Raw genomic sequence first — 144,179 nt, forward strand, 5'->3', positions numbered from 1 at the left:
GCCATTTCACAGAGATCTGGTGTGCAGGACGGAGCCCTGCCCACCATCCCCACCGGAGTGCTGCCCACCATCCCCTTAGTTAAAAAAAAGTGCCCCTTGCCCCCTTTCTGTGGCCCCTTGGCACAGAAATCCCAGGGATAGCTTTAGATTAGGTAGGGACAGGTTAGGGTTAAAAAAAAAAAAAAAATAGTTTTTAAATTTTTTTTTCCGGCGTACCTCAGTGGGTGTCCGTGGGTCCGTAGCACCTTTAGCTGCGTGACCCCGGCCCTGCTGGGTCGCTGCGGTCTGCCGCCAGCCTTTTTTTTTTGGCGCAGATCTTTTTTTTTAGTTTTTTCACTAAGCGTGTGTGCGGACCCTCTTAGTCATAAAAGAGCGGTCCGCCACCGTTTGTTAAAGCCCACCCGCCGCTGATCAGTCCCGTAGTACTGATCAGCGTTTTTTTTTTGTGGTGCCGGCGCTTTTTTTTGGGTTTTCTAGCGTGTTTTTGCACCCATAGGCGGTCCGTGCCACCAGTAGCAGGTGTGTGCGGCGTGCCTCACCACTGTCTGTGATTTATCACTGATCAGCTTTTTTTTTGTGGTAAAGGCACCTTTTTCGGTTAACGCAGATTTTTTTTTGCACCCATAGGCGGTCCGTGCCACCAGTAGCAGGCGTGTACTGTGTGGACGGACCGTACCTGTGTGTGCAGCCTGTCCCACCGCTGTCGGTGATTTATCACTGATCAGCGTTTTTTTTTTGGTTCAGGCGGGTGCATTTTTTTCGGGGTAAAGCGTTTTTTAATTTAATTTTTCGGGTTTTTTGTGTGGGGGTCTGTGAACAAGCCACCAGCCACTGTCCTGGGCTGAGTGGCCGGACCCCCCACTGACTTCTGCGCCCCCTGCCGCCACAAGCGCTAATCAGTGCACACACCACTGATTAGATAAACGCTTATTTTTTTGGCGCAGGGTTTTTTTTTGCGCTAGAAGTCCCCCTTTTTTTTTTTAAAAGTCCCCTTTTTATTTTATATTTTTTTCTGTTAGGCGGGTTAGTTTAGTTAGGTTAGGCTAGGGCGGGTTAGGGCGGGTAAGGGAGGTAGTATCGCACCACACCACACGCAGCACACACACCAATAAAGTTTTCCCCCCCACACACACACATACCCGTATCCCCATTAGAGTAGGGAAATGGCCCGCAGAGTGTTTTCGGCGGAGGAGGCATATGACCTAATTGCCTTCGACTCTGAAAGCATCTCAGAGGACGATGAAGACCCCACCTTCCTTATTTCATCGTCCTCCTCATCATCTAGTTCAGATGATGAGCCACCAAGGCGGCGAACTCGCCGCCATGCGGTGCCGCAAACCTCCTCTGTCCTTGAGCCTGTGCCCCATGCTAGTATGAGTCCCCCTGGCGCTCATACTAGTGAAGCCCCCCTGCCAAGGTCACTGGTACCTCATACCGGAGAACTTGACTGGGCTGAGCCAGCGGACCACGAGCCTGTGATTCCTGAGTTTGTTGGCGACTCAGGAATCAAAATTAACATCGCCGGGTTCACTGAAAAGGACTTTTTCGGTCATTTTTTCAGTGACGACTTTGTTAATTTGATGGTTACACAGACGAATCTGTACGCCCAACAGTTCGTCGCCGCTAACCCGGGCTCACTTCTAGCTAGACCCGGCGGCTGGACTCCAGTAGATGCAGCCGAAATGAGGACCTTTTGGGGCCTTGCGCTGCATATGGGTATAGTTAAAAAACCCAGTGTCAGGCAATATTGGAGTGGGGACGTCTTTTACCAGACACCCCTCTACAGTATGGCCATGACACGTTCCCGGTTCGAGGCCATTCGGAGATGTTTGCATTATGCTGATAATGCGGCATGTCCCCCCCCCCCCCCCCCCCCCGAACTGATCCCACGTATGACCGCCTGTATAAAATCAGGCCGGTCATCAATCACTTCGGGGCCAGATTTTGGGAGGCCTATGTCCCGGGGCGGGAGGTCTCTATTGATGAGTCGCTCATCAGCTTCAAGGGGAGACTCAGCTTCCGGCAATACATCCCGACCAAGCGAGCGCGGTATGGCGTGAAGATGTATAAACTTTGCGAGAGTACCTCCGGGTACACTTGCAAGTTTATGGTGTATGAGGGACGAGATTCCCGCATTGAACCCCCAGATTGTTCCCCCACTCTGGGTGTTAGCGGGAAAATCGTTTGGGGCCTTTTGCACCCATTGCTAGATGAAGGTTACCACCTTTACGTGTATAACTTTTATACTAGTATCCCTCTCTTTTCATCCCTCGCCGCCAGATCCACGGTCGCTTGTGGGACAGTCCGGAAGAATCAAAGAGGCCTTCCGCCCCATCATTCCCTACATGCTCCTATCCCCCGGGGTGAGTCCCGTGCCTTTTCCCATGAGAACCTGTTGTTGGTCCGGTATAAGGACAAGAGGGATGTCCTTATGCTCACCACAATTCATGGGAATGGCAGCACCCCTGTCCCTGTGCGAGGTACCGCGGGACCGGTCCTCAAGCCCGATTGTATTCTGGACTACAATCGGTATATGGGGGGAGTTGATCTTTCTGATCAAGTCCTCAAGCCATATAATGCCATGCGGAAAACACGCGTATGGTATAAAAAGGTTGCGGTCTACATGGTACAGGTTGCCATGTACAACTCTTTTATACTGTACCAGAACGCTGGCAACACAGGGACATACCTGGAGTTCCAAGAGGTAGTTCTAAAGGCCCTCATCTATGGTGATCGCCAAAGAGCGGGTCAGAGCACCTCTGGAACTTTAGGTCCCCGGATCGTCCCCGGCCAACACTTTCCAGGTGTGATCCCCAACACTGGAAGGTCGGGACGAACCCAGAAAAGATGCAGAGTGTGTCACAGGAAGGGGAGACGGAGGGACACCACCACTCAGTGTGACACTTGCCCCGATCATCCGGGCCTCTGCATAGGCTGCTTCAGGGAGTATCACACTTCCATGGAGTACTAAATTTTCCATCCTTTGCCCTAAATTTCATTCCCCAGAATTCGGCTCCAATGTACCAGTCCAGGGTACATTATCTTCCAAATTTTATACCAAAATACCCTACCCCCAAAAAATCAAACCCAAAACCTCTTTCCCAATGCCCCTCAAAATATCTTTGTCCCCCAAAAATGGGTCATGGGACACAGAGTCAACAGCATTGGAGGTTTGCAGTTTCCTCAAATGCGCAACGCTCTCTCTCTCCACCTGAGCGGGTTGCGCATTTGAGGTAACAGAATAGGGACGGCCCCACACATCCCCTTCCCAGAATGATGATTCAGAGTATAGGGTTTGGGGCGGGCATCATTTTTACTTTTGACTGTACTCTGGGTCATCATTCTGGGAAAATAACTGGCATATCAGTTCTAAAATTGCAATTTTCTTCCCCCCCCATTGTACTCTTCATCCATTCCTGGAAAATAAATGAAGGGAACACCCGTCTGTTCCAAATCTCCACTTCACCCTATACACCTTCCCTAGGGGGTGTAATTTGTAATAGGTTCATATGTGGGTGTTCCTTTCTTGTATTTTCCTCTGAATGTATGTAACGGTTAGGTCCGTAACAAACATCCGCCTCAAATGCGAAGAGTTCTCGCTGAGCTCTGTCGTATTTCCAGGCGACAATTCGGAGTCACATGTTAGTTGTTCCCAGAAAAATGAAGCAGAGTATAGGTTGAAAATTGCAATTTTCAAAAGCTACCCTTCATCCATTCCTGGAAAATAAATTTAGGAAACACCTGTGCATTCAAAATGTCCTCTTTACCCCTATACCCAATCCTCAGGGTGGGTACTTTCTGTAATGGTGCCACATGTGGGTGTTTCATTTTTGTATTTTCCTTGGAATGTATGTAACCGTCAGCTACTGATATGCCATAGGCCACAAATACAAAGCGACCTCTATGACTTCTGAGCCTTGTTGTGCGCCCGTCCAGCACGTTACCCCATATGTGGATGTATTTTTATAGTCAGGGGGAAAAGCCCTCCAAAATGCGTAACCCAATTCCTCATATTACCCCTTGTGAAAATGTTAATAATTGGGTAACCCCAGCATTTTACTGTAAAAAAAATCTAATTTTTCAATTTATGGCCCACTTTTCAAAAAACCTGTGAGGTGTAAGTACTCACTGTAACACTGTTACGTTCCCCAAGGGGTCTAGTTTCCAAAATGTATACCATGTGTTTTTTTTTTTTTTTTACTGTCCTGGCACCATAGGGGCTTCCGAAATGCGGCATGCCCCCAGAGCAAAATTTGTAACTCCTCTTCTGAGACCTGTAGTGCGCCAGCAGAGCACTTTTCACCCCCATATGGGGCGTTTTCTGAATCGGGAGAAATTGGGCTTCAAATTTTGGGGGGTATTTTCTGATTTAACCCTTTGTAAAAATGTAACATTTTTGGGAAACCAAGCATTTTTGGTAAAATGTATATATTTTTTTTTGCATATGCCAAAGTCGTGAAACCCCTGTGGGGTATTAAGGTTCACTTTACCCCTTGTTACGTTCCCCGAGGGGTCTAGTTTCCAAAATGGTATGCCATGTTTTTTTTTTTGCTGTCCTGGCACCATAGGAGCTTCCTAAATGCGGCATGCCCCCAGAGCAAAATTTGCTTCAAAAAAAGCCAAATGTGACTCCTCTTCTGGGACCTGTAGTGCGCCAGCAGAGCACTTTTCACCCCCATATGGGGTGTTTTCTGAATCGGGAGAAATTGGGCTTCAAATTTTGGTGGGTATTTTCTGCTTTAACCCTTTGTAAACATGTAAAATTTTTGGGAAACCAAGCATTTTTGGTAAAATGTATTCTTTTTTTTTTTTGCATATGCCAAAGTCGTGAAACCCCTGTGGCGTATTAAGGTTCACTTTACCCCTTGTTACGTTCCCCAAGGGGTCTAGTTTCCAAAATGGTATGCCATGTGTTTTTTTTTTTGCTGTCCTGGCACCATAGGGGCTTCCTAAATGAGGCATGCCCCCAGAGCAAAATTTGCTTCAAAAAAGCCAAATGTGACTCCTCCTCTTCTGGGACCTGTAATGCACCAGCAGAGCACTTTTCACCCCCATATGGGGTGTTTTCTGAATCGGGAGAAATTGGGCTTTAAATTTTGGGGGGTATTTTCTGATTTAACCCTTTGTAAAAATGTCAAATTTTTGGGAAACCAAGCATTTTAGATTTTTTTTTTTTTTTACATTTGCAAAAGTTGTGAAACCCCTGTGGGGTATTAAGGCTCACTTAATTCCTTGTTACGTTCCTCAAGGGGTCTAGTTTCCAAAATGGTATGGCATGTGGGCGGTTTTAGCTGTTCTGGCACCATAGGGGCTTCGTAAATGCAACATGCCCCCCAAAAACCATTTCAGAAAAACACTCTCCAAAATCCCCTTGTCGCTCCTTCGCTTCTGAGCCCTCTACTGCGCCCGCCGAACAATTAACAGACATATGAGGTATGTGCTTACTCGAGAGAAATTGGGCTACAAACACAAGTAAAAATTTTCTCCTTTTACCCCCTTGCAAACATAAAAAAATTGGGTCTACAAGAACATGCGAGTGTAAAAAATGAAGATTTTGAATTTTCTCCTTCACTTTGCTGCTATTCCTGTGAAACACCTAAAGGGTTAACACACTTACTGAATGTCATTTTGAATACTTTGGGGGGGTGTGGTTTTCAAATCCACTTCAAACCTGAACTGGTCCCTGAAAAATATTGAGTTTGAAAATTTTGTGAAAATTTGGAAAATTGCTGCTGAACTTTGAAGCCCTCTGATGTCTTCCAAAAGTAAAAACTTGTCAATTTTATGATGCAATCATAAAGTAGACATATTGTATATGTGAATAAAAAAAAAATGTATTTTGAATATCCATTTTCCTTACAAGCAGATAGCTTCAAAGTTCGAAAAATGCAAAATTTTAAATTTTTTTGTCAAATTTTGGGATTTTTCACCAAGAAAGGATGCAAGTTACCATAAAATTTTACCACTATGTTAAAGTACAATATGTCACGAAAAAACAATCTCGGAATCAGAATGATCAGTAAAAGCATTCCAGAGTTATTAATGTTTAAAGTGACAGTGGTCAGATTTGCAAAAAACGCTCTGGTCCTTAAGGCCAAAATGGGCTTGGTCCTTAAGGGGTTAAAACTTTTTTTAAAAATCAGGAAGCAGTAATACAAAGTATTAGAAAGTTGCAGAATTGTCCATTTTACATTGGTATCTTACTTGTATAGTATGCTGCTCCTAAAGAGGTCAACTCCCAAATTGTTTTACCAAATGTGAAATTCTGCTATAAACAAATTTAAGATAATTCTCAGTGTTTCTACAGAAACTTCACTTTTTTTTGCTGCGTCTTACTCCCTTTACGCCCAAGTGTATGCTGCAAGGGTGGGCCTTGGACAGAAACTGTCTCTCCTTCTGCCTCTGACAGATGACAAAATAATGTCTTTTCCTTGTCTTCACTTCTATACTGCCACGTACTGCGGTTCTGCTCCTTCTGAAACAAGTAGAAACCTATATCATGTGGCCGCTTTGCAATGAAAGAGTGACTTGACTTTGAGAAGTGTAAGTGAGCATGTTGGGTGGATGTAAAAGCAAGTATATCGCAAACATTGCTTATGTTTTAATATCTATACAACAGAATCTCTCTCTATATATATATCTAAGTGCCTCACTATCTCATAGTTTCACATTTGCATCTATTACACCATAGCTGTATAGCTCTCCATGTTTTATCTGCATGTTCATGTTTCACCTATATCTTTGTGCTGGCAGTGTGCTGCTGCATTCTTCTGTTGCTGTATATTTAGCCTAGTAGCGTGCACCTGTAGGCCAGGTCCATATAATAGTTTGGTATCAACTAAAGTGCTGGCTGACTTATTCTTTGTCTGTATTGCACATACGGGGGAGTGGCTACCTCCATGTTGGCCTTGCACCCCCCCCCACCTCTATCAGGTGTGTATATAAGGTGTCTTGGATGTTCCAGACACTGCCATGCTTTCTGAACTGTTCACACAGAGGCATATTCACAGTGTAGGGTCCGTCCCAATGAGGCCACCTTATCGCGGTGGGACGGTCCAAGCTATTTGACCGCCGGCGGAGACAAATTTGCGAGCTAAGTGCCTCACTATTTCATAGTTTCACATTTGCATCTATTACACCATAGCTGTATAGCTCTCCATGTTTTATCTGCATGTTCATGTTTCATCTATATCCTTGGGCTGGCAGTGTGCTGCTGCATTCTTCTGTTGAGATAGATATATATATAGCGCAATCTCTATATCCAAATGTATCAAGAGCACAAAAATCTTCTCTATGATGCCAGAAGAAGCGCATACGGCGCGAAATTGCCGGTAATCGCCTCACCTCTGAGCGCTATGCACCTGATGCTGCCCGGGTCTGCCGGCATCTCTGAATAGGAGCTTCGAGTCTTCTACAGTGCGGCGAGTGCTGAAAGCTTTTTGTACTCTATTGCTACATTTGGTTACATATGTCTTTTCACTATCCACTTCCAGCACCACCGCTGACTCCATATATATGTGAATCCATTACTGCACCATCCTCCTAAGATTTGATCACTTAACCCGATACTAGCAGTGCCATTCTGCAGCTTTATTCACATTCGTGTGTGTGTGTGTATGAATCTTTCAGCAACAATTCACTGTCTAAAACAGCGGACTTTGTTAGATAACTGTTACGCAAGGACGCACATAACATAGAAATTTTTTTTTTATTCTATGGTTCAGTCAAAGAGGCCTTTTCAAGCCCCAGAAGTGCTGAGTAGAGATGAGCGGACTTACAGTAAATTCGATTCGTCACGAACTTCTTGGCTCAGCAGTTGCTGAATTTAGCTAGCATAAATTAGTTCAGCTTTCAGGTGCTCCGGTGGGCTGGAAAAGGTGGATACAGTCCTAGAAAAGAGTCTCCAGCCACCGGAGCACCTGAAAGCTGAACTAATTTATGCAGGATAAAGTCAGAAACTGCCGAGCCAAGAAGTTCGCTCATCTCTAGTGCTGAGGGCTGAAACATCTCACTCCCTCTACTATTCCTGCTTGATTGACAGTCAGATGAAGCTAGGCCCTGTTTACAAAGTTTAATTTAAATTGTGCACAGGTGTGAGCTTTGTAAACAGGGCTAAGCCTCCAGCTGTCAATAAGGCAGGGAAAGTGATTGAAGGGAGAGTGAGGTGTTTGTGCAGCCCTCAGCACTTCAAGGGCTTGGGACCGTAGAGCAGACAAAACAAGAGAATACTGTTCCAAACAGGAACTGAAGCTGACAAATTCCCTTAAATGGTGGACCAACCACTTCAACTAAATAGGACAGATCCCCTAACACATGCAGCATATCCGTGACTAGATGGAATATAGTGTGGACTTGCACATATAGCGATGATCCTTGCAGGGCTCTGGCCGAGGCTGTCGCACTTACTATTAATCACATACTCCCATGAGTCTCCATGTCACATTTTATTAAAATCCAACAACCTGCCACAAGCAGCTGGAACTCACAAAAACTGACATCACAATTTCTGAATTTCCTCGATTCCGTTTTCCATATGAAAAATAAACAGATGATCACAAGTTGCTCAGAGAGAATGACCAATTTATTCCAAATTACTTTAAAAATTATCTTAATTTTATGACATAGAAATTATTTATTTAAAAAAAAAATATATGAAATAACCTAGAAGCGTATTTAGGCCATATTGTCTAAAAGCTGCAAATTTATAATGCAAATTGTCAAAAAGATTCTTTATTTTCTTATGGTATTTCCCTTCCACTGGTTTATCACAAACAGCGATCCAGGTATCATGGACCCCTGGACTTAAATTGCTGCACAAAACGCCAGAAAAGGATCAGCGCAAAGATTTATAGATCAAAGCAATATAACTGGTGCAGCAGATTACTACTACGCTATAGTCGCATATACTGGTGTGAAACCAGTAAGAACCAGTTTGTTTTTACCATGTTCCTCTGGGCTTCTATGCATATTTAGGTTTAGACATTAAAGAGGACATGTTAACACTCCTGCCATGTCTATATAGTCATTCCTCTTTTATTCTTCCTGGAACTGTATGAATAATGTTAGAAGGGGTTATCCAGAAATAGAAGAACAGTGCAAATGAACTTCCAAAGCAGCGCCACACCTGTCCACAGGTTGTGTGTGGTATTACAACTTTGTTTCTATTCACATTACTGGAACCAAGTGGAAACACACACAACCTGTAGACAGGTATGGTGCTGTTTTTGGAAGAAATCGGCTCGGTTTTCCTAATCCTGAACAATGTCTTTAAGTGTACGTTCACATGGGCGGGTTACCTGCGGAATTTCTGCAGCGTGTTTGCTGCGGAAAATCCGCAGCGGATTTTGCTACCATTGGGTCAACAGAAAATCTGCCATAGAGGCAGTTTTGCAGATTTTCCTTCGGACCCATTGAATTCAATGGTAGCAGATTATCTGCAGTAGATTTTCCGCAGCAAATACACTACGGAAATTCTGCAGGTAATCCGCCCGTGTGAATGTACCCTAAAGGGGTTATCCAGGAATAGAAAAAACAGAGATAATTTATTTTTAAAACGCTCCCTGTCCGTCTCCAGGTTGGGTGTGGTGCTGCAGCTCCATACCATTGAAGTAAATGGAGCCAAGTTGTAATACCATACCCAAAGTGGAGACAGACCGGGATCGGTCTTTGAAAGAAAATAGGTCTGTTTTTCGATTCCTGGATAACCCCTTTAATCTTCATCTGTATGGCGGAGATACCTTCACCTATAAGCAATACTTCAAAAGGGAGAATAAATCCATAGGTGGCACCAAAATCTAATAAGGCTATTGGTGCCATACTATAAGCATACTGTTTCCCATCCAGGGTGCCTCCAGCTGTTGCAAAACTACAACTCCCAGCATGCCCGGACAGCCAAAGGCTGTCCGGGCATGCTGGGAGTTGTAGTTTTGCAACAGCTGGAGGAAACCTGGATGGGAAACACGGCTATAAGACACTAAAGGGGAAAAAACTTTTTTTTTATATATGTAATATCAACTGGCTCCAGAAAGTTAAACAGATTTCTAAATTACTTCTATTAAAAAATCTTAATCCTTTCAGTCCTTATGAGCTGCTGAAGTTGAGTTGTTCTTTTCTGTCTAAGTGCTCTCTGATGACACGTGTCTCGGGAACCGCCCAGTTTGGAAGTAAATCCCCATAGCAAACCTCTTCTACTCTGTGCAGTTCCCGAGACAGTCTGTCAGCAGAGAGCACTGTTGCCAAACCGAAAACAACAACTCAACTTCAGCAGCTGATAATTATTGAAAGGATTAAGATTTTTTAATAGAAGTAATTTACAAATCTGTTTAACTTTCTGGAGCCAGTTGATATTACATATACACATATATATAAAAAAGTTTTTTCCTGGAATAACCCTTTAACTATTCCCCTTGTCAAGAAGGACACATCCTACTGACAAAACAAACTAACACCCAATTGTAAATTTACCAATACACTTCCAGGAGGAACAACAGAGTAAAGGCACAATGCAGAGTTCTAAGAAAAGTTGACACAGATATGTTATTCCATGGGGAATACAAGTCCATACTAAAACTGACATTAGAGATGAGCGAACTTACAGTAAATTCGATTAGTCACGAACTTGTCGGCTCGGCAGTTGATGTCTTATCCTGCACAAATTAGTTCAGCTTTCAGGTGCTCCGGTGGGCTGGAAAAGGTGGATACAGTCCTAGGAAAGAGTCTCCTAGGACTGTATCCACCTTTTCCAGCCTATGGGAGCACCTGAAAGCTGAACTAATTTATGCAGGATAAGTCATCAACTGCCCAGCCGAGAAGTTCGTGACGAATTGAATTTACTGTAAGTTTGCTCATCTGACATGTCAGGAGTGCTGCTCAATGGCCTTCACCAATATCAAACTCAATATCCGAATGTGCAGAATTATACAGTACAGCAGGCAAAAAGCATAGATGACGGAAACTGAACTATTGGAATGCTACTTAAAAAGGAGTAACACTAGTTACGATATAGCAACACTTTTTGTACACTACCACCTTACTAGGTAAAAGACGATGATGCATGTATCATGTATGACGTGCGTATCTGCAGAAAGTGCCTAACACTGAGCGCTCCCATTCTTACACCGAACTAGAATCCTATATTTTGTCATCACAAATGCAATTGGCACTATATATTTGTTTTGTTTGTTCGTGTGCATGGGCGCCATGAAGAAGAAACCCCAAATTAGACAAAACCAAAAGGGGAGTAAAAATAAAAAAAAAGTAAAATTACAAATAATAACACAAGATAATTTTTTTTTCTCTTTTATAGATACAGTTCTCTATATTTAGAAATGATCACATACACATTTGTAACTGTTTCTGTTCCTGGGAATGATTATTAAGAATCTCGTCGTCCTCTGACCTCATCGCCTGGACAAGTGCTTTTCTGGTTAGGCCACAGAGTAAAAGGGGTTCGGGGAGGCTGCGTCCAGTAATACAGTATATAATATGTGGAAATGTACCATAAATATTTCCAAACTTAAAAATTAGAAAATAAAAACGAAAGAACCGAGGGCAGCGCGGGTGATCACGGGAAACCCAGAAGAGCGGGTCCCTGCAGTAACAAAAAAAAATAAAAAAAGAGGGTCGTATTGCTGAGACCAGGGCAGTGTGGGGTGCAGAGCGAGATAGGAAGCAGTGATAAGAGATGCCGGTATGTAATAGAAGCCAAATCACCCAGAGATCAGAAGAGGAAGAGCAGCTTTAAAAGCAAAATACTATGTGGAGAGGAGAAAAAAAAAAGCCTACCATGTGGTCCAGTGCCCTCGGGGACAGACAATGGAGCAGGTAGGCCTTGTGGCTAGAGCTTTGCGTTGTAGAGAAATAGGCAAATCAGATCAGTCATACTTGGCCACATTAATAAACATGGAACAAAGTTCCTCCCCCCACCCCCCAGGACAAAAAAAAAAAGTGAACACCCCCCCCCCCCCTGACCTCTAACGTCAATAGGCTTTTCCAAGTCATGTAGCTGAATGAGTTCAAAGATTGGCAATAAAAGGAAATAAGGAAAGCTTTAGAGAAGCAACAGAACAGGCGGGGGGAGTTTATCGGACAGTCACGCCGAGCTTCTCCAGCACACGCACGCCCTTCTCCTGGTACTCCTCCCTGGTCATCCAGAAGTTGTCTTTGTCTTTCATGATATCCGCTAACACTGCGCCCCCCAGGAATACCATATGCTTACGACGAGGAGGGTCTTCAATGCGAATCTTGAATTTCTGCAGGAAATAAATAAATAAATAAAAATGGCAATACAAGATAGTGTCCTAATGTTAAAGCACAAGGTAGAATACAAATGAAGGAGTGCAAACAAGTGAATTATAAAAAAAATTATAATTATATATATACACACACACACACACACACACACACACTATTCGTCTTTACATAATTTTTGTGTGATTTTGTTGTCAGCACATTCAACTTTCAATGGAAATCAAATTTATCAACCCATGGAGGTCTGGATATGGAGTCACACTCAAAATCAAAGTGGAAAACCCCACTACAGGCTGATCCAACGTTATGTAATGTCCTTAAAACAAGTCAAAATGAGGCTCAGTAGTGTGTGTGGCCTCCACGTGCCCGTATGACCTCCCTACAATGCCTGGGCATGCTCCTGATGAGGTGGCATGCTCCTGGACAGTCTGTGGTGGAACGCGGCGTTGGCGGATGGAGTAAGACATGATGTCCCAGATGTGCGCAATTGGATTCAGGTCTGGGGAACGGGCGGGCCAGTCCATAGCATCAATACCTTCCTCTTGTAGGAACTGCTGACACACTCCAGCCACATGAGGTCTAGCATTGTCTTGCATTAGGAGGAACCCAGGACCAATCGCACCAGCATATGGTTTCACAAGGGGTCTGAGGATCTCATCTTGGTACCTAATGGCAGTCAGGCTACCTCTGGCAAGCACATGGAAGAAATGCCACCACACACCATTAATGACCCACCGCCAAACCGGTCATGCTGGAGGATGTTGAAGGCAGTAGAACGTTCTTCACGCCGTCTCCAGACTGTCACGTCCGTCACATTTGCTCAGTGTGAACCTGCTTTCATCTGGGAAGAGCACAGGGCGCCAGTGGTGAATTTTCCAATCTTGGTGTTCTCTGGCAAATGCCAAACGTCCTGCACGGTGTTGGGCTGTAAGCACAACCCCCACCTGTGGACGTCGGGCCCTCATATCACCCTCATGGAGTCTGTTTCTGACCGTTTGAGTGAACACATGCACATTTGTGGCCTGCTGGAGGTCATTTTGCAGGGCTCTGGCAGTGCTCCTCCTGCTCCTCCTTGCACAAAGGCGGAGGTAGCGGTCCTGCTGTTGGGTTGTTGCCCTCCTACATCCTCCATGTCTCCTAATGTACTGGCCAGTCTCCTGGTAACGCCTCCATGATCTGGACACTACGCTGACAGACACGACAAATCTTCTTGCCACAGCTCACATTGATGTGCCATTCTGGATGAGCTGCACTACCTGAGCTGCACTACCTGGTTGTAGACTCCATCTCATGCTACCACTAGAGTGAAAGCACCGCCAGCATTCAAAAGTGACCACATCATCAGCCAGGAAGCATAGAAACTGAGAAGTGGCGTGTGGTCACCACCTGCAGAACAACTCCTTTATTGGTGGTGTCTTGCTAATTGCCTATAATTTCCACCTGTTGTCTGTTCCATTGGCACAACAGCATGTGAAATTGAGTGCCAATCAGTGTTGCTTCCTGAGTGGACAGTGGGATTTCACACAAGTGTGACTGACTTGGAGTTAAATTGTGTTGGTTAAGTGTTACCTTAATTATTATTTTTTTGAGCAGTGTATATATGCACAAAATATATATGCACGCATAATATAAAAAAAAAAAAAAAAAAAAAAAAAAAAAAAAAAAAATATATATATATATATATATATATATATATATATATAAAATTATGGCTGCAACTAACGATTATATTCATAATTGATTAAAATAACCATAGTGGAGAAGAATCTGAGAGTTAGATGAGGGAGTTCGATTAGGGAGAGGATCGGACTGAAAGTCTTTTGAGTGTTTTAGGTAAGGGATGCATTGTGTGTTTAAGTTTGTTGGGTCGGCTAGATGCTGAGTTTTGCGGAGGCTAAGAGGAGTACCTTTTTGTTACATTTAAATACGTATAATTTTTTTCATTATAATTTTCTGTTTTCCTTGTAAGGGCTATACAATGTAGACTAGATAGCTATCTCTAAACTAAATGTATTCCTCTTAATCTTTAGTCTTAGGCTGAAGTATAACATGAAGTTTCTAAAAAGTCAGGAAACTGAAATCCAGAAAAGGTACACATACGCCATCTTGTGGCAAAATAATGAAGTGCTCCTCATAATTCCCATAGAGCAGTTTTTCCCAACCAGCCATCGGCAGTCCGGGCTTGCTGGGAGTTGTGGTTTTGCAACAGCTGGAGGCACCCTGGTTGGGAGGCACATTCCTAGATAAAGAGCCTGCGTTCTGCCTGCCACTTGTGGAGCATCAGGACATATCTCCTACCATTGCCAACCATTCCAAACCCCTCCTGCATTTGAGTAGTTAGAAGGTAAGGACCGCTCGGACCCCAGCTCTAGTGATCGGTGGGGGTTACAGAGATCAAACATTTAATACACGCACTGCAGATAAGCGATCAATGCATTTTGTGAAATAACCCTTTTGTAAAAACACAGCAATTTTTTATGAGATAGATAGATATTTATTTTTTAATCTTTGCACTTTGAAAGCCTTAAAGAGGCACTTTTACTAAAAAATTTGAAATTGAAAATAGCAACCACTAGGGGTCATCTGTCTTCATGCAGACAGACTACTATGTATTTTGCAGCATACTGGATACCGGCCGTAAAGTGTGTTGGTATCCAGTATAGGATACCACTACAGCCCTCAGCCGTTCCTAAACTACAATGCCCATGATGGGAGATGTAGTTTTACAGCAGCTTGTGGTAAAACCTTTATAAAACTCTGTTTTAGAGCTGTGTATTCTCCAGCTGTGTGCATCCAGCTCTTGCAAAACTACAGACAAAGGATGTGTGTGCATGCTGGGATTTATAGTTCTGCAACAGCTAAAAGGCAATACTGCCCTAACACAGTGCTTTACAAACACTGCAGCTCCAGCTGTTGCCAGACCACAACTCCCAGCCAACGTTTTCTCTGACTCCTGAATGACAAAGGAGCTGATCAGACATTCAGGAGTCTGTGAAAGCTGAATGACACACACAAAGTGAGAGCTATGTGGATTAGTATCCAGCTTTACTAGGAACAGATAGAAAATGTATGCATAAAAACTACTGTGCAATGATTTGCATCTGCTCTACTACTGGGACACTGGGACTACTTCTCGACACATAAAAATGATATGTACATAATCAGGATTGGGTACTGAGTAAAATCACTTTTTTTTCCCACTATGACATGTACGCTTTAACTTTTGTCACCCATGCAGTATAAATGATTAACTATTACAGGTCAGTTTGATTATACCAAAGGGAGTTATACTTTAGATTTTCTTATTGGTCAAAAAGTAGTAAAATTATAAATATCTATATATTTTTTTCTATCTATACACATATCTATCTCTATGTGATGAGCTGTTAATTGCCTCTTTTTGAATCTCCATACACCAAAGTGGTGCCTTTCCCAAAGAGGAATACTTATCCCTTTTATATACATGTACACAAACAAAATTGTGGCCAGCTGAATTATATTACTGGCACTGTTCTGCAATACATACAGCTTGTTAATTTTATTTTTTAGGAGGTGGTTTAAACAATAAAGTGAATAGTGATAGTCAAATGGGTGGTCCTAATCAGCGATTGACACCCATCTCTGTATAAGTGTGCAACTGTTATAGAACTGTTAATTCGTTACCAGAACTGCACCATCAACTACTGAAAAAGTCAGAAAAAAAAATGAACAGAGATTCACATGAATGACAATTTACAATAAAACATTTCCAACCAAACTTTCTATAACTTCTATGACAGGTTCCTTTTAAAAGGGGATGTTGGCTCTTTATGACGTTCAGAGCTGAAGACATGTATGTTTGATGGATGTTAGCAAAGTTATAAAATTATGTTTTTCTTTTAAGTTCAGGTGTCACAGAGACGGTGCTGAGCTGCAGCATGCATGCCCCCTTCACTGCCTGGATTTCAGCACTGAGCCTCGTATGTCAATCATGCAGGGCAGGAATGGCATGGGGTGGGGGAGGGAAGAGGCGTGCATGCTGCAGTTGTCTCTTTTAAAATGATTTTTATAAGCTCATCAGCTGAGAGATCAGTATCAGCAACCTGTACTATGTTGGCAGCTGTACTTACACTATTAATAACAAAAAGGGTCCTAGAATATCATATCATATGGATTATCACTTGACATTACAAGATAAAAATACCCCACTAAGATGCCAAATAACCTTCAAATCTGGAAAATGGAAAAATTCAAGCTGTAGTGTAGAAGGTTACTGGGGGCCACATCACTAGTTTATCAGATATAAATCCTGAAATATCTGTTCAAACAGAACGGTTACAATCATGGTGAAACTCAGAATCTGACACCTTGTTCACACACACTAAACCCAATATACTGGGCTATAGTGCGGGTGAACAGCTTTACAAAGAGGGGGTCACTTACTCAACTGTCTTGAGTCCTGGTACTAATCTTCAGCTGCATTGCGCACCGTTGCGCATTGGAGGCGGGAAGCAGGCTCCCGTCTCCTTCATGTTCTCCGTCCCCTTCATTATTATGCTAATGAATGTTGTGAGTGGGTGCTCTGCTCTGTGTGCTCCCCTCCGGCATTTATTAGCATATTAATAAAGGTGCTGGTCCAATGGAGGAATATGGAGGAGACAGAGGAGCTGGGTGAGGCGGCTACCCGCCTCCAATGCGCGGTGGAGTGCAATGCAGCAAGAAGAGAACAGTGCCAGTGCATATACTGAACCGATTTGAGTAGGTGACCCCCTCTTTGTAAAGCTGTTCACCCGCACTATAACCCAGTATACTGGGTTCAGTGCATATGAACAAGGGGTCAAATTCTTAATCCATGTGAAACTGAAAGCTGAAAAACACAAAATACTCATTTTGCTAAAAGAAAGAACAATTCTAATTCTTACCGATAATTTCTCAACATCTCCCTTTAGGACTCTTTCTAAGTAGAGCTGTTTGAGTTCTCTCTCCAGGCGAGATGGCAGGCCTGGGTACATGGTGGAGCCTCCAGACAGCACAATGTGCTTATAGAACTCTGGCCTGCAAAGACAAGATATTTGTTAGAAAAACAAAAGGATGGTAACAGAAAGGAGGCAGAAATATGGTGCCTCCAGATGTTGCAGAGCTACAACTCCCAGCCAAAGGCTTTCTAGGCATGATGGGAGCTATAGTTGTGCAACAGCTGTAGGCACCCTGATTGGGAAACACAGGTGTATCCTATGTAGCAATATAGTTATTGGTCAGTTTACAACTGCATTACATTATAGATGACAAATATACAGCGCGCACATCTATGTATGTTCTACATGTAAAATGTCATTGCACTTTGTGCCAGTGATGTTAAGACTTTTTGTGGTACAAAGTACAGAAAATCTCACCGAGTGTCAATATCAGCTGCCTGGATGGTGTTGAACAGTAACTCTGCAACTCCAACACCTTCAACGTTGATAAGATGAGGCTGGAACAGGGCTTCTGGAGCTTCAAAGCGTTCTCCACCTACTTTAATAACCCTGCCATCTGGAAGCTGTGCAATAAAAAACAAACATGGCTGCATTAATGGTGTCGTCCCTGACAACGGAGCTAATGAGAAGGTTTACAGCGCCCCCTGCAGTCACACACACACCATACACTTAGCGGCTTTACGAATGAATAAACCAAGCACAATTATTTTGGGAATCGCCTCTAGATGTTGGAAGAGGATAAATCCCTTGCAAAGCTCTGGGGCAATGTTTCCCAACCGACGGCACCTCCAGCTGTTGAAAAGCACAAGTCCCATCAGGTGGCTGTTGGGGAATGCTGGGAGTTGTAGTTTTGCAACAGCTGGAGGCACTCTTGCTGGGAAACACTGCTTTGAGGGGAGGTACCTTATCTCCTAGAGATCCAACTGAGATTACTTCTTCATTGGGAAATATGCTAATTAGCTATTTAAAAAAAAAAAAAAAAAAATTCACACTTCCAGCGTAAATCCTTCTGGAGTAAAGCTGTCTCCAGAGAGCACTGCCAGTAAGACTCTATTGCTATACTGGATCTTCTCAAAAATACCCTGTATCACCCCAAGCGCTAAGGCTCCTTTCACACTATACTGTTCTCCATTACAAAGACCCATTACAACGTCCCGTTAAGAAAACCCTTAGAAACATTCATGTCCATGGGATTTTTTGATTATCTGTTATATCTCACCTGTTATAGCTTGTTATGAATAACAAACGTTATTTGGGACGGGAGAAAAAAAAGTTACATACACTTAATTTTTCTCCCGTCACAAATAACGTCTGTTATTCATAACAAGCTATAACAGGTGAGAACAGATAATCAAAAAATCCCATAGACATGAATGGGATTTTTTAACGGCTGTTTTTAAGGGTTTTCTTAAAGGGACATTGTAACGGAGCAACATTTAGGGTATGTTCACACTATGGATTGTAAACGGAATCTCTGCTTGCAGAATTACGCGAGCGGAGATTCCATTCTGGCGGCGGCGGCCGAAATACTTCGGCAGAAGGACCGCGCGGCACGGCGCCGTCACCATTGACTGCTATGCAGTGTTCGCCGACTTCCGCGCAAAGAATGAACATGCTCTTTCCTTGCACGGAACAGTTTCAGCGGCAGAATTGAAATTCCGCAGTGTGAACGGGTCTCGCGGAAACCCATTCACACTGATGTTTATGTTCTCAGCGCGTAATTCCGTTCACATAATTCCGCTCACGTAATACCACAGGAATTATGTAGTGTGAACATACCCCTAGTGTGAAAGGAGCCTAAGTCAAAGGAATCTCATCCAGCCAGCACCCTGCTCAGTATTGACAAGAGGCATATACCCTGGAAAAACCTCTAAACGCATTTACGGGGTGGCTACCTATAAAACGCAACATTATACTGTAAGGCTACCTTCATAGTAAGTTCTGCAGGGCTCTTTGGAGACTATCCTAACAAACTGTAACATAAATACATACGTTGGTCCCCCATCATCCACTTGGAACAAAAAATAAAAATAGGCCCAACAGAAGCCTGAACACACTTTTGTCCACAAGCAGATGAATAGTGGCCTATTAGTATGCCTGACGTACATACATGAAAATTTCAAGGTGCATATGGATAACAAACACTAAACAGTGTAATAGTAAACTTTAAGGGGATTCTGCACTGCCCTGCCTTCCGGAGCTCCGCTCGCAGGGTCCAGAAGTTTATTACTCCAAACGCTGTGTGCGGGCTTCCGTGTTCGAGGCCGCCCCCTCATGACGTCACGCCCTCCCCCTCAACAAAAGTCTATGGGAAGGGGGTGTGACAGCGGTCGCGTTTGGAGTAATAAACTTCCGGACGCTGCGAGCGGAGCTCTGGAAGGCAGGGCAGTGGAGAACCCCTTTAAAGAGGTAATATCTTAAGGGGGGGAAAAAAGACGCAACCCACCAGTCCTCCGGTTGTGTGTTGTGTTACCACTTTGCCCTATTCAATGGAACTGAACAGCAATGGCACACAGAGGATTGTTCTAATCCTGCATAACCCCTTTATTAAACATTCTGTCTAGCAGCACACAACCTTGGCCCAGATTTATCAAAGAATGTCTACGGTAGAGATACTTTCCCAAGTTTATTTGGGTGGTGGGATTGACTAGCGTGCATCTTATTTATCAAGAAGGTGCAGCAGGATGATGAACTTTGCGCAGCTCTGCTGTGGTGGGAAAAGCTCTACCACATACCCTTTTTCTAGACACTTGTGAGGGAGGGAAGTAGACACTTTCCCGGGTCCTGAATTTGGCAGGTTAGGTGTTTTTACTTAATTTCACAGAGCTGCCGGGACATTTTTACTTGCATTTTAGATGCTACAATCCCATTTGATTGCAGTGTCTAAGGGGTTAAAGCCAGACATCATTGTGATCGGTGATGTCTGGCATTAGAGATGGCCGGGATCACCCAGCTATGACCCGCACTCAGCCCCTGAGCGCTTTTCATAGAAGGGGAGTGGGACGCTGTCGTCCACAAGAGGTTAAAGGTTGAATTGTGGAAGGTGGAAATTAATCTCAGGCCTACTGGTAGTTGGTGTAGCTTTGCGCCTAAAAAAAAAAAGTAACTGTGCACACAAAATAGTGACTTGACAAAAGTCGCAAAAGATAAATATGTGACCACTGCATGGGCAAAAAGAAAAAGTTCTACGGGTAGGCAAAAAGAGTGAAACTGTCTATATCAAAAGACGCTAAATATGCTGCTTGCGCCTCAAATGCGCCAAAACATAGACAAAAAAATGCTCTAAAAGCAATGATAAATCTCCCCCAAGGTGTCTGACATGTCTCCCATCCACATTTAGAAGACTTTCAGGAGCTAAAGGGTACAGGTTATTACCAGTGGGAATCAAATATAATAAACAACATTTATCGCCATCCTTAAGCATCGCTGTCATTTAGTTAGACCAATGGTTTCCAACCAGGGTGCCTCCAGCTTTTACAAAACTACAACTCCCAGCATGCCCGGACAGCCGTTGGCTGTCCGGGCATGCTGGGAGTTGTAGTTTTGCAACAGCTGGAGGCACCCTGGTTGGAAAACACTGAGTTAGACACTTGACATTGTATCCAGACACGTCAAAAGTATAGATTGCATTGGATTTTTACTTTTTGAGACCCCCATTATAGTCGGTTGGGAGGGAAGCACATGGCAGTAACCGGACTATAATTACCAATCACAGTGGGTCTCCGGAGTTACATTCCGTACTTAGAAAAATGTCGCTGCCAGTATCTATTATGTATAACACATCTCACACTGTTACTTGGACTAGTTGGAGGAGAATCTATAAAGGTCATCCTTTGATTCCACTTCATGCTTCCTATCAATGCTTTACACTGTGAGGTGGGGAAAGGTTAGAAACTTCAGTATTAACTCTCGGAACGTAATGGAGGTGAAAGGTTGACACCCCCCATTTATAGATACTTCCAACTGGAACACCTTCATGGCGATATACCCAACCCCACCCCCAGTATATATGGTATCACCACATTACTCTATACTCACTGTGTAGGACTCCACCAGCACTGTAGTCTCTAATGCCAGTTTTTGCTCTTGTTCTATATTGTATCCAACATAACAGAGCTTCTCCTTGATCATGCGAACAGTCTCAAAATCTGCGGAGTGATTGAAAGCGTATCCACGGAGAAGTAGCAGCTAAAAGGAGAGACAAATCCATCACGTTAACGTACGTCAAACTTATACCCAGCTCTGAGGGTCAAGTAGTTTGGAATCCTGAATGCCTACAAATGGTAGCTTTCTAGAGGTCAGAAATACATTTTTTATTAAATGTTTTGTTTATTTAAAAAAAAAAAAAAAAAAAAACACCATTGTGCATTGTATTATATCTCACAAAACATAACCCCCCCCCCCCCCATTCTCTATCCTCCTAGTCATTCTAATGCATGTTTTGACTACAGTCACAAGATGGTGCTAGAGTTTCAGACATCTTGATGCATTCAACATGTTAATATAAAAGTAGTGAGAAATGCGGAAGATGCAACTATAGAGGACTGTCACGTGCATATGTAACGTTAGGGCACCACTGTGATGCTGGTACAATCACACTGTTCACATTTTGCTTCTTCGGTACATTAAAGTGATATATATCAATCACACATAAAAATGTGATGCTGGAAATAGGTATCCTTTGTGTTCTGTACCAGGCCAGGAAAAGTATTGCTCAGTATTGGACTAGAGCTAGTCCTCCTACTGTCTACTTGGATTTCTCTTATACCATAATATAAGCGAATATAAGCAGAGTTTTACAGCTGAAAACGCCCCCCTTGGCTTATACTCGAGTGAACTCTCCGCCTGTCAATCCCTTTTCAGTGGTCTTCAATCTGCGGACCTCCAGATGTTGCAAAACTACAAGTCCCAGCATGCCCGGACAGCCATCAGCCACTGCGGCCTTCGTCATCATCCAGACCCCCCCCCCCTTTAGTTCTCTACTCACCTCCCCTAGGTGGGAAGGAAGGGTGAGCTGGTCCGGGCCATCTATGCTGCAGTGACCGTCCGGTGGGGAGAGTTAGTCGTTCCGGGCTGTCCATCTTCCCGCTCCGGCGCCCGGACTAGTGACGACGTTGCCTTGACGACGACGCACAGGGACATTCATGCGTAGGGACGAACGTCCCTGTGCGTCGTCGTCAAGGCAACATCACTAGTCCGGGGCCGGATGAAGAGGGCCCCCCCCCCCCAGTTAAGATGGACAGCCTGGAACAACTAACCCTCCCCACCTACGGTCACTGCAGCATAGATGGCCCGGACCAGCTCACCCTTCCTTCCCACCGATCGAGGGGAGGTGAGTAGAAAACAAAGGGGGGGGGGGGGGGGGTCTGGATGATGACGAAGGCCGCAGTGGTCTTCAACCTGCGGACCTCCAGATATTTCAAAACTACAACTCCCAGCATGCCTGGACAGCCTATGGCTGTCCGGGCATGCTGGGAGTTGTAGTTTTGCAGCATCTGGAAGTCCGCAGGTTGAAGACCACTGGATTGGAAGGCGGTGATGATGAAGGGGGGGGGGGGGGGGGGGGAGATGATGACAGGTGGTGATTATGAAGGAGGGTTAATGACATGCGGTGATTATGACGGGGGGATGATGACATGCTGTGATTATGGGGGTGTTAATGACTGGGGTCTGGATGATGACATGGTGGGATGATGTATTTCCCACCCTAGGCTTATAGTCAAGTCAATAACTTTTCCGGGGTTTTTGGGGTGAAATTAGGGGCCTCAACTTATATTCGGGTATATATAATTCATTGGAGTGGGTCATTTTTGAAAAACAAAAAGCCATGGGTAATTTTCATATGGTGTGGGGTGCTTAGGTATATGCTTAGCAATTGGGTTCTGATAGGCCCTAAGGGTTTTTTTTTGCTCTCAGTGGGGCTCAGTGAGGTGAGGGCATTGTCGCAGTTCACAAACATTTCTAAAATGACTGCCTATGAACTTTTCAGCGCTCTGTAAAGGTACTTTCTTCTGCCTTTTAATATGACTGGAATCATTTATTTCTGGTAGGTGATACTCTCTAGATACCTGCTGTGGCTACTGATGCCTCAATTCCTCTTTATGTACCTCTTGAAGTGCCTATGACTAATAATGGTAATATTTGGCTTATTTCGCAGAAGGGTACCTATGGACTGACTCTTGAACTTGGGATTGTTTTATTTGTGGGCAAATGCTGACATATACCCCTCCCTAGAGAATGACCTCTGGAAAGGTCACAGAATGCCCACAAGTGACTTGAATTCATGTTAATGAATAGCTCCTGTTTATAGCTATCTATAGCCCACAGGTCCTGCTGTAAAGCAAATCACTAAATGCTGTTAGCAGCTCAGACCATATGGCTGACCCCATTATGTTAAAGGGAAAAAAAAAATTTACAATTAGATATCAATATTGCCCTCTTATTGAAAAAACAATATAGGCGATATGATATTAAGAGTCCTGGTTTCAACATGCAAGGTTTGTAATGGAACAAATTAATATTGTAACTTGAGGGACCACTGTTTTACAATAGGGTGTCTAGAAAAATGCCCAAGACGTTTAACATTTTGGGTCTTAAAGTTTTTAATGCTGGATGTCTACAAATGCCTTTTGGCTTCTAAAACAGTATTTTTTCCATCCCTGAACATAGACGCACATAATGGTGGAAGAATGTGTCAACTGGTGGGCACCTGCAAAGTTATCAAAGCCTGTGCAAAGGAAAGTTGCTGAGTTGCCCATAGCAACCGATCAGATCGCTTCTTTCATTCTGCAGAGGCCTTGTTAACTATGAAAGAAACGATCAGATTGGTTGCTATGGGCAACTGGACAACTTTTCCTCTGGACAGGTTTCGATAAACCTCCCCCAATGTGGTTTATTTTGCGCATTCACTACAATCAAAATAACGTATTTTTCGCTCCATAAGGCGCACTTTTTCTCCCCCAAAAGTGGGACGGAAATGTCTGCGCGTCTTATGGAGCAAATGTTTGCACGAATGAAGTGCAGGGAAGGCTGCAGAGAGGGAGGCTGCTAAGCTTACCTGCTCTTGTGTCTGTACGGCGAAGTGCTCCACTGCCTCTGATTCACGCCGCTGCTGCTGTCCCGTTCTCCTGTCCGCATAATGGAGTCTTATGGAGGAGCCTGTGACACATGTCACTCCCCTGCGCCCAGCGTAACGTTACGCTGGGCGCAAGGGAGTGAGTGGTAGGGGAGTGAGTGGGGGGGGGGGTCCTGCTGGCCACAAAGGGGGGGGGGTCCGGTTCAGAATTTTTTTTTTTTTGTTCTCCTCCTCTAAAACCCAGGTGCGTCTTGTGGATACTGGTAATCGTCTAATTTTGCACGGATTTGGACATTTTTCTTCTAATGTGATTTGCAGGGGGCACTTAAATAATTATGTATCCCCAGAGACTAGTTGGCGTAAGAGCACATTTGCACAGTATGTTTCACTTTACATATAAAAAAAAAAAAAGGTGTAAATGATGAATTCCTCCAAACGTGTTGAGAGCGACACCATATCATTTCGGCTTTACCTTGATCAGATAGCGGGTAATATCCCTGCCGGCAATATCTAGTCTCCTGGTGAGGTGAGGCAAGGAGAACCCTTCATATACTGGGCAAATATGAGTGACTCCATCACCGGAATCCACCACGACACCAGTCAATAAACCTGAAAGAGAGGAAAACATTCAGCATGAGATGACTGCGGATTACAGCTCAACCTCAGAAGGGAATACAATAGCGGGTTATACATTAGCCAGGTGACTAATGTTTTATAATGCTTGAGTCATGTGTGTAAAACAGTAAGATATAATGCAGTACTGTCCAGATCAGTGTTTTCCAACCATTGTGCCTTCAGCTGTTGCTAAACTACAACTCCCAGCATGCCCGGACAGCCTTTCGCTGTACGGGCATGCTGGGAGTTGTAGTTTTGAAACAGCTGGAGGAACACTGGTTGGAAAACACTGGTCCGGATCTTCATCTTGTGCTGCCCACTGAAAACTTTAATGGAAAGCTGATAAATCTATTCTTGTAGGGTGTTCTATTGTTTGTAAGGAGCAGGTCCTCACATTACAGATAAGGGGGTGAATTCAAGGGGAAAATTTGTTGCCGAAGTTTCTGAAACTGTCCCATTCATCTGAACAGAGATTGTTGAAAGTCATAGGCTTCTGTGCTTTCATTGAAAAAAAATATATATTTTAAAAAATTCAAATGAATGGAACAGATTTTCAATTGCAGAAATTTTTGCAACCAGTCTTGCATGTGAATTGAATATCCCCTGAAGCCCGCCTGGCGACCAGCTAACTAAGGGTATGTTCACACTGCGGCATTCCGCGAGTAAAAGTCAGCACAGTGAACATTACCATCATTGTGAATTGGTCTTCCGCGAGACCCGTTCACAATGCGGAATTTCAGCGGCGGACAATTCTGCCGCCGAAATTGTTATGCGCAAAGAAAGACCATGTTCATTCTTTGCGCGGAAGTCCGCGAGCACTGCATAGCCGTCAATGGTGAATTCAGTGAGCGGAGATTCCGTTCACACTCTGTAGTGTGAACAAACCCTACAAGATCGGGCTTTAGAAACCCACACTGAACAGCTGCTGTGGCTGGCCATAGATTTCCACTACATGACCAATAAAGGGGGACCCGAATCAAGGGACCTGGCCTCCTGTGCATCTACATCAGTGTAAGGGTACATTCACACCACGTTTTTGCAATACAGTTCCCGTATACGTTTTCAATTTGAAAACCGTATTGAACCGTATGCATTGACTCTCCATTGAAAACCATATGCCAAACGATGCATCCGGTTGTGTCAGTTTTGCATCTTGTACAGTTTTGTCTTTTTTTCCCCATACCCAAAACCATAGCCTACCACGGTTTTTGGTCTGGGTGAAAAACCGTATTGAAAACGTATACGCTTTTTTCTTTTTAACCATGGGAGTCAATGAGAACCATAGAGAACTGTATGTGCATACGGTTCCACCCGGTTTGCACCATGTGGTTTTTGACTTTGCACAGTTTTTTTCTTGGAATTTCAATCAAAACAAGTGAAACTTTATTCATAATGGAGTGAAAAGTTAAAAACATCCTTTTTTTCTTAAAAAATTGATGCAAAAAGGACATCTTTTTTAAACCGTATACGGGTTGAAATTTGTACACACGCTTTGATATAGTTTAGTACGGTTTTGAGGAATCAGTTTTTCATCAAAAAAATTGATACAGGAACTGTATTGCAAAAATGTGGTGTGAATGCAGCCTAAGCGTGGATCACCACAGGGGTGCTGGACCATATGAGCTTGTTACAGATATTGGATGATTCAGCCCCCCTGGACAACACATCACTAATTGTGTCCTGTACATTGTGAGAGTGAATCCAATAAAAGAAATATGAGACATAACCGGAAGTAACTACTGAAGCAACGATCATACGACCCACACCCGAAACTACAGACAGACTATGGAAGTTGTCATGGTGAACGCACAAGTGGCCGCAATGCGTTTCTTGAATGTTATATTATTACAAGTTATCATAGATTTAACCTAATGTCAGATTTGGAATCAAGAAGCAACTGTTCCAACAAGGCAAAACTGCTTTTGCCTCATAGGGGTTTCTGTATTTCTCTGGACAAGAGTTTCCCCAAGTAGGGTTCCTCCTGCTGTTCCAAAACTACAACTCCCAGCATGCCCGGCCAGCCATTGGCTCTCTGGGGGTTGTAGTTTTGCAATATCTGGAGGCACAGCTTCTCTTCATGCGTTAATCGCCATATACACTTCCACGAAGACACTGATGTGGATGTAAAGCGCCGGGGAGCAAGGAATAGTAGTACCTTTCTTGCTCCCAGGTCTCTGCATTTCATTTCTAGCTCTTGCACCCTTGTTTGCAGCAGGCGCATACAATGTAATGACTGACGTGAACACCAGCTAAAGAGCTCTGTCACCATGAAGGCCCATCAGCAGGACGGCTCTACAGCGTCATGTGTGCTGTTCACTTTATGACTAAAATCCCTGCTCACTGGGGTAATGGAGTAAATTGCAGTTGCTATAGTAACTGGACAGGTTTCTTGTGTGCTCGGCTCTTGAAAAGGACTAGTTAACTGCGTAGGATGAGGCGTAATTATACATTGTCACGCTCCCGTGTACGCTGGTGACAAGTAGAGAAAAAAGCCAACAATTCAACCATTTCTTCATTCATTTTCTGTACAGATTCTAGCCCACTGATCTTTATCATTTCTGCTAAAAGTTACCTGTGGGTGCACTAGAATAGTCAAAATAATGGTCTATTCTGTGTGTTTCCCAAGCTGTGGCTCTCCAGCTGTTCCAAAATGACTATTCCCATGATGCCCTCTAGTACTTAGACCATTAGAGCACTGTTTCCCAAGCAGGATGCCTCCAGCTGTTGAAAAACTAAACTCCGAGCATGCCCAGACAGGGGAAGGCTGTCCGGGCATGCTGGGAGTTGTAGTTTTCAACAGCTGGAGCACCCAGGTTGGGAAACACTGCATTAGAGGCTGACTGTACAGTTAGTAGGGGAGATTTATCAAAACCTGTCCAGAGGAAAAGTTGCTGAGTTGCCCATAGCAACCAATCAGATCGCTTCTTTCATTTTTTACAAGATCTCTGAAAAAGGAAAGAAGCATTCTGATTGGTTGTTATTAGAGATGAGCGAACTTACAGTAAATTCGATTCGTCACGAACTTCTCGGCTCAGCAGTTGACTTTTCCTGCGTAAATTAGTTCAGCCTTCAGGTGCTCCGGTGGGCTGGAAAAGATGGATACATTCCTAGGAAAGAGTCTCCTAGGACTGTATCCACCTTTTCCAGCCCACCGGAGCGACGGAAAGCTGAACTAATTTATGCAGGAAAAGTCATCAACTGCCGAGCCGAGAAGTTCGTGACGAATCGAATTTACTGTAAGTTTGCTCATCTCTAGTTGCTATGGGCAACTCAGCAACTTTTCCTCTGGACAGGTTTTGATAAATTTCCTCAGTGGGTAAGAGTCAGAACGCAAGGGGGGTCCGTCTCCACACAGCAGCCCGGCTCTCCTAAATGGAGCCTATTGACCACCACTAAGCGGTGGCTGACAAGCCCCCTCCATGCTGCTCTATGGGGGAGCCGGAGATACCCAAGTGCAGCGCTCCGGCTCTCCCATAGAAATGCATGGAGGGGGTGTGTCGGCCCCATTCAGGAGGAAAGCCGGGGAAGCTGGACGCGATCTGACACTTATCCCCTATCCTTAGGATAAGTGATAGTTTTTCCATCACGGGGTACTCCTGTAAAGATAAATTTACTTACCGAAAGCCCAAGATAGTGTCTAACTGCTTTCAATTCTCATCACCGGAAAAATGTATAAATGCTTGTAAGTGATATCAGGTGCATATTCCAAGTGCCAGGATCATAATGGAATTGTAATTTCATTCATGGGTCCAAGTTTTAGGACCACAGACTTGTATCAAGAACAGTGGCTTGCTCAGACGTATGTAGTCTGGATGACAGACTACACATTACCTGTTTGATAGTCCAGTACACTGAGGCATTCTTTGTTATTCTAATGCAGTATTTCCCAACCACTGTGCCTCCAGATGTTGCAAAACTACAATTCCCAGCATGCCCGGACAGCCTTTGGCTGTCCGGGCATGCTGGGAGTTGTAGTTTTGCAATAGCTGGAGATACCCTGGTTGGGAAACACTGACCTAGGTGGACTTTGCAACAGCTGGAGGCACACTGGTTGAGAAACATTGTCATAATGAATATAGGAAAGCTCTATTTTTACCACCTATGGGCATTAAAATGTGTTCTGTGCCAACAAGTCACCTCCGTGGTTTTATCTAGATGAGGTCAGCAGACAGAGTAATCTTAGTCGGCATATACCCACCTTGTGCATACAGCGTAAGAACAGCCTGGATAGCAACGTAAACACCTGAGAACTGGTACGTCTCAAACATCACCTGGAAGAAACAGATGTTTTAATATAAAAATGACAATCAAGATGCAAACAATACAACAACGAAAGCTCAGAAAGGTCACACAATAATGTATTTTAAAAAATTAGAGGGATCCTGAAGTTTGCACAGTTCTTTTACATAGACAATTTAGCTTATCGCCATGGGTGCTCGAGGTACCACCAGAAAACAGATGATTTTGCCATCGTTAGACAGGAAGACATTTCCCCCCTACAGCAGCTGCAGATGAAACATAGTAATATATGGCAGACATTTAGATGAATGGGTATCCATGTAATGAAAGGATGGGTTGAGTCTGACAGAACAGAAGCCGCCGGTATAGGACAGCTCTCTTTTCTGGGTCCTAGTGGGGAAATCATAACAATAAGGGGCCCCCTCATTTATGATGTCCATAGACATCATAGATGAGGGGGCACCGAAGAGTATACGAACAGGATTTGTCTTTAAGAGACAAGCCATTTAAAGTGTATGTCCACAGCAGCTCTCCATCCCATTCTGCACTCATGAAAGCAGGCTGATGCTGGGTGGTACAATTGCCAAGGCAACCGTACGATGCCAGTTCCGCGCACAAGTCCCGTTCATCAGAACAGGCTGAAGAGACGCTCTGGAGATACACTTTAATCTGTGCGGGAAACAAGTGCAAGTGATCATTTATCGTGTAGTGCCCCCCACTGGGAGACTACTGGAATCTATGTGCAATCCCTGATTCATATGGAAGAGAGAGGGAGAGAGTAAGAAATAGATCATGTGTTCTGAATGGGTAAGGCTCTTATACTATGTCCCAATTTACTACATTAGGTATTTAAAAAAATATTTTTGAAAACCTGGAGATTCCTTTCGGGCATAAAAAGTGCTTAATAAAATCTGTATTTTATATGATGTGTTCAATTATTTCTCTTCATGTTCCATTTATTTGAGCAGTGTATAACACATCCTAGATCTGAATTAATGAACTAATCGTATGAAATACTTTCGTCTTTATATAGCTGGATGTGCTGACAACAGAATCAGACAAAAATTATCAATGGAAATCAAATCTATCAACCCATGGAGGTCTGAATATGGAGTCACACTCAAAATCACAGTGGAAAACCACACTACAGGCTGATCCAACTTTATGTAATGTCCTCAAAACAAGTCACAACGAGGCTTGGTGGTGTGTGTGTGGCCTCCACGTGCCCGTATGACCTCCCTACAATGCCTGGGCATGCTCCCGATGAGGTGGCATGCTCCTGGACAGTCTGTGGTGGAACGTGGCATTGGCGGATGGAGTGAGACAGGATGTCCCAGATGTGCTCAATTGGATTCAGTTCGGGGGAACTGGCGGGCCAGTCCATAGCACCAATACCTTCCTCTTGCAGGAACTGCTGACACACTCCAGCCACATGAGGTCTAGCATTGTCTTGCATTAGGAAGAACCCAGGGCCAACCGCACCAGCACATGGTCTCACAAGGGGTCTGAGGATCTCATCTCGGTACCTCTGGCAAGCACATGGAGGGCTGTGCGGCCCCCCCAAAGAAATGCCACCCCACACCATTACTGACCCACCGCCAAACCAATCATGCTGGAGGATGTTGCAGGCAGCAGAAAGTTCTCCAGTGTGTCTCCAGACTCACGTGCTCAGTGTGAACCTGCTTTCATCTGTGAAGAGCACAGGGCGCCAGCGGTGAATTTGCCAATCTTGGTGTTCTCTGGCAAATGTGCTGCACAGAGTTGGGCTGTAAACACAACACCCCCCACCTGTGAATGTCGGGCCCTCATACCACCCTCAAGGAGTCTGTTTCTGACCATTTGAGTGGACACATGCACATTTTTGCTGGAGGTAATTTTGGAGGTAATTTTGGAGGGCTCGGACAGTGCTCCTCCTGCTCCTCCTTGCACAAAGTCGGAGGTAGCAGTCTTGCTGCTGGGTTGTTGCCCTCCTACGGCCTCCTTCATGTCTCCTGATATACTGGCCTGTCTCCTGAAAGCGCCTCCATGCTCTGGATACTACGCTGACAGACATAGCAAACCTTCTTGCCACAGCTCGCATTGATGTGCCATCTTGAATGAGCTGCACAACCTGAGCCACTTGTGTGGGTTGTAGACTCTGTCTCATGCTACCACTAGAGTGAAAGCACCGCCAGCATTCAAAAGTGACCAAAACATCAGCCAGGTAGCATAGGAACTGAGAAGTGGTCTGTGGTCACCACCTGCAAAATCACTCCTTTATTGGAGGTGTCTTGCTAATTGCCTAAAATTTCCACCTGTTGTCTGTTCCATTTTCACAACAGCATGTGAAATTGATTGTCCATCAGTGTTCTTCCTGAGTGGACAGTGTGATTTCACAGAAGTGTCATTGACTTGGAGTTACATTGTGTTGGTTAAGTGTTCCCATTTGAACAGTATTTATACAGAAGAAAATATTCAGCATATACAGAATAGGTGAATATTAAAATAATACATACATATCCCAAGAATTAAGGGCGACATAAAAAGATGCTAAATCGGCCAAACTTATAGTGCATCTGTTATCCCTGTACAAGGTAGGCAGGTGCAGACACTAGCAGTTAGGGCAGTGTTTCACAACCAGGGTGCCTGCAGCTGTTGCAAAACTATAACTCCCAGCATGACACATGATTAGGCTGAGCTCCAGCTGTTACAGGACACCCAGCTATAATGCTTCACCAATGACACAGGTCTACTGATATAGGAAAGAGAGAGACCGCCTCCTGTGCCCAGCTGCACCCTCTACACCCACTATAGCAGTGTTTTCCAACAAGGATGCCTCCAGCTACAACATCCAACAAGCCCAGACAGCCAATGACTGGGAGTTTTAGTTTGGCAACAGCTGGAGGCACCCTGGTTGGAAAAGAAAGTTACGGCATTAAGAGATGAAAAAACGATCGGGGGGAGATCAAAACCTGTCTATAGGAAAAGTTGCTGAGTTGCCCATAGCAACTAATCAGATCGCTTCTTTCATGGCCTCTGAATAATGAAAGAAGCCATCTGAATCGTTGCTATGGGCAACTCAGCAACTTTTCCTCTGGACAGGTTTTGATAAATCTCCCCGTATAGTGCGGCTGTTTTCTAATCCAAGTGTACAGTCGGAGAGGCCGGCGGCACTGAGGCAGCGTGACCCCGCCAAGACCTAACTCACCGTAGTGACATACAGGGCTCTATTTTAAGAGCAGATAAGAGAGGGGAGGAGGTGTGCCGTTGCGATGCAGTCGGCGTCACCAACTGTCTGGATTAGAAAACAGCCATGATATAACTTTACAAACTGCAGCCAGAGTAAACAAAGGTACCCATCACATCCCTATCCCTATGGGCGTGACCGATGTTTATTGGCACAGGGAAAGCAAAATATGCCCCATCCCGGCGCTGCTGCCACAATATAACACCATAATATATTACAATGATAGAAAAAACTTAAGTGAACAGAAGACAATAAGAACTCACCTCGACAATCTTCTCTCTGTTTTTGGTCGGGTTCATTGGAGGTTCAGTTAAAAGGATTTTACAGTCTCTGGTGTCAATGTTTAGTTTCTCCGGTCCGAAGGTGTAGTCCCACAAGTGCTTCATGTCATCCCAGTTCCGCACTATGCCATTTTCCATGGGATAGTTCACTTCCAGCATTGAACGTAACTCGCTGGCTTCATCACCAACCATGAGGTCCTAAAGAAACATAAATAGGACTTGTTTAAAAAAAATAGAGCAACAAATCCATCTAGGTCAGTTTTTCCCAACCAGGGCACCTCCAGCTGTTGGAAAACTACAACTCCCAGCATGCCTGCAAAGCCGTTGGCTGTCCGGGCATGCTAGGAGCTGTAGTTTTGCACTATGGTTGGGAAACACTGATCTAGATCAAGTAGTTTCAAGGGGTGGGGTGTATGCTGTAGGTTTTCCTAAAATATACAACCATTTACATTCCACAACTAGTCTAACCTGGCGTTACAGGGCGCTGCGTTGTGAGGATTTTCTCATGGAATGCAGAAAGAATTGTATTCTTCAGGTATGGTGACATGACAGAATCTCCAGACATAAAGACTACACAAACAGTAGCCAGGCGACATCAACATGGCTACTATCCCGTAGCCAGGCGACATCAATATGGCTACTATCCCGTAGCCAGGCGACATCAATATGGCTACTATCCTGTAGCCAGGCGACATCAACATGGCTACTATCCTGTAGCCGGGGGACCTCAATATAGCCACTATCCCGTAGCCAGGGGACATCAATATGGCCACTATCCCGTAGCCAGGGGACATCAATATGGCCACTATCCCGTAGCCAGGGGACATCAATATGGCCACTATCCCGTAGCCAGGGGACATCAATATGGCTACTATCCCGTAGCCAGGGGACATCAATATGGCCACTATCCCGTAGCCAGGGGACATCAATATGGCCACTATTCCGTAGCCAGGGGACATCAATATGGCTACTATCTAAATGCTGAACTCTGTTCATATCCCTCCTGTCGCGGCTGCTATCAGCAGCCAGGACCCGGGGCTAATGCCAGACACCGGTGTTCGGGCCGATGCCTGGCATTAACCCAGCTTAATGAGATAAAAATTTGCTTTTTAAAAACTAAAATTTTTGCAACAAATGGAACAAGCTCCATAGTGAGGTGTAAAGTGTCCCTGTCCGTTTAACTTTTAACATGTTCTAAGAACATGTCAAATGTTTTGAATGGCTGGGTTCTGATTGTTCAGACCTCCATTGATCAGGAGAACAAGACGGCATTGCTGCATGCTCCTTTCTTTGCTGTGTCCCTTGATTGAGACACGCTTCATACACTTACCTTGAGAGCGTCTAGATCATGTGAAACAGAGATGGAAGAGAAAACGTACAGACTTTTCCCGCTTTGTTCTACTGATCGGTGGAGGTCTGAACATTCATACCCCTGCCAATAAAAACAGCAGCAGCCAGTGCAGCTCTGTGTAATTGCTGCCAGCCATTTGCTTTCACTGTGTGCATGCTGGATTGTTGTAAACACAGTGTACAAGTCTTTTCTTTCAAACTATCCTCTCTCCACCCCCTCCTCCCACAAGCAATAAATCATGATATTCTCTGAATGGCAGTGATGTCAATGTCAGTGATAAGATCTACAGCAGGAAAAGAGCAGCATTATGTGCTGAGGAGACTGGGCTGTTTTTCTTCTGGCAAAATCCTTACACAGAGGGGAGGGGAGTTATGGCTGTGAAGCCAGAGCCCTAGACAAAAATCACATGGTGTTTGTCTTCCAGGATGGTAGGGGCTAGTCTCAGTGAGGGGTTTGCACAAAGACAAGGAGGATCTGACAATGATGTCTTTCTCTCACGTCCCTGCATATAAGTGACAGCTGAAAGAGGGAAACTGCTCTATATAACTAATGAATGCTATTAAGACAAATACATAGGTTGGTGAGAGGGAAAGGATGGGCTATAGGTTTAGCTCCCCAGAGTACCCATTTAAGTAACACTAGGATTGATTTAAAAAAAAAAAAAAAAAAAAAAAGGCATTCCACTGTTCTTGGATACTGAAAAGAAAAGTATTAGTTGATAAACCTTCATTAATTCAGCATGCTAAACTACAAATACATCCATAATACAAGGTGCATATACAGGTAAAACAGGTTAGTGTTAAAGTGTACCTATCATTATAAAAACTAATGACATGTCAAAAGCTTTTAAAATCGGTCATGGTCTGAGTGTTTGGACCCTGACTGATCAGTAAAATGAAAGAGGAGAAAAAAAAAAAAAAAAAAAAAAAAAAAAAAAAAAAAAAAGGACCGCGCCTCGTGTATTACCCAAGACACCAGGTGGACTCTGGGATGGGAGAGGGGTACCGGCCTTTCGGTTGGCCGCTCACCTTACAGCAGATAGTCAGCGCTTATCACCCCTTAAAGGGGTATCAAAAAAGCCTTGGAGGGAACAAAACTGCAAAGTCCAGTGGGTCACAGGGGGTGGAAGATCCAATCCTGTTCCGAATAGTAGAAATGAAGTGCAAAAATGACCCAAAGATCAGGCGCTGTTCCAGGTTCCAATATTAAGAAGCCAATGCAGATCTAATGGTTAAAGTACCAGCAGGTACTATGCTTATTAATTCAGAAACCAGTACTGGTTTCTGAATTAATAAACATAGTACCTGCTGGTACTTTAACTGTTACATCTGCATTGGCTTCTTAAGATTGGAACATGGAACAGCGCCTGATCTTTGGGTCATTTTTGCACTTCATTTCTACTGATCAGTAAAATGAGCTGGAAGAGAACCGAACGACAGCATGCTTCTCTCCTCACTCTGCCTGTGTGAGCACGATGGTCCCATAGACTTACATTAGGAGTCCATCCTGATCTCCTAACACAAAGCCAGGACAGAACACGCTCACACCAAGTTCACACAGTAGATTTTCCAAACCTAATATAGCGGGAAAATTCTGCTTCTACCGTGCACACGGCAGAACTTCTGTGGAAATTCTGATTTTAGCCTCCGCAGAAAGAATTGGAGTGTCAATTCTTTCTACAGAATCTGCTCGGAAATACACTGCGGTCCATGGAGACCGCGTATTTCCGAGCGGTCGTAACGCCAGCATATTCTGCCGACACCAGCTGCCTGCGGAATGTCCGCCCAGACATTTTGCCATGTGAATATAGCCTCAGCGTGCATTTCTCCCTGTTTGTTCTACTGATTGGTTGGGATCTATACAACGACTATGACAGATTAATTAAAAGTTTTTATAAGGACAGGTACATTTTAAAGAAATCTTCCCATTCCACGTGTGAATTCGGTATCTCTCGTCATTCATGGATGATGGGACAGTATTGCAGAGCACTGCACAGCTTTATTATTATCACCAGACATGCTGTGAGAACATGCGCAAGAACACGTAGGATCTGCCAGATCGCCTACAGAATTTAGTTCAGCTACATAGCAGAATATGCACAAACGTCAACCTGCAACCTCACGGGCCTCACTTACCATCTTTTTCTTATTCTACTTGAGGTTTTCAGTTAAGTAAGAAGGATAAAGAAGTGAAGGAGAAGAAGTCAGAAGTGAATGTGAAGAATACATCTCATTATACTGGACTTGAAGGAGCCGCCCATGCCGAGTTTTATTCTGTCTAAGCTACAGGCCTGTGGAAGTGTTTCCCAACCAATGTACCTCCAGCTGTTGCAAAACTACAACCCTTAGCATGCCCGGACAGCCGAAGGCTGTCCGGGCATGCTAAGGGTTGTAGCTTTGCAACCGCATGCTGTAAGTTTTAGTTTTGCAACAGCTGGAGGCACACTGATTGGGAAACACTGGTTTATGGTTTGCTCATTTTGCGGCAGTAACTGTGGTTTCAGCATGCTTTTGCTTGAATTACCCCCTAGTCCTTAAATTTTCAGTGTGGTGTTGTCTCAGCAGCTCCCCGGCAACTCCTCCTTTCTCCCTCCATGAAACCTGATCCTCTGTTGTCTCAGAAGGTTTGGCTGGATCTGGTCTCTAGCCCCACCCCCTGAGTGATGTCACTACCTGTGACCACCTCCCTATCATATACACATATACATATCTATCTTTATTGGGACATTTAGGAAAGAAGGTGTGTTTACAGCATGCTGCCTTGGGCTGAACAATGTCACAGGCAAAGGAGCAGACAGGGAATGAGTGCAGCAGCTTTTTATTTTATTTTTTGAAATACTTATTCTGTAGAGCATTATTGCGCAGCAGCTCTGGCAGGAGTGCAGTGGGAGGGCTGTGATAAAGCAATGTATTCCGGGAAATGTAGCATCGGGAAGAGTTTCTGATCTGATAGACACACACAAAAAACCCTTTAAAAGGGGTACTCCGGTGCCCCAGCGTTCAGAACATTTTTTTCCAAACGCTTGGAGCGGCCGGCGGGGGTAGTGACAACATGGCCAGGCCCCTTGTAATGTCACGCCACTCAATGCAAGTCTATGGGAGGAGGTGTGGCATGACATCACAAGGGGTGTAGCCGTGACGTTAAGACCCCCACCCCTGGCACCTAGCATTCTAAACAAACGCTGGGTGCTGCAAAGAGGTTGCGGGTGTCCCAGCTGCAGGACCCCCACAATCAGACATCTTATCCCCTATCCTTTGGATAGGGGATAAGATGTCTAGGGGCGGAGTACCCCTTTAAATCCACAGCATGTCTATTTCTGTTACAAATTGTTTTGTTTTTATTCTCCCTTTTTAAAGTATAGGACTGTATGTATCATGGATTTTGCTGTAATTCCAACTGCAGATTTGTGGCATAAAAATCTTCCATATGTGGACCTACCCAAATCCTGTTGTGTGCATTCCTCTCAGAGTTTTTTTTCCTACTGTCCACTGCTAGTGTTTCATTTGCACATTACTTGCCTAAAGGTATCATCCAGGGACAGAACCCAAAGCTAATTCCTTTCTGAAAGAGCACCACCTCTGTCCTCAGGTTGTGTCTGGTATTGCAGTTCCATTGAATACCATTATGTAATACCCTAAACAACCTGAGGACAGGGGTGGTGCTGTTTTGAAAGAAATTCGCTCTGTGTTTCTATCCCTGCATAAGGTCTTTAACACAGAAACAGATCCTGATGGAAAATACTGATTGTGTTAACGCTGCTTTGTTTTAAAGTCAAAATGTGCAAAAGAAGAAAATGCAAACACTAATGTCAGATTTTGTCTACCGGTATGCAAGTGACCACACCATGTTTATTTTTAGCCTGCACTATTACACATGACCACAATGTTTCATATTGAACACAATGTGAGGAACTCTGGGCAGCTGCTAAATCTGTAGTTATAGGAAAGTCCCGCTACATCACTTCTATAAAAGTATTCAGACCATTCATGTATTCGCCCCCATTCAGTATAACAGAGCATAATTTGTATTTGCAACACAAACGCTGTTAGGGCCCCTATGTATTTCTGGACCTGTACACTCCTATATACTTTAAAGGGGTACTCCAGCCCTAAGACATCTTATCCCCTTATCCAAAGGATAGGGGATAAGATGTCTGATCGTTGCGGTCTCGCCGCAATCTCTCATGCAGCCCCCACCTGTGTGAGCTCCACGCAGCTCTGGAGGCTCTTAGTCTGAAGCGTTACGACCACGGGGCCGGAGTATCGTGATGTCATGACTTGCCCGCTAAATGCAAGTCTATGGGAGAGGGCGTGACGCCCGTGGACGTCTGCGTGGAGCTCACATGGGTGGGTGCTACATGAGAGATAGCGGGGGGTCCCCAGCAGTCCCAAAGGATAGGGGATAAGATGACTTAGGGCCAGAGTACCCCTTTAAATAGTACCTGTCACCAAACTAAACTTAATATATTGTGCCTCATGTAATTATAAGATAATTTGCTAATTACTTGCTGTTAAAATTTTCAACCTTTATTTGTTTTTAATGTGATTGAAAAAACAACCACTAGGTGGCTCTGTTCCCTAATCAGGTCAAACAGTTGGTTTGGTCTCCTCCCAACCTGATAGGAGACCAAACTCAGGAAGTGCGTGCATGGCATGGTGAGGCACAGGTCCCGCAGGCTTCAGTGATGTCACACCTGCTTGGGAACGCCCACTTTCTCCTGCCGAGAGCTCATGCAATGTGAGCAAAGGGAAAAGGTATGATACAGAGCTTTTTAAAGCTCTGGAAAAAAAAATGTAAGGGCAGGAGGGGTGTTCGGAGTAGTTAGGGAACATAATCTGAGTTCGTTTAGAAAATATGGTTTGAGGACAGGTACTCTCTAGAGAACAATTGTTGTTAATGCAGCAGATGCATCTTGGTAGCTTACAGATCGGGTCAGTAAGTGGATTTTGCACAAAATTAAGAAGACTTTCTATGAATAAATATAAGTCCATCTAATAACCAAATATAGTAAAGAGGGTCAAATGACAGATCCAGTTCTTCATCAGTCTATTTATCCATAATGTAGTCCATGGGTGTAGTTACCTTGATCTCGATGTTTCCCACTTTGGCAGTAGAACGGATGACAGGTCGCCCAACCAGAGCCGGGAAAATGTGCTCTGGGAAGTTGGAGCCGGCATAGCCGCATTTCACAAACTGAAAGATAAGAAGACAAGAGGTAAAGATAAAAATCATCTTCTTTAACACATGGTAAAGAAAGATGTCATGAATCTAAGCAGAAGTGGAATATAGTGGCTGCTGTGTGATGAAAACCTCACAAACATGGTCTACTAACACAGTGGTCTCCAACTGTGGCCCTCCAGATGTTGCAAAACTTCAACTCCCAGCATGCCCGGACAGCCAACGGCAAATATCACTAGCTAGTATATAAAAGGTGATAAACACAACTTGTACCAATACTGACTGCAAACATAGAATAGGGACAAAGATCCACTCACAATACATATGAGCCTGCGGCCTCCACAGATTCCATTCATTGAAGACTAGTCTGTTGCACAATGGACACCAACAGATCCCAATGACTTTAATGGGGTCTGTCAGGTTCACATCTGGTTTCTGTTTATTTGGCAGGATTTAAAATTTCAAATAAAATAAATACCACTTGCAGCACTTCTCTTTCGGGTCCGGGCAAAACCTACTAAGTAGATACCCCTAAACACCGCCCCAAACTGAGCCTCATGGCAGATGCGAACCTAGCCTATGCAGACATGTTTGGAGTTAAAAGGAGTACTGCAGTTTTAGACACTTATCCCCTATCAGCAGGGGATGCGGGGACCCCCCCCCCCCCTCCACGATCTCCCGTATGGGGACCCAGCATTGACGTGGCTCTGCACGGCTAGTGCCCGTGTCATCAACCTCACTGAGGGAGACAACACGCCCCCTCCATACAGCTCTATGGGAGAGGAAGGGACGCACGAACGCTGCATCTCCGCCTCTCACATAGAGACACATTGAAGGGGCGTGACGGAAATGGAGTCATGCTGCGGCCGACACGCCTCCTCCACGGGAGAGCCGCGGCACCCTACAGGAGATCACGAGGACTTCAGCGTTCGGACCCCCCCCCCCCCCCCCACGATCCTACGGATAGGGAATAATTGTCTATGGCTGTAGATCTCCTTTAAGCTAAATACCCATCTGCATTGGAGCTCCATTAACCCCTAAACGACTGGTCCAAATTTCATTTTTTTCTTTTTTTTTTTCTTTAAAACTCCTCAACTTATAGACCTCATTTTTTTTTTCCATCTACAGGGCCAGGTAAGGGTTTGTCTTATTTAGGACCAATAACAGTTTGCAAGGACATCACTCGTCTTATCAAAAGATCTACAGCGAAACAGATTAAATAAATAAAATAAAAATATATTTTTGGGGTGAAATAAAAAAAGAATCCAATTTTACTAATTTGGAGGTGTAAGGTTTCTACGCAGTAAGGTTTCTGACGGAATGTATGAGGGTTCATTTTTGCACTGTGATCTGTAGTTTTTATTGGTATCTATTTGATGGGACTTTATGGCTTTATTATTCTTTTGTTCCGATGTATTAAGTACCCAAAAAAAAATAAGCAATAAGCAATTCAGGAGTTTTTTTTGTTTTTTTTTAACGTTTAAGCCATTCACTGTGTAGGATCAGAAATATTATATTTTAATAGTTTGGACCACTCTGCATGCAGCAATGCCAAATATGTATTTTTTTGTTTACGTATTTAAAAATCGTGAAAAGGGGATGATTCAAACTTTGCAACCCCAGCGACACATGAGTGCAGACCCCCCTGCGACTACAGCTTTTACAGTGAGTGTCTTGCATAACGTTCTCGGTGGGCATTGAGAGCAGTATTTTCCGTTTACACAGAACAGGGAGCGTGAACTGCAGGTTGCAGTATATAGACCATATATAGAAATGTGTGGTTACACTTCCTATTGAGTCAGGCACGTGTTACTGCACATTTCAGCTAATAACCACACAGGCTGCCCATTATACACCCGTGCTGCCTGAGCATCCTGCCATTGTGGACTTTCAGGCTGCATAATAACCAAGCTTCACGGGGGATAGAGCCATTTTTGAGCACAATAAAGAAAAAAGCCATAAGAACCCTGAACATTTGTAGCATTTGTTACCGCCTATTTGTTCATTACGGGGGGATATTTCTTCTATTCTTGTAATCAGCTGCCAAACAATCAAATAGTTATTGCCTATGCCAGTGTTTCCCCAACCAGGGTGCCTCCAGCTGTTGAAAAACTTCGACTCTTAGCATGCCCTAACAGCCAATGCCGCAACAGCTGGAGGCACCCTGGTTGGGAGCCTATTCTATAGATAATGGATAACTCGTTTGTGGAATAACCCCCACTATAAATTTAAAATATTATGCAAATTACCAAATATCTTTTACCTAAGCTGTAGCCACAGATCTCTGCTTGCTGTCAGTTGCTGGGAACATTCTGAGGCCACATTTACATCTTATTTTGTCTTAGTTTAGCTGTGTTTAAAATTACTACAACATCTTTTTATTGTACATGTCATATATATATATATATATATATATATATATATATATATATATATGTATATATATATATATATATATATATATATATATATATATATATATATATATATCCATACTATAGATTAATAGTACGAGCGAATAAAAAGCTCATCTTATTAGACAAAAATTCATTTTTCTCCTGTTATCAAACTTTTTGAGAGAACTGGAAATTACAGAAGCCTGCAGAGCAGAAATCTGCCTAAAAATTCCATAAACAATATAACAGCCAGAAATAAATCAGCTTATCCTAAGCCAAAGGCTGTCTGGGAATGCTGGGAGTTGTAGATTTGCAACAGCTGGAGGTACCCTTGTCGGGAAACACTGGCCTAGAAAGCGAGCTTGGAGCTCAAATATGGGACTACTGGCAGGATTGTTGACCGTTTCCTTTAACAACCAGCAAGACTGAGGGGAGGAATGTCTACTAATACCCTTAATAACTATATATACATACATGTAAGTATAGTACCACCAGAATCCAAGTACCAGGTTTTTGCTCCCAGTCTACAGAAAAAAACACTATGGAGATTTTTTTAAATCAGTGTAGAGGAAGAGTTGAGCAGTTGGCCGTAGCAACCAATGAGATTGCTTCTTTCCTTTTTCAAAATGTTTCACTTTATTTTTCTTTTTAAAAATGAAAGAAGCAATCTGATTGGTTGCTATGGGCAATGGTGCCACTCTCTCTCTCTCCTATACTGAGTTTGATTAACTTCCCCCTATGTGAGTATGACCCCAATAAGGTATGGGCAGGGAACATCTTAGGCTGGGTTCACACCACGTTTTTGCAATACAGTTCCTGTATACATACATTCTTTTCAATTTGAAAACCGTACGGAACCGCATTGAAAACCGTATGCCAAACGATGCATCCAGTTGTGTCCGTTTTGCACCTTGTACGCTTTGGTCAGTTTTTTCCCCATAACCAAAACAGTAGCCTACCAGGTTTTTTATTTATTTTTATTTTATTTTTTTAAGCATGAGAGTCAATGGGAACCATACAGAACCGTATGTGCCTACAGTTCCATACAGTTTTTAACTTTGCACCTTTTTTTTAGTTTTTTTTTATTTCAAAGTGAAACTTTATTCATAATGGAGTGAAAAGTAAAAAATATATACGTTATTTTTTATTTAAAAAACCGGATGCAACCAGACATCATTTTTCAAACCGTATACGGTTTAACCATATACGGATTAAAAATTTGTACACACGTTATGATCTTTCTCATCAAAAACCTGATACGGGAACTGTATTGCAAAAACGTGGTGTGAACCCAGCCTTAGAACACTTAAATCACCAGATCGAACAAGCATCCTGTCCTCCAAATGCAACATATACCAGCAATGTCCAAACTGTGGACCTCCAGATGTTGCAAAACTACATCTCCCAGCATGCCCGGACAGCCAACAGCTGCGAGTTGTAGCTTTGCAACATCTGGAGGTCCACAGTTTTGAGACCAGTTTCTAGACTTATTCAAATCAAGAAACAACGCGTTTCGGGACTTGGCATACTTGCCCTTCAGATCAGCATAGACAGAACATGATAACCCAAAAGCGAGCCAAGCCCAGAATAGTCCTATTGTTGATCAGCTTTCCTTAAAAAAATAAAAATAAAAAAGTGGCGCACCGCAGGGCACTCTGGCCCCTTGAGTTTAACAAGGGGTTTTTAGCGCCCGGACCTCACTGACGTGTGTCTGACAGGTGTAAAGACTGGAAAAATGATTTAAAACTGAAGAACAGTCTCTTATAACCCCAGCACTAACTACTCAATGTATGGTAATGGGATGTAACAACACAGCAACAGGACACGAAAACATGTAGAATCAGCAATGGCAGGTCAGGCAGGGAACACATTCCTAAGGAACATGAACATGTCTCAACTAGGTAGGAACATGGCCCTGCCAGACACTGCTAAAGGCCTGAGCCAGTGTTTCCCAACCAGCGTGCCTCCAGCTGTTGCAAAACTACAACTCCCAGCATGCCCGGACAGCCAACTTCCTGTAGAGCATGCAGCAGCTCATAAGTACTGGTAGGGATAAGATTTTTATAAATAAGTTATTTACAAATATGTAAAACTTTCTGGGACCAGTTGATATGAAAAAAAATAAAATAAAAAAAATTTATATCGAGTGCCCCTTTAACAAAACAACATAACAGAGAGAGAACTGCGAGATATCATTTACAGGGTAATAATTCTAGGACATCTAGAACCGCCTCATCGCTCCCCCCCCCCCATTCCCGGTTTTATAATTCCACGATCCTTCTGGCTCCGTCAGCGTCCTTCGCTGTCACTGCGCACTGACGGTGATGTCGCGTTGGGGACGTCAATAGTCATTACGCAGCGCACAGCAATAGCGCAGGAGCCAGAAGGATCGCGGAACCCCGAGAACAGGTAATTGGGGGGGGGGGGGGGGGGGGGAGTCGATGGGGCTGCGGCAGCGGTATGTCGGGGGAGGCAATGGGGCAGCGGCGACGGTATGTGGGCAGAGGATGGGGGGAGGAAATGGGGCAGCGGCGACGATGGTCATCTCTGGCCTGGAGGCATGGCGGGGCGTTATCGGCATATTGGCAAGGTAATTACCGATAGCGATAATGTCCAAAATCGCGATTATCGGCCGATAAAACTTATCTGTGCTGCAGACACTCAGTTCGTGATGTGAGCCCGCCTAAGGCAAAAAAAAAAAAAAAAAAGTGCCTGATGGACGTTCTCTGACAGGGCACAACATCTGTGTGAATCGGGGCCTAATGTAACTAGGGGAATGAAGAGTAAACAATCTTCTGGATCAGTGTCTTATCAAAATTCACAAGAGCTCAAAGTCCTTCCCAGCGTTTGATCAGCAGGGCTGGGGCGCCATGGTGATACTAGTGAGGAGATAAGGAACTCCTATACATTCTAGGTAGACTCCTGCATGGTTTCTGCAACAAAGAGGGGTCTGGCTTCTCATGTGTTTTATGTCATTTTCCTCAGGGTCTACATCAGCTATTGCAGCTCAGGCCTTGTTCACTTGAATGGGACTAAGCTGCATTACCAGCCCCAACCTATGGGTCAGAGTGGTGCTGCATCGGGGTGGGATGCCACTTATTCTTATCTTAAACCACATGCAATTTTAAACTGTAGCATAAATGACTCTCCCTATCCTACATATAAAAGAGAGATTTTGTTGCACATATACAGGGTGTCACTCCTTAAATGGGCACAGTCAGATTCAAAAACATTTTATATGTTGTACATCTTGGCTAAACATGAACCTTTCTAATATACTTCATAAGGAAATTTTATTTTATTTTTATAGAAATCATGGCTTATAAAAACACCCCAAACCATCCAGAATACAATCCTGTCTGGCTGCAGCCTCATCTTTGACCACAGACATGGACTAAGTCCAGTAGGTGAGGGTGGGACTAGCACTCAACTGTGCTCACTCCAGTCCTATCAGACCGCAGCAGGCAAAAAGGGAGGAAGGGGTTACAGAGGAGCCTGCAGTGATTGGATGAAGAGGAGGTGGAGGAGTCCTGCAGCGTGAGGACAAGCCCCCTCCAAAGCACAGAGTGACCAAGCAAGAGAGCATCAGATAGAAGGTATTTGAGAAATTTAGGTCCCATATAGGGCTGGGCGGTAAGACCAAATCTGCGTATCACGGTATTTTTGTAACTTTCGGCGGTTCCACGTTATAAAACGGTATTTCCTCCCCCCCCCCAAAATTAATTATCAGCCCAGCGCTGCGTTATTCTGCCCCCCCCCCCCCAACAAAAAATTAATTATCAGCCCAGAGCTGCCCCCATCGGGGTAAATACTCACGTCACCCGCTTCCCTCCTCGTGCTGTTTGTTACCGCCGCCGGCACAGACACAAGGTAAACTCACGCACGGTAAGACGTCGGCCTTACGCTAGGGACGGGAACGTCGGACAGCCATCAGCCTATCACCAGCCGCAGTGATGTTTCGCCTCGGCCGCTGATAGGCTGAGCCCACTGTCATGTAAGGAGCTCTGGGCGGCTTCTTACATGACAGTGGGCTCAGCCTATAAGTGGCCGAGGCGGAACATCACTGCGGCCGGTGATAGGCTGGCGGCTGTCTGACGTTCCATTCACTAGGAAGCAGGTGAGGCCGGTACCGGACCAACGGGAGGAGAGTTAAAGTTTATTTTGTTTATTTTTTGCAGCCCGGGTATAGGGATACCGCACAGTATAGAGCAGTGGACTTCAACCTGCCAACCTCCAGATGTTGCAAAACTACAACTCCCAGCATGCCCGGACAGCCAACGGCTGTCCGGGCATGCTGAGAGTTGTAGTTTTGCAACATCCGGAGGTCGGCAGGTTGAAGACCACTGGTATAGAGTGCCGGCGGCCGCAACAAACATGAGGATGAGGAGGGCAGCGCATGCGGGTGACATTAGTATTTACCCCGATGGGGACAGCGCTGGGCTGATAATTGGGGGGGAACTAATTAATTTGTTCCCCGATGTGGGGACAATGCAGCTCTGGGCTGATTCATTCGAGGGGGGAGGGGCCCAACCGGTATAGCGGTATGGGTAAAAATTCATATTGTGCAGCACAAAAACGTCGGCATTCAGTATGAACCACTATACCGCCCAGCCCTAGTCCCATATACATGAAAATTATATGTACACGATCAGGATTAGGTACTGAGTAGAGATGAGCGAACTTACAGTAAATTCGATTCGTCCCGAACTTCTCGGCTCGGCAGTTGATGACTTATCCTGCATAAATTAGTTCAGCTTTCAGGTGCTCCGGTGGGCTGGAAAAGGTGGATACAGTCCTAGGAGACTCTTTCCTAGGAATGTATCCACCTTTTCCAGTCCACCGAAGCACCTGAAGGCTGAACTAATTCACGCAGGATAAGTCATCAACTGCCGAGCCGAGAAGTTCGTGACGAATCGAATTTACTGTAAGTTCGCTCATCTCTAGTACTGAGTAACATAAAACCTTTTTTGTGGTATATGACAGGTACACTTTTGAGTTGTCTTATTTTGACAACACAATTCCCTCTATTTAGCATCCCATCTCTTGGCCAGAGCGATATGTTTTTAGGAAAAGCATCTCTAGCACTGGAGGACCTGTCCCGAAATACACCGACCTGGTTGAATAGAGGCCGTAAAATAAGGCTGTACATTTGCAAAAATAAAAAAATACACTCAAGAAATATTTGCACAAGCAATAAAAACTTTGCAGACTAACCAGTGCCTCCGCTAACCACGCTTCTGGGAGCGCACAAGAAAAATGGGGAAGCCAGCGAAGGCAACATAAATAGTGTAAAAGTAGATCATTTCCGTACATATAAATGCTTAAAATAAAAAACCCACTGCAAAGGCGGACCTTTTTGCCTGTGGAGCCTTCATAGAATTAAAAAATGTGTGAACTAGAATACTCCCTCCAAGAGTCTATAATGAATATAAGATCCATTTAAAGTTTTAGACTGGATGAAAATAAAGAAAGAATGCTAAGTTGGATTCGACCAGAAGGGCAACAGAGCACGGATTGAGAAACAAGGGAATTAACCAGTTGTGGGTTAGGGTTCGTTCCGGGCATTTTATCATGGTGAATGAGGTGTGTGTAAAGTTCTCTGTAAAGAAGGGTAACCTGTTCCTGGGATATCCAGGTGGCAATCTTGATAAAACACAAAGAGCATATGGGCTCATTCCATGCATACCTGGCAGTGTGCTGCCTCAGGGGGTGGGGGTGCAGCATAGGTGTATGGCCGACTATAGAACCTGCATCAATAGATCTTCATTCAGAAGAACATGACATGCAGGAGGCCATCTCTGTTTTTATTAAAGTGTAGCTGTCATGATCTTAAATTTTATAATCCCCCAGTTCACTGCCCCCATCATGATAAACCATCCTGTGCCTTTATTTTTATTACTTAGTTTTCTACCTTGATATTGATTTACCGGTATATTTTCTGCTCAGTCAGATTCACAGACTGGGAAGGGGCGTTACCCAGCAGGCGTGACATCATTTGAAGCCATACAACTTCCTCCCTCATAGATGAGCTATGATTGGCTAAGGCTGCACCCCCCCTTCAGCATTCCAGAATGCAGTTCCTAATTTTGGACTTCTGCCAGGCCAGCAGGAGTCCAAAGTCTGTGCAAGAGATGGGGGGTAATGTGCTCTGGACAAGTAGAGAGACACCTAGTGGCAGCTTTTTTAAAACACAAAAAAAACATTTCATTTTTTTTTTTAAACAAGGTATATTAGGATTATTTTTTATTTACCATAAGGAGTGCAATAGCAAAAATTAGTTCAAATCAGAGTGCCCATTTAAGTTCCATGGAATTCCATTTCTAATTAAAAAGGGAAAAAATAGTAAGGACATTTACATATGTGCCATTTTGATGTCATTTCTGAAGAAAATCTACAAAGGAACCTATACACATACACTAGGTGCGGGATCAATGTTCATATATATGGGGGCCTCCCGATGGCAGGGGAGAGAAGGATCAGTAGTTGGATCCCTGCCCGAATTGGCATCAGCTTGTGCCACCCTCCTCCCCATTCAATGTGCATGTGGCATGGAGAGAGTTGGCTGACCGCTATCTAATGTGTATGGCCAGACTGATCACCAAACTCTTCAGCTTAGATAAGTGATCTCCAAACTATGGACTTCCAGAGGGGATACATATTTTTTCCCGCCACAGTACTCCTTTAAATTGTCAGTCATTTAGCTTTATTAAATATTTTAGCTTTATAAAATATCTGTCAGATTCTGTCATTTCACAGGAAAAATATTTGCTGCATGTTTTTTTCTGTAAAAATCTGCCTCATTTAGATAATATTTAAATGCTATTTATGCAGCCCTGTTGCAAATGCAGATTCATCAGTTCTTGATTTGCACATTGTCTCTGGCACTAGCGGCATAGAGACTGGCCTCAAACCCTGCACGATCACTAACCATCTGAAAGGACATTGTGGTTCTGTACGTAGCCATTAGTGGGAATGATTCCTATAAACATAGACATAAGCTATTAGGACTGGAGCGACACTGCTGATATGCGGTTGGAGTTAAAGCTGTTGTGCACTTACAAGCTTCAAAATTACATGTAAGTGACTACCACAGGAGCTGGCCTGCTACTTATCTACAGTGCCGACTACTTGGCTGTGTTCTTGCCCTGTTCTAAATTGTAATCTAACTGCAACTACTTAGGAAGAGTGACTGAGCATGTGCATCGTCCAACACTCACCTTGACCACTAGGTAGCAACATACCATTTTTTAAAATCTCAACAACCGAAGACAATAGTTAATGGTGGAACAACCATTTCTACTAGATTGTCCAATAAGTATCAGAGGAAGCCCAAAATACAAGTCCTGTCATCACAGTTCTGCTTCGTCTCCCCACCATGTTCTACCCCTACAGCCCTGATCATCCAGATTTAGCAAAAAGTACACCTCTGCATCAGGTTTACTGTGATGTTGGCAAATGGGGAGATGACATTATTTCAAGAACAGAAGAGGTAGAATAAAGGATAGACAGAAGGTTAAAAATAAATGTACCAGGGGGGTGGCTTGAATGGCAGACTGAGTGGTCGCACCTCGCTGTGCTCCCGCTAGCCCGACTCTTATTTATCCTGATACCTTCTCCTGCGGGCCCTTACTCACGTGCCAACGCTGGATGGGAGAGGCAGCTGGGTGCTAAGACCGGAGGACGGGCCGGATCGGGATCCTCGGTGGAGCGGGAAGAGGCACATCTCAGGTGCCGGCAGTGAGGTGCTGAGGTTTCTTGGAGGACCCGGGGGGGGGGGAGCCAGAAAGCAGGCAGATGGTGGCCAGGGCGGCATAGGGATCTCCCTGTAAAGACTGTCCATTAGCTGGGCTTCGTGGGCAAAGCCACTGGGATTCCAGGCAACTCCCGTGCCTGGACTGAGTGGGGGGAAGTGAGGAAGAGGCTGCTGAGGCTCTGCTGCTCGGGCTGCCTGCTGTGATGGTGCAGGGGGCTCTCCTGTGAAAGATGCCACCTGTGGATCATCCTCCTGGGCTCCTCATATACAGGGACACGGATATAGGGGTGCCCTGTTGCCTTGCTCTGCCTCTCTAGCTGCCGGACTGCTCAGGAACTGCTATACTTGATATCCTGCCATTGCTCTGTTTGGTGCCCCGGGGCCAGGGCCCCACAGTTAGTAAACCCGGATGCTTGAATCCTCTGTGTGGGGGACTGTGTCTGCCATACAGTTTATGCATCCTCTCACTGCCTCTATACTCCCTGTGCTGCTGGACTTTGTGGTGCTGAGTTTGTCTATACTATATCTGCAGTGGCTGCTGTACTTTACTGATTCCCCGCTAATACCCTGTGTGCACTGAAGGGAGCTGCAGTGTCCTGCTGTGCCTGACGTCTGACTTCTAAGTGTTCACCACTGTGGTGCTGGCTAGTTGGCAATACATAGTACCTGCTCCTGGACTCTACTTTCTAGTTCTGGCACCCTGGTGACCTATAGGGGGCTGTGGCGCACTGTTGGACTTGTTATTGTTGCCAGGACTCTGTTGCTCTGCTGGGAATTGTGGTGACTAACCTGCTATTGTACTGCAAGAGTATGGGAGGACGGCGGAACAAGTCTAAAAAATTCAAACCTGCGGCTGAGACCGCTAGACAATCTTCAGAAGATTATGCTTCTTCATATGAGGACCACTCTCAGGCCAGTGGGCCCTCTATGCAGGATTCCTGTGTTCCCACACCGGTCTCTAATGTTTCGGCTCAAGCATTAAAGGCTCTTAGTTGGGAAAGGTTCAAGAAAAGCTCTATCCGAATCCTCGGCTCACCTGGAGAATTGACTGTTATCTGGCTCGCCTGGCCCTGGGGGATAATGCTCCCCACATCATCCCTCCTGTCCTGCTGAGTCCATTGACCAGAAGTTTAATCAGTTGCTGGTGGCCTTCACCTCTTGTCAAACCAGGATGGTGTCCAAAATGGATGAATTGAGACAAGAATTTGTGGTCCTCCATCACGACACACAAACTGCTGGAGCGTAGAGTCTTGGCTGCATCCTCTCACCGAACAGATGTCCTCTATGCAACGTCAAATTAAACAAGTTCTTGACAGGGCTGATGATCTTGAGAACAGACTGCGGCACTATATACGTCTAGTGGGACTGCCTGAAAAAGCGGAAGGCTCTGATCCTTTGGCCTTTCTGGAAACATGGCTGAAAGAAATTCTGCCCTCTGACACCTTTTCTCCTTATTTTACTGTTGGAAGGGCACACAGGGTTCCAGCCAGGCCTCCTCAGCCAGGAGGGCCACCTAGGCAGTTTCTGGCAAAACTACTTCACTACCGTGACCGGGATGCTATCCTATGGGCGGTCCACGCTTTAATGAGAGCAGACTCGCTTTCTACCCTCATTTGTCCGTGGAGCTCCGTAAACAGAGGATCAAGTTTACTGAAATCAGTCTTCGCTATCAAAGGCTATCGATATGCAATGATGCTTCCAACGAGACTCAAGAGTGGTGGATGGAGAGACTGCTCCGTTCTGTACATTGGCTGAAGCACTACAGTGGGTGGACGCTGCGCCTGCAGCAAGCCCTCTGGACTGATCTTCCCCCGAGACTCTTCCTGCTGATTTTCTTAGTTATTTAGTAGGTGCAAGGTGATAGGTCCATCTCGGGTTTTTTTTTTCAGGACTTATGGACACTGATCTCCGGTTCCTTTATCGGTTTTGGGGTTAGTGGGCGAGTTGGCCATTTAGCTATCTTAGTTGGGGTTGGGTTGGCGGGTGGGAGTGGGACTGTTTGAGTTACTAGAGTTTTTGCTACGACCCATCGTTAGTGTTTAGGGTCTAGGTATGCACATGTTCCCAGTGTTGCACAGGGGGTTTATAGGTCTGTTATTGCTTAATGTTGAATTTGTTTTTGTGCCGTCTTTGTTTGTTGTTTGTGTGTCTGGTTGGATGGTATGCATGCGGTGTGGGTGGTGTGTGTGTTCCCGGTGGACTTCCCAGTTTGGGCTATAGATCCCAATTTGCTTCTCATGAGAGGTATGTCTTTCTGCAAGGACAATGGGGTCACTTAAAGTGGTGAGTTGGAACATTAGGGGCCTTAATTCTAAGTTTAAATGGGCTTTAGGTCTTGATTTCCTTAAACGTCAGGCCCCACAATTGATCTGTTTGCAGGAAAGCCATATAACTGGCCAAAAGATGGTCTTAAGAGGGCATGGATTTCATTCCACATTCTCTAACTCTGCTTAAGGGGGGGGGGGGTGTATCTATTCTGGTATCAAAATCTATTCCTCTAGTGATAGAGCAGGCGGCCTGTGACCATTTTGGTAGGTTTGTCGTCATCCATTGCTCCCTACATGCTTTTCATTTCATTTTTGGTGTCTGTATGTTCCCCCTCCGTTTCAGGTGGATGTTTTGGATTCTATTTCGAATAAACTACTAACTTTTCCCTTACTGCCTCAATGCAGTTCCAGATTATAATGTCGATCGCACTTGTGCAGTTCACTCCGGCTCTCCTGAACTTAATACCTGGAGTGCTGCATTGTCCCTTACTGAGGTATGGCGTTTGAAGCATCCGCCTGACCCGGTGTTCTCTTATTATTCAGCAGTCCATAAATCATTCTCCAGAATTCACTTTGTGTACGCGTTATCAGATCTTCTACCTATGGTAAGAGACACAGTATACACCACTAGGGGATCTCTGACAACTCAGCTCTTCTACTTACTCTGTCTGGGTCCTCGCCCCTCCTCTAAGATCTGGCGTATGCACCCCGGTTGGTTGCAGGAGGAGGTGGTATCTGCCTCATTGCTGGAGGCAAAAATTTTTTGGGAACAAAGGGTCTCACCCCGATAAATCGGTGCAGTGGGTTGCTTACAAGGACCATGTTAGGGTTGCATTTATGACTGGGGTAGCAGGACAGAGGGCTTCCTAGTCTGCTAGGGAAAAGGCGCTGCAGGTGGAGATTGGGGCTCAGGAGGCAGAGATGGTAAGGAACCCTTCCCCTGAGGTAGCAAGGCATTGGGTTAAAGCACAGAGGTCCCCCTTTTGATCCTTCAGGAGGAGAGAACTCAGAAGAGGATGGTGGATAGGGAGGCCGCCCTGTTTGAATTCGGGGATAAAAATTGTAAAATTGTTGGCTTATCTGGCAAGGAAGAGTAGACCGGTGGTATCCATTCCTTGTATTCAAGGTGCTGGAGACAGACCCGTTAGCTATTAATGCTATTTTTCGGCCATTCTACAGTTCCTCTTCACTTTTCTCAGTTGTCGTGCTGGATGGCCTTATGTCGTTCCTCAAGGGATTGCCACTCACCTCCTCGACAGCAGCTCAAGCAGCTGATTTAGAAGCTATATCTACTCATCCGGTAGGTAAGACTACGGGATTAGACAGTATGATTAGGCACTGGTACAGGGGGAATGAGGAGCGTTGGCCCCCATTCTGCTAAATCTCTTTCGAGTAGCAGCTGAATCTGGTACGCTTCCAAACTCCATGAGAGAGGCTCTTATAGTGGTTCTCTCCAAGCCCGGAAAGGATTTAACCATGCCAGATTCATATGGACCAATATCGCTCCTCAACATGGATATTAAAATTCTGACTAATCTTGGCTAATCGTCTAGAGGGGGTCATAGCTGCAGTCGTTCATCCTGACCAGACAGGATTTATGCCCAGGAAAGCAACAGACATTAAATGTCAAACACCTACAGCTAAATATTGCTGCGGCGAAAAGGGATGCATCTGTGGATTATGTAGTTAGTCTTTATGTATATAAAAGGTGTTTACTTCAGTGAAATGGTCATATCTCTGGAGTGTGTTGAGGGTCCTCTGCTTTGGTCTGAGATTTAGGGCATGGTAGGGCTGTTGTATGATAACCCAAGAGCTAGAATACACCCGAATCTGGATGTTTGCTGGGTAGGGGTACGCGACAAGGGTGCCTCTCTGCTCCCTTTTTGTGGGTTGCGTAGAGGGTCCTTAGAAGAAAAGGTCTCCATGTATGCTAATGATACTCTAGTTTACTTGGCTGATGTACGGGGTTCACTGGGGGCGCTATTTGATCTTTTCGATAACTTTGGTTGTTTCTCGGGCCTGAGAGTTAATTGGGCTAAATCTTCCCTAATGACTTTGTTGGTGGCTGCTAGTCCCCTACCTCCCCTTCCTCAACGGTTGCAGGTGGTTTATCAGTTCAGGTTTTAGGGTGTAGAAGTATCTGAATATCTGGGGGATTATTTGGCATTGAATCTAGATCATTTTATCCTCTATGGCAGCCCGGTTGCAAACATTGACTTTGTTGCCCCTTTCGTTGGCTTGTCGGATTAACATCTTTAAAATGATCTATCTTCCTAAGTTTCTGTATGTCTCATCTGTCCCCTGTGATTCCACCTGTGTCCCCTGAGATTCTTTCTGAAGCAGAGATCCTTTTATTGGCAGGATAAACCTCAGAGACTGGGTCAGGCACTGCTCCAGGCATCAAAGCCTTGCTGCCCTGAACATGTATAACTATTTCTTAGCTTTGCAATTAGTGTATGCCGCCTGGTGGATCGACCTGGATCTGGCAAACGCATTTAAAACCCGGGCAGGTGCTATCGTGGGTTCGTATGAGACTAATAAATACTCTGTATAAGTACACTTCCACTTCTCGACTGTTGTCCTCCTATTAAAACCGTGGCAGAGGAGTGTTGGTGATCTCAGGGTGCTTTCCAATGCCAGCTCTGTCTCCCAGAGCACTCCTGTGGGGGGAACCCTCATTTTGAGCACCTACGGGAGTTGGACGAAGCCGGCTTCTGGAGCGATCTTGGGATCAAATTTGCTTTACATTTATTTGGGGAATGTTGTTCTTTCCCCTCCTTTCCAGAATTGTGATTGCTTTCATGTCCCTCGGAGTGCACATTTTCGTTGTCTCCAGTTGAGACATACGATTGTAGCACAGTTTAGCTCTCTTGATGTGACTCCAGCCTTTTCTGAAGTAGAGCTGCTTTTGGGTACCAATGACCTCACCAAACCCTGGACGCATGCCTATGCGTTGCTCCAGTCTGTGGGGCCCGATCTGTTTGAGTTAGCTTTTCTGAAGTGGGCGACAGATATTCCTGAATTGACTGAGAAACAGTGGGAAGTCACGAAAACTTATTACCCTACTGTGGTTAGTGCTTATGATATGCTTATTCAGTCTATACTTATATTGCGACTGTACAATACTCCGGCTAAACTTTTCCAATATCTGTCTCTGCCTCAGATAACTGTTTCCGCTGTCAGATGGAGGTAGGCACTCTATTGCATGCTGTTTGGAGTTGCTCTTGTGTAGTACCATTTTGGAGGGCTGTTATGCAATTTCTATTGGTTCATCTATAGTTTCCTTTTGTGTTCTCTCCCGTGGTTTGTTTGCTGGGTGTCTTTAACTATCTAGAGTCTGGTTCCCATCGGTGCCTGCTCATATGTTTCCTCCTGTTTTGTGCATGTAAGGTGGTGGAAAGATACTACCCCTCCTCCTATTTCTCGATTGTTTAATTTAGTCAACAAATATGTCCCACTGTACAGAATTCTCTATATGAGCCATAGATTCCCCAAAAAATAAAGTTTGGATGCCATGGCTGTTGGGAGTGTCGGTGGTTCCTCCTGAACGTGTAGCTTCTCCTCAGTAATGCATATCTCCTTAGTGACTGGGTGTTGGGATGGGGAGGCTTCTCCGGGTGTGTAAATGTGGGGAGTTTGGGTGTGCATGATGTGGATGGTTGTACTGTCGGGCATGGGGCCTCTTGGTGAACCTGTTTATACTATAACTGATGTTTGCTCCTGCTTTCCCTTATGGGGTGGGTGATCTGGGGAGCTCTGCGCTTGTGCAGTGTTATATTTTTTTACATGTTAAAAGAAAAGTTATAAATAAAACCTTTAAAAAATAAACCAAATTGTCTTTTTTGTTGCCCCTCACTGCCATCACCTTAGCACCCTGCACTATATGAAGAGTGTGAATAGCACATGTAATAGAGATCCAGCATCTCCAAGATTGTATTATTTCCTTACATTCTGATACTGGATCTTATATGATCACTGTCGCTTCAAACAACTTCCCTCCATGTGACAGCGGAACACTTCCTAGAAGCAGTAAAATCTCTATGCCTGTTTCTAAAGCTGCTCTATCCTTCCCTCTCCCTTCTCCATAGATCTCTATGGAAGCAGCTGTAACCTGATCGCTCATTGAAGATAATACATTTCTTCATGTGTACAGATTTTATCCCAAAATGTAAACATCAAGGAGGAGAGGAGTCTGAAGAGCCTAAAGTGCGGCGCTATATAATGAACCTGTATTCTGTACCAGAATTCAGCACCAACTTTCAGACTTGTATAAGGTTGGTTTCTTTGCTTTCTGTTTCCTCATTTTTAGGTTTGACTTGCCCTCGAAAAATAAAAAAAATAAAAAAAGATACATTTTATCAGATTTTTTTTAAAGATACCACCTAGCAATGTCACAACAGGATACATGTCCACAGAAAGCTTTCTTAGTGTTTGTAACAAACAGATATTTTAATGAACCCAAAAAATCACAGAACGAGAACATTTACAACCGAAAAAGTGACAAAACATTCCCCGCAGAATAGTGATCTACCACCATTCCTGGTTCTGTGCACAGGGGATGGGTTTTCTCCCAGAGTGCCTGCTGTCCGCGACAGAACACCATGTACATATAAATAAAACCTACCTGAATTCGGCCTTCAGTAAATCACTAAAAGCATAAATGGGAACTCCTCTTGACTGATTTAACGGTTTCCTAATCAGTCTTCCTTCTCTGAACTCTCCCCTCTCCAGTCCATTCTAAATGCAGCATCCAGGCCCATATACCCCTCCAACCACTATACTGATGCCTCCCCATGCCAGTCACTCTACCGACTAACCTCAATACAATATAAACTCTTTACGGTCACCCACAAGACTCTCCACTGTGCGGCACCTCCTCATATCTCCATTTACCATCCTAACTGGGCTGTACAGGCAGCATCTGCCAGAATTCAAGCCTCTTATTCTTATATACAGGATTGACGGTGCTGCACAATTTCTCCAGAATACAATACCCCAAACCATGAGACTTATACCCAACATCCACTAAAAACATCTTTTCAGGCAGGCCTATAACAATCAGAAAATTAGGACAATTCAGCTTTATTCCAGAAATGCACATGTGCCTGCAACATGTCAAGATGTGAACGTGTATCCTGTGCAGGTGCGATTTCATGTAAGGCTGGGTTCACATCACGTTTTTCCCATACTGTTTTCACTCCGTTTTTCTAAAGGAAACCGTATGGCAAAAAACGGATGGAACAGTATGGGAAAGTAAACCGTATGCGTTTGTAAACTGTATACTGTTTTTAAAAGTGCATGAAGTTCCGTCCGTTTTTATTTTTAAAAAAATAAGTTTTTGATAATTTTGTCCATTTTTAATGGGAGGGGTGTTGGGTGTGGACTTTGCACCTGCACATTTGCATCCTAAAGTAAAAACCATATACGGTTTCCCGTACGGAACTGTATACATGTGCGTTTCCCATTGACATCCATGTTAAAAAAAAACGTATGCGGTTGCAGAACGGTTTTTAAACCGGAGTCAAAACGTTTTTTTTGTTTTTTTTACATGAACGTCAATGGGAAATGCACATGTATACAGTTCCATACAGGAAACCGTATACGGTTTTTACTTTGCACCTGCACATTTGCATTCTTAAGTCCACACCCAGCACCCTCCCATTAAAAATGGACAAAATTATCAAAAACGTATGTTTTTTTTCCTTTTTTTTTTTTTTATAAAAACGGACGGAACTTTATGCACTTTTAAAAACAGTATACAGTTTACAAACGCATACGGTTTACTTTTTCCCATAATGTTCCATCCTTTTTTTGCCATACGGTTTTCTTTAGAAAAACGGATTGAAAACAGTATGGCAAAAACGTGATGGATTTGTGTTGAAGGAGAAGTATCGTGCAGGAGATCTGGGACCCCCTGAAATCACCTGCACAGGACCCCGGCTCTCCTGGAGTATTTCGACCGTGGCACAAAGCAGCGGCCGACACGTCCTCTCCATGCTCTCCCAAAGAGATACATGAAGGGGTCGTGTCAGACGTCGCTTTGTGAGGGGGTCGACACGCCCCGTTCCCGAGGAAAGCCGTAGTCCCGTGCAGGAGATCATGGGGGGTTTCAGCAGTCGGTCTTCCTGCAATCTAAAACTTATACCCCATCCTTTGGATAAGGGATACATTTTTCTGCACAATACTTCTCCTTTAAGTGCTGGATTGTCCCCATTTTCTATGAGTATTCAAAGACGCACCCGGCCAGGTGTGAAAAAGAGAAGGGCTTATTCACTGACTCCTCAATGCCCAGCCTAAACCCTTGGACCTAGAAAGCTGAATTTTTTCACAGTTGTTTAAGATGTAGACGAGGAAAAAGTAAGGATTTTTTTCGAAATTCAACCCTTAAGGGGGTGAAAAAGGGGTTGAAAGTTTGTATGGAAGTCCGTCATTTTTTAAGCTAGAAGCATGAAACTTTGTTTTAGGCTAATAATTAGAGATAAAGAAACACGTGTTTTAACGTTTTCTTAAATTCTACCCCTGAAGAGGTGAAATGGGGGTTTAAAGTTTGTATGAATTAACCCCTTGCCGCAGAACACCAGGTATACCCGGCGCTGCGGCACGGGAGGGTTATGAAGCGAGCTCAGAAGTGGAGTTCCCATCATACCGGCACGGTCCCGGCTGCTATCAGCAGCCAGGACCCGTGGCTAATGCCGGACATCAACGTTCTGGAAGATGTCCGGCATTAACTCTTTAGACACGGCAATCAAAGTTGAAAGAAATCGTGTTGTTTGGGTGCCCGTAGACGTTACCCAGAGCGGCCTCATTACTACAGGATCGTAGAAAGTAGATCTATGTTAACCAAAATGTAACGCGAGGGAAGCCGCAGGCAAAAGCTAGTACACAATATGGGACCTTATTGTCAGCTTCCAGAGGGGGATGGAGACCAATTCTGTCCAAAACCTGCACCAGCAGCACCAAGGACATATGGCAGTAAAAGGATGAATAAAATATACAGTGGTCCCTCAACATATGATGGTAATCCGTTCCAAATGATTGGTTGTTGAAACCATCGTATGTTGAGGGATCCGTGCATTGTAAAGTATAGGACAGTGGTCTACAACCTGCAGACCCTCCAGATGTTGCAAAACTACAACACCCAGCATGCCCAGACAGCCGTTGGCTGTCCGGGCATGCTGGGTGTTGTAGTTTTGCAACATGTGGAGGTCCGCAGGTTGAAGACCACTGGTATTGGAGGTTATACTCACATGTCCCTGCCGCTGGGGACCGTCACCTGGATGTTGCCCTCCATCGCTGTCGTCGCGTCCCCGTGGTGTCCCCGAGGCTTGGGGAAGGCCTCTGCTGCCTGGGAATGTCGCTCTCCGTCGCCGCCATCACATCGCTACGCATGCCGCTCCTATTGGATGACGGGACGGCGTGCGTGATGACGACGAAGGAGAGCGCCGGCGATGCAGGGGATCCAGGGGAGTACACTATGGAGCCCCAAGGACAGGTAAGTGACCATCACCGGACCACACGGGGCACCGTAAACGGCTATCCGGTGGCAGCTGAAGCAGTCAGTGCTGCCAGATAGTCGTTTATGCGATGGCCCTGACATAAAGCATCGTATGTTGTTGCTGCCTTCAACATGCGATGGCCTCAGAGACCATCGCATGTTGAAATGATCGTATGTCGGGGCCATGGTAGGTTGGAGGGTCACTGTATATATTTTTATTCCAAGAAACATTGTAAATTACCTTATAACAGCCTTTTAGGACATACGATATGAAGGAGACTCACGGGATTAGCCCTTTTACATGTAACTTAAAGGAAGTGGATGAGGTCTGTACATTTTATCAGAAAAAAAAAAAAAAAAGGAAAACCCTGAAACTGGTCAGCAGACATCAGAGCCGAGCAACCAGATGTGCACAAGAAATACTTGTGGGTTTTTCTTCTTCTTCTGACTTTATTTAGAATATGGACTTTTGCCAAACGAAAATGGAATGGGTTACTTTGGGCTGGCAGCGGACCATCAAGTACTAAACCAAGAAGTACACAGGGATCCTAAGGGAAATTGCAAATCTGCTGAAGTTCTGGACAGGAAAGATGAGTCAACGGTTTCCATCAGCTAAAAAGAGTGGGGGGGGTGGGGGGGGGGGGGGGGGGAGAAAAAGAAAACCACTTTTGTGCAGTTTACAGACAAAGGGGCCATACTACTACTACTATCATTGATAGGACAGATTGCTTACCCTGCACTCCAACTACTTATAACAGGGGCCCTCCAGCTGTTGCAAAACTACAACTCCCAGCATGCCCAAACAGCCAACATCTGGGAGCTGTAGTTTTGCAACAGCTGGAGGCTCCCTGCTTGGGAAACCCTGACATAGACAGTGATTACAGCTCCCAGCAGATCTTTGCAACTCTGAATATTTTTTTTTTTTAGCATTACATATGCAGAGCAAGAGCACTTCCAAGAATTGTGCACTTTGCACCAGATACCTGCGCAGGACTGTTTTCTTAAAGGGATTGTCTAGTGAAAGACAACTCATCCCCTATGAGCCAGGGTCCTGAACGGGATCCTGACTCTTGGAGAGGTGCACAAATGCATGCACTCCATTAAAGAACTGTAGTGAAATATAATTTATCCCCTATGTGAAGGATAGGGGATAAGTAATAGATTGCGAGGGGTCCGACTGCTGGAACCCCGCGATCTCCTATACAGGGCCCCGGCAGTCCGCAGTAAGTGCCATCCCCAGCAGGACGCCCACTCCATTTATCTCTATGGGATACATGGAGGGGCATGTCAGCTGCCACGTCATGCGGGGACGGCCACGCCCCCTTGCTGTGGACTGCTGCGGCCCGGAGTGCTGTGCTCAAGCATTCCCAGTGCTCTCATAGAAATTGATGGAGAGTGCTGTCTGCAGAGTGCGCTCCTCTCAGAGAGCCAGGATCCTGTTGCGGAGATCGTAGGGTGTCCCAGCAGTCAGACCCCCTTTGATAAGACACTAATGGGGGAGAAGTTAGTGCTGGATGGGGGAGAAGATAGTGCTGGGCGGTATACCGCTTCATACCGAATACAGAAATTTTTCTCCTGCACAATATGAATTTTGCCCATACCGCAAGACCGGTTGGGCCCCTCCCCCCCTGGAATGAGTGAATTATCCGCCACATCGCGCTGTCCCCACATCGGGGGAACTAATCATATGTGACCTGCAAGCGCTGTTCTGCTTTTCTTACGCCCCCCAATGACACAAACTACAAATAACGTTGCCTGGGCTGAAAAAATAAAATTTACCTTCCGACATTCCCGGCCTCACAGTCCCTCCACTGCAGTCCTGGGGATGAGAACATCACAGAGCCGTCAGCCTATCACCGGCCGCAGCGATGTCCCGCCTCGGCCGCTGATAGGCTGAGCCCACTGTCATGTAAGGAGCAGGCCGGCTTCATACATGACAGTGCGCTCAGCCTTTCACCAGCCTATCATGGCGGCTCTGTGATTTTCCCGTCCCAAGGAAAAAGCAAGAGGACCGCAGCGCAGGACAGTGAAGACCATACCAGAGCCCGGGAAACATTATTTGTAGTACAGTACAGATTTCTAGCGCCGGCGGCTCGCAACTCATAGGAGGAAGAACAGATGAGCGCTTGTGGTGACATTAAGTGGGGACAGCACAGATGATAATTCATTGGGGGGGGGGTGATGGAAGAGAAGCGGCGATGAGGACACATGGGGGGATAATACTGTTAAATACCGTGGAACCGCCATCACTTACAAAAATACCGTGATACACGTATTTGCTCATACCGCCCAGCTCTAGGAGAAGTTATCTTTCACCGCTGGGATCATCGCAGCACAGAGGGGTCTGCTGGCATAGCCAGCTGGCACAACCTCATGCCAGTGCAGTTTAGGGCACGGTCCTGGCAAATTTTTCCTTCTAAAAAAAATGCTGCATGCGGTTAATGGGAGTGCGTTTTTATCGAGACCTGCAGTATATGATGTGATGCCACAACAGACTGAATACCGCCTGCATCCACAAGTATTTTATCAAGAGCCCAAACCCATTGCGGTCCTCTACTATGCGCTGTAAAGGTAGGGTCACAAGTGTCATATGCTGCATATTTTCTGTAGCCAATTTTGCTACCCATTGACTTCAAAAGGTAGGAGAATATTCAGCAGCAAATAGGCAGTAAAATAGGGCGCGCGTGACTAGGGCTGGGCGGGATACCGGTTCATACCGGATACCGTTTTTTTTTCTCCGACGGTAAGAATTTTGCCCCATACCGCTTTACCGGTGGGGCCCCTCCCTCCACCCATGAATGAATTACAGAGCCAACGGATCCGCTCTTTCAGGGGAGAGCATGATGAGACTCCTCATCCCCCCTCCCCCTGCAGTTTCAGGCCGGCTCCTCTCTGCAATCAGAGCCAGGGGAAAGCGCAGAAACTGCACCCCCTGGCTCTGATGTTTCCCGAAGACCCGAGCCAACTCCCTGCTCCAGTCCACCTCTCTACGCCTACTTCAGGGAGTGTTCATAACAAGCACCCGCTCCCCTTGGTCCTGCAGCGTAAGGCAGAGCATTGCACCGCATTTCTTCTAGTTAAGGCACCCGCTCCTGAGGCCCCTAGTGCACGCCAGAGGACCGAGGGGAGCGAGCGCTTCAGGGGCGGACAGACCGCCTGTGAGGGGGCCCGCAGATCTTTGAAAGAGCGGCGGGCCCCCTCACACAACGCACGTGAGCTGCGCCGCTGCTGCTCACTGTTCTAAAGTGGCCGTGGCGCATAATCAAAATGTCAAATTCCCTCCCGGTGGAAGCGTCACCATCCTGCGCTGAACGCTTCTGCCAGAGAGGATCCTGTGTCCAGGCGGGAAGCGCCCACCTTACTGCACTGATGACAGGGGCACTTCCCAGCAGCCGCATCAGCGCACAGGTGAGGAGGAGGGGGTTAATGGAAGCAGAGGGGGTAATGGAATAAGGGGCAGGATAGGATAAATGAAAGGATCGGGGGGGGGGGGGGGGGGGAGGGTTAATGGAATGAGGGACAGGATGGGGTTAATGGGTGTAGGGGAGTTAATGGGTGCAGGGGGATGAATGGAAAGAGGGGCAGGATGGGGTGAATGGAGAGATTTTCGCTGCCCTGACTCCTCATCCCCTGTAGTGCAGAGCTGTGATAGACAGCAGTGGAGGAGTATACAGTACAACGCTGTCTCCCCTACCAGTGTGCCTCCAGCAGTTGCAAAACCACAACTCCCAGCATGCCTAGACTTCGTCATGCTGTCCAGGCATGCTGGGAGTTGTAGTTTTGCTACAGCTGGAGGCACACTGGTCGGGGAAACCCTGATGTTCAGACACTAACAAGCCCCCCCCCCCCCATACAGTTAAATACCGTGATACCGCGATAAAAAAAAAAATACCGTGATACACATTTATGGTCATACCGTCCAGCTCTACGCGTGACCCTATTCTAAAGGGTAAAGGTCTCCACTATGACTTAGGTACCAGTATGGCTGATTATCCATCTTTTAGTGTAAACCTTTTATTCCGGGCACTTTTTTATGGAGAGTTGTTTCATGTCCAAAGTGATGCGAGAAACAGCGAGATAATCCCCACGTGCGCTGAAGATGGCCCTCGCCATACACAGGTGCATTGTGAGGCGTACACCATCATTATGCTTGGCACTGTAGACCGTCATTGTCAACCCGGAAAATGCAGCAACACATTACGAAACAATTAGAAACATTCAGCGGCCTAGTGAAACTTAATATCGCAGGTAATGAACAGTAAAGTCTTCTCACAATTATGCCAGGAGCCACCAGCCAGGGCTCATACACACGCCTGTATTACGGCAGCATCCATACAACTCTACAGACCGGAGTTTCCAACCAGGGTGCCTCCAGCTGTTGCAAAACTACCACTCCCAGCATGCCCGGACAGCCAAAGGCTGTCCAGGCATGCTGGGAGTTGTAGTTTTGCAACATCTGGAGGCATCCAGGTTGGAAAACGCCGGTCTAGACCTTCACCGTACCTCCATATGCTTGCAATTTCCAATTTAAAAAATAAAAATTAAAATTTCTATAGCGTTTAAGAGATGGTACGGGCACTGTGTGACTGCACAGCTCCATAAATTATCAGCAAGGTGTAACCCATGTGCACCAGGAACAAGCCAGAGTATTTATTTTATTTTTTATTTTTTTATCCTCTTACGTGAAGTATTTATTTTAATGTAGTTTATGCCAAAATGAAGAACAGATCATAAATGGAGGGCTGGGCAATCCTTTTCTTTGTTTGGGATAAATTAGGGACAGGTAAAGATTGAGCCTTCTCTATTTCAATGCAACCGCTTTGGCCTTAAATCCAAAAAACTGCATATACAATCCTGAATGTGGGAACTTAGCCCTAAAATAATAGCATATAAGAACATTTGAAGGGGGAGGGGATTCCAGACTGATGGGAGTCAACATGAGCTTGCTTGGAGGACAACTTCCAGCATCCCTGCTAGTCAGCTGATTAAAGGGGCCAATTGTCAAACCCCTACCATCAGTGTTTTCCAGCCAGGGTGCCTCCAGCTGTTGCAAAACCACAACTCCCAGCATGCCCAGACAGCCTTCGGCTGTCTGGGCAAGCTGGGAGTTGTGGTTTTGCAAATGCTGGAGGCACCCTGGTTGGGAAACCCTGCCTTAGGCTGCGTTTAAACGGCCGTCTGCCCAAATTTTTTTCCCCCCCCTTCAGGTTCCGTTGTTGCTGCTTGTAAACGGATTACAAAACGATTGTGAAATAATTCCATTGATGTCAATGGGATATTTTTATTTCATACAATCCTTTCACGTCTGTTTGGATCAGTCTGCACTCATTTCAGTTTTTTGTTTTAAGGGGAAAAAAAAAAAAAAAAAAAGACTGTGTGCATGCAGTATTTTTTTTTATCCCATCCAAAAAACAGATACAGTAAATTTAACATTGAAGTCTATGGAAAACGGTGGACCCTTTAAAGGGGTGCTCCGCCCCTAGACATCTTATCCCCTAACCAAAGGATAGGGGATAAGATGTCAGATCGCCGGGGTCCCGCTGCTGGGGAGCCCCGGGATCCCCGCTGCGGCACCGCGCTATCGTTACTGCGCAGAGCGAGATCGCTCTGCACGTAATGACGGGCAATACAGGGGCCGGAGCATCGTCACGTCATGTCTCCGCCCCTCGTGACGTCACAGCCCGCCCCCGTCAATACAAGTCTACGGGAGGGGGCGTGGCGGTCATCACTTGCATTGACGGGGCCATAGACTTGCATTGACGGGGGCGGGCCGTGATGTCATTAGGGGCGGAACCATGACATCACACTGCTCCGGCCACCTCATCGCCCGTCATTACGCACAGAGCGAACCCGCAGCGGCGGCACCCCGGCGGTCTGACATCTTATCCCCTATACTTTGGATAGGGGATAAGATGCCAGGGGCGGAGTACCCCCTTTAATGTCATCCGTTTGCATCCGTTTTTTGATCTGTATTTACCACTGAGCATGCTCAGAAAAAAGAAATTTTTTTTTGGTTTATTAACTGAACAATAACGGATACAAACGGATAACACCCGTTTGCATCCATTATTGTCTGTTTTTTTTTCTTATTCCGTTTTTTTTTTTTTGACGGGAGAAGAACGGTCTAGAAGGCCGTATGAATGCAGCTTTACGTGCTGCACAAGGCCTTGTCTCCTCCTCAGAAGTAGACGCTACATGACTGCAGTTCCTCTTTGTCATCGCACTTCCTCTAACTGACAAGGAACAAGTCCTAAAAGGAAGTCGGGTTTGAATTATTAAAACAGAAACAAGGGCAGACGAGAAGTTATCTTTATATAATGCCCGGCCAGAGGCTGCCGCCGCCCCATTGCCTCCCTCATTCCTGGTTTAATAATTGCCTGTTCCCGGGGTCCGCGCTATTTCTGGCTCCTGCGTGATGCACAGCGCAATGACGAGTGCCGTCCTCAACGCGACGTCACAGTCAGTGCGCACAGGGACAGCTCAGGATGCCTCCGGAGCCAGAAGTAGCGCGGACTCCGGGAACAGGTAATTATAAAACCGGGGATGGGGGAGGCAATGGGGCAGCGGCGGCGGTTGGACTAGGGAGGACCCCAGGACAGGCAGTGGGAGAGAAGCGGGTGGCGGCGGCGGTCTATGGTCCTGCAAAATCAGTTGATTTGACAAAAATAAAATAAAAAATTTCCACTGGAGTACCCCTTTAACCCTGACCCCTTCATACAGACTGCCATACATATATGGTGGCTGTCTTCTAACTATGAAACGAGCTCAGGAGCTGCGCTTTCTTCGTAGATGGTGGGTGGCAGCTGCTATCAGCAGCCGGCACCTACCATCAATAATCACACCAATGGCAGGGTAATGAGCACAGCATTTTATAAAAATTGGCCCGGTCTTTAATAGGTTAATGTAATGTTACTCTGTACTTCCGGTCCTAGCTGACAGAGGAAGGAGCATTAAAGCCGACATTCACCTTTGTACAGCAGGTTTATTGACATGATGTAATTAATTATCTTCGACCCATCTAGTCACAATAGGAAGAAGTCACTTTTTTTCAATAGACAAGACCTTATTCCTCTATACCAGTGGTCTCCAACCTGCGGACCTCCAGATGTTGCTAAACTACAACTCCCAGCATGCCCGAACAGCCAATCCCCTGCAGCTGTGGTTTGTATGGGTTCAGATCCCTGCAAGGACTGACTGTGGTCACTAGCACTGTAGTCAGTCAGAGGGGTACTCTAGTGGAAAAAGAATTTATTTTATTTATTTTTTATCAACTGGTGCCAGAAAGTGAAACAGATTTGTAAACTACTTCTGTTAAAAAATATTTCCCCTTCCAGTAGTTATTAGCAGCTGTATGCTACAGGGGAAATTCTTTTCTTTTTGAGTGTAATTTTTGTCTTCTCCACAGTGCTCTATGCTGACACCTCTGTCCATGTCAGGAACTGTCCAGAGCAGCATAGGTTTGCAATGGAGATTTTCTCCTGCTCTGGACAGTTCCTGATACGGACCTCAGGTGTCAGCAGAGAGCACTGTGGACAAGACAACAAAGAACTTCAAAAAGAAAAAGAGTTTCCTCTGTACCATACAGCTGCTAATAAGTACTGGAAAGGTAAATATTTTTTAATAGAAGTCATCTACAAATCTGTTTAACTTTCTGGCACCAGTTCATAAAATTTTATAATATAAAAAAAATATATATATATTATATATATATTATATATACACACACACAGTGTATATATGAGTCACACAACAACAATTATTCCTCCAACGAAATAAGGGGATACATCATGCGCTGAGACCAGGTAAAAGGTAAGTGAGGTTTATTACCCACAATGCAACGTGTTTCAGCAGACAGTCCGTGAAACACATGGCTTTGTTAGTAATAAACCTCACTTAGGCTGGGTTCACATCAAGTTTGCCTACGGTCGGGAAACCGCATACGGCTGAAAAAGCAGCCGACTGGAGGCTCCAATTCACTCCGGTCGGCTCATAGACCCGAATACGGCTGAGTGAGGGCGCCGCCCCCTCCTCCCAGCCGTTTATGGGAACCGTAGTTACAAACCGTAGTGTGAACCCAGCCTATCACAGTATTTTTTTAAGTGATGGCGGTTTCACGGTACTTAACGGTATTCCCCCCCCCCGCACCCCAATGTGACCTGGGCACCGCTTCTCTCCCACCACCCCCCCCCCCCTCACAATTAATTATCAGCTGCAAAATTCATATCGTGAAGGAAAAAAATAAAAAATCGGTATTCGGTATGAACCGGTATACTGCCCAATACTTAACAATACATAACATGACAGAACTAACCCCTATCCCATAAAGCAATGTGTCCCCGGCCACAGAGGTTACAAATCATAGTAACATAGGAAAAGTTGACCAGTTGCCCATAGCAACCAGATTCCTCATATTTCAGAGGCCTTTAAAAAAAAAAAAAAAAAAAAATGAAAGCAGCAATCTGATTGGTTGCTACGGGCAACTTTTACTCAGCACAGATTTTAATAAATATCCCCCTTGGTGCCTTTTTTGCCTATTCTGTGTCAAATTTGTCTGAAATGTGGCACATTATCACAGGCAATTTTCCAGATAGTTTACACATGATTTTTCCTGCTTTATGCACTAAACTTCCCACAAAAAGTGATAATATGCACCAACTAGCCAGTTCTAATTATTATTATTATTATTATTATTATTTTTTTTTTTATACAGCACCCAACCCCCTCTCAATTCGAGTTTGTTCTACTTTTGACCAATAAAACAAGTGCATCAGAATCTTCCACTGGAAACCTTAGAAAAGTCCTGTGAAAGGGTGCATGCACACCACGTTTCCACTCTACGGGTACTTAAATGGGCACTGTCACCAACTTTATTTTTTGATATGTTGTAGTACTTATGTACTACAACATATCTCTAATATACTTTTATTTTTTTATTTTTTTTTTATTAAAATGGTTTAATTTACATTTGAAAACCAGCCACTAGGGGTCTCCCTCCTAGTGGCCGGCTGCAGCCTGGCGTGACGTCACGCCTGAAAAAGGACTGATTTTGGCCCGGCAATCAGTCCTTTTTCAGTTAGGCTGCACTCGCTCCCTGCCTGTCAATCAGACAGGTGGGAGCCAGCGCATTGGCTCCCCGTCCCTGCACGCCCGCTGCCGGACTCTGCAGTAAGTGTAATGAGGGAACAGGGTATGCGGGAGGGAGGGGGGTTTGTGATGGAGGGAACGGGGTATGCGGGTTGGGGGGGTGTGATGGAGGGAACGGGGTGTGGCGCGGGGGGGGGAGGGAACGGGCTAGCGCCGCATGTAGCTAACTAATAGTTTGTTTCAATACTACAACTCCCAGCATGCCCTGACAGCCAGTAGATGTCAGGGCAAGCTGGGAGTTGTAGTGGTGAAACAGCTGGAGGCACCCTGTGTAGATTAACTAAGGGCGGAAGTCCCCCCCCCCCCAGCAGGCATCAGTGACGTGGTGCCTGCTGGGGAAGTCTGCCTGGTAGTGAGCACACTACCAGGCAGACAAAAAGTTATTTTTAATATATTAAAAAGAAAAATTAAAAGCAGGGAGGGGGGGGGGGGGGGTTAGGGAAATAGGCAGGGACAGAAAAAAAAAAAAATAGGATGGTGGGAGCTACCCTTTAAAGGGGAACTCGACTGCCCCAGCGTCCAGAACATTTTGTTCCGAAAGTTGGGTGCGGACTGCGGGATTGTGACGTCACGGCCACACCCCTCGTGATGTCACACAACGCCCCCTAAGTGCAAGTCTATGGAAGGGGGCGTGGCAGTCGCTACGCCCCCTCCCATAGACTTGCACTGAGGGGGCATTGTGTGTCATCACAAGGGGCGTGGCAGTGATGTCCCGACCCCGCACCCGGCGTTCAGAACAAAACATTCCTGACGCTGGGGCAGTGGAATACCCCTTTAAGTGCCCTTGCATGTGCCCACAAGGCCAGTGTATGGTGCTATAGGGTTTTTGTTTTGTACCCCCAATACCCTGCAATAGAAACATTTGGTAAAATTTCCGGAAAAAAACCTTTAAAAATCAGCGCATATATATGAGCAAAGATGACAAGGCTGGAACTTAGAGCACTGTTTTTTCCTAACTAGGGTGCCTCCAGCTGCTACAAAACCACAAGCCTTCGGCTGTCCGGGCATGCTGGGAGATGTAGCTTTGCAACAGCTGGAGGCACCCTGGTTGGGAAAACACTTACCTAGAGATACATTAATTTCCCATTGAGAAACAAAACAAGGACTCGGCACTTTTACCAAGTGTAAACTTCAGTCGTCCTGCAGACACAGCCCATAGTGTTCTCTTATCTACAAACCATCAAGCCTCTTCCTGCCATTGTAGCTAACAGACGCAGACCGAGCTTTGCAGAGCATCGCACCGTTTCACCAAGATCACTTCCCGTGTGTCGTCCAACACTCTTCGGAGTCATCATCCTATCAATTCTTTCAAATCAGCATTTAAAAAGGGGTACTCCGGTGGAAAACATTTTTCTTTTAATCAACTGGTGCAAGAAAGTTAAACAGCTTTGTAAATGACTGCTATTAAAAAAAATCTTTACTTCCAGTACTTTTTAGCAGCTGTATGCTACAGAGGAAATTCTTTTCTTTTTTGTCTTGTACACAGTGCTCTCTGCTGACATCTGATGCCCGTATCAGGAACTGGGGATCGACCGATATCGTTGTTTTTTTAGGGCCGATAGCAAATAACTTATACCGATATTCCGGTAATTGCCGATACCGATAATGTCCAAAATCGTGAATATCGGCTGATAATATCGGCCAAACCGATAATCGGTCGATCCCTATCAGGAACTGTCCAGAACAGGAGAAAATCCCCAAAACCTATGCTGCTCTGGACAGTTCCTGACACAGACAGGTGTCAGCAGAGAGCACTGTGGACAACACAAAAAAGAAAATCAAAAATAAAAGAATTTCCTCTGTAGCATACAGCTGCTAAATAGTACTAGAAGGGTAAAGATTTTGTAATAGAAGTAATTTACAAATCTGTAACTTTCTGGCGCCAGTTGATTTAAAAAAAAATATATATTTTCCACCGGAGTACCCCTTTAAGTTCATATATATGACACCTTGTGATATCAGGTCGCTTTTTATTCGCCAGAAACAGCACCACCAACTTGTGCACTGCCAAGCCTGGTACAGCAGCCAAAATCAAAACACTTTCAAACTCTCTAGGGCTATATTCACAAACGTTGCAGATTTGAAGTAGCCTAATCCGAAGTTTCCGATTTTTACAAGGTAATTCTTACATATTTCTTGACAGCCTTGTAAAATCCACAACAAACGTGGATCTGTTGTGTGTATATACCCTATAGAATGGAGGGGGGGGGGGAAGTCATCACCCAGCTTTCCTAGGTGCAAACTGACAGATCTGCTGTATCCTGCAATGGCGATATTGCTTAGCATCTAGAAAGATGCTCAGCAATATTGCCATTGCAGTATACAGATCTGTCAACCGGTCAGTTGTCTAGGAGAGCTGGGAGATTAATTCATTTTTATTTTATAGAGAATATATATATATATATATATATATATATATATTTATATATACATACATACATACACACACACACACATATATATATTAGGGGTGTGAATCGCCAAGAATTTGGCGATTCGATTCGAATCGCGATACCAGTGTGGCGATTCGATATATCGCGATACCGTCTAGGTGACGATACATCGCGATATATCGCCCACCTGGGAGCATTCATAGATCCCAATAGACGCCGCTGTCAGCTTTGACAGCGGCGATCTAGTACTCCGGCGAGCACTTTTCTCATGTTATCCCGTCCGGGCTGCAAAATAAAATAAAACGCACTTTCTCTTACCTGCCAACGAGCCCGCGGAGCTCCGGTACACTCCGGTACAGGTGTTCGGTCCCCGGGCTGTATTCTTCTTACTTCCTGTTAGTCCGCCACGTCACATGGAGCTTCAGCCTATCACCAGCGGAGGCGGGACATCGCTGCGGCTGGTGATAGGCTGAAGCTCCATGTGACGTGCCGGACTAACAGGAAGTAAGAAGAATACAGCCCGGGGACCGAACAACTGTACCGGAGCTCCGGGGGCTCGTTGGCAGGTAAGATAAAGTGCGTTTTATTAAAAATTCCACATCCCTAAAAGAATCGATTCAAAAATATTTTGAATCGATTCTGTATCGGCAAATGAAAAATCGCGATTATCGCGAGAATCGATTTTTTCTTACATCCCTAATATATATATATATACCTGTTCTAGATAATGGCGTCATTCGGGAATCTACGCAATTGGAAGAAAAATTGTGTTGCGGACCGGCGCTGCTCATACGTAATACCCCTGAATGCGTGATCAATGAACAGTAGTACCAATCAATATTTTATCTCCCCTTCCTCAATTACAGTATTCAGGAATCTAGAAAAGCTGGGTGGCCAGGTATGACGTGTTTTTTTTTTACATTTAAAAAAAAAAAATTTGTAGCCCAATGAATCGATGATCCAAATGCAGTTTAAAAACATTTTAAAAAATGTTCTCCGTAGATCAATGCATAGATGATCCCAATAAGATAGATAGAGATATATATATATATATATATATATATATATATATTGCTGCCACCTCCACACATGTCAAGGTATGCAGCTCCCTTTTGATCAGGCTGGGGCCTGCAGCTCCCCTCCCTCCCCAGAAGGCGGGGACAGGCAGGAAGACATTTTTAACCCATCAGCTTCCGGATCACTTTAGGGAAATACCAAAACGTCCCATGAATCAGTGTTTCCGCGAGCTGTATTCTTAAGGGCAACTAGAGAACTACAACTCCTATCATGACCGGACAGCCTTCGGCTGTCCGGGCATGATGGGAGTTGTAGTTCTCCATTCACCAGAGAGTGACTGGATGGGGAAGACTCACATAAATGAATGAAATAACATTAGTATAGACATTTACAGGTCCATAGACATGAGCTGATCATAACATCAGACAGATTAGGGGTCCCCAGGTCCCAAACACATGCCTCCCCCCTCCATAGATCATCTTGGCCTCCTGACTCTGCGGTATAGGTGAGCGCTATTGGATAAGCAGTAATCCTTACAGGGGAAAGCAGCCCCATAGATGACACCTAACAGGGGATATGTGGGCGCTGCTGGCACTGGGTGTGCTGCAGATGGAAGGGAGGTGACAACCAACGCCCAGTGTGCGTCCACCCCAAAAGGGGCTCCGCGACTCACCCCAGTCCCGTTGTCGCACACCACCACCTTCCTGCCTTGGCTGTCCATCTCTCCTCGGTTGCCTCCTTCCGCCGGAGCCGCCAAGCTCTCAATGACTGGCAAAACCGGAAGTGCGCTCCCCCCGCCCCAACACCTACTATTACTTCTCCTTCTCCACCCCTCCGGTAAGAAGCGAGGGCACGTGATCTGACTCTTCCAAAGCGCCGCCCACCCAGCCAATCAGGGAGCGGCGCGAGATGAGATTGCAAAGGTGATTGGTCGGCACCGACAGGAAACAGGCTGTCTCCCCCCCCCCCCCTTCCTTTCAAACAGCGGCGATGAAGCGTATGACGCCATGTTTGTTGCTGGCTCAGGGTATGTATCACTATTCTCACGTACAGACAGTGTCATGGCACGTATTGACGGAAGGGGGAGAAAGTAGGCGCGGCACCGTACATAGTTCATACAGAGGCCCCGCCTTCTTTATGTAGTGTGACCACGCCCATAATTCCTGGACAGTGTCTTCACCATAGTGTATATACAACGTAGATATACATAAGGGACACATGTCAAACATTGTGCAAAGGGACAGAGGCGCAGTTGCCCATAGCAACCAGATTCCATCTTTCATAAAAAAAACTGGAATCTGATTGGTTGGTCTATGGGCACTGTTTGATAAATCTGCCCTGGTGACCTTATAATAGAGCATTAAATTTCCAGCAAGAGATTCAGAAAAATAATGGAGCACTCACCCCGATCGTTAAACTTCAATAGATGCGATTATTTCATGCTTGACATCACACGACACAATACGGAGCAGAACATACAGGTGCGGACACGAGGCAGTGGCTGACAGACAAATGGAGGAGCGACAATAGTTTCACACCAGAGGAAATGCAAAGATGGTGTGAAACAATTGTCGCTCCTCCGTTTGTCTGTCAGCCCCTGCCTCGTGTCCGCACCTGTATGTTCTGCTCCGTATCGTGTCGTGTGATGTCAAGCATGAAATAAACGTGTGGTGTTCCGGTACCGTATTGCATACCTAGTGTAGAGGTCCCCAAAGTCAGAGTAACTACCCTCAGGTGGGACAGCCCCTAGTCGCCTCTCCTCTACTTTAATTCTCTAATGTTAATACCTGTATATATTAGATAATAATGTATATTTAATATAATGTATAGTACTTACCTTGTTTAGCTTTGCAGGACCTTCGGTCATGTAACCATGTTAATATCCTCTATGGTATGTTGGAGGACCTTTGGAGGTCCTTGGGTCACATGTTGCCCACAATCCTTTGTAATGGTGATTGACACAAGTATGGACCAATTAGCACTAGTCCAGCCCCTGCCCATATAAGGGAGCTGTAGCCAATTATCGCTGTCTTTGGTTGCTGCTCTCGTGGATGCTGGACTAGCAGGACGGATCTGCGCAACCTGCAAAGACACGCTAGGCCTGAAAACCTACCGGCCTCAGCTGAACTAAAACCGTGAGTTCTAAACTACCCCCGCTAAAGCTAGCATGACTACTGGACCGCAACTAAATCCCCTAAATCCAGTGGAACAGTGCCTAATACTTAAAGACTCTAAATTGCTAAAGTCCCAACCTTTGTCAATCTCCAAAGAAAGCAGTTGTATGCACAGAGACTGTTCCGTTTATCAAGTTTGCAGAAAATCTTCAGTAAAAGTTACAACTGTTTCAGAAAACTCTCAGGTTGTGGACATTCTATTATTATCTACCTCCCTATCGCTCTTGGGAAGGGTGGCGGTAGGACAAGCATTACTGAGGAGCCCTCACCTTTCGTGTCACGAATAGCAAGGGTTAACAAGCACCCTTTAATCACCGCACAGCTACACTCCCCATACCCTACTCCCCCAGGCTATCACAAACGCATCTATTGAAGTTTAACGATCGGGGTGAGTGCTCCATTATTTTTCTGAATCTCTTGCTGGAAATGTATTGCTACATGAACTGTACCTGCATTCAATGTGAGCACCCCCTGCACACTTCAAACACGACTAGCCACACAGCTCTTCTCACTGTCTGTTCAAGAAATTGACCTCTCCGTTGAAAACCAGTTCATGGACAGCGTTTTTATAATAGAGCTTGCCTAGTGCCCCAGTCATACAGCTGCAGGACCCCAATGACGATTCTGCTACAGCGCCCCCCATAACAGAGGCATCAAATGGAAAGCTCTTCATGGGGTAAACCAAGATGTGTAAAAGTTCAGGCTAGGTCCACACTGTGTTCCTGTCGACATCCACTAAAAAAGGGGTGCAGACATAAACTGTTAGCAGTGTGCCCCATTCACTTCTATGGCCGAAGGGAGTCACCTAGTGACTCTCTTGGGGACATATCCACTATTTTAAGTGGACTCAAAAACAGGCTGTTGCACGCTTGAAATAGCGCATACTTTCTGAAAAGTGACTCAGTTCGGCAACAGAATTCAGCTGCTCACGTTAACAGTATACATCAGCAACCCGAATTCGGTGGGATGCCGACAAATACAATTAACCTGTTGGGGACCACGGGCGTATCATTCAGCATACATCCCATGCAAATGCCTGGGGGGGCCCTGAGGTACACCCCCCCCCCCCCCCCTTCCCCACATTTCGGCGATCGTCGCAAATCGCCTATCAATTCAGATCGGCAATTCGTGGCGATTCCGGGCTGATCGGGTCTCTGCTGACCCGATAGCCCGGAAAATAGGGATGATCGGAACTGTCAGAGGGTGCCACCTCCTCCTATCCCCTGCGATTGACCGATCAGGACTGACCGGCAAATCGCAGGGCGGGGTTGAAAGTTAATTTCCCCCGCCCTGCCCGCCCCTGGATGTCGGGGCAGAGCGGGGAAAGATGGCGGCGATGTGCGGGGACCGTGGATGCGGCGGGGACCGCCGGCGGCAGTTACCTGGGTTCACGCAGGGACCGGCGGCTGACGGGAGGTGGCAGGCAAGTGGAGGCAGCACTTGCAAGACTACAACTCCCAGCATGCCTGGACAGTCTCAGCATTCTTGGAGTGGTAGTTTTGTAACATCTGGAAGGACAGTGGTCTCCAAACTGTAGCACTCCAGATGTCAATTCAAAGCATGCTGAGACTGTCCAGGCATGCTGGGAGTTGTACTAAGGCAACATCTGGCCCTTCAGATGTTGCCGAACTATAACTCCCAGCATGCCTGGGCAGTCTGGGCATGCTTGGAGTTGAAGTCTTGCAACATCTGGAGGGCTACAGTTTGGAGACTACACGGTGGTCTCCAAACTGTTCTACTCCAGTTGTTGCATAACTACTACTCCTAACATGCCCTTTGGCTGTCTGGGCATGCTGGGAGTTGTAGTATTGCAACAACTGGAGGCACACTGTTTGGGAAACATTGTCTATTTCCTATCTCAGTGTTTCCCAACCTGTGTGCCTCCTGCTGTTGCAAAACTATAACTCCCAGCATGCATTGACTGACCATGCATGCTGGGAGTTGTAGTTTTGCAACAGCTGGAGGCACATGGGTTGGGAAACACTGAGTTAGGAAACAAATAGTGGTGCGGAAACCCTGCGTTAGTTTGTTACCTAACTCAGTGTTTCCCAATCCCAACCAGTATGCCTCTAGCTGTTGCATAACTACAACTCCCAGCATGACTGGTCTGTCAGTGCATGCTGGGAGCAGGGCTGTGGAGTCGGAGTCGGACGAAATTTTGGGTAGCTGGAGTCGGAGTCAATGCACCAACTCTCACTCCTACTCAATTTAGATTGGAATAAAAAAAAATTAAAAAAAGTAAGTTTAAATGTCCCAATTCACAAAAAGTTATAATTAATGACTTCTCTACTTTAAGAATAAAGACCAATGCATGCAGTGCCTCACGTAACCGCAAAACGAACACGTTAAGTGACCGTGAAGAAGCATGCTTTTCATGTGCTTTACTATATGGCACACAACGCACAATTAGTAGCGGCAATACTTATACTTTCCATAGTGTTGTGTTCTACTGTTACAGGGAACCCATGGGTATCCTAGCCTCTCACTGATAAGGGGTTAAGGAAATATGTTTTTTGCAGGACTAGAGACACTTGTATAAGTGAAGGGAATAAAGGGTCAATAGTTCAAGACTGAAGCTGTAAACCATTGGAAAAACTGCTGCCATTCAGCTAAGGCTATAAAAACTTGTAAACTCGATTGTTAGCTTAAAGGGGTACTCCGCACCTAGACATCTTATCCCCTATCCAAGGGATAGGGGATAAGATGTCAGATTGCTGGGGTCCCACTGCTGGGGACCCCCAGGATTGCTTATTACTGCACAGAGCGAGTTCTGTACGTAATGACGGGCGATACAGGGGTTGGAGCACCATTACATCATGGCTCTGCCCCTCGTGATGTCACGGCCAGCCCCCTCAATACAAGTCTTCACGCTCCCTGCCATAGACTTGCATTAAGGGGAGGGCTGTGATGTCACGAGGGGCGGGGCTATGACATTACGCTGCTCCGTCCACTGTATCGCTCTGTATCCGTCCCCCGAACTCGCTCTGTATAGTAATGAAAGCGCGGTGCCGCAGCGGCGATCCCGGGGGTCGCCAGCAGCGGGACCTCGGGGATAAGATGTCTAGGGGAGGAGTACCCCTTTAAACTTTAAACATGACTATGGGATTCTACTAGGGAAATCATGTTTTATAATAAATGCCCCTTCCTTGATCCTCCCACTGCCCTATCTTCAGCAGCAGATCAGCACACAAACTGTTCAATACAGTAGACTGTTGGCTTCCCAGCCAGTAGTCTTGTGGGAATGACAGGTATGCTACCTTTCTTTCCTTCAAGGAATGTATAAAATACATTTGCATATTAATACAGAGGAGTTGGGGAGTCAGTGTCGGAGTTGGAAGTACAGAAAACTCCGGAGTCGGAACATTTATCTACCGACTCCACAGCCCTGGCTGGGAGTTGTAGTCTTGCCCCCCCCCCCCCCCCCCCCCCACGTGAATATACGGGGTACATTCACATGGGAGGAAGTTTATAGCAAGTTTCCTGCTTCAAGTTTGAGATGTGGCAAATTTTCTGTGCAGCGGGAAACTCACTGTAAACCCCCGCCCGTGTGAATGTACCCTAAAAACACTACACTAACCCTAAATAAAGAGTAAATCATTACATATACACTACACCCTTACACTGTCGCCCCCCCCCCCCCCCCCCCCAATAAAAAAAAATGTCTTGTACGTCAGTTTTTCCAAAACGGAGCCTCCAGCTGTTGCAAAATAACAACTCCCAGTACTGCCTACTGCCGGACAGCCATTGACTGTCCAGGCATGTTGGGAGTTTTGCAACAGCTGGAGGCACCTTGTTTGGGGAAAACTGACGTATTTTTGGTGGAGTAGGCAAGTGCAATTCGCAGTTATATGTTTACAGGAGACGCACTTTACTCCTGAGTCTCATCCCGCCTATTTTAGTAGGGCTTATTCTAGATTTTACATGTCTAATTATAAGACGAAATGCAGGGGCGTGATGATATTGTTAAATAACACTTTTCTAGGTCCAGGAGGAACGTTTACACGCTGAAGGAAGGTACTTGCTGCTTAGTGGTCTACTGTATGACAAACGGGTGTGCTTACTGAATAAGTATGCTCCCACTGACTCGCCCATTCCCTTTTTCCAGAGTATGTGTGGCATGCTGGACACCCTGACTTACGATATTTTATTGTGGGCGGGTGACTTTAATCTGGTTCTCAAATATGGTAAATTGGACCGGTCCAACCCGACTCCATTCCGTAGGTCTGGGTCCCAACAGCGAACGCTTTCCTCCTTGTTTATTTCCTACTCTCTAGCAGATACTTGGGGCGAATATAATGGTTCAACTAGAGGTTACTCATATTACTCTCCCGCACAAGGACACTACACCCGAATTGACTGGCTTTTAACTAATTCTACTACACTGCCCCAATTACTCTACGTCAGACATGTTGTCACACCCTGGTCGGACCATGACGTGGTACTTGCTGCGTTTAACTTTATGAACCCCCTCCGATCCCCCTTTAGGTGGCGGCTCAATGACGCGCTGCTCACCATTCCTAGAGTGAAACAACAATTGACAGATGACCTTTCGTCCTACTTTGCCACTAATGTTAATGCTGAAACAGAGCCTAAATGGGTTTGTCTGGCACATAAACCATATATTAGGGGCCAAATTATCTCCCTAGCTACGGGCATTAAACGGAACAAAACTCAGACACAGGTGGCACTTGAAGCAAGGTTACATAGTCTCACCTTTGCACATCAACAAGACCCGTCACCGTATCTTTATAGGGAGCTGAGGAACACCAGAGTGCAGTTAGATGCTCTTCTGTCCACTAATGTAGAAAAGGTGTTGCGATGGACGAAAGTGTCTTACTGTAGGTATGCTAACAAACCTAATCGCATGTTGGCCTCTATGCTGAAACACACTACCACATTTAATAGGGTTCACAGTTTACAGATACGCCCTGGAATCCGCACCTCGCACCCCGACAAGATTGCTTCGGCCTTCCACACTTTCTATTCTACTCTTTACACTGAACCTTCTCGCACCACTTCCTCCTCTGACTCGCTTTGCTCTTTTCTATCATCTGTATCCCTCCCGACCCTTTCCTCTGACGCCAGAGAGACGCTTAATGCCCCCATAACTGTAGAGGAGATTGAGTTTGCCATATCACACCTCAAGGCTGGCAAATCCCTGGGCCCTGATGTACTGTCCGCGGCTTACTATAAAAAGTTTGGTCCCCTATTAATACTGCATCTGCAAAAACTATATAACTCTTTAATGTCTTCTTCCCCTCTTCCTTCTGAGTTTCTGGACGCACTTATTACTGTGCTTCCTAGGCCTCATAAGGATCATTTGGATGTGGCTAATTACAGACCGATTTCTCTGCTTAATATTGATTTAAAGCTGCTGACATCCATTCTGGCGGCTCGCTTGAACAGGTACCTGCCAAGCTTGATACACTTAGACCAAGTGGGCTTTGTGCCTGGTCGTCAGGCACCTGATAATATCAGGAAGATTATCTCCCTCATTCACTGGTCACATATCCACTCTGCTCCTATGTTGGTGTTATCATTGGATATAGAAAGGCCTTTGACTGCGTCTCTTGGCGGTACCTGTTCGCGGTCTTGGCCAAATTTGGCATCTCTGGTCCCTTTGTGTGTGTCTTGTCTCATCTTTATTCCTCTCCTAAAACTTTTCTTAAACTCCCCTCTACCATTCTTCAATCTATTTCTATCGACCGGGGCACCCGACAGGGGTTCCCATTGTCACCAGCATTGTTTGCCCTGGTAATGGAGCCTCTGGCTGCTAAGATCAGAGCTCATCTGGATATTCGGGGCGCTGCGGTTGCATCATCTTTGTTTGCGGATGACTTGCTCCTCACACTTACTGACCCTCTGGTGTCCCTGCCGAATCTTTTCTCCCTCCTTGACTCTTTTTCTGCTCATTCTGGTCTTCGTGTGAATGTGTCTAAATCCGAAATACTATACTGTAATGTTCCTGACCCCCTCAAGGACCTTATTGCACACAATTTTAATTTTCAGGACGCTTCTCGGGGCCTGAACTTTTAGGAGTTAAGCTTACCCCGTCTATCTCCTCTTTGTACCAATGTAATTATGTCCCGTTATATGCCTCTATCCGCTCTGACCTGGCAAAATGGAATTTTCCCTATCTCTCCTGGACGGGGTGGATAAACGTAATTAAAATGGTTATTTTGCCCAGGCTATTATACTTATTCCGCTCCCTCCCCATACCCATAGTTAAGCGCGATGTTCAAACATTGCAACGGGATGTTTTTGCCTATATTTGGGCGCATAAACGACCTCGTATTGCGCGTTCTGTGATGCATTATAACAAAAAAGTGGGTGGTCTGTCAGTCCCCAATTTTATTAAGTACTATTATGCAGCTAGACTGGCGCAACTCGCGCTTATTAATCTAACTAAGGGGACTCCCCGTTGGGTTACTTTGGAGGACTCTTTACTCCCCCCGTGCTCCTATAGGGCATTCATATGGTCTTCCTGCCCTCTGACTGACCTTCTCCCTTCATCGGCCTTGGTAGCTTTGTACTCGTTGTCTCTCTGGCGTCAGGTGCGCTTTAAATTTCAGCTACAGTCTCCTGTCTCTCCTCTTCTCCCTTTTCTTTCTAACCCTCTATTTTCCCCTGGTCTGTCTACACATAACTTTTCCTGGTAGGCACAGGGCAAGTTACTCCGTCTTCACGATATCTTGGTTAGACGCCAGCTACCCACACTGGAAAATTTCTGCTTGACACACGCCCCACCTCCCGTTGAGTTTCTGCGTACCAGGCAGATATTTTCCTTTTTTCATACACAAGTAGCCTCTCTTAGCCCCGTGTCCCCTACCTTCTTCGAGTCATGCATGATATACACACCTCACCGACTGGGCTTACTCTCCTTACTATATTCTCACCTGAATGCTCCTCCACCAGATGACAAACTCCGGTTTATGGGTGACTGGGAACAGGACTTGGGCACTACTCTGACGTTACCACTGTGGCGGGACTGTTGTACTACTTTGAGCCGTGGCAGCTGGCAGGTGTCCTTGATGGAAACGGCACTCAAAGTTCTGCATAGAACTTACTTTGTCCCTGCTAAATTACACGCTATTTACCCTTTGGTCTCACCCTTATGCTTCCGAAATTGTGGGCTTCATGGGTCCATGTACCATGTCTGGTGGTCATGTCCTGTGGTTACTGAATTGTGGGTTAGAATTCTAGACCTCCTTACCTCCTTATTCTCATGCCATATTCCTAGGACACCTGCCTTCTGCTTATTGGGCTTGGGCTTTAAACCACTGAGGCTGAAGTTTAGAGCTTTCCGATTGATCCAGTTGATTCTATTAACTACTCGCATACACGTAGCCTCCCAATGGAGAAACCCCCCCCCCCCCCCTGAGCTTTACCGCAGTTGTGCACAGGGTGAACCTTATTATGCTGAATGAGAAGATTTCTGCTATTAGGGAAGACTCAGTAGACCGCTTTGAAGAGGTGTGGGAACCGTGCCTCTCATCCACACATTGCCCCAGTATGTCCCATTGTATTGATATGGCTTATTTTTGTAACAACCCTGGATGGACAGTTCTTGAATTATATTCACCGGTAATAGGTAATCAGACCCATTTGCTTGTTACATTTTTCCATACCTGGTTATCTGTTCTGTACACCATTTGTACACCATGTGTACCATTCTGTACACCATCTTCAAAATGTAAAAACATGTCAACTTTATGAAGCAAACATAAAGTAGACATATTGTACAGTATATGTGAATCTATATATAATTTATTTGGTATGTCTATTTTCCTTACAAGCAGAGAGCTTCAAAGTTATAAAAATGCTAAATTTTCAAATTTTTCATGAATTTTTGGAATTTTTCACCAAGAAATTATGCAAGTATTGTAGAATATGTCACGAAAAAAACATTCGCTGAATCAAATTCATAAGTACAAGCATCCCAGAGTTATTAATGATTAAAGTGACAGTGTTCAGAATTGCAAAAAATGCTCTGGTCCTTAGGGTCAAAATGGTCTCGGTCCCCAAGGGGTTAACAGGGGGGCAGAAACGCGGTGTGGCCCTATCATAATTGTGATGTTACACCTACCAGCAAAAGTTTGGCTGGGATTTGAACGTTGTATAAGACAGCCCTCCCATCCATAGATTAAGATCAAACAACCTATTAAGATTCTCCGAAACTCAACAGGATTCTACTAGCGTTGGACAGACTTTCACACAAGGGTTCAGCAGAAGAAACTTTATTACCCAGAATGCCATACCTTTCACGGTACTGAATGACCAACCGCCTGATGAAGTTGTTCAGTTTAGCAAAATGTGTTGCAATCTGGGTAATAAAGTTCCTTCTGCTGAAACCTTTTGTGGAAGTTCGTCCAACGCTAGTAGAATCTTGTTGAGTGTTAAACCACGCTTTTGTGTGTGCCTAAAAAAGTATAGAGTAAACTGAAACAAAAATGCTGTGTGAACGTAGCCTTAGGCCTTTCCAGGATGGGCGGCCGCTTCCAGTCACAATGACCACTTCCTTCTTCCTGCCAGCCAGGCTTGACGTGTGTCCCTGGAACAGATCGGCTCAGGTGCGAAATATGGCTGGGCTTCAGATGACATTGACTTTAATGGGTAGAAAATTATGCAGCAGCAAATATGCAGCAAAATACAGCACTTGTTACCCTACCCTACGGCATACCCGTTAGGGACACGATAACGTTTTTATCGGTTGGGGTCTGAGTGTTTAGACCCCGACTGATGACAAGAACAAGCAGGAAGAGAAGCGCACTTCTCCAGGGTTGTTCTTGTGACTGGGCTGAGCACTCAGACCCCGACGAATCAAAACTTTTGATAGGTCTTTCTGAGTCCCATTGGCCCGGCTGTTACATCTGCTGTAGTGAAGTGAATGTCCTTTCACTATTCATTTTTAGGCAACCCTTCAATATCAGTCCCATAGACATGAATATGGAAAGTGACTTCTGGCACACACAGCAGAGACTTTGGAAGTCCAACATACGATCACATGATGTAACAGTCTGGGCTTGGGCTGTTATCTTGATAATAAAGCTGCCATTAGGGGAATTACCAGAACTGCTGTTTAGTTTGTCATGTTTGTTGTCGGGAAAAGAAAAAAAAATTTCTCTGGTGTTGCTTTAGGGCCTGTCCATAGTGCTGACATTCTGCTAAGGAATTCTGTTTGCAACAGACTCCAGTTGTTTTTAATGGGATTCTGCTGCTCTGTGCACACTGCAGAATCACTGTAGAAGAATTCCACCGGCCGAATTGACATCCACCCAATGAATGAACATGTTTATTCTTTTGGTTAAATTCCACTGGACTGCATTGCCGTCTATGTGATAACACACATCTGCACAGTCCTACTGCCGATAATTTCAGCAGCCCTTGCTGTAAGCAGACATTCAGCAGAATTCTGTGCCACACTGATCAAAGCATTATACCAAGGTTTCCCAACCAGGGTGCCTTCAGTTGTTGCAAAACTACAACTCTGAACATGCCCAGACAACCAATGGCCATCAAATAGATTGCCAATACCCTAAAACTGTGCTGCAACATGGTGGGCAAGACCATACAGTGGTTTCACAAGACAAATTCCACTCAAAACAGGCCTTGTATGGTCAACCAAAGAAGTTATGTACACATGCTCAGTTTCATATCCAGAGGTTGTCTTTGGGAAATAGACGTATGACTGCTTCCAGCATTGCTGCAGAGGTTAAAGGAGTGTGTGTGTGTGTGTGTGGGGGGGGGGGGGGGGTGAAGGCCTGTCAGTGCTCACACCATACACCACACACTGCATGGCTGTTGTCCCAGAAGGAATCCTCTTCTAAAGATGAAGGCCAAGAAATCCGGAAAACAGTTTACTGAAGAGAAGCAGACTAAGAACATGGATTACTGGAACCATGTCCTGGGGTCCGATAAAACTAAGATAAACTTCTTTGGTTCAGATGGTGTCAGGCATCTTTGGTGGCAGCCAGGTGAGGAGTATAAAGACAAGTGTGTCTTGCCTACAGTAAAAAATTATGGTCGGAGTGTCATGGTCTGGGGCTGCATGAGTGCTGCTGGCACTGGGAGCTACAGTGTATTGAGGGAACAATAAATTTCAACATGTACTGTTACATACTGAAGGAGAGGATGACCTCCTCCCTTCAGAGACTGGGACACAGGGCAGTATTCCAACATGATAAAAATCCCCAAAACATCTCCACGACCACTGCCTTGCTAAATAAACGACCACGTTTTTGCCTGCGGTCGGGAAACCGCATACGGCCGAAAACGCAGCCGACCGGAGGCTGCGGTTCACTCCGGTCGGCTCATAGACATGCATTAAATACGGTTCCCCTATACCTCTGAGTGCGGGCGCCGCAATTAAGCCCCGCCCCCCTCCTCCCAGCTGTATACGGGAACCGAAAGTACAAAACGTGGTGCGAACCCAGCCTAAGCATGTCTCCAGACCTAAACCCTATTGAGCATCTGTGGGGCATCCTCACACAGAAGGTGGAGGAGCGCAAGATCTCTAACACCCACCAGCTCTGTGATGTCATCATGGAGGAGTAGAAGACGGCTCCAGTGGTAACCTGGGAGGCCCTGATGAACTCCATGTCCAAGAGGCTTAAGGCAGTGCTGGAAATAATGGTGGCCACACAATATATTGACACTTTGGGCCCAATTTGGACAGTTTCACTGAAGGGTATACTAATTTCTGTTGCCAAGGTTTAGACATTTATGGTTGTGTATTGAGTTATTTTGAGGGGACACAATATTATACACTGTTGTACAGGCCGAGCACTCACTACTTTACATTGTAGCAGAGGGTAATTTCTTCAGTCACATGAAAAGATAGAATAACATATTTACCAAGATGTGTGTGGTGGACTCACTTATGTGAGATACTATATACACCACATCTATATAGACATATACTGTATACATGAACACAAACACTTGGACAAATAAAGGAATACTTTTCAAAAGAAGTTTCCATTATTTAGAGTGGGTTTCTTGGTGGTCACAGCTGATTGTGATTTTCCACCATGTCTACACAGTATACTTACTACCTTTGCCTTGAAGCAAGGAAGATTGTATATCAAAGAGTCTCATATTTTACACGCTGCCAGCTTTCTGCATCAGATTCGCCTTCCCTCAGCAACAGATGTGACTTCAAAAGGGATGCTCTTTTATCAGGACTTTGGATGTGTAAAATCTCTTTATTTGTCATGTGCACACCCTTTATATGTTTAAACTGTACCTGTCAATAAAAAAGTATGGTATGTACTGGAGACATGTCAAATGTTTTTATCGGTCAGAGTCTTCAGATCATGACCTATAATGAAAATGAGTGGATCTATGATCTGTTACAGCAGAATTCTAATATTTTTAATGGGAATCTGCTGCACCGTTAACATGGCAGAATTTCTGTGATGGAACAACATCTGCTGCGGAAATCGGCTTGAAACGCATATGGAGAGGATGCATTCCTACCGCTGACTACTGGAAGATGTCAGCCCGTGTTTTCTGGGCAAATATTCTGCAAATTTCTGCCTTGTGAACATACCCTTACATGGTAAGTCTGTCCAGGTAACGTGACACAGAGCTGGGACAGAGGACGCTAAGCACAGACTTCTCCTGCTCATTCTCATGATAGTCTAGGTCTGAACACTGAGACCACAACTGTTAAATACTTTTGGTATATGAAATATCAAATGTACTTTTTAAATGACAGGTACCATTTAAGACACTCCTCCCAAAACAGCAAGTGGATATTACAGTGCATCTACCTGAACTTCTAATAGGAAGTCCAGGGTTGAGCATGTATTTGTAATAACAATCGGATTCCTTGTGGGGTGTATGCTTTGAAATGGGGTCACTACTGGTGGTTTATTCTGTATCGTTGCCATAGGCATAGCATTGGTAAGTGTTATCGGTGCTCCCCTAATACAGGCTGCTAAGGCTGCATGTGTAAATATATAACCGGTCGGATGGCACGGAGGCAGGTAGGGACCCTCTGGTCATCATCACAGTTGATCAGGACCCCATGAGTACACAGTGGTGGTCCTAATCAGCTTTCCCGAACCCACTGGCACCAGGAATTTGGATTTTTAGTTGATCGCAGTTGATTGTGGGATCGGTAAGATCACCTCTGCCTGGCATTAAAGGTTAAAGCAGCCATTTCTCATCGTCCATGAAGCAAGCACAGCTCCTATGCTTGCTTCAAAAAATGGTTAACGCTATATGCCCTAAAAATACATCATGTGATATTAACGTATTCCCGTCCATGACGTAGCTATAAATGATAGGGTGGGAAAGGGTAAAAGTAAAAGCTGGCAACAAACAAGGCCAGATCCAGGCACCGTACAGCCTTCAGAATGCTTCCTGTCCATCCTGAGAGAGCAACTGTTTTTACTAAACTTTGTATATTCCTAAAACCTTGTATGGGCTCATAGGGGAACCCATCAACTTAGTCAGACCACACTGACGTATGTGATGCTACAATATACTACCCTCAGATAGCCTGGACTACTGCACCCATTCTCCTCGTAAATACTCGTGGGTTAACAGTGGCCTTAAAATCCACCAGATTCCTCCAGATCTACCAAATAAAAAAAATCTTATCATCTGCTTTAATTCTTGTAAAACACTCTTTAATTCTTTGTTTCCTTTTTTGTTCCCCTTTCTCCACGGCTGCGTGCAGTGTATAAATAACATATAAGCTGTCGCGCTGACACTTCTGGTGTTCCGCTGGTTACCACTTCTTCCTGGTTCGGTGATGTGCCAATGCCACAAGAACTGCCTGTGTTAGACTTATCAAACACCCTGAGTCTGTGGTAATTCTATTGCATTTAGGCCAGTTTCACACTACGGAATCTCTGGATGGACAAAATCCGTTCGGAGATTCCGTGTGCAGGCAGGGCCGACTAGGAATAAAATCAGTTGGCACTAGGACTGCGCTGACATAGATGGCAATGTCTGCGTAGTGGAGAACTGACAGAACATTGAACAAGTTCAATGTTCTGGCAGAATTTTTCAAGGGGATTTTCCGGGCGAAAAATGTCGGAAATTCCGTAGTGTGAAAATGTCCCTACTGTCTAAGGACCCTATTACATAGTCTAACACAGCAAACTGTTAAGCCTTGTACTTAAAGGGGTACTCCGCCCCTAGACATCTTATCCCCTATCCAAAGGATAGGGGATAAGATGTCAGATCGCCGGGGTCCCGCTGCTGGGGATCGCTGCTGCAGCACCCCGCTATCATTACTGCGCAGAGCGAGATCGCTCTGCACGTAATGACGGGCAATACAGGGGCCGGAGCATCGTTACGTCACGGCTCCGCCCCTCGTGACGTCACGGCCCGCCCCCCGTCAATACAAATCTATGGGAAGGGGGCGTGGCGGTCGTCACGCCCCCTGCTATAGACTTGCATTAAGGGGACGGGACGTGATGTCATGAGGGGCGGAGCCATGACATCACGCTGCTCCGGCCCCTGTATCGCCCGTCATTACGCACAGAGCGAACTCGCTCTGTGCAGTAATGATGGCGGGGTGCTGCAGCGGCGATCCCCGGGGTCCCCAGCAGCGGGACCGCGGCAATCTAACATCTTATCCCCTATCCTTTGGATAGGGGATAAGATGCCAGGGGCAGAGCACCCCTTTAAGTATTGTTGATAATTAATACGATGCAACAGCATTGGTTTATGTCTGTTTACTGGTCAAACAAAATTGAGACTGAACAAGAAACCAAAGAGATTTTTACATAATAGACAAACAAGATAAATAACTGACATTGCTATACGATTACAGAAACTCTCAGCTACAGAGCCATCTAGTGGCACTAGACATACATAACAGACAATACAGTGGTCCCTCAACATACAATGGTAATCCGTTCCAAACAGACCATCGTTTGTTGAAACCATCGTATGTTGAGGGATCTGTGCAATGTAAAGTATAGGACAGTGGTCTACAACCTGCGGACCTCCAGATCTTGTAAAATTACAACACCCAGCATGCCCGGACAGCCGTTGGCTGTCCGGGCATGCTGGGAGTTGTAGTTTTGTAACATCTGGAGGTCCACCGGTTGAAGACCACTGGTAGAGGAAGTTGTACTCACCTGTCCCCGCCGCTTCGGACCGTCACCGCTCGTCACCGCTGCCCTGGATGTCGCCTTCCATCGCTGTCGCCGCGTCCCCGGGGTGTCCCCGACGCTCCGGCAAGGCCTCTGCTTCCCCGACATCCTCGCTCTCCATCGCCGCTCTCCGTCACCGCCATCACGTCGCTACGCACGCCGCTCCTATTGGATGACGGGACGGCGTGCGCAGCGACGTGGTGACAACGATGGAGAGCGCCAATGATGCAGGGGATCTTGAAGAGGACTTGCCGGAGCCCCGAGGACAGGTAAGAGACCATCACCGGAGCTTACACGGCACCGTAAACGGCTATCCGGTGGCAGCTGAAGCAGTCTGCGCTTCCAGATAGCCGTTTATGCAATGGTCCCGACATACAAAAGCATCGTATGTTGATGCTGCTTTCAACATGCGATGGCCTCTGAGAGTCCATCGCATGTTGAAATGATCGTATGTCGGGGCCATCGTAGGTCGGGGGGGGGGTCACTGTGCATAACACAAACCAGTGCCGATTCTGTAGATCGGTGCTTGTTTCCAGAGCCTATTCACAGCTTGAGTGCTGGACGGGGATGGCTGCACAAACCATTGCTAGACCCTTTGTGCGGCCCTTTGCTGCCATCGGCCGCACATCCCCTATTACTTGGAGAGATTTGCGGCCTGCAGACAATGATTTTTGTTCAGGCTAAGACCCGATCAGACAACAAACAACTGTTTGCTCGTTCCTTGCATGATCGCTGGATTAATACAAAAAATATTGGCCTATTCGGACAATAGCGGCCCCATTAGAATTCCAACAACTTTAGTAAATCTGCCTCACAAAAAATATTCTAAGAATCACTTGGATAAGTAAAGGCATCCTAAAGTTATCACCACATAAAATGACACCTCAGATTAAAACGTGGCCCTGAAGGGTTCAATAAGCTTCATGGTCCTTATGGAAATTCACTCAAATTAGTGCAGTTTAAATACATTTTCTGAAATTTAATTAGAAAATGAGTTCGAAAAGCAGAAACTATAAGGTCTTTTTATGAAATTTTGACAAGTTGAGTCCGAAGGTGCTGATTTTATTGAAATTAACTTTTTGGTGAGACAAAAAATGCAAATGATCAAATTGTAACACAATTCAGAGGTCTGGGTCACGTGTCATAGTATGAGGTCACATCTTCTTCCTTGCACATTGGAGACCTCTAGTGGTAACTTATGAGAAAACATTACACTACGTATAATGCTTTAGTACAGTGTTTATCGAAACTTGTTCAGAAGAAAAGTTGACCTGTTGTCCATAGCAACCAATCAGATCGCTTCTTTCATTTTTTTAAATAGGCATATAAAAAATAAAATAAGCAATCTGATTGGATGCTATAGGCAACTAGTCAACTTTTTCTCTGCACACCTTTTGATAAATCTCCCTCAGTGTGTCTCCAGCTGTTGCAAAACTACAACTCCCAGCATGCCCAGACAGCCTTAGGCTGTTAGGGCATGCTGGGAGTTGTAGTTTTGCAACAGCTGGAGGCACACTGTTTGGAAAACACTGCCTTTGTAGTTAGTCCTTACATGAGACTTATAGGACTTTTTTTTTATAGGACTTTTTTTTTTTAATAGGACTGTTCACATCAAACTTTTAACCCCTTAAGGACAAAGCCCATTTTAACCTTAAAGGGGTTATCCTTTTAGTACGTACCTGGCAGACAGTGATGGAGATGCTTAGAAAGGATCTGTGCTGTCTTGGGGTGAAATGGCTAAATCATTCGATTACCATAACACTGTGGCTAGCTTTTTGTGAACTGGTATTTCCTGTTTGACTTTTCTTTTTTTAACTAAAAATCCCACAATTCTATTTTCCTCCTTCCCACACATCAGCCACCCCACCCATTGAAACATAAATGAGCTGAAGACCTGTGGTTTTCAATCAGGGTGCCTCCAGCTGTTGCATTAGTTGCAGATTGATCCCTCCACCCATTGAAGCAGACAGGCTCCCTGTCATCAGCTGACTAGTGATGTCAGGTCTCGGCCGCATTGCAAGCTGGGAAAAATCCGTGACAACAGTCATTTTGTATGCTGGTAAAAATAAATAGTGAGGTGAAAATCACAGAATTATGAGAAAACCGTCACACACAGGTACAGACACTATATTATGAACTACACTAACTTTACAGATCCCTTGTAGCATAGTCAAATAAAAAAATTAATCCTGGAATACCCCTTTGAAGACCAGGCCAATTTTATTTTTGTGTTTTAGTTTTGTCCTCCTCGCCTTCTAAAATCCATAACTCTTTTATATTTCCATCTACAGACCCATATAAGGGCTTGTTTTTTGCAAGACCAATTGTACTTTGTAATGAAACCTCTCATTTTACCACAAAATTTACTGCAAACCCCCAAATTTTTTTTTTTATGGAGGAAATTTTTATGAAAAACACAATTTTGCACATTTTGGAGTTTTTTTTCACACTGTACACTTTACGGTACAAAATGACACATGTTCTTTATTCTGTGGGTCAATATGATTAAAATTATACCCATTTCTAGATACTTTTATATTTTTGTACTACTTAAAAAAAATCTAAAACTTTTTGTACAAAATCAGTAATCTAAAATCGCCCTATTTTGACCACCTAAAACTTTTTCATTTTTCCGTATATAGGGCGGTATGAGGGCTAATTTTTTGCGCCATCATCTGTACTTTTTATCGATACCACATTTGCTTATATAAAACTTTTAGATCATTTTTTATAAAAAATTTTGGAATAAAATGTGACTTTTTATTATTTTTTTACAATGACAACATTCACCGTACGTGATCATTAACATTATATTTTGATAGTTGGGACATTTACGCACATGGTGATACCAAATATGTTTATAAAAAAATTACACATTTTGGGGGTAAAATGGGATGAACGGACAATTTCCATTTTTATTGGGGGGAGGGGATTTTAAATTTTTTTAAACTTTTTATTTTAACATTTTTCAAATTTTTTTTTTTTTTACACTTTTTATGTCCCCATAGGGGACTATCTATAGCAATCATTTGATTGCTAATACTGTTCAGTGCTATGCATAGGACACTGATCAGTGTTATCAGTGATCTGCTCTCGTCTGCTTGATCTCAGACCAGAGCAGGAGATGCCGGGAGACGGACGGAGGCAGGTGAGGGGACCTCTGTCCACCATTACAAATGATCGGATTGCCGTGGCAGCGATGCGGGCGATCCGATCATCTATTTTAACATGCGCATTGCCGCAGATGCCGGTGATCAGTACAGATCATGGCATCTGTGGCAATGCGCATGTTAAAATAGATGATCGGATCCCCACAGCGCTGCCCCGGCGATCCGATGGATGTCGGCCATTACCGGTGGGTCCCCGGCTGCTATCAGCGAACCTGCCGTGTATGACGCGAGCACCGCTCCGATGCTCGCGGTCATACACAGGATGTAAATGTACGTCCTGGTGTGTGAAGTACCACCAAACCAGGACGTACATTTACGTCCGTGGTCATTAAGGGGTTAATTCCTGTATAGCTAATACATACTACGTATAAATATGATGTTACAAACATATGCATACACCTTTATGCATACACCTATTTTTTTTATATGTATATTAAATGTATTTCTAGATGTTTCTATATTTTTTACATGAATACGTAGTTTTTTTTCCTGTTGTTCCTGTACCTGTAAATAAATTTGTGAAACTAAATTCAAATCCTCTTACTGTACACATCTAAAAAGAAAAAAAAAACTAATGTAAAAAAAACTATAGAAACCCAAGGCTTTACATTTTCCGGTATATGTTTATGAAGGACAGAAAAGTGTGGCATGCTACACTATCCGCCAAAAAAGTTATATAGATGTAAACATGGCAAAATGTAGCCAAAAGTATGTACTTTTGTACTATATTTCTTCAGGTAGAGTCTATGGGTGGGGGGGGGGGGGGGATAATTGAAAGCTGTCTAAGAGAAAAACTGTCTGATTTGCCTATAGCAACCAATCATAGCCAAGCCTTCATTTTACCAGAGCTCGATAAAAAATTAAAGCCAAGCAATGATTGGTTGCTATGGCCAAATCAGACAGTTTTTGTCTTAGACAATTATTTTTTATCCCCACCCCCCACCCCCGTATATCAGTTGTGGGAGATTAGCTCAGTAGAACCAAATAGCGGCAAAATTGAAGTCAAAAACAGGGACACGGAAGTAACGTTCAAATGGGGCTTCTCCTGTTCTTATTGTTCAGTAAGAAAAGAAACACAGCCTTTACACTCAGGCATAAACACATAATAAATCATGTTTGTCCAGTGCTAACTCTATAATCTCTTCCCTGGCTTACTACCAGTCATCCAACAAAGTAGACAACAAATTTGTTACTCACACAGGTCACAAACCACTGGATTCAAACTCTCATTGGTGGGGCAGGTTTCTCACAGCCTCACTTGTAGACTGACTGTCACCTAGTTTTAATGTCTAGTTATGAGCTGTCTTCAGCACCTGTGCTGATCTGGGCTAGTGTGAAAACCTGGAGCGGCCAAAGAAGCATATACAAAGCCCCACTCCTAAACCTTCCTTTTAATCTATTAAAATCCAGGCCTGATAGAAGAATTTACCAAAGACCCTAGTAAGTCAATTCTCACCAAGGTCTCACCAAAGTCCCTAGTAAGGTAATTCTCACAAGGTCTCCCCAAAGTCCCTAGTAAGTTGAGTCTCACCAAGGATCTATTTCTGGATCTCTCATATCTCTCCCAGTTTTCCCTGGATGAAAAATGTGCTTCCTAAAACCTGTTATCCACATACGACAGGTACCATGGGGAAATATAGTAATAACTGACAACCATTCCTGTCTCACACAGTTAATATGGTTCAATATGTTTTTCAGGCATTCAAATCTATACAATTGACGGATGGCGAAATCGTGATGTGCCCACGCTGTCTGATACAATTTTTAAAAAATCCTGTACTTACAGCCTTGCAGCCTTTCGTTATCATGGCACCCAGTCTTCAGTAAACTTCACTCTCTGGTACTCTAATCAACACATCACATTGCTGCTCAGCCAATCACTAACTGTGGCCCATGATTCCCTGAGCAGCAATGTGATGTGTTGACCACAATACCAGGAAGTGAAGATCATTGGACAGTGTGTGCTGTGATAACAAGGGCTGTGGAGAGCAAGGCAGGTAAGTACAGGTTTATTTTTTTATTACATCAGACAGCTTGGGCACATTTCTTATATAAAAAAACTTTTCTGGACAACCACTTTAACCTATGCGTTCCAACCAACCCCTGTAGATTGGGGGGTTGCTTGAAAACTTGAAAACTCTTTCATGCAACACTTTAGCAGCCTGAGGGTGAAATATTGTGCATAATAATAATCAGCCTTACACAATTGCAACTACTCTCAATATAGGTGCATTAAAAAAGCGTACATGCATTAAAACGCTCAAAACAGAATACAGTCTATGTGCCATTTATAATACCAGTGTCTCCTCTTGTGGCAGAGGGGCCCTGTTTGCTTTCTCTGTACCTCTTAAGGCTCATTCGCACTACAGAATTTGAACCTGGAATTTCCACAAGGAAATTCTGGGTAGATACCTTTTACAGCAGCCCCCTCAGGTTTGGTGCTTTAAGGTGTACTCCGGGAAGGCAGATTATCCCCTATCCACAGCAACTCACTCTTCAGCAGAGTGGGGTCGTCACTCCTGCTTATTATGGAAGGTGGGGCTGGAATGCTTCGGGAATGAGTAAGTTTCTGGGCCTGGTACAGGAGATCGCCGCGTGTGGTCCCAACAGCCAACTCCCCCCCACCCCCAACAATCAGACACTTATCCCTTATCCTGTGGATAGGAACTGCACTCACTTCATGCCCTGCACTCACCGATAATGGCGGACATCAGTGATCAAACTGATGCCCACCATTAACCATTTAGATGCAGTGATCAATACTAATCATGGCATCTAGAGGCAGTTGCAGGTTTTGAGAGACTCATCGGGCCACCTGCAATGCGATTGTCTACTGTGGGGCCTTAAAAAATAGAAAGTAAATAACATTTTTAAATAAATTAACATATTTGGTATTATCACATGCGGAAATGTGCAAACTATTATAATATAATGATCACTTATGGTAAACGGTGTCAATGTAAAAAGAATACCTGAAATGGTAGATTTTTGGTCACATCCCAGAGAAAATTGAATAAAAAGTGTTCAAAAAGCCACACCTATACAAAAGCACAGATAAAAACTATAGATCTTGGAACAAAAAATGATTCCTCATACAGCCCTGTGTACACAACAATAAGAAATACATAACAATAAGTGTCACGATTCGGCTAGCTGGTTGTGGATCCTCTGTGTCAGCGAGGGATTGGCGTGGACCGTGCCGGTGGACCGGTTCTAAGATGCTACTGGTATTCACCAGAGCCCGCCGCAAAGCGGGATGGTCTTGCTGCGGCGGTAGCAACCAGGTCGTATCCACTAGCAATGGCTCAACCTCGCTGACTGCTGAGAAGGCGTGGGACAAAAGGACTAGGCAGAGGCAAGGTCAGACGTAGCAGAAGGTCGGGGCAGGCGGCAAGGTTCGTAGTCAATATGGATAGCAGAAGATCTGGAAACACAGGCTTTGGACAACACTAAACGCTTTCACTGGCACAAGGCAACAAGATCCGGCAAGGGAGTGCAGGGGAAGTGAGGTAATATAGCCAGGGAGCAGGTGGAAGCTAATTAGGCTAATTGGGCCAGGCACCAATCATTGGTGCACTGGCCCTTTAAATCTTAGAGAGCTGGCGCGCGCGCCCTAAGGAGCGGAGCCGTGCGCGCCAGGACAAGACAGCCGGGGGCCGGGACAGGTAAGTGACTTGGGATGTGATTCGCGAGCGGGCACGTCCCGCTATGCGAATCGCATCCCCGCCGGCAATGTCAGTGCAGCGCTCCTGGTCAGCGGGTCTGACTGGGGCGCTGCAGAGAGAGGAACGCCGCGAGCGCTCCGGGGAGGAGCAGGGACCTGGAGCGCTCGGCATAACAGTACCCCCCCCCCCTTAGGTCTCCCCCTTTTTTTGTCCGGCAACTGCTTCACATGGGACGAGGACACTGGGAGTGATTGTAGGGTTTCCTCAAAGGCAGGCAGTACAGCAGGAGTGGGAATGGGGAGGGAGGGCAGAGGGTGAAGCTTGGCACAGGGATGGGTGTCACCAGGACGGAGGCCATGAGGAGGCACGGCACAGTCCTGATAGGCCTTGGGGAGACCAGGTGTAGGAGGAGGCACTGAGGCTTGCCTGACGGGACTGGGAGGAGAAGTGAGGCATCTCTTGCGGCAAGCAGAACCCCAATTCTTGATCTTCCCGGTGGTCCAGTCAAGGGTGGGAGAATGATGCTGGAGCCATGGAAGACCGAGGAGGACTTCAGAGGTGCAATTGGGAAGGACGAACAATTCAATCTTTTCGTGATGGGGTCCAATGCACATTAAGAGGGGTTTTGTGCGGTAACGCACGGTGCAATCCAATTCAACTCCGTTGACCGAGGAAATGTAGAGCGGCTTGACGAAACAGGTCACCGGGATGCAGAACTTATTCACCAAAGAGTCCAGAATAAAATTTCCAGAGGCACCAGAGTCCAAGCAGGCCACGGCTGAGAGGGAGGAGTTGGCAGAAGGAGGCATCCGTACGGGCACCGTGAGACGTGGAGAAGCAGACTTCGTACCAAGAGACGCCACACCCACGTGAGCTGGGTGCGTGCGTTTCCCAGACGTGGAGGACGAATAGGGCAATCCACCAAGAAATGTTCGGTACTGGCGCAGTACAGACAAAGATTTTCTTCCCTACGGCGAGTCCTCTCTTCCTGGGTCAGGCGAGACCGATCCACTTGCATAGCCTCCTCAGCGGGAGGCACAGGCGTAGATTGCACAGGATACTGTGGTAGAGGTGCCCAGAGATCTAGGTCTTTTTCCTGGCGGAGCTCCTGGTGTCTCTCAGAAAAACGCATGTCAATGCGGGTGGCCAAATGAATAAGTTCTTGCAGGTTGGCAGGAATCTCTCGTGCGGCCAGCACATCCTTGATGTTACTGGATAGGCCTTTTTTAAAGGTCGCGCAGAGAGCCTCGTTATTCCAAGATAATTCGGAAGCGAGAGTACGAAATCGGATGGCGTACTCGCCTACTGAAGAATTGCCCTGGACCAGGTTCAGCAGGGCAGTCTCGGCAGAAGAAGCTCGGGCTGGTTCCTCGAAGACACTACGGACTTCAGCGAAGAAGGACTGGACTGTGGCAGGATCATTGCGGTCCCAGAGCGGTGTGGCCCAAGACAAGGCCTTTCCAGAAAGAAGGCTCACTACGAACGCCACCTTAGACCGTTCTGTAGGAAATTGGTCCGACAACATCTCCATATGCAGGGAACATTGAGACAAAAATCCACGGCAGAGTCTAGAGTCCCCATCAAATTTGTCCGGCAGGGACAAGCGGAGGCTAGGAGCGGCCAGTCGCTGCGGAGGAGGTGCTGGAGCTGGCGGAGGAGATGGTTGCTGCTGTAGCAGTGGCAGAAGTTGCTGTAACGTGGCGGTCAACTGCGACAGCTGCTGTCCTTGTTGGGCAATTTGCTGCGATTGCTGAGCGACCACCGTGGTAAGGTCAGCGAGACTTGGCAGCGGCACCTCAGCGGGATCCATGGCCGGATCTACTGTCACGATTCGGCTAGCTGGTTGTGGATCCTCTGTGTCAGCGAGGGATTGGCGTGGACCGTGCCGGTGGACCGGTTCTAAGATGCTACTGGTATTCACCAGAGCCCGCCGCAAAGCGGGATGATCTTGCTGCGTCGGTAGCAACCAGGTCGTATCCACTGGCAACGGCTCAACCTCGCTGACTGCTGAGAAGGTGTGGGACAAAAGGACTAGGCAGAGGCAAGGTCAGACGTAGCAGAAGGTCGGGGCAGGCGGCAAGGTTCGTAGTCAATATGGATAGCAGAAGATCTGGAAACACAGGCTTTAGACAACACTAAACGCTTTCACTGGCACAAGGCAACAAGATCCGGCAAGGGAGTGCAGGGGAAGTGAGGTAATATAGCCAGGGAGCAGGTGGAAGCTAATTAGGCTAATTGGGCCAGGCACCAATCATTGGTGCACTGGCCCTTTAAATCTTAGAGAGCTGGCGCGCGCGCCCTAAGGAGCGGAGCCGTGCGCGCCAGGACAAGACAGCCGGGGGCCGGGACAGGTAAGTGACTTGGGATGTGATTCGCGAGCGGGCACGTCCCGCTATGCGAATCGCATCCCCGCCGGCAATGTCAGTGCAGCGCTCCCGGTCAGCGGGTCTGACCGGGGCGCTGCAGAGAGAGGAATGCCGCGAGCGCACCGGGGAGGAGCAGCGACCCGGAGCGCTCGGCGTAACAATAAGAAAGTTATAGGAGTTAGAATAGGACACAGTCCATTTTGGCCTTGGCCCAGCTAATTAAAGGACAACTGCAGTGGTAAACATTTATATATGCCCATGCCCGGGCCTCAAAAATAAACAAAATAAACTCATACAGACCTTCCTACGAGCCCCCGTTGATCCGGCACAGGCCTCACGGTCCGGCAGTGCTGACGTCATTCCACTTCCTGGGGACGGGTATGCCACAGAGCCGTCGGCGTATCACCGGCCGTGGCAATGTCCTGGCCTGTGATAGGCTGAGCCCACTGTCATGTAAGGAGCTCTGGCCGGCTTCTTACATGACAGTGGGCTCAGCCTATCACAGGCCGGGGCGGGACATCGCTACGGCCGGTGATAGGCCGACGGCTCTGCGGCATCCCCGTCCCCAGGAAGTGGAATGACATCAGCACTGCCGGACCGTGAGGCCTGTGCCGGAAGGTATGTATGAGTTTATTTTGTTTATTTTTGAGGCCCGGGCACAGGAATATATAAATGTTTACCACTGCAGTTGTCCTTTAAAGTTTTTGTGCCTTTAACCCCTTAAGGACCGAGCCCTTTTTCACCTTAAGGACCAGAGCATTTTTTGCAATTCTGACCACTGTCACTTTAAACATTAATAACTCTGGAATGCTTTTAGTTATCATTCTGATTCTGGGATTGTTTTTTCGTGACATATTCTACTTTAACTTAGTGGTAAAATTTTATGGTAACTTGCATCCTTTCTTGGTGAAAAATCCCCAAATTTGATGAAAAAAAAGAAAATTTTGCATTTTTCTAACTTTGAAGCTCTCTGCTTGTAAGGAAAATGGATATTCAAAATAATTTTTTGGGGGGTTCACATATGTCTACTTTATGTTTGCATCATAAAATTTATGAGTTTTTACTTTTGGAAGACACCAGAGGGCTTCAAAGTTCAGCAGCAATTTTGAAATTTTTCACAAAATTTTCCAACTCGCTATTTTTCATGGACCAGTTCAGGTTTGAAGTGGATTTGAAGGGTCTTCATATTAGAAATACCCCATAAAAGACCCCATTATAAAAACTACACCCCCCAAAGTATTCAAAATGACATTCAGTAAGTGTATTAACCCTTTAGGTGTTTCACAGGAATAGCAGCAAAGTGAAGGAGAAAATTCAAAATCTTCATTTTTTACATTCGCATGTTCTTGTAGACCCAATTTTTGAATTTTTGCAAGGGGTAAAAAGGAGAAAATGTTTACTTGTATTTGTAACCCAATTTCTCTCGAGTAAGCACATACCTCATATGTCTATGTTAATTGTTTAGTGGGCGCAGTAGAGGGCTCAGAAGGGAAGGAGCGACAAATGGTTTTTGGGGGGCATGTCACCTTTAGGAAGCCCCTATGGTGCCAGGACAGCAAAAAAAAAAAACATGGCATACCATTTTGGAAACTAGACCCCTCAGGGAATGTAACAAGGGGTAAAGTGAACCTTAATACCCTACAGGTGTTTCACGACTTTTGCATATGTAAAAAAATATATATTTTTTTTGCCTAAAATGCTTGGTTTCCCAAAAATTTTACATTTTTAAAAAGGGTAATAGCAGAAAATACCCCCCAAAATTTGAAGCCCAATTTCTCCCGATTCAGAAAACACCCCATATGGGGGTGAAAAGTGCTCTGCTGGCGCACTACAGGTCTCAGAAGAGAAGGAGTCACATTTGGCTTTTTGAAAGCAAATTTTGCTCTGGGGGCATGCCGCATTTAGGAAGCCCCTATGGTGCCAGAACAGCAAAAAAAAAAACATGGCATACCATTTTGGAAACTAGACCCCTCGGGGAACGTAACAAGGGGTTATGTGAACCTTAATACCCCACAGGTGTTCCATGACTTTTGTATATGTAAAAAAAAAAATATTTTTTTTACCTAAAATGCTTGTTTTCCCAAAAATTTTACATTTTTAAAAAGGGTAATAGCAGAAAATACCCCCCAAAATTTGAAGCCCAATTTCTCCCGAGTACGGCGATACCCCATATGTGGCCCTAAACTGTTGCCTTGAAATACGACAGGGCTCCAAAGTGAGAGCACCATGCGCATTTGAGGCCTAAATTAGGGACTTGCATAGGGGTGGACATAGGGGTATTCTACGCCAGTGATTCCCAAACAGGGGGCCTCCAGCTGTTGTAAAACTCCCAGCATGCCTAGACAGTCAGTGGCTATCTGGCAATACTGGGAGTAGTTGTTTTGCAACAGCTGGAGGCTCCGTTCTGGAAACAGTGGCGTACCAGACGTTTTTCATTTTTATTGGGGAGGGGAGGGGGGGCTGTGTAGGGGTATGTGTATATGTAGTGTTTTGTACTTTTTATTTTATTTTGTGTTAGTGTAGTGTTTTTAGGGTACAGTCGCACGGGCGGGGTTCACAGTAGTTTCTCGCTGGCAGCTTGAGCTGCAGCAGAAAATTTGCCGCAGCTCAAACTTGCAGCCGGATACTTACTGTAATCCTCCGCCCATGTGAGTGTACCCTGTACGTTCACATTGGGGGGGGGGGGGACATCCAGCTGTTGCAAAACTACAACTCCCAGCATGTACGGTCTATCAGTGCATGCTGGGAGTTGTAGTTTTGCAACCGCTGGAGGCTCCGTTTTGGAAACAGTGACGTACCAGACAGTTTTCATTTTTATTGGGGAGGGGAGGGGGGCTGTGTAGGGGTATGTGTATATGTAGTGTTTTTTACTTTTTATTTTATTTTGTGTTAGTGTAGTGTAGTGTTTTTAGGGTACAGTCACACGGGCGGGGGGTTCACAGTAGTTTCTCGCTGGCAGTTTGAGCAGCGGCAGAAAATTTGCCGCAGCTCAAACTTGCAGCCGGATACTTACTGTAATCCTCCGCCCATGTGAGTGTACCCTGTACGTTCACATTGGGGGGGGGGGGGGGGAAACATCCAGCTGTTGCAAAACTACAACTCCCAGCATGTACGGTCTATCAGTGCATGCTGGGAGTTGTAGTTTTGCAACAGCTGGAGACACACAGGTTGTGAAACACCGAGTTTGGTAACAAACTCAGTGTTTTGCCACCAGTGTGCCTTCAGCTGTTGCAAAAGCTACAACCCCCAGCATGTACGGACAGCGGAAGGGCGTGCTGGGTCTTGTAGTTATGCAACAGCCGGAGGCATACTACATTGGCTGGGGATGCTGGGGATTGTAGTTATGCAACAGCTGGAGACACGCTGGTTTGCTACTTAACTCAGTGTGCCTTCAGCTGTTGCAAAACTACAACTCTCAGCAGTCACCGACAGCCAACGGGCATGTTGGGAGTTGTAGTTATGCAACCACCAGATGCACCACTACAACTCCCAGCATGCACTTTAGCTGATTGTGCAAGCTGGGAGTTGTAGTTATACAACAGCTGAAGGGACCATTAGAAAGAATGTGCTCCAGCTGTTGCAAAACTACAAGTCCCAGCATGCCCATAAGGGCATGCTGGGAGTTGTGGTGGTCTGCCTCCTGCTGTTGCATAACTACAGCTCCCAGCATGCCCTGTCACTCACCTCCTGCTGCTGCTCAGGGAACAGGTCAGTCCCACTGCCGTCGTCGCTCCTGGGGCCCCGATCCCAACAGGGACGCCGGGGATCGGGGTCCCCAGCACCCGGGGTCTTCTGCCCGCACCCGCTCATGTCCTCCGGAAGAGGGGCGGAGCGGGTTGCGGGAGTGACACCCGCAGCAGGCGCCCTGATTGGTCGGCCGGGAATCCGGCCGACGAATCAGGGCGATCGTGAGGTGGCACCAGTGCCACCTCACCCCTGCTGGCTCTGGCTGTTCGGGGCCGTCTCTGACGGCCCCGATCAGCCAGTAATTCCGGGTCATCGGGTCACTGGAAACCCGATTGACCCGTAATCCGCCGCAGATCGCTGGACTGAATTGTCCAGCGATCTGCGGCAATCGCCGACATGGGGGGACATAATGACCCCCCTGGGCGATATGCCGGGATGCCTGCTGAACGATTTCAGCAGGCATCCGGCCCAGGCTCCCCTCCGGCTAGCGGTGGGGGCCGGAAATGCTCAGGGCGTATCCATACGCCCTCGGTCCTTAAGGACTTGGAAACGGGGGCGTATGGATGCGCCCTATGTCCTTAAGGGGTTAAGGAGACATTACTATTATTTTTTTCATCCACAGAGCCATATGAGGGCTTTTTTATTAACTATTTTAAATTGTAATGACACCTTTCATTTTACCATAAAATGTACAGTGCAATGAAAAAATTATTATTTGTGGAGGGAAAAAATAAAACAATTTAGCAACTTTTTACACAGTGCACTTAACAGTAAAACTTAATAGTAAAACTGACATGTTTATTTTATTCTTTGGGTCAAAACAATTAAAACTATACTCTTTACATGCTTGTCTGTTACTGTACTGCTTAAAAAAAAATGAAACTTTTTGTAAGAAAAATAAGTATATTAATTAGGACATCTTCAAAAACAAGGAGCATTGTTGTCAAAAAGATAAAAAGTCCCACAAACGCATTTCCGCTATGATGGTCCTTACTCATGGCATAGGGAACAATAGACTGTGTGTATATGTGTGTGTATATATATATATATATATATATGTTTATATATATATACATATATATATATATTTATAACCAGAAACTCTCAGCTGTTAAATTTTAATTTAAACGTGGGGGGGGGGGGGGGGGGGGTGATTGTGTCTGAATTTTGAAAGTAAAAACTCTGCAGATAAAAATTATTTTCTACCAGTTGCAGCTCTTAGGTGGACAGGTAACTCCACGCCAGATAGGCCCTGTTCCCACTACGGAATTTCTGCAAATAATTTTCACAAGGAACTTTCACGTAGTTTAAATGGCACTTATAGGCACTTATTTCACACTGAATTTTACCACAGAAATAGGTGTCAGAAATCAAAGTCTCATTGACTAATGGGCTTTTCCGCACAGATTCCGCTGAAAGAATGAACATGTTAATTTCCATGCTGAATTTCCTCAGTAGATCCATGCCGTTCAAAATGGTCTGAAATTGTCACTCATGTCCTCAGCAATCTGGGTAACTGCAGCTCAGTTCCCATTCATTTCAAAGGGACTCTGCTGAACAGCTGTTCAATTAGGGGGTCAGGTGTTGGCACCCCCACCGATCAGACATCGATGACTTATCCTGAGTATAGCCAATCAATGGAAAAGCCCTGGAAAACTCCTACAATGCAAACCAGAAAATAAAAATTGCCAAGACATGGCTTGGAATTTGCTGACCAATTTCTCCTCACAGCTGATTTGTCTTTGGCTTTTTCGTCTTCTTTGTACTTGTGTGTCACTTCCCCTCAGGAAACAAAATATGTTTCTGCTAGTTCCTTCCTCAATGGAAGAAATTGTAGTGGTAGGAAGGGTCCCTCATTGTACTGACAGGCCAGAAAGACTCAAACCTTGTGCAATGTATAGAGAACTGCCTGATGGCAACTGCTTTAGTTTTCTATTAAGTGGTAGAATTAGCAATACTCATATTCATATAAAATACAGCAGTTTACAACATTTTAAATCCTCTGTGTGAGTCAATAATCAGTATTTACCATATGTATGTATAATGTAGGCATTATTTCTTAATTTTTTATTTTTAGGACATTATAAGGTTTATAGATATTTTGCTAATTTTCTAAACATATTTTTAGTGACCAGTTTAATTCCAAAGTGGCTTTAAGGGGCCTATGAGTTAAAAAAACAAAACATAAATCACCCTATTTTAAAAACTGTACTCTTCAAAGTCTTCGGAGCAGCAGAAACTTTGTTAGATGAGATGCGCCATCAGAAAATGACTCATAGTTTAAATCAAGTTTTTTATATTAAACATATATATTTTTTCTGATTTTCCATTTTGTTATCTATATTTTTTAATAATCCAAAAATCTTGCAGTTTTTATTTTGGCGTGAGTGTAGAGTGTAGGGGACAATGTGACACTACAAGTGTTTCATATACATTTTTAGCACTCGCATGTGAAAATGAAAATGTAAAATTTTTAAATTCAATGTAATTCTAGCTAAAACTTGTTTCATTTTCACAAGAGGAAAGGGGGGGAAAAAGAAGCAGAAAAATTGTTATTTCTCCATCAATACAAAATATACACTTGTAAACTGTTGTATGAGCACAGCACAGGGGGGAAGGAGAGCCATTGGGCTGTTGGAGCACAGATTTCAGTGAAACAGATTTCAAGCTACCATGAGTCGTGGAAACCCTCCAAAGGTAACCCAATTTAGAATTTTTTTAAAATGTTTTACTACTTTTTCACAATAAAATAACAATGATTTGTTTGGGTGCCACAATGTTTTAAGAGCCATAACTTTTTGATATTCAAAGTGACTGAGCTATGCTGTGAGGGCTTCTTTTTGTGAGACAGGCTATGGTTTTTATTTGTACTATTTTGGAGTACGATGATGTAGCTTATAAAACCTTTTGTTCTATTCATTTGTTTTTATTTATTTTATTTTTTTAAAGGAATGTGACCAAAAAATCAGCAATTCATTTAAGGAAAACTTTCATCAATGTAACTCGCAAAACCCGTTGGTACAGTCTTGTAGCGCGGGTTACACTGATTTAAATGATACTTACCCCCACCAGATCCATTGCACTATTCCGCTGTTATACTTCTTATTCAGTGCAGGCTTGGAACTAAGCTTGAGGCACACAATGACGTCATGGCTGCTTCTGCTTTCTCACTCTGCCAGTCTTCTGAAGATTCTTGTGATCCCTTCAGAGCTGAGAGTGGCGGGAGTTGTATGCAGCCTCAGCCAATCAGGGAGAAGCTGCAAACTGGAGGGGGCGAACTCAGGATTCTGCAGGATGCAAGAATTTTCAGAACTTCTGAACTTCTTTCTTTGACAAAAAGAAGTTGGTTATTAACCTTGACTCAATGGTCCTGAAAATGTTTCTGTTTTCTGGTTTAGAAGGGAAGCTCTAAATATTGAAGGGTCTGCCCTCACTCCGTTGTTCCTAAAGCTGAACAGAACAAAAGGCCAGACACAGAAATGGAAAATGGAGTGGTCACTTATGGGAAGTTTGACATATAGCTGTTCAGTCAGGCTGTGTATCTGATAACTGCTTTGAGCAGGTAATATAAGACACTGCAATTTAAAAAGTTAAAGCATCCAGGTACTCATAACCTAAAACGTGCTGGTGTCATGCGGGGACACCTCTTATGTTACTTCATCTATGTGTGTAACTTAATATCATGTTCTATGTCAAAGAAGAATTCAAAGTGCAGACAAAGGAATACATGTAGCACGTGTAGAAAACAAAAATCTTATAGGTGTATGGCTGAAGAAGATACACCGTCTCAGAGCTCTGGTGTGGATACAACATGGTTAAAGGGATACTCTGGTGGAAAACAATTATAAAAAAATCAGGTGCCAGAAACTTAATTCTGGTGCCAGAAACTTAATTCTGGTGCCAGAAACTTAATTCTGGTGCCAGAAACTTAAACAGATTTGTAAATTACTTCTATTAAAACATCTTAATCCTTCTGGTGCTTTTCGGCTGCTATATGCTTAAAAAAAATTGTGTATTTTGTTTCTTTCTGACCACAGTGTGCTCTGCTAACACCTCTGTCCGTGTCAGGAACTGTCCAGAGCAGGAGATTTTCAAATAGTAATTTACAAATCTGTTTAAAAAAAAAAAGAAAGAAAGAAAAAAAACAAAACAGGGGGTTCCCTTGTGTAGTCATCCAGTTTGTGAAATGCTCGGCCACCAGACCTAGGGTGTCTATAAATAGGCACAACTCCATTGAGGTCATATATAAGTTACAGTCTGCTGCACTCAGACCCAATCTGGCAACACGGGGAAGTGGATAAACAAAAAGACATGCCAATGGAGGGAAAAAAGAAAGGGTCTTAAAGTTACTGCTGTATATCTGCATTAAACATCACTACCACGACGGATACACAGGATAGGTCAACTTTATTAATGTGAAACAATAGGAATATTGTTTCACATTAATAAAGTCGACGTGTCCTGTGCATCCGTTGTGGTAGTGTTGTTTGATATATAGCAGCACCTCTAAGACCATCTCTTTTTCCTTTCTCCTTTGGCCTTCAATAAGTAGGTGAGGAAGTAGGGGATGTTAGTCCACTTCTTCATTGACGTCTTGGCTGTCCAAGATGGAATAGTCTATAAGCAGGCTATGGATCAGACTGCGGAAGTCCCAGACGGACCTGTTGAAGATGAGGCGGTTCCTGGCCAGCAATATAACGTCCTTAAAACAGTTCATAAGGTGCCAGGCCACCTGGATGGCCTCTATGTCGTGAACCCCAGAAAAAAAGACCATAAAGCACCGAATGGTACGATAGTTTGTGAGAAAAGACTTCCAGCTCCCAACATAAGATAAAAATCCAAAACTTTATTCCAAAGAAGATTAAAATCCAAGTGCAGCAAACACAAATAGGGGGAATAAAATAACACGAACGAAACGCACCAATGCATTTCGACTTGTTAACAAGACTAAGACTTGTTAACAAGTCAAAAAGCGTTGGTGCGTTTCGTTCGTGTGATTTTATTCCCCTTATTTGTGTTTGTTGCACTTGGATTTTAATCTTTTTTGGAATAAAATTTGGGATTTTTACTTTATGTTGGGAGCTGGAAGTCTATCCTCATTTCTTGTGATTGATCCACTTGAGGACCCAGCCTCAGCATTTGTTCTCGAGCCTCCATGAGGAAAGGTTGTGCTGGATATCTGGAGTATATGGTGAGCTGATCCTTATTTTTATTATACTTTCTACGATAGGTTGTCCCTGGTTACCGAGTTTCTAAGTTTCAGTTCCAGGGCGTTCAATAGACCCTGCGCAAAGGGGCACTGCCACCTTCCCATACATTTGCAAAATAGTTTGTCCCTGTAATCCGCCCCTCCCTACCCTAAATTTAATAACTTGATAAGTTTTAGATTGCAGGGGGTCTGACCCCTGGGTCTGCCCTCAATCACCTGTACGGGGCTGTTTGGCTATATTCGGCTTTCCCATGGGGGGGTTCAACACGCTTTGTTCCTGAAAAGAGCCAGGGCTTGTCCAGGAGATGGCAGGGGATCCCAGCAGTCAAGCCCCCGGGATCTAAACTTATTAGGAGATATGTTTTTGGGCATGATATATCTCCTTTCAAGTAAAAAAAAAAAAAGAAATAAAGAAACTTGGTTGAGCCCCTTATAGGGCAATAGGATTTGTTACACAATATATCCATCACAATCACCATGGTTATAACAAATGCCAGTGTGAACAGGGCTTTAACAGGAGTCACTTCTTTTTTTTTTTTTTGCTTCCTCCCTAGTTTCATAATGATTTTGTTACCAGCAATTATGTATTCAATGATGATGACTACCCTTCATTACACAGCCAACGTGTGCATGTTCACTATGGCGGTAGAGAAGTGTTACAACATAACCATGAATCACCCAATCTATGTGAATGTAATGCCTGTTTCAGCATGAACAGCTCTGATAAGAAAGGAAAAGCTGTGCCAGGTGTAGATGCAAATGTAACTTCCAAAGTACAGGTATGGAAACTGCTATCCATGAGCCTGATATCCAAAGGTCCTGAAAGGAAAATATTGTTAAATTATTGTTACTTAAGGGTAGGGTCACTTGTGAAATATTTAGCAGCGTATTTTCTGCTGCATATTTTCCTACCCATTGAAGTCAATGGGGGAGATTTATCAAAGGATTTAGACTGGTTTTTCCCATCTAAATTTGTCACACAGAAAGTCGCAGTCTAAATATGTGCGACTTTTGCTTTAGAGGATTTTTAGAACATGATGCATTCTAGTCTATTTTATACAGAACAATGCATTGGTGTTGAATTTATCAAAAACGACTTTTGAGCGACAAGTCGCATCGGCTGAAAGTACGCCAAAATGTCAGACCATGCTGGAGCAGGTTTAAATACAGTCTAAAGCATAGATCCCGAAGTCTGTGCACAGAATTTATCAAGAGCCGTGTGACTTTTGATAAATTAGGCGCGTAATAGACCGGCCTAACCCACCGTAGTTTGGTCTATATTGATGCGGGAAATAGACAACTTTGATAAATCTCCCCCAATGAGTAGGAAAATCTGCAGCAGCAAATACATCACAAGTGACCCTACCCTTAAAGCGCAAATGTCACAACATTTTACCCCCTTATTCTAATACCAGTATGTCAGAGGTGTTTACAATTTTAATTCAGCCATACTTTTGGCTACTTTATAGCCCTTTTGATCCTGCTAAAAATAGCTTTTTTTTAATTAGGAGTCAGAAACAGTCAGATAGGTGTGGTCAGGGGTTCACAATGCCCCAGGGCCATCACACCTATATCCCTTACATTAGCATCGGGATTGCTGTGTTATTGACACCCAGGTCCTCAGCACATTGTGAGACCCGCTGCAGAAATTCCGCTGAGTGAATGGGACGGCAGAATCCTATTAAAGTCAATGTGAACATAGCTTAAGGGTACGTTCACACGCGCAAATTTTTTAGCGGGTTTTCCGCTGCGTATTTGAAAGTGGCCGGGCTCTTCTCGGCTGTGGAAAATCAGCCACAAGCCCCATTGAAGTCAGTAGGGACTGTGGCGGATTTTACGCAGCGTAAATTCCGCCACGGAAAATCTGCTGCCGACAGCCGAGAAGAGCCCGCCCACTTTCAAATACGCAGCGAAAAACCCTCTAAAAAATCTGCGCATGTGATCGTACCCTAAGGCTTGATTTTCACTTGCCAGTTGTTTCGGAATGCTTCCACTGCAGTTTCTGAGCCAGAGCCAGTAGTGAATCCATGAGGAAGGAGACGTATTAGTCCTCTCCATATTTCCCATTCCTTTGGAACACACTTCTGGTTTGACTGAAAAACTGCAGTGGCAGTATTCCAAAAAAACTGACAAGTGGAAACACAGCCTATGGGTCGGGTCAAACACACACAAAAACAACCCCTAGAATGGGTTAGGGTCAATGATAATGAACCAATGACCCTGGAAATACCAGGGCCACTAATACCTTTGTTTAGATTCCCACCCCTAAAACTCAACTTTCATTATGTGAAAAGATTATAATTAAGTGAGTAACAAAGTATAAAAAATATGGGCCTCTGTATGTTCAATCTTAGATAATATTGTCACATCCAGTGTACACACTGTTGAATTATCACATTATAATCAGTGGTCTGCAGTACCACTTCTGCACACAAGGGGCTCTGCAGCTAAAACAGCAGAAATGCCCCAATCAGACACCATTATTGCCTTTCTACTTATCAATCACCTGTTCATTACTCCGTCCTGTTCAATCCAATCACCTTCTTCCTCCATCACTCTAATCTTTTTTTTTTTTTAAATCAACTGGTGCCAAAAATTTGTAAATTACTTTTATTAAAAAATTTGAATCCTTCTAGTACTTATTAGCTTCTGAATACTACAGAGTAAATTATTTTCTTTTTGGAACACAGAGCTCTCATCTGAATCATGACCACAGTGCTCTCTGCTGACATCGCTGTCCATTTTAAGAACTGTCCAGAGTATGAGAAAATCCACATATGCTGCTCTGGATAGTTCCTAAAATGGACAGAGATGTCAGCAGAGAGCACTGTGCTTGTGATGTCAGCAGAGAGCTCTTTGTTCCAGAAAGAAAAGAATTTCCTCTGTAGAAGTCAACAGCTAATAAGTACTGGAAGGATTAAGATTTTTTTTTTTATAGAAGTAATTTACAAATCTGTTTAACTTTCTGGCATCAGTTGATTAAAAAAAAAAAAAAGTTTTCCACCCCTTTAAACCCCATTGCGCATGCCAACTACCTTATTCAATAATATGGCTCGTATATTGCTGAGATTACCGGTGAACTTCACACTAGAATGCTATAACCCTATTTCCCTTGCAGCAGTCCCATTCCTTTTAATGGGATTCTGCTACTCTGTTCGGACAGTTTTTGCACAAATGTACTTCAGTGACCAGCTGGCTAAGGAATGTCTAGGAGCTTTTCACCCTTCTTGGGGTTTCTTGTCATTTGCTCATATTTATGAAGTGACGTGCGCAACATAAAAATTTTGCACTGAAACTGGGCAACTCGGAAAGTCACACACTTGCTCAGCATGTTTCACATTGTGCAAATATCTGCCATAATGATACATTTCCTCCCAAAACTATTAAAGGGGTTATGCAGGAATGGTATTACAACTTGGTTCCATTCACTTTAATGGAACTGAGCTACCAAACACTACCTGAGGGCAGGTGTGGTGCTGTTTTTGGAAGAAATTTGCTCTGTTTTTCTAATAATAGATAACCTCTTTAGGCACCGCCCTCATGACTAAGTTCCACCTCTTAGCCAGCTGAAAATGAAATAGTTCAGCTGAAAATTAACTTGAGTGATTTTTTCGGGATTTCAACTAGAATGCTTGTTACAGGAATATACAGACATACTGAAAACTATGTAAAGAGAGGGATAAAAAAAGAAAAGGGGAGGACAGCGCCTCGTGTAATCCTGTGAGTGCAGTAAATCAAAGGTGAGCATCTGAAATATAGACTCTCACCTGATGGGTCTAGACAATAGGCATATCACCCCTACAAAGGGGGTATTCCTGGGATTGCAGGCCGTGAGAGCTTGACCGGGAGCCGTGGCAGTGGTTCCAGTAATATAAGTATAAAACAAAAGAAAAAACTCCAAGAAGTGGCACCATCTCATATAAAATAGAAGTGACAAGTGTAATTAACACAACCGTACTTTATTTAAAAGACAGTCAGCAGGTACATCCATGAGCAAGATGCGTTTCGTGTATAATCCTACCCTTTTTCAATTGCAAAAGGGTAGGATTATACCCGAAACGCGTCTTGCTCATGGATGTACCTGCTGACTGTCTTTTAAATAATGTACGGTTGTGTTAATTACACTTGTCACTCTTACTTTATATGGGATAGCGCCACTTGGAGTTTTTCTGTTTTTCTTTTAATCCTGAAGACTGACGCACAGTCTGGGCTAGTTTATATTTTGTTTACTTTTAAATCACAGATGTCGTTTTGGGGTAGGTTCACATTGAATTCCTGCCCTGGTGAATCATATCTGTCTGCATCCCGCTGGAAACGGAATGATGACAAATGCTGTTAGCAGGAGCAGCGGACCCCGTTCACTTCTATGGTCGAACCTAGTGACTCCTTGCAGGACGTATATGCTATTTCAAGAGAGCAACAGCCCCTGTTTTTGAGTCCTCTTAAAATAGCGGATATGTCACTAGGTGACTCCTTTTGGCCATAGAAGTAAATGGGGTCCACTGCTCTTGTTTACAATATTTGTCTGCATCCCGTTTTTTGCAGGATGTCAAACAGGGCCAGGAACACATTATGGACTTACCCTTAGGGAACTTTTCCAGATTAGCTTGAGATGAGAAGTATCACTACATGAGAAGTAGCACTATTTCTGCCATACACTGCACAGACAATGGGCATCCTGCACTTCTATGTTTCTAACTTCACCCTTAGGCTGGGTTCACACTACAGAATTTCTGACCACCCAGGCATTCTGCTAGCATTTCCCACTGCTCTATGACATTCTCTACTTGAAATCTATGACATTGTCTGCCTACCTTTTAAGTCTTCTGAAATTAGGACCACTTAATCCCTTTCCTTAGATACTGGAGTTAGGACTGTATCACATAGTCTATACACCGATAAAGATATTAAATAACAAGACCTTCCTCTGAATATACTCCATTAACTACAACCAGGGCTCAAGTCCTGCAGGAATGCATGGGATCTGAGCAGGAACACCATTTCCATTAGCAGGAGTCCTGCAGGACCAGCCCTTGAGTGGAAATCTTGGATGAGTTCCCTCACTTTTTTCCAGGACTTGACCCCTGACCACAACCCTCTGTTGTCTGTTTCTCAGCCACTGCTTGATCTATTCAACAATAAGGGAGCCCAAGATCAATGACTAGAGTTTATTGATAAGTCTTCTATGTGAGACGGTGTCAAAGCCTTACTAAAATCTTGATAAGTGTTGTCTACTGCCTCTCCGCCATCTATTATTTTAGTTACCCAATCAAAAAAAACAATAAGATTAGTTTGATATTATCTCCCTGAAGTAAACCCATGTTGCTTTTCATCTTGCAATCCATGGGTTTTTAGATGTTTCACAATCCTATCCTTTAGTAGAGTTTCCATTACTGCCCCCACTATTGATGTCAGACTTACTGGCATATATTTGCCTGATTCCTCTCTGCTACCTTTCCTATGAATGGGGATAATATTTGCTAATTTCCAGTCTTCAGGGACAACTCCTGCTACCAGTAATTGGTTAAATAAAAATGTTAACGGTTTTGCTAGTACACTGCTAAGCTCTTTTAGTATCTTTGGGTGTATTCCATCAGGCCCCTGTGACTTATTTGTCTTAACTTTAGACAGCTGACTTAGAACCTCTTCCTCTGTAGAGACACATGCATCAAAAGATTCATTAGTCTTCCTCCCTAACTGAGGTCCTTTTCCTTCATTTTCTTCTGTAAAAACTAAACAGAAGTATTTATTGAGGCAGTCAGTTAGTCCTTTATCCTCTTCTACATATCTTCCTTCTTCTGTTTTTTTTGCAAACTGTAAATTTTTATTGATAACATTATATATTACAGAAACAAAAATTTAGAATCAGCATAAACATTCCGCATAAGGTCCCAAGACCCAAAGACAATCAAGTAACATACTAATAATAGAAAACTTATGGCAATAGTAGAGTGACAAATACTCAATTCACCTATACCAGAAACAAGTGAAAGCTAAATCAACAACGTCTGTCCTTAAGGACAGAGCGCATAGGGGGCAGCTGGTAATCATCAAAATAGGAACACACAGGCCCTGGGGCAACATATAAGGGAATCAATCTTCCACACAAAGGACAAACGACAAGACAGGTAAAAGGAAAGAACATAGATAAAAAGGGATAAAAGAAAGGAGGCAGCACATAGGGCATTACAGAGTTACAGAGGTTGTCGATCGGAAAAGCGCTCCCACGGTTCCCAGATAGAAATTAATTAGGGCAAAGTATTATTCAAAGAGGCTGTCAGGAATTCAAGGGAACTAATCTCATAAATACGAGCCATCAGATAAGTCTCAGAAGAAGGAAGAAAACTCTTCCAAAATTTTGTAATGAGAGTTTTAGCAGCCAGGACAATGTGCATAAAGAGCTTAAATGGTTCCTTGGACAAGGCTCTAACGGGAGATTAAGTAGGTAAGGGGATCCAGGGGAACAGAGACACCCAAGACACCAAATGCAAATGCTGAGGTCCACCATGACACGGACGTTCAAAACTCGTGGGTTGGGATACATCCACCGATCGCAACAAGGTGGTCATAAGGAGAAGACTGCCAGCTTATATGGAGCCAGAGCAGGTGCTCCAATCAAGGTCAGCTGACAAGTCCTGACAGGCGTAACCAAAGCAACAAGACCAAACAAAAAGCTCTCAGTGCAAGTTAACTCTTCGGTTCCTTACAGAACGTCCTCCTTAGTAGGAATTTGGCAGAGGAGCATACCCCAGTCAAGGAGAGCAGGGGAGGAAGCCTGTATCCCCGAACATTCCAAGTCAGCGTCTGATAGGGTATCCCAAGACGGCTTATGCATAGCAGGTGTAGTGGGCACAGGAGATGCAAGGGGTGCAGAGTGTCCCCTGTGAGAGCCAGACCAAGGGGCCCCTGTATTCAACTTGGCTGAGAACATTGCTCTCTGAGGCTTGGGAGCTGCAGGCAGGCAGTTGCAGGCAGCAGGGCTCACAGCAGCTGGGGGGATGAGAGGACCAGGAGGTGCGGTCCAGTCCCCAGAGAATGCAGGTGGTAGCAGGCAAAGTGCAATGGCCCAGTGGAAGAGGGTCCAGGAGTGGAAGGACCATCAGGTAGCACACAGGGCCTGAGGGAGGGGGAAGGGAAGCCTTTCACTATGGAGGCCCAAGATGGCTGTGCACTGTTCAGGGGTGAGAAAGGGGCCTGGTGTTCAGTGGTATCAGAGGGAAGCAAGGCCACATAGGGAGAGTCCACAGCCCCAGGTACCTGAGCAGGAGGGCCCCTCACCAGAATACAGGCCGGAGCTGCCGAGGAGTCCAGGGGCCGGAGCATAGCGTCCACCTCAGGGGCTTGCTGAGGAGTCACAGCTGTGAGGCAGCAGCGCAGGTCGGGGCTATCGAGAGAAGTGCAGGAAGAGGGCTCGTTTGAGACTGCAGAACCTTCCTCGGGACTTCCGATGACAGCAGCGGAACAGCCGCTGGCGGGTCAGCTGACCGGAGCGCCGCAGTGCTCAGAGACCTGTAACGGAGGTCTAGGACTGGGCCTGTAATGGCAGCCGCGTAGACCAGGATGGAGGCCAAGGAGCAGCCATCTTTGGCGTCACTTCCTCTGTTTTTAACTTAGCTATTCCTTCTTTTAATTTCCTTTTTTCATTTATATATATATATATATATATATATATATATATCTGAAGAATGTCTTATCTCCTATCTTCACTGACTGATCTAGTTTATCTTCTGCCTGTGCTTTAGAAGCTCTTATAACTTGCTTGGCCTCTTACTGCCTAATCTTATAGATTTCCCTATCTTCATTGCTTTGTTTTATTTTTTATTTTTTTATAATTACTGAATGCTAGCTTTTTTTTTTTAATGATTTTGGCCACCTCTGCAGAGTACCACAGTGGTCCTTTTTTTGCTTTTACTGACAATGTAGTCCCATTTCTCCGGGACTCCATTGGAACTGTTCCAGTCTGATAGAGACTCATTTTCTACCAATCTCATTTTAGAAAAGTCGCTTTTTCGAAAATCTAAAACTTTTGTTTTTGTGCTGTGGGACTCATTCACTGTTCTTATATAAATTACACTGACTGGTGATCACTAGATCCCAAGCTTTCACCGACAATTATACAGTTATGTCAGATACCGAATCCCCATTTGTGAATACTAAATCCAAAATAGCCTCCTTCCGGGATGGCTCCTCAACTACTTGTTGTAGAGATAATCCCAGTAGTGAATTTAGAATATCTGTACTCCTGGCAGAACTAGCTTTTTTGGTTTTCCAGTTCACATCAGGAATATTAAAGTCTCTCATAATCATAACCTTCTGTTTCTTAGCACAAATTTTAATAAATTTCCCCTCAGGCTAAGTTTCCACTTGTTTTTTTTGTGGGCCAAAAAAAAATGCGTTTTTTTCTGGCTTTTTTTGCCTTTGAACTTTTTGGTCCCTTTGACGTTTTTCAAAATTTGTTGGGTACCAAAGAAAAAAAAAAAAAAAGGATGCAGTAGTGATGGAAATAACTGTATTTAGGAAAATTTTTTTTTTTATAATGAAATTTTAATTAATCCCCACTCTCAGAGGGAAATATGAATGAGTGAGTGGCCGGCTGAAGTACAGAGCAGAGATGCGAGGGCAGGAGAATGCCACTGCGCATCTCAGGGATCGCAGCGGGTGTCAGGAGCTTGGAGCTGTAGTACCTGCAGTTAAGGACAGATCACAGCAGATGTCACTCCTGACACCCGCTGTGATCCTCCTGTATAATGCATAGATGCGGCCTGACGCTCTTCTATGGTCCCCTGCACTGACATATATATACACCTATTTATATTTCCCACAGAGAGCTGTGATTGGCTGGAAACATCTGGCCAATCACAGCTCTCTGTGGGAAATACGAATAGGTGTATATATATGTCAGTGCAGGAGACCATAGAAGAACGGCCGGCCGCATGTATACATTATACAGGAGTATCGCAATGGGTGTCAGAAGTGACACGGGCGATCTGTCAATTAGTACAGGTACTACTACAAGTACCAGGTAAGACACAGCAGTCGGCACTGCTGCTATAGATACATTTAGGTGATCTCTTTCTTCCCACACACAGTGAACGGCTTTCTTTACTGACGCGCACCTGCGAGTCTCCGTACTGTGCTCAACCCCATACAGACAAAATCCATAGGCATAAGAAAGCACGGCAAAGGAAAAGAGGGGGGCACTTACGAGTCGGAGTCTCTTGGAGGGTGCAGACTGTGTCTTTATTCGGTGCAATAAAATTCCATAATGCAGGACGCCAATGTCCGCAGCGTGGTGGTTGTGAACAGCTGCTTTCGCGCCGTAGACTGGCCAGTCTACGGCGCGAAAGCAGCTGTTCACAACCACCACGCTGCGGACCCTGGCATCCTGCCTTATGGAATTTTATAATAAAGGCACAGTCTGCACCCTCCAAGAGACTCCGACAGGTACTACTACTCCCATCATGTAACAGCTGGGAGTAGTAGTACTACCTAAAAAAAAGTGAAAAACACACAAACTCTACATCTTTATTACTGTTGGCTACATTTTTAGAGCCCTGCCCTCCCACATAAATTGATCCCTGTTTAAAAATAAAAATTTCATTATAAAAAAGATAAATTTTGTTAAATACAATTTTTTCCATCACTACTGTATCTTTTTTTTTATGGTACCCTACAAAATTTTATTTAAAAATGTATCTCCATCACTTTTTTGGATCGTTAAGTCCAAAAAAGATTAAAAACAGCCTCCAAAAACGCCAATGTTAAAACCCACATGTCATTTTTCTATGCGAGACATCTATGGGAGAAAAACGCCACGATTTCAGGGGAAAAAAACGCCATAGGCTCAACATGCTGCGGCTTTGCAAAAACTGAAAATTGCAAAGTGGAAAAAGAATTTTGCGATTTCTTATTGATTTACCAGTTAAAGGGGTACTCTGCCCCTAAACATTTAGGATAAGATGTCAGATCGCGGGGGTCCCGCTGCTGGGGACCCCGGGATCTCGGCTGCAGCACCCACCTGTACGGCTTCCGGCAACGCTGGAGGCTTCGGATCCCGACCACAATGGCGGAAGAGCGTGACGTCATGACTCCGCCCCGTGTGATGCCCCGCCCCCTCAATGCAAGTTTTGACGGGGCGTGACGGACCTCCCATAGACTTGCATTGAGGTGGCAGGGCATGACATCACACGGGGCGGAGTCGTGACGTCACGCTCTTCCGAAGCCTCCAGCGTTGCCAGAAGCCGTACAGGTTGGTGCTGCAGCCGAGATCCCGGGGGTCCCCAGCAGCGGGACCCCCGTAATCTGACATCTTATCCCCTATCCTTTGGATAGGGGATAAGATGTCTAGGGGTGGAGTACCCTTTTAACATCTGTCCGCAGGTTTTTTTCAATGAAAAAACGCCATGGGGGCCGTTTTGGCATTTTTTGGGGAAAAACACACACAAAAAAACAAGTGAAAACTTAGCCTTAATGTTTTGCAACAAGTCCGACTGATCAGGCGCCAGGAATTTTCAGTACTCTAGCATAGCAACTTTGTCCAGGATACACATTGGCCTTCATTTACTAAGAAAATCGGGTTGTAAGTCTATGTTGCTTTCTTACCCGACTGCTTTTTTCCCCTGGTATTTATTATTATGTCGCATCTTGTTTGTCGCACTTGGGTTTTGTAGGTTTTGGTTTCCAACTCCTCTGAGCTGTCGGGAAAAAATCCACAACAATTCAACAAATTCGGGTTGGAAACCTTAATAAATATGTGGGAAAGCTCAGAAATGTCGGGTAACGCCCCTTTTTCGGGTTTGGGAGAATCCACATCGGGTCTGTCGGGAAAAAATGTCGCATAGTGTCGCAGACTGGCGCACGATGTCTGCGACATGGCGCAGACAAAGATGCGACAAAAAAAAACGACAAAAGAGGTCGGGTTTAGAATAGTAAATGAGGGCCATTGACTTGTTGAATATCTCTTTGTTAAAGGATGCAACACAAGATCAAAGCTTTATCTCCTAAATATCACTTCCCAATGTTATAATTTATGGAGCAATCCCAGATTTATAGAGTATTCATTATGGATAATACATGGAGGGCATGGCAGAAGATAAGAAAAAAATGTCTTTATCCTTATTATTCATTATATCCAATGGCATAGCTGTAGAGGTGGCAGCAGTCGCAGTTGTGACCAGGGGGGACAACAATGGAGAAGTGAGTAACCACTGGACCCCAGGAATGCAACATTAACCTTTATACAGCACTAGACAACAAGGAATGTTTACATTAATATCTTCACTTCCCTGAACCACTAGAGATACTGACATTATCCCCTTCACTGCCCCGAGACCACCAGATTCTAACATTAACTAGACCACCTGGTATACTAACATTAACACATATTAAAGAGAAAATAAGACTGTGGCACCCGACTGCTGATAACTTAGGTTACGTTATTGTAAAGGATTTACATACAGTAGGAGGCCATTGTGTGCACTGATGTACTTCTTTCAGCTTCCTCCACTCCCTATACCGCCAGGAATATTGACATTGCTCATTTCACTGCCCTAGATCATCAGGAATGCTAACAATAGTGCCACATTCACACTATGGAATATCTGCTCAGGGAAATTCTTGGGGAATATTTTCTGCTGATATCAGCCAGCACTGTGTGTAGACCTGTGCTGTCCACATTGATGGCAATGCAGTTTGTGTGGAATTCTGCTGAAAGAATGAAAATGTTCATTCTTTTATTATTCAAACCTATGGACATCAATGTTAAAATCATGCAGCGGAATTCTGCTTTTAAATGCCGTCGTTTGAGCGGGGGCAAACACTTTTACTATCATAGACCACCAAACATACAGACATACAAGGAGTACTCTTACAAAATGTTCCGAATGCTTAGAGCCGGTGCCGGGAGCTTGTGACCTCATAGACCCGCCCCTCATGATGTCACGCCCTGCCCCCTCAATGCAAGTGTGGTGTCTCGGTACCGCATCCTATCTGGTACCTGTGTGTATAGGTCCCCATAGCCAGAGTCCCTAGGACGTGCGGGTCCTTATTGTCTACTCCGCCCCTAGTCACCTCTCATCTAGGTATTAGTTATCTAATAATCACTCAGGATTTATATATAAAGGATTGTATAAATGTATATAAATAGTTAATTACCTGTACAGGCCGTTCGGGTCACGTGATCAGGTAAACTCTATGGTTTTTGCTTGAGGACCTTTGGAGGTCCCTGTGACGTATTCTACCCATCACCCCTTGTAACGGTGAGTGACAGTTGATTGGACCAGTAAAAACGGCCCTGCCCCTGCCCATATAAGGGAGTGGCGGCCATTGCTCACTCTCTTTCCTCGTGGGCTGTTAATGGAGAAGGATCTGCACTGCTGTCATCAGTGAGTTTAGGCCTGAGCCTTGCGGTGACGGCTGATATCTTCTAAATTGTGAGTGTGTCAATCCCTAAACACTCCGCAAGATCACCGGACCTTATCTATCCCCTAAATCCGGACGGATCTTCGCAATTTTCCCTAATTCAGAGACTTTTATGAGAAGTCAAGGTCCGCAACAACTGTCTGTCATTGCACTAGATAGAGACTGTATTCCAGAGACTGTTACTGTTCATTGGATGTACCGCAAGCATTTAAGTAAAGTTATTCAAGTTCAAGTGGACCTTCAGTCATTTTATGCATGCACCTATCATTACTGGGAAGGACGGCGATAGGCCGGAGTATTACCTCAGCATACTAGCCCTCAGCCTGGCGTCACAAACTATAGGGTTAACATTAACCCCTCATCTACCGAAACAACACCCCAACTACCATACACCCCCCAAGGGCTACCACTCAAGTCTATGGGAGGGCCCACTCAAGTCTATGGGAGGGCCCCCTCCCATAGACTTGCATTGAGGGGGCGGGACGTGATGTCATGAGGGGGCGGGGCTATGATGTCATGAGCTCCTGTTACTGGCTCTAAGCATTCGGAACATTTTTTTCCAAACGTTGAGCAGCGGAGTACCCCTTTAACCACTTCACTTCTTGGGACCACCAGAGATACAGTCATTAACTAGATCACAGCCCTACACCACCAGGGATGCACACATTACCTTTACTGTGGTAGACCTACATACTGTTACATACTACCTGCCAGGGTGCGATATGGTCCTGTGTATCTTTCTTATAAAAGTGAACAGTTCCTACATGCCCCACTTTACTAGCTACAAAGGCTTAGAGGAAACATTGCCAGCAATGCAGCTCAAAGTAATGGCGGGCTGTGACAAGTGACCATGAAGAGAAATTGCCCATTGGGTGTAGGCAGTCAGACTTAACTTCTCCTTGGAGCCCATTTAGCTACATCTCTGGTTACAACTAACACTACTAAGGAACCCTATAGAGATTTCCATTATTGTAGAAGTGGATTTTTAAAAACTGGTTGTTTGATAGATATGACATCTCAAAATTCACTCTTTTGCTCAGACTTAAAGTTACATTTCCAAGCATACCTCTCTTTTCCTACCCTGTGTTTAGTCATATAGCAATATATTTAGGACACTTTAACATCTTTTACCTATGGGTAGATGTGAATATAAGCCCTTCTTACTCAATCCTATAAGCCCTTCTTACTCAATCCTATAAGCACTTCTTACTCAATTCTGTTTAAAAGACACATCAAGATTCTATCACTTTCTACACTTTGTCTAGATGGATGGGTGACATTCCAAACATATTATCTCTGCTGTTAAATCCATTGGAATGTAGCTATGCATATCTTCCTTTAGCCGGTATACAGAAATTAGTCTTCAGCTATATCCCCAAGCATATATTACGCATGTAAGATGTCACAGGATGGGGATATTCCCAACAGACAACTGTTTCTGCTGTCATTCAGTGAGCACCAACCTGGACTATTCTCCATGATGACAATGTCTGTCAATACAAGTATTTTGGTGTAAGGTTAATGACATGTCTGCTAAGCACTTAACTTATGTCCTTTTTTTTGTGGCTGATCTTGCCCTAAGCACTTTAATATGGAGATTTTGTATAGGATTTTTGCAGGACCCCGTCTCAGGCCAAGCCGGCTGTCACTCCTGTTCAACTCGAGCGCGCCCTCAATGGTGGGGGTTTGAAGCACTCAGGGGAGAAGATGTGTCTGGGTAAGTTGAACCAGCAGAGACAGGCCTTCTATTCAGCAGATTGGGGGGTCCCAGCGGTCGGGCCCCTCAAAATTAGACACTTATTTTCTATCCTGTGGATAGGGGATAAGTTTTCCTAAACCTGGAGTACCCCTTTATTGTTTTAACCAATGTACACCTATAGTACTATACTGCTGGGTTCAGCAAACACATATCTAATGTGTATGGCAACCTTAATAATGATTGTGGCACTTACTGCATATACACAAAGGATTGTAAATGCTGATGGATTTATAACAACAGCCCAAAACCTAAGGTTTCATTTTTACAGGCCAAACAGGTCCCAATAAGGAGCTCTGATCTTGTGTCCTTTACACTGCTCAATTACCATGCAAGCAGTGATGTGCGACCAATAAACATTATTTTTAGGCCGGCATAAAAAATTTGGTCAGTCGAAAAACTATTTTTTTTTTTTTTATTTGTTGGCTGATCGCTGCCCCAATTACAAGGGCCTATTATTGGGAATAAGCATTAGTTTCATTTGGCTGACAATTGCCCCATGTAAAGGGGCCTTACAAAAGGCCTCTGGGGTTATCCTGTCAGAATGCCTGTGAATAAGCACTGGCATATTCATGGCATATCCTGCACATATTTCCCAGATACCCCTTGAACTACTTTGTTATATCCATATTATTTATATGTCTTATGATTGTCAAATATGGATATGATAGGTTTTACAATGTCATACACACCTTATTTTGTCAAAAGTTAGTGCTTCTTGTATTTTAAAGCCTTTTTGCATGCTTCTCTAATGTTTTTTCCTTCCTAGGATTTATTTATTTTTTATTAGTTTTATTTCATTTGATAATTAATAGTATCAATATAAACTGATTAGAAGTAATGTGCTTTATTATTTTAGAATGTACCTGTCTATTTCCTCTTTTACAGATAAATTGATTCAGCTTGACAGCTTGACATGTTTTCCCTAACATAAGGCAATGCTCAGTAAAATACCTACCTTAAAATATGACCATTATGCAGGCTTCATGGTGCTCTGTAGTGCCGATCTCACTGTATTTCCTGTAGAGTCAGCTTCAAAATAAATCAGAACATATTTATTTGTTTCACTCTCCCACTCTGATCATGGCTTTTCTCTCACCTAAGAAGTTATATAGGATAAATGGGGGTGATTTATGAAACGACATGCAGAGGATCAGTGGTGCAGTTACCCATAGCAACCAATCAGATTGCTTCTTTAATTTCTCAGAGGCCTTTCTTTTTTTTTTTAATGAAAGAAGCAATCTGATGGGTGGTCATGGGCAACTGCAAGCTTCTTCATCAACACAGGTTTTGAAAAATCTACCAAAATGTTATAAGTCATTTCCTGTTCCTGTGCTGATTTATTACATGTAACTTCCTGTTCCTGTGTTATGTTGTGATATTTTACAGGTAATTTACTTTTCCTGTGTTATGTTGTGCTATGTTATAGGTAACTACCTGTTCCTGTGTTATGTTGTGCTATGTTACAGGTAACTTTCTGTTCCTGTGTTATGTTGTGCTATGTTATAGGTAACTTCCTGTTCCTGTGTTATGTTGTGCTATGTTATAGGTAACTTCCTGTTCCTGTGTTATGTTGTGCTATGTTATAGGTAACTTCCTGTTCCTGTGTTATGTTGTGCTATGTTATAGGTAACTTCCTGTTCCTGTGTTATGTTGTGCTATGTTATAGGTAACTTCCTGTTCCTGTGTTATGTTGCGCTATGTTATAGGTAACTTCCTGTTCCTGTGTTATGTTGTGCTATGTTACATATAACTTGCTGTTCCTGTGTTATGTTGTGCTATATTATAGGTAACTTCCTGTTCCTGTGTTATGTTGCGCTATGTTATAGGTAACTTCTTGTTCCTGTGTTATGTTGTGCTATGTTATAGGTAACTTCCTGTTCCTGTGTTATGTTGTGCTATATTATAGGTAACTTCCCGTTCCTGTGTTATGTTGCGCTATGTTATAGGTAACTTCCTGTTCCTGTGTTATGTTGTGCTATGTTATAGGTAACTTCCTGTTCCTGTGTTATGTTGTGCTATGTTATAGGTAACTTCCCGTTCCTGTGTTATGTTGTGCTATGTTATAGGTAACTTCCCGTTCCTGTGTTATGTTGTGCTATGTTATAGGTAACTTCCTGTTCCTGTGTTATGTTGTGCTATGTTATAGGTAACTTCCTGTTCCTGTGTTATGTTGTGCTATGTTATAGGTAACTTCCTGTTCCTGTGTTATGTTGTGCTATGTTATAGGTAACTTCCTGTTCCTGTGTTATGTTGTGCTATGTTACAGGTAACTTCCTGTTCCTGTGTTATGTTGTGCTATCTTATAGGTAACTTCCTTTTCCTGTATTATGTTGTGATATTTTACAGGTAATTTACTGTTCCTGTGTTATGTTTTGCTATGCTATAGGTAACTTCCTGTTCCTGTGTTATGTTGTGCTATATTATAGGTAACTTCTTGTTCCTGTGTTATGTTGTGCTATCTTATAGGTAACTTCCTATTCCTGTGTTATGTTGTGCTATGTTATAGGTAACTTCCTGTTCCTGTGTTATGTTGTGCTATGTTATAGGTAACTTCCTGTTCCTGTGTTATGTTGTGCTATATTATAGGTAACTTCTTGTTCCTGTGTTATGTTGTGCTATCTTATAGGTAACTTCCTGTTCCTGTGTTATGTTGTGCTATATTATAGGTAACTTCTTGTTCCTGTGTTATGTTGTGCTATCTTATAGGTAACTTCCTGTTCCTGTGTTATGTTGTGCTATGTTATAGGTAACTTCCTGTTCCTGTGTTATGTTGTGCTATATTATAGGTAACTTCTTGTTCCTGTGTTATGTTGTGCTATCTTATAGGTAACTTCCTGTTCCTGTGTTATGTTGTGCTATGTTATAGGTAACTTCCTGTTCCTGTGTTATGTTGTGCTATGTTATAGGTAACTTCCTGTTCCTGTGTTATGTTGTGCTATATTATAGGTAACTTCTTGTTCCTGTGTTATGTTGTGCTATCTTATAGGTAACTTCCTGTTCCTGTGTTATGTTGTGCTATATTATAGGTAACTTCTTGTTCCTGTGTTTTGTTGTGCTATCTTATAGGTAACTTCCTTTTCCTGTGTTATGTTGTGCTATATTATAGGTAACTTCTTGTTCCTGTGTTATGTTGTGCTATCTTATAGGTAACTTCCTGTTCCTGTGTTATGTTGTGCTATGTTATAGGTAACTTCCTGTTCCTGTGTTATGTTGTGCTATCTTATAGGTAACTTCCTGTTCCTGTGTTATGTTGTGCTATGTTATAGGTAACTTCTTGTTCCTGTGTTATGTTGTGCTATCTTATAGGTAACTTCCTGTTCCTGTGTTATGTTGTGCTATCTTATAGGTAACTTCCTGTTCCTGTGTTATGTTGTGCTATGTTATAGGTAACTTCCTGTTCCTGTGTTATGTTGTGCTATGTTATAGGTAACTTCCTGTTCCTGTGTCATGTTGTGCTATGTTACTTGCTGTTCCTGTGCTGATTTGTGATAAGAAATTAGCAAATAAGAGAGATTTCTGTACAGCGGGAGACATCAAATGCTGATCCCTTCATCTGGGACCAGGAGCATACACAGAAATCATTGGGCCCTATTTCAAAATTAAGAATGTACCACAAATTTAGAAAAGACATGGCTACACATCTTATGAGCCCACTTGCCAACTTCACAGCCCCCTTTTTCGAGTGGGTCCCTAACCTAAAAGGCTTGCAGCCCACCAGCACTTGGGAAAATTATCCACTAGTCCGGCAACTCAACTTCTTCCAGAGAAAGACCCCATTCATGCCACCCCACAGGCAAAACAACAATGGCCACCCACACCATGTAAGCAGATCTCATAAGATCACTACTCCATGTGCTTCCAGTCAGCAGACTGAGAGTAGTTATTACCCTCATGCAGTCTACATGTGGATGTGCAGATATGTTTTTTTTTTTTTTTGGTACATTATCAATGTTGATATGAGGCCATATGATGATACCCAAAGGCCTCAAAGATAGCAACATGGATGGCCAATATATTCAAGTAGAATAGTTGAATGGACAGCTCTTCTAGCACCACTGCCGAATATTCCATTGACCATCAATTCCTTATTACATAATTGATCATATGTTACTCGCACAATCCAAATAAAAAATTCTGAACTCTATCTCCTGATTTTAAATTTAGATTATGATCTCTAATTAATACAATATGATGTACAGAAAAATCTCCAATAAAAAAAAAATTTCAATAAATTATGTAACTTCTACTATAAAATAATTTTAGGTATTTCCACTAGACAGGCTGTTCTGCACTTTCTAAATATGATCTGAAATCCAATCCTTCTACCTTCCAAGGATTCATTTACAATTTCTTCTGCCAAAATTGTCATTTCTGAATAAATTGTCAGTGACTGACAGTAAAATATCTTTTTTGTTTTTGACAGAACTGATAAAATAACATTTGACTGTCAGCCTCCAAAACGTGGCTTCAAAAGTGACAACCAATTCCTGTTGTCACTTTTGCCAAAAGGTTTGTAGAAAATATACAATATCATTTAAAAAAAACTAAATGTAATTATAAAACCTACTCTACTAGTTTTAATTTATGATGTCAGGAATATTCTGGACTAATGAAAAAAATAACCATGGGTAGAGAATGATAGAAAAAAAAAAACTACTCACCATCGCAGATCTGGAGTCCCCAGTGGAAGTGCCCTGGTGACGTCACCTTACACTGTACCTGTGATTCTGCAGCAACAGTCTTAAAATGTAACACATTTTTCACAGTGACCGAAACTCTTTGATTAATTAAGTACATCTTTAAACTGTCTAGTCTTAGTTCAGACCCCCTATTAGTTGGCTTACTTTGTGCCAATTTTGGCACATGATGTTGCATTCATGTCTTGCTAAAATACACCACCTTGATGTGTCTTAAAGGGGTTCTCCGGTGCTTAAACATCTTATCCCCTATCCAAAGGATAGGGGATAAGATGCCTGATCGCGGGTGTCCCGCCGCTGGGGACCCCCGGGATCATGCACGCGGCACCCAGTTTGTAATCAGTCCCCGAAGCATGTTCGCTCCGGGTCTGATTATGGGCGACTACAGGGCGGGCGAAGTGTGACGTCACGCCTGCCCCGGCGTGTGACGTCACGCTCCGCCCCGCAATGCAAGCCTACGGGAGGGGGCGTGATAGCGTGTTACTGTATGGCCCGCCGCAGCTTCCCTTAGCTACAACTTCTGATTGAATCCAGACTCCAAATTCAAGAGGATGATGTTAAATATATATATATATATATATATATATATATATATATATATATATCCCAATGGCCCTGATTTACAAAGAGTGGAGTGGAGTTTTCTTTGTGGGTTTTAATTCCCTACAATTTTTTCCCACGGTATTTACTAAGGTTTCCCTACATTTTGCACTTTTTCCTCTGGTTTTCCTCAGCTCGAATCCAACACATTTTCTGTGGAATGTTGGGGATATGCCCCCTTTTCAGTGGTCATGCCCCCTTTCCACAAGTTGGTCGGGTTTTTTTAAATTCTGGCGCAAATTCTGGTGCTGAAAGACATGTCGGGTTTACAATAGTAAATCAGTGCCAGCATCACTTCCAAACGGCTAAAGATATTTCCATGGAACTTGGTACACATGTTACTTATATGTCAACTAAACATATAGGATAGGTTAATTAACCCTTACCCACCCCCATTTGCAAGGGTAGGGGTTTTGTTTAAAGTCCCATACAAGTCTATGGGAAATATATGTTACTGCATAACTTCCAAACAGCTGGAGATATTTAAAAAATACTAGGTCCCATGTTACTTATATGTCCACTAAAAATATAGGATAGTTAATTTATTCCTACCTACCCCCATTTGCGAGGTTCAGAGTTTTTGTTTAAAGTCCCATGCAAGTCTATGGGAAATGTATATTCCAGCATAACTTTTGTATGGTTGGAGATATTTTGATAATACTTGGTACACATATTACTTATATGTCAAATAAAAATATCTGATAGTAAAATTAAACCTAACCTACCCCTTTATGTGAAGAATGGGGTTTTTGTTACATGCAAGTATATGGGCTGGCAAGCCACATCCTCCCCACATGCCACGTCCCATCTCGCAAAGCCACAAAACCTTTTATTTTCAACCCTTTTTGTGCATCGATCTGGCTTGCAAATCACACCCACTCCCACAAAGACACCACCTGAGGATGAGCTATGAGGACAAGATATGGGGATGGGATATGAGGTCGGGATATAAGGACAGGATAAAAGGATGGGATATGAGAACAGGATACAAGGTTGGGATATAAGGACGGGATATGAGGTTGAGATATAAGGACGGGATATGAAGTCGGGATATGAGGTCAGGATATAAGGACAGGATTTGAGGATGGAATATGAGAACAAAAGGAGGACAAAAGCTTTCTTGTTGCTTTTTCTCCACCACAAGGATTAGGTAGAAAAAAAAATGGGCATCGCCGGGTGCTCAGCTAGTTGGGTATATGTTATGCATTGTGAAAGTCGTCAGACCCTTTCACTTTTTTTTTACATTTTGTTATGTTGAGACCTTTAAAAACAAGGAAGAAGAGCCTTGGTAAAAGGTGACCAAGAACTCAATGGTCACTCTTGGTCAGCTCCACAGATCCTGTGCAGATGGTAGAAACTTCCAGAAGTTTCAGAAAGTCATCGATAACTGCAGCACTCCAATCTGGACTGGTCTAATGTGACCGGTCTGATATAACCAAAGCTAAACTTTTTGGCTCAATTCTAAGTGTCATGTCTGGAGGAAACTAGGCACTGCTCCTTACTTGCTGAATACCATTCCAACAGTGAAGCATGGTGGTGGCAGCAAAGTGACAGGGAGACTGGTCAGGGTTGAGGGAAAGTTAAATGGGGCAAAGTACAGATATATTCTTAATGTAAACCTGATCCTGAATCCTCTGGACCAAAGGTTAACCTTCCAACAAGACAATGGGGGAGATTTATTAAAACCTGTGCAGACAAAAGGTTGACCAGTTGCCAATAGAAACTAATCTTTCATTTTTAAAGGCCTCTAAAATAAATAAATAAATAAATAAATAAAGCAATACACACAGGTTTTGATAAATCTCCCTGAATGACCCTAAGCACCCTGTCCCTGAGTGGCCCATCCATAGCCCTTGTTTGAACCTAAAGATGGCTTCCACTGATGGTCTGCATCCAACCTGACAGAGCTTGAGAGGATCTGCAGAATAAATTAGTAGAAAATCCCCAAATCCAGGTGTGTACACATTGAGGCAACATCCCCATTAGATCAATGCAAGATTTAAGTTTTTCCTTTTTAGTAAATTACAATTCTGTTATCACTTTGCCATTATTGGGTATTGAGGGCAGAATGATGGGAGGGGGGGGGGGGCACTTGATTTGTTTATCTTTCTTATTTTAGCACAAGGTGCAAAGGTGCAACATAACAAAATGTAAAAAACAAACAAACAAAGGGGTCTGAAAAATTTCCTAATGCACTGTAGTTGGCATATGTTTGCTGTAAGTGTTACGCCGAGCGCTCCGGGTCCCTGCTCCTCCCCGGAGCGCTCGCGGCGTTCCTCTCTCTACAGCGCCCCGGTCAGACCTGCTGACCGGGAGCGCTGCACTGACACTGCCGGCGGGGATGCGATTCGCATAGCGGGACGCGCCCGCTCGCGAATCGCATCCCAAGTCACTCACCTGTTCTAAGTTGCTACTGGTATTCACCAGAGCCCGCCGCAAAGCGGGATGGTCTTGCAGCGGCGGTAGCAACCAGGTCGTATCCACCAGCAACGGCTCAACCTCTCTGACTGCTGAAGATAGGCGCGGTACAAGGGAGTAGACAAGAGCAAGGTCGGACGTAGCAGAAGGTCAGGGCAGGCAGCAAGGATCGTAGTCAGGGGCAACGGCAGGAGGTCTGGAACACAGGCTAGGAACACACAAGGAAACGCTTTCACTGGCACAATGGCAACAAGATCCGGCTAGGGAGTGCAGGGGAAGTGAGGTATAAATAGGGAGTGCACAGGTGAGAATACTGATTAGGCCTGCTGCGCCAATCAGTGGCGCAGCGGCCCTTTAAATGGCAGAGACCCGGCACGCGCGCGCCCTAAGGAGCGGGGCCGCGCGCGCCGGGACAACACAGACGGGGAACGGGTCAGGTACGGGAGCCGAGATGCGCATCGCGAGCGGGCGCGTCCCTTATCGCGAATCGCATCCCGGCTGGGAGTAATATCGCAGCGCACCCGGTCAGCAGGTCTGACCGGGGCGCTGCGAATGAGAGAACGCTGCGAGCGCTCCGGGGAGGAGCGGGGACCCGGAGCGCTCGGCGTAACATTACCCCCCCCTTGGGTCTCCCCCTCTTTTTGGAGCCTGAGAACCTGAGGATAAGACTTGTCCAGGATGTTGTCCTCAGGTTCCCAGGATCTCTCTTCTGGGCCACAGCCCTCCCAATCCACCAAAAAATTTTTTTTTCCTCTGACCGTCTTGGAGGCCAGAATCTCCTTCACGGAGAAGACGTCAGAAGAACCGGAAACAGGAGTGGGAGAAACAAGTTTGGGAGAGAAGCGGTTAATGATGAGTGGTTTAAGGAGAGAGACATGGAAGGCATTGGGAATACGAAGAGAAGGAGGAAGAAGGAGTTTGTAAGAGACAGGGTTAATCTGGCACAAGACTTTGAAAGGACCAAGATAGCGTGGTCCCAGTTTGTAACTGGGGACACGAAAGTGGACATATTTAGCGGAGAGCCATACCTTGTCTCCGGGAGCAAAAATGGGGGGAGTTCTTCTTTTCTTATCGGCAAATCTTTTCATCCGGGATGAAGCCTGTAAAAGAGAATTTTGGGTCTCTTTCCATATGGTGGAAAGATCACGAGTCACTTCATCCACAGCGGGCAAACCAGAGGGCAAGGGGGTAGGGAGGGGGGGAAGAGGGTGATGGCCGTACACCACGAAAAATGGGGACTTAGCAGAAGACTCGGAGATTCTGAAGTTGTATGAGAATTCGGCCCATGGTAGAAGATCTGCCCAGTCATCCTGGCGGGAGGAAACAAAATGCCGTAAATAGTCACCCAGGACCTGATTAATTCTTTCTACTTGCCCATTGGATTGGGGATGATAAGAAGAAGAGAAGTTTAGTTTAATCTTGAGCTGTTTACAGAGGGCCCTCCAGAATTTAGACACAAATTGGACGCCTCTATCCGAGACGATCTGCGTGGGCAAACCGTGAAGACGAAAAATGTGTACAAAAAATTGTTTTGCCAACTGAGGCGCTGAAGGAAGACCAGGAAGAGGAATAAAATGTGCCATCTTGGAAAATCGATCAACGACCACCCAAACAACTGTGTTGCCACGGGATGGGGGTAAGTCTGTGATAAAGTCCATACCAATCAGTGACCAAGGCTGTTCGGGGACAGGCAGAGGATGAAGGAGACCAGCAGGCTTCTGGCGAGGAGTCTTATCCCGGGCACAGACAGTACAGGCCCGCACAAAATCAACAACATCCGTCTCCAGAGTCGGCCACCAATAAAAACGAGAGATGAGTTGCAAGGATTTTTTGATGCCCGCATGGCCTGCGAGGTGGGAGGAGTGTCCCCATTTGAGAATCCCGAGATGCTGGCGTGGAGAAACGAAGGTCTTCCCTGGAGGAGTTTGCCTGATGGAGGCTGGAGAAGAGGAGATCAGACAGTCAGGAGGAATGATGTGTTGCGGAGAGAGCTCTACTTCAGAGGCATCCGAGGAACGAGAGAGGGCATCGGCCCTAATGTTCTTGTCGGCAGGGCGAAAATGAATTTCAAAGTTAAAACGGGCAAAGAACAACGACCACCTGGCCTGGCGAGGGTTCAGCCGTTGGGCAGACTGGAGATAGGAGAGATTCTTGTGATCAGTGTATATGATAACTGGAAATTTTGATCCCTCCTGCAGATGCCTCCATTCCTCAAGCGCCAATTTAATGGCCAGTAGTTCTCGATCCCCGATGGAGTAGTTTCTCTCCGCCGGAGAGAAGGTCCTAGAAAAAAAACCACAAGTAACAGCATGCCCGGAAGAATTTTTTTGTAGAAGGACAGCTCCAGCTCCCACTGAGGAGGCATCTACCTCCAATAGAAAGGGTTTAGATGGGTCAGGTCTGGAGAGCACGGGAGCAGAAGAAAAGGCAGACTTGAGATGTTTAAATGCGTCTTCCGCTTGGGGAGACCAGGACTTGGGATTGGCATTTTTCTTGGTTAAAGCCACGATAGGAGCCACAATAGTGGAAAAGTGTGGAATAAATTGTCTGTAATAATTGGCGAACCCCAAAAAACGTTGGATAGCACGGAGTCCGGAGGGGCGTGGCCAATCTAATACAGCAGCTAGCTTATCTGGGTCCATTTGTAGTCCCTGGCCAGAAACCAAGTATCCTAGGAAAGGAAGAGATTGACATTCAAAGAGACATTTCTCCATTTTGGCATAAAGTTGATTGTCTCGAAGTCTCTGAAGAACCATGCGGACATGCTGGCGGTGTTCTTCTAAGTTGGCAGAAAAAATCTGAATATCGTCCAGATAAACCACAACACAGGAATATAAGAGATCACGAAAAATTTAATTAACAAAGTCTTGGAAGACGGCAGGGGCGTTGCACAGGCCAAAGGGCATGACCAGATACTCAAAGTGTCCATCTCTGGTGTTAAATGCAGTCTTCCATTCGTCCCCCTCCCTGATGCGGATGAGATTATCAGCACCTCTTAAGTCCAGTTTGGTAAAGATGTGGGCACCTTGTAGGCGATCAAAGAGTTCCGAGATAAGAGGTAGGGGGTAGCGGTTCTTTACCATGATTTTATTAAGTCCGCGGTAATCAATGCAAGGACGTAGGGAGCCATCTTTTTTGGACACAAAAAAAAATCCAGCTCCGGCAGGAGAGGAGGATTTGCGGATAAACCCCTTTTTTAAATTTTCCTGGATGTACTCTGACATGGCAAGAGTCTCTGGAGCAGACAGAGGATAGATTCTGCCCCGGGGTGGAGTAGTACCCGGGAGGAGGTCAATAGGACAGTCATAAGGCCTGTGAGGAGGTAAAGTCTCAGCTTGCTTTTTACAGAACACGTCAGCATAGTCCATATAAGCCTTAGGAAGACCGGTTACAGGGGGAACCACAGGGTCACGGCAGGGAGTACTGGAAACCAGTTTAAGACAGTCCTTGAGACAAGAAGTACCCCAATTCTTGATTTCTCCTGTGGACCAATCAAGGGTTGGGGAATGGCGTTGAAGCCACGGTAATCCAAGAAGAATTTCGGAAGTGCAGTTGGAGAGGACCAAAAATTCAATTTTTTCGTGATGAGGTCCGATGCACATTAGGAGAGGTTCCGTGCGGTAACGCACGGTACAGTCCAATCTTTCATTGTTAACAGAATTGATGTAGAGGGGTCTGGCGAGACTGGTCACCGGGATGTTGAACTTGTTGATGAGAGAGGCCAAAATAAAATTTCCTGCAGATCCGGAATCCAAGAAGGCCATAGTATAGAAGGAGAAGGTAGAAGAAGATATCCGCACAGGCACAGTAAGGCGTGGAGAAGCAGAGTTGACATCAAGAACTGTCTCACCTTTGTGCGGAGTCAGCGTACGTCTTTCCAGGCGGGGAGGACGGATAGGACAATCCTTCAAGAAGTGTTCGGTACCAGCACAGTACAGGCACAGATTCTCCATGCGGCGTCGTGTCCTCTCTTGAGGTGTCAAGCGAGACCGGTCAACTTGCATAGCCTCCACGGCGGGAGGCACAGGAACGGATTGCAGAGGACCAGAGGAGAGAGGAGCCGGGGAGAGAAAACGCCTCGTGCGAACAAAGTCCATATCCTGGCGGAGCTCCTGACGCCTTTCGGAAAAACGCATGTCAATGCGGGTGGCCAGATGAATAAGTTCATGCAGGTTAGCAGGAATTTCTCGTGCGGCCAGCACATCTTTAATGTTGCTGGATAGGCCTTTTTTAAAGGTCGCGCAGAGGGCCTCATTATTCCAGGATAATTCGGAGGCAAGAGTACGGAATTGGATGGCATACTCGCCAACAGAAGAATTACCCTGGACCAGGTTCAGCAGGGCAGTCTCAGCAGAAGAGGCTCGGGCAGGTTCCTCAAAGACACTTCGAATCTCCGTGAAGAAGGCGTGTACAGAGGCAGTGACGGGGTCATTGCGGTCCCAGAGCGGTGTGGCCCATGACAGAGCTTTCCCAGACAGAAGGCTGACTACGAAGGCCACCTTAGACCTTTCAGTAGGAAACTGGTCCGACATCATCTCCAAGTGCAGGGAACATTGCGAAAGAAAGCCACGGCAAAACTTAGAGTCCCCATCAAATTTATCCGGCAAGGATAATCGTAGGCCGGAAGCGGCCACTCGCTGCGGAGGAGGTGCAGGAGCTGGCGGAGGAGATTGTTGCTGGAGTTGTGGTAGTAGCTGCTGTAGCATCACGGTCAGTTGAGACAGCTGGTGGCCTTGTTGCGCTATCTGTTGCGACTGCTGGGCGACCACCGTGGTGAGGTCGGCGACAACTGGCAGTGGGACTTCAGCGGGATCCATGGCCGGATCTACTGTCACGATTCGGCTGGCTGGAGGTGGATCCTCTGTGCCAGAGAGGGATTGGCGTGGACCGTGCTGGTGGACCGGTTCTAAGTTGCTACTGGTATTCACCAGAGCCCGCCGCAAAGCGGGATGGTCTTGCAGCGGCGGTAGCAACCAGGTCGTATCCACCAGCAACGGCTCAACCTCTCTGACTGCTGAAGATAGGCGCGGTACAAGGGAGTAGACAAGAGCAAGGTCGGACGTAGCAGAAGGTCAGGGCAAGCAGCAAGGATCGTAGTCAGGGGCAACGGCAGGAGGTCTGGAACACAGGCTAGGAACACACAAGGAAACGCTTTCACTGGCACAATGGCAACAAGATCCGGCGAGGGAGTGCAGGGGAAGTGAGGTATAAATAGGGAGTGCACAGGTGAGAATACTGATTAGGCCTGCTGCGCCAATCAGTGGCGCAGCGGCCCTTTAAATGGCAGAGACCCGGCGCGCGCGCGCCCTAAGGAGCGGGGCCGCGCGCGCCGGGACAACACAGACGGGGAACGGGTCAGGTACGGGAGCCGAGATGCGCATCGCGAGCGGGAGTAATATCGCAGCGCACCCGGTCAGCAGGTCTGACCGGGGCGCTGCGAATGAGAGAACGCTGCGAGCGTTCCGGGGAGGAGCGGGGACCCGGAGCGCTCGGCGTAACAGAGGTCAAGTCCTGAGAGAGTATCTGGTGTCCTAAGAAGGCCCAAATTCTACCACACAGCCACGGATCCACCAGTCTACTGCCCCACTGGTGAAAATCAAAACCTGGTAAGCTAAAAACGGGTGAAGTCTGTCTAGTCAGTCTTAGTCAAGATTAATCTATGCCAAGTCAACGTGGTCCTGCATCCAATTATCCACTACAAGTCCCAGTGAGCCCTAAGGTCTCTGAAGTCACTGGTCACCTCTGTGGGCCTAAATAAACTGTAAAGACTGTTACACCTGCCTACCTCAGTAAAGCTGCCGTCGTTCTGTAACTTGGCGTCGGAGTCATTATTTGTCCACGTGCCTAGCCCAGGATCCAGCGATACACCTTCAGATGGTTAAACCATGCCCTGGCATCATGAACACAAGGGGTTAATGCCATCTGCACCTAGGGTAATGCCATCTGCCCTCATCACACCCTCGCCACAAAAGGAGTGAGTAAAACATATACCCACCACACTTAACCTGCAGCTACAAGGTGTGAGTAAACATATACAGTCATGGCCATAAATGTTGGCACCCCTGAATTTTTTTTAGAAAATGAAGTATTTCTCACAAAAAAGGATTACAGTAACACATGTTGTATTAGAACTAAACCAAAAAAGGGAGGAAAAAAAGCAAATTGGACATAATGTCACACCAAACTCCAAAAATGAGCTGGACAAAATTATTGGCACCCTTTCAAAATTCAAAAATGGAAAAATAAGATTGTTTCAAGCGCGTGATGCTCCTTTGAACTCACTTGGGGCAAGTAACAGGTGTGGGCAATATGAAAATCACACCTGAAAGCAGATAAAAAGGAGAGAAGTTCACTTAGTCTTTGCATTGTGTGTCTGTGTGTGCCACACTAAGCATGGAAAACAGAAAGAGGAGAAGAGAACTGTCTGAGGACTTGAGAACCAAAATTGTGGAAAAAATATCAACAATCTCTAGGTTACAAGCCCATCTCCAGAGATCTAGATATGCCTTTGTCCACAGTGGGTTATCAAGAAGCTTGCAATCCATGGCATTGTAGCTAATCTCTCTGGGCGTGGACGGAAGAAAAAAATTGATGAAAGGTGTCAATTCAGGATAGTCCGGATTGTGAATAAGCAGCCCCAAACAAGAGCATCAGTGTCAGCGCAAACTATCCGTCAACATTTAAATGAAATGAAACGCTATGGCAGGAGACCCAGGAGGACCCAACTGCTAACACAGAGACATAAAAAAAGCAAGACTACATTTTGCCAAAATGAACTTGAGTAAGCCAAATTTTGCTGCCTCTAGCACTGGGTGCCTTGAATGTGTGCAACAAGAAAAAACAACCAGACTGAAATGCCATGAAAAGATGCACATCCTCAACAATATACTGAAGAAATATAATAGCTTTATTATAACAATGATCAAGATAAATAATGTGGGAAAACACAATGTTAAAGACACTTAAAAAAGCTCAGAAGAGCCACACTACAACAGTGGGGTCAATGGTGGCCACCACAGGACATGGGTGAATATAAGGGTCCCTCCTTGCACTCACAACACAATGATAGCAAAATCAATAACAATTGTAAAGAAGACAGATCCAGTGTATATAATCACCCCTAAATCCAGAAATAAATAATACAAATGCAATAAGCAGGCATGAAGGAGGATATAGAGAACAGAATCAAACCATCAATGGTGAAGTACAATTACTGGAAAAGCAGACCCCAGACGGAGGAAGGAGGAGAAGTAACCCAATCAGCCCATGTCCACAGGGAGAAAACCCCACGCGTTCCGTCACCGATGTGACTTCCTGTGTGCAAGGCATCATCAAATCTGAGGATTACCAACGGATTCTGGGTCGCACTGTACAGCCCAGTGTCAGAAAGCTGGGTTTGCGTCCGATATCTTGGGTCTATTAGCAGGACAATGACCCCAAACATACGTCAAAAAACACCCAGAAATGGATGGCAACAAAACTCTGGAGAGTTCAGAAATGAGTCCAGATCTAAATCCCATTGAACACCTGTGGAGAGATCTTAAAATTGCTGTTGGGAAAAGGCGTCCCCTTACAATAAGAGAGACCTGGAGCAGTTTGCAAAGGAAGAGTGGTCCAACATTCCGGCTGAGAGGTGTAAGAAGCTTATTGATGGTTATAGGAAGCGACTGATTTCAGTTATTTTTTCCAAAGGTGTGCAACCAAATATTAAGTTAAGGAGGACAATAATTTTGTCCAGTCCATTTTTGGAGTTTGGTGTGACATTATGTCTAATTTGCTTTTTTTCCATCCTTTTTTTGGTTTAGTTCCAATACACACAAGGGGAATAAACATGTGTATAGCAAAACATGTGTTATTGCAATACTTTTACTGTGAGAAATACTTAATTTTCTAGAAAAATGTCAGGGGTGCCAACATTTACGACCGTGACTGTACCTACCTCATCTAACCTGCGGCTGGAGGTGTGCCCGGGCTGCTGTCGGGGGTATACCTTAACCCCTTTACTCCTTAGCCTGTTTTGACCTTAATGACCAAGGCAAATTTTCTAAATCTGACATGTGTCCACTTATTTGGCAATATTGACATTTTGTATTTTAGTGGTAAATTTTGCATGATATATTCAGCTGTTTTTGTGAAAAACTCCCAAATTTTGAGAAAAAATTAATAATATGCATTTTTCTAGATTAGACATTTTTCTACTCGTATGACAAATAGTCATGCCGCACCAAATTCATAATTAAATAATTAAATCACATCTACAATATGCCTACTGTATGTTCCCATCATTTGATACACATTCTTTTACTTTTTTACAATGTTAGAAGGTTTATAACTTTAACAGCAATTTTCCAGATTTTCATGAAAATTTTAAAATCTAATTTTTCAGGGAACAGTTTTGTTCTGAAGGGGAATTGAAGGGCCTGTATGTTAGATACCCCCATAAATCACCCCATTTTAAAAACTGCAGCCCTAAAGTAGTCAGAATGACATTAAAGTTTATTAAACCTATAGGCATTTCACAGGAATGAAAGCAAAGTGGAGGCGGAATTTTAAAATTTAATTTTTTTGCAGATTTTCAATTTTAATCCATTTTTTTCTGTAACACAGTAGGTGTTGACAGAGAAATGCAATGCAAGATTAATTCCCCAAATTCTGAAGATATTTGAAATATGTGGCCTTTGTCTCATACACAGGCCTCAGACATGAAGGTGTGCTGTGTGGATTTTGGGGCCTCCTTTAAGTTTAGGATATTTTGTTGGCATCATATAAAGTTAAAGAGGCCTTGGGGTGCAAAACTATTTTTTGGGAATTTGACACTTTCATTGGTACCATTCTGGGGTACATGTGACACTGATCATTTTTATTGTATTTTTTATGAGGTGGTATGAATTAAAAAAATCTATTCTGCAGTTGTTTTTTTATAAAAAAATTTAGGCCGTTCGTCATGGGGTATAAATGACATGTTAACTTTACTCTGAAAGTTGACACGATTATGGCGATACCAAATTTATATACTTTTTTTTATATTTTAGTACATTTATAGCATTAAAAACTATTTTGGCAAAACAAAATCATGTTCATGTTTCGCCGAGACAATAGTGTGAGGACTTATTTTTGCATGATATCTCCCAGCATCCCATCCGCACTATTTTCATTTTTTTTTAAAACATAAACACATAAAACATACACACAACCTTGACAGTCACCTAACGGATGAGCGGGGAAATGGAAGTGCGCAGAAAGGGGGGTGAATTTAAACAATTTATTGGGGGGGGGAAGCACTATTGAGCTGGCTGGCCGGGCTGTGAGGGGATGGGGGTGAACCTGAGGGAGCGAGAATGGCCGGTGGCCGAAACACATGACATGAGAACGTGACCATACGGGTGGGCTGGGGTGCTGCCGACGCAGACAGAACCCCCACAATATCACTGAAAACCTCCCAGCAGGGAGTAACTAGCCACAGAGCACAAAGCATGAGCACCGCCAGAGACACGCTGCATAAGGCAGGCAGAATCTGTGTACATAAGCCACGCTGCTTTCCTAACTGGAGTTGGATCGGAGGGTGGATGGGGGCGATCGGAGGGGAAGGGAGGCCACCCGCACGCCGTGCTGAACACCCTAGTAGTCGAACCACTAAGCCAGACGCACCGCTGCAGCCCTGCACCAGTCACCTGAGCCAGAGTGGTGAATGCCGGCGATATCAAAACAAACCTAACTTAACAAGTACCTGTCAGACTTCCGGTTCTGGCACAGGCATGTTAGGAGCAAGGAGACCAAGCTCCCACACCCCAGACCCCATACCCATGACGTACTGGCATCATAGGGGACAACTTACCCCACAAATCACCCGGGTGGCTCCCAGGAACAAGAGTGGATCCATAGAGGGGTGCCTCCCGGTATCGCAGAAGCTCCAGCGCAATCGGCACAGACTCCCGCTCACCACCACCTTCCCCTGAAGTGCAGGTCTGAGTGCTGACAGGCAGGAGCGCCAGCCAGCACAGCACTCCAGGAAGGAAACCAGCCAGCATAGCCCTGGGAGGTGAGTGGGGGACCTCTCCCCTCTGTCTGAGCTCTCTCCCTTTCTCTGGTACTGGGTCCTGCAGAGGAGAACTATCCCCGACGCCCCAGCTATAAGGGGGCGCCGCCATCTTTACCTCTCAGGCACAGTAGCGTAGTCATGACGTAGCGTAGTCACAGAGTAGCGTAGTCACAGAGCAAAGGATCAGATACACGGCAAGACAACTCTCAGGTATGCTTTCTGTCGGGCACAAGGCAACAAAGATCCGGCAGGGAAGTGTCGGAGGAGGAGAAATTTATGAGCCACAGGTGTACTACACTAATGGGCTCACCTGCCCTTTAACCCCTTAAGGACTCAGGGTTTTTCCGTTTTTGCACTTTCGTTTTTTCCTCCTTACCGTTTAAAAATCATAACCCTTTCAATTTTCCACCTAAAAATCCATATTATGGCTTATTTTTTGCGTTGCCAATTCTACTTTGCAGTGACATTAGTCATTTTACCCAAAAATGCACGGCGAAACGGAAAAAAAAATCATTGTGCGACAAAATCGAAGAAAAAACGAAATTTTGTAACTTTTGGGGGCTTCCGTTTCTACGCAGTGCATATTTCGGTAAAAATTACACCTTATCATTATTCTGTAGGTCCATCCGGTTAAAATGATACCCTACTTATATAGGTTTGATTTTGTCGCACTTCTGGAAAAAATCATAATTACATGCAGGAAAATGTATATGTTTAAAAATGTCATCTTCTGACCCCTATAACTTTTTTATTTTTCCACGTACAGGGTAGTTTGAGGACTCATTTTTTGCGCCGTGATCTGAAGTTTTTATCGGTATGATTTTTGTTTTGATCGGACTTTTTGATCACTTTTTATTAATTTTTTAATGGTATAAAAAGTGACCAAAATACGCTTTTTTGGACTTTGGAATTTTTTTGCGCGTACGCCATTGACCGTGCGGTTTAATTAATGATATATTTTTATAGTTCGGACATTTACGCATGCGGCGATACCACATATGTTTATTTTTTTTTTTTTTTACACAGTTTTATTTTTTTTATGGGAAAAGGGGGGTGATTCAAACTTTTATTAAGGAAGGGGTTAAATGACCTTTCTTAACACTTTTTTTTTTTACATTTTTGTTGCAGTGTTATAGGTCCCATTTTTGTAGAATCTGGAAGGGACCAAGGTAGCGAGGACCAAGCTTGTAACAGGGTATCTTGAAGCGGACCAGTCACAGACCAGTTCATCAACAGCAGGCTCACCGGAGGAAACTGGGAGAGGAAGAGGAGAACAGAGATGGAGTCCGTAGACAACAAAAAAAGGGAGACGACCTCGTGGACTCGGAATCCTTATGATTATAAGAGAATTCAGCCCAAGGGAAGGTCGACCCAATCGTATTGGCGAGCTGAAACAAAATGCCGAAGATAAGTCTCAAGGATTTGATTAACCCTCTCCACCTGACCGTTGGACTAAGGGTGGTAGGCCGATGAGAAGTCCAGGTTGATGTCCAGATGGTTACAAAGGGCTCACTAGAACTTAGAGACAAACTGCACACCACGATCCGAAATGATATGCTGAGGAAGACCATGTAAACGAAAAGACATGCAGCAAGAAGTACTTTGCCAGCTGTGGAGCAGAAGGAAGACCTGGTAGAGGAATGAAATGAGCCATCTTGTAAAACCGATCTACGACGACCCATATGACAGTGTTATTATGAGATGGAAAATCGGTGATAAAATCCATGGCAATATGGGACCCGGAAGTCTCCAGAATAGGTAAAGGCTGTAAGAGTCCTGCAGGTCTCTGTCGATGGGTTTTGTCACAAGTTTCACAGGAACGAACAAAATCAGAAACATCACATTCAAGATGGGGCCACCAGTAGTGCCAGGAGATTAGAAGTAGAGTCTTGCTTATTCCAGGATGTCCTGCTGTCAAGGAAGAATGACCCCATTTCAGTACCTTGCATCTCAATCTGGCAAGCACAAAGGATTTTCCCAGAGGAACTTGCTGAATTTGGGCAGGAGCGGCGGGAATCAAACTGTCAGGAGGAATAATATGCCTAGGCGTGGAGTCCAAACCAATGACATCAGAGGACCTGGAGAGACCATCTGCTCTGATGTTCTTGTCTGCTGGACAGAAGTGGATGAAGAAGTTGAAAAGAACAGTGAAAAAAGAACAGTGACCACCTTGCCTGGCGGGGGTTCAAATACTGAGCAGACTAAAGGTATGGAAGATGCTTATGGTCGGAGTAGATGCTTACCGGATGAGAAGAACCTTCCTTTAAATGTCGCCATTCCTCCAAAGCTAGCTTGATAGCGAAGGAGTTAACGATCTCCAATGGAGTAATTCCTCTCAATAGGAGAGAATATCTTGGAGAAAAACCCACAAGTTACAGTCTTGCCCTTGGCGTTTTTCTGAGTAAGAATGGCACCCGCTCCAATAGATTAAGCATCAACCTCCAAAGCAAAGGGCCTTTCCGGATCAGGTCTTGTAAGCACGCAAGCAGAGGCAAACGCAGACTTTAAACGGGAGAAGGCCTCTTCAGCCTCTTGAGGCCAAGACTTAAGATTATAAGCCTTCTTAGTGAGAGCCACAACTGGAGCAACCAAGGATGAAAAATGTGGGATAAATTGACGACAATAGTTGGTGAATCCCAGAAAGTGTTGAATAGCACGTAGGCCTGAAGGATGAGGCCAATCCAACACTGCAGACAAGTTATCTGGATCCACCTGCAGGCCCTGATGAGAGACAATGTAGCCAAGACACGGAACACTAGACTACTCAAACAAACATTTCTCCAGTTTGGCGTAGATATGATTCTTCAGTAGTCGCTGAAGAACCAGACAAACATGAGTACGATGCTCCTCTAAGTTGGAAGAGAAGATAAGGATGTCAACTAGGTATACAACAACACAGGTGTAGAGAAGATCACGGAAGATATTATTAACAAACTCTTAAAAAATGTCTGGAGCATTGCAGAGACCAAAAGGCATTATGAGATACTCAAAATGTCTGTCATGAGTATTGAAGGCCGTTTTCCATTCATCTACCTTGTGGGTACGAATGAGGTTATATGCTCCACGTAAGTCCTACTTGGAGAAGTCCTTGGCACCACGTAGACTGTCAAAAAGTTCTGAGATAAGAGGTAGTGGATAATGGTTCTTGACCGTGATTTTGTTAAGTCCCCTGTAGTCAATGCATGGACAGAGTAAGCCATCCTTTTTCCCTACAAAGACGAAACCAGCTCCAGTAGGAGAAGAGGACTTACGGATAAATCCCTTTTGGAGATTCTCCTGGATATACTCAGCCATGGATTTGGTCTCAGGAACCGATAGAGGGTATATCCTTCCACGAGGAGTGTTACCAGACAGAAGATCTATAAGGCAGTCTAAGGACGATGTGGAGGTACAGACTCAGCCTGTTTCTTGCAGAATACATGAGAGAAATCTTGGTAAGGTGGAGGCAGACCAGGCAAAGGAGGAGGACGAGAAACAACTTAAGGCTGGACTGAACTGAGACAAAGACTTTGACAGAACTGTCCCCAGCGATTAATTTCTTCAGTTCTCCAATCTAGTTGCGGAGAGTGACGTCGGAGCCAAGGATGGCCAAGAAGAAGCTCAGAAGTGCAATGAGGCAGTACATAGATAGAATTCAATATTTTCTTTATGCAAGACACCTACTTGCATGACGAGAGGCTCGGTACGGAATAGCACCTTCCAGTCCAATTTTTGCCCAGACGAACAAAGGCTTGGCAAGCCGAGTAAAAGGAAGCTGATATTTGTAGACGAAAGAAGCATCAATGAAGTCACCTGCAGATCCAGAATCCAAAAATGCTGTAGTGCTGAAGGAAGACTTGGCAGAAGCGAAGACTTGTACAGAAATGGTCAAGAGAGGAGAGGTGGTATTCACACCTAGGGACGCCTAGGTGTGAGCGTTTTCCCGAATACTGTGGACGAAAAGAACAGTTCCGGGCTAGCAGTTCCTGCATACCAGCCCCGGATCCTGACAAAAATGTACATCAATACGTGTGACCAGGTGGATAAGTTCAGTCAGAGAAGAAGGAGAATCCGCGACTTCAGGCAGAGGTACCTCAGAGGGATCCATGGCCGGACCTTACTAAAATACTCACGTTTCAGAAGACAGGAACACCGGTGGATGTGGATCTGCTGGAACTGTGTGTCAAATGACTCGGACCGTACCAGGGAGCAGAGTCTAAGGTGCCGTTGGCTTTCACCAGAGCCTACCGCAAAGTGGGATGGACTTGCTGCAGAAGGCGGCACCCAGGTCGGTACCCCTGGCACGGCTCGACCACACAGGCGGCTGAGGAGATGCGAGGCACAGGACGGATAAGGCAGCTCATAGTCAGGATAGCAGAGGGTCAGGGCAGGCGGCACAGTAGCTTAGTCAGGATGTAACAGGAGGTCAGTAGGCAGGTGGCAGAGGAGCAAGGTCAGGTCACAGAGCAAAGGATCAGATACACAGCAAGGCAACTCTCAGGTATGCTTTCTCTCAGGCACAAGGCAACAAAGATCAGGCAGGGAAGTGTGGAAGGAGGAGGAATTAATCAATGAGCCACAGGTGTACTACACTAATGGGCGCACTGACCCTTTAAATCTTAAAGCTCCGGCACACATGCACCCTAGGGGACAGGGACATGTGCGCCGGAGCAGAGAGGCAGAGGCGGGGGCAGGAGAAGCACCTGGTGAGTGACGGACTGGGATTCGAATGCGGGCGCGTCCCGCGATGCAAATCCCAGCCTTGCCGGCAGCAGCAGGTAACAAGACCATGCGATCACAGCCAGCGTGTGCGGCCGAAGCGCATAACGTTACAGTCGCTAAGCGCAGACGGGCTCTATTAGGCCAAACGATGTTTCCAGCTCCAATACCCAGTGACCCTGAAGGTTTTCCGTTCAGATGGGACATTCACTTCTTATAAAACTCCAGCAGCTGCGGAGGCGGGCCTTCTGCATCTTTTGGCGACCTCGGTGCGACCTTCTCGATCCCCTCCACATCGCTCTCCATCTCCGAGGGAATGACCTGATATCACTTCCAGACCTCTCAGACACAGGGATGATCGAACGCGCTTGCCAGGAGAGTCAAGGAAACGCAGAAAATCGGTGGGGAGACACAGCAGGAGTCATAGCAACAGATCCTCCCCCCCCCCCCCCCCCCCGGACTGAGTATTGCATATTGCTGTCTTAACACCTCGTGGGGGTCTAGATTTTATGCTCCATGTTAGGTTAAGGTAGCCAAGGTAATTTTTCTTCTTTGGTTACGGGGCTCTTGGGGCGGGTACTGTCCCACTCTGTAACTTGTCCTAGCCTAATTTTGATGTCCAGAAGGGGTGCGGGGGTGTTACGCCGAGCGCTCCGGGTTCCCGCTCCTCCCCGGAGCGCTCGCTTCACCTCCTCCGCTGCAGCGCCCCGGTCACGTCCTCTGACCCGGGGCGCTGCGATCCTGCTGCTAGCCGGGATGCGATTCGCGATGCGGGTAGCGCCCGCTCGCGATGCGCACCCCGGCTCTCCTACCTGACTCGCTCCCCGTCTGTTCTGTCCCGGCGCGCGCGGCCCCGCTCCCTAGGGCGCGCGCGCGCCGGGTCTCTGCGATTTAAAGGGCCACTGCGCCGCTGATTGGCGCAGTGGTTCCAATTAGAGTTATCACCTGTGCACTCCCTATATTACCTCACTTCCCTTGCACTCCCTTGCCGGATCTTGTTGCCTTAGTGCCAGTGAAAGCGTTCCTTGTGTGTCCCTTGCCAGTGTTTCCAGACCTTCTGCCGTTGCCCCTGACTACGATCCTTGCTGCCTGCCCCGACCTTCTGCTACGTCCGACCTTGCTTCTGCCTACTCCCTTGTACCGCGCCTATCTTCAGCAGCCAGAGAGGTGAGCCGTTGCTAGTGGATACGACCTGGTCATTACCGCCGCAGCAAGACCATCCCGCTTTGCGGCGGGCTCTGGTGAAAACCAGTAGTGGCTTAGAACCGGTCCACTAGCACGGTCCACGCCAATCCCTCTCTGGCACAGAGGGTCCACTACCTGCCAGCCGGCATCGTGACAGTAGATCCGGCCATGGATCCCGCTGAAGTTCCTCTGCCAGTTGTCGCTGACCTCACCACGGTGGTCGCCCAGCAGTCACAACAGATTGCGCAACAAGGCCAACAGCTGTCTCAACTGACCGTTATGCTACAACAGTTGCTACCACAGCTTCAGCAGTCATCTCCTCCGCCAGCTCCTGCACCTCC

The 144,179-nt window shown here is 45.0% G+C and overlaps 1 protein-coding gene across 1 annotated transcript; it reads right to left on the minus strand.

The window, feature by feature from the left end:
• Positions 1-11,962: 11,962 nt before the first annotated feature.
• On the minus strand, positions 11,963-72,465 carry ACTR2 (actin related protein 2). Its single transcript, XM_056567940.1, has 9 exons — positions 72,308-72,465; positions 39,074-39,184; positions 32,623-32,838; positions 29,093-29,165; positions 24,752-24,888; positions 21,243-21,392; positions 17,622-17,767; positions 17,151-17,283; positions 11,963-12,251 (listed from the first exon to the last, which is right to left on the minus strand). The coding sequence occupies exons 1-9, from the start codon at positions 72,353-72,355 to the stop codon at positions 12,081-12,083; spliced, it is 1,185 nt and encodes a 394-aa protein (XP_056423915.1). The 5' UTR covers positions 72,356-72,465; the 3' UTR covers positions 11,963-12,080.
• Positions 72,466-144,179: the final 71,714 nt, after the last annotated feature.

The sequence above is a fragment of the Hyla sarda genome, chromosome 3, assembly GCF_029499605.1.
Source record: "Hyla sarda isolate aHylSar1 chromosome 3, aHylSar1.hap1, whole genome shotgun sequence".
Classification (NCBI taxonomy): Eukaryota; Metazoa; Chordata; class Amphibia; order Anura; family Hylidae; genus Hyla; species Hyla sarda.

What these genes read in the sequence shown, in the direction of transcription:
- ACTR2 (XM_056567940.1), bottom strand. Translation starts at nt 72,355, where the DNA reads ATGGACAGCCAAGGCAGGAAGGTGGTGGTGTGCGACAACGGGACTGGG. An exon ending in TGTGCGACAACGGGACTGGG is followed by an intron (nt 39,185 to 72,307) that starts GTGAGTCGCGGA and finishes CTTATCTTTCAG; the next exon opens with TTTGTGAAATGCGGCTATGC. An exon ending in GAGATGTTGAGAAATTATCG is followed by an intron (nt 12,252 to 17,150) that starts GTAAGAATTAGA and finishes TATTTCCTGCAG; the next exon opens with AAATTCAAGATTCGCATTGA.